General features: G+C 35.7%; 1 protein-coding gene across 3 annotated transcripts; it reads left to right on the forward strand.

The window, feature by feature from the left end:
• Window positions 1-62,812: 62,812 nt before the first annotated feature.
• On the forward strand, window positions 62,813-121,637 carry LOC131079685 (uncharacterized). 3 transcript variants are annotated; one of them, XM_058017708.2, is made up of 24 exons: window positions 62,817-62,977; window positions 63,528-63,691; window positions 90,331-90,483; window positions 91,989-92,148; window positions 92,254-92,572; window positions 92,798-92,935; window positions 93,151-93,343; window positions 93,506-93,636; window positions 94,262-94,474; window positions 94,773-94,951; window positions 95,736-95,817; window positions 107,530-108,114; window positions 108,201-108,595; window positions 108,796-108,900; window positions 109,387-109,677; window positions 110,997-111,113; window positions 111,330-111,512; window positions 111,951-112,067; window positions 112,230-112,451; window positions 112,631-112,798; window positions 112,973-113,140; window positions 113,502-113,669; window positions 113,816-113,956; window positions 120,837-121,637. In XM_058017708.2, exons 2-24 carry the CDS (start codon window positions 63,589-63,591, stop codon window positions 121,387-121,389), a joined length of 4,884 nt encoding a protein of 1,627 aa, XP_057873691.2. In that variant the 5' UTR covers window positions 62,817-62,977; window positions 63,528-63,588; the 3' UTR covers window positions 121,390-121,637. The 3 variants fall into 3 exon arrangements, with proteins under 3 accessions (XP_059067114.1, XP_057873691.2, XP_057873692.2); XM_058017709.2 differs by lacking the exon at window positions 62,817-62,977 and adding an exon at window positions 63,156-63,274; XM_059211131.1 differs by lacking the exons at window positions 113,502-113,669; window positions 113,816-113,956; window positions 120,837-121,637 and having other exon boundaries at window positions 62,813-62,977; window positions 112,980-113,135.
• The last annotated feature ends 12,417 nt before the right edge of the window (window positions 121,638-134,054 follow it).

Here is a 134,054-nt window from a genome sequence, read left to right on the forward strand (position 1 = left end):
AATTGTCCAGTCTAATTAAATAAATATTTTATTTATTTAATTATCTAAGCCTAATTCTTCTATTAATTAAATAAATCTTTATTTATTTAATTAATTCATTTATCCTCTTCTAGCCTTATTTCTCATTTAAATAAATACATTTATTTATTTAAATTATCCTTTTTCTAAATTAAATAAATATCTTATTTATTTAATTAATCTCACTCCTATTAATTAAATAAATCTTTATTTATTTAATTAATTCATTAACATTTTCTACCCATGACACATGTCATTCATCTCTTAATTCATACACTACCTACCCCTTTCATTATTTCATTGTTTTATTATTTTCTCTACCTACCCTCTAATCATAGCCGACCTCCTTTTACACCTCTCAATCTTATCCCTTCATTTCATATAGTGTCTTCTATATAAGGAGATGCTTCCTTCATTATCAAACCCCCCATTGACTACTTCACTACACTACGCTTTTGAACATAGGCGATCCTACTTGCAACCACATTCCGTTCTTTGTTGAGCTCTTGTGCACATAAAATCTGAGAGCAAATATATCAAGCAAGATCAATGGAGATAGGAAGAATGGAGATTCAAACCCTACTGGACATGTGATGGTATAATCTTTGTGATTTCATTTGATTTGCATTGTCTAAGGTAATCTTCATATGTTATGGTGGATCTTTTTTGTTGTTAGGCTAGGGTTTTGTGGTTGAATTCATTTAGCCTTTCAATATCGTTATTATTGTTATCCATTTTCACCATATACAGGAGCATCAACCAACACGTTACACAAATCGGTCCACAACCTAGCAAAATAAGATCGGACCTATAATAGGTCGCCATAAGCCAAATGAAACACTACCGATCAACAGGAACACGAACAAGATAACCATCAGTATCCTAATAACCTTCTATAATCCACACCAACACCACTTATCGGTTTCATCAAAAGATCTTCATCAAAGTGTTGCTGGTAAAACCCTTACCGGTGACCAAAAAGCTTACTAGAATAAATGATAACATCCAGATATTTGAATCCTGAACCAACTGAATGTGACACACATGAGTAACCAATCCAAGCCAATACCACAAGTCGAAGAAAATCGAAGAATACCGAAGATGGTCTCCAGATCAATATCATAATCCAACCACTCTATCAGAAACCGATAGACATCAAAATAGCTAGTGTTCACATCACTAACAAAACATCAATGTAACACATAATCAATTCCTCCAAATTGCAAATAATCCCCCCCTTTAGCATTTATGGCAACACTATATGTTAAAAACATCTAAGTGCCAAGAAAATGTCAAACAAGTCTCCCCTAATGGAAGACATCCAACAAACTCTCCAAGAAGATATGACAATGAAGTTCTAAATCAAAAACCAAACTCCCCTTGAGAATGATATCATAGTAAAACTCTGTTTTTCACATATATCTCTCCCCCTTTGACATAAATGCCAGAAATCTAAAATAAACATCAAACAAAAACATAAAACCTCTGAATCACATAGCTGACTACTCCCCCTGAGTAGTAGCATCAACCCATCAATCCGGAATGAATGATAGCACTGATAAATGCATATCGAACTGATGTCAATCAACATCACTCAAGTCTCTACCGGAAAGGTAGAAACTCCTAATCTATCTCTGAAGTACTCAAATGATTCCCTAGGCAAATGTTTAGTGAAGATATTTGCAATTTGCTCTTTAGTGTTCATGTAAACCAGTCTGACTTCATTTGCTTCCATCTTCTCATTAAGAAAATTATACTTGATAGAAATGTGTTTAGTCTTAGAATGAAATACCGGATTCTTTGATGTATCAATAGTAGTAGAGTTATCATAGTGAATAACCACCGGTTCATTTCAATCAACCCTTATATCCTTCAACATTTGCTTCATCCATAAAACTTGTGTACAACTAGTAGCAGCAACAACATACTCAGATTCAACAATAGATAAAGAAGTACATGATTTCTTCTTGATGATCCATGAAACAAGTTTATTTCCAAGAAACAAAGTTGCATCATATGTACTCTTTTGGTCATCAACATATCCAGCCCAATCAACATTTGTATATGCACATAGTGTATAGTCGTCATCTTTAGGATACCACAAACCATACTCAATTGTTCCTTGCAAATACCTGAAAATCCTTTTCACTGTACACTCATCATTCTCTCTAGGATCACTCTGATATCTTAATATAATACAAATAACGTTCATTATATCTGGTCTAGTTTGAGTCAGATATAACAAACCTCCAATCATAGATTTGTACCTTGTAGGATTTATCAGAGCTAATACATCTTTATTTGATAATTTCTCACTTGTAAGTATAGGGGTACCAACCGGTTTAGAATTTTCCATACCAAATTTCTTCAACAACTCTTTGGCTTACTAAGTTTGGTAGATGAAAATACCTTTATCATTTTGAGTAACCTACAAACCTAAGAAAAAATTCATCTCCCCAATCATAGACATCTCAAATTCATTCTTCATATTTTCAGAGAATTCCATGCATAATTTATCCTCACCTCCAAAAATGATATCATCAACAAATACTTCAACATTCAATATGTCATCATCATTGATCTTATAATATAAGTTATTCTCAGCATTACCTTTAGTGAAACCAAGCTTCAAAAGATATTTGTCCAATCTGGCATACCAAGCTCTAGGGGTTTGTTTAAATCCATATAATGCTTTCCTTCAACTAAAAACCAAGTTTTTATTATCTAAAAGTGAAAAACCATCAGGTTTCTCAATATAAAATTCCTCTTCAAGATATCCATTCAAAAATGCACATTTAACATCAATCTGATAAAACTTGTATTTATTATGGCCAACATAAGCAAGAAATAATCTCACAGCTTCAATCCTAGCTACTGAAGCAAAAGTCTCATCATAATCAATTCCTTCCTTCTGAGAATATCCTTTACATACCAATCTAGCCTTATTCCTCACAACTTGTCCATCCTCATTCAATTTGTTCCTAAAAACACATTTAGTTCCAATAACATTATTATTTTTAGGTCAAGTAACTAATGTCTACGTGTTGTTCTTTTTCAATCTGATATAATTCCTCTTCCATAGCTTTCATCCAACATTCATCTTTACAAGCTTTAATGACCGATGTCAGTTCAACTTGAGAAATTAAACATACCTCATCAGTTGCCAACCTTCTTCTTGTCATTACTCCTTTGTTCTTGTCTCCAATGATCTGATCTTCTGAATGATTTAACCTTACATATCGAGGAGTCTTCCGACTTTCTATTTCCCTACTCTGATCTTCAGTCACTGTTAAATTTTATGATACTTCCAGAGTAACTTGTTCAACATTATGTTCTGGTACAGGTGCTACCAGTTTAGTTATGATCACCTCCACTTTCAGTTCTTTCTCACAAGTTATGATTTGACCTTTGTATAGCTCATCCACCTTGACATTAGCGATCTCCATAATTCTCTGCAATCTCTTTTTATAACAACTATATGCTTTGTTTTTATTAGAATAACCAAGAAATATCCCTTCATCACATCTAGGATCAAACTTTCCAATGGAATCATCTCTCTTGATATAGCATTTACTACCAAAGATTCTGAAATACTTAGCTGAAGGTGTATGACCAAACCATAACTCATAAGGTGTCTCATCGGTGTCTCCTTTGATATGAACTATGTTGAATGTGTATAAAGTCATACTCACAACTTCTCTCCAATAGATATGAGGCAAATTAGCTTCCATCATCATAGTTCTAGCCACATCCAAGATAGTTCTATTCTTTCTTTCCATAACACCATTTTGCTGAGTTGTCTAGGGGGTAGACAACTATCTCTGTATCCCATGCTTCTCACAATAACTGTTAAATTCATTGTATGTGAATTCACCACCTTGATTTGACCTTAAGTATTTAATCTTCAACCCTATCTTTGTCTCAACTTTATCTTTAAAGATCTTAAACTTTTCAAAATCTTCAGATTTTTCCTTCAAAAAAGTAACTCACATCATTCTAGAATAGTCATCAATGATTAGCATAAAATATCTATCACCCTGAAAACTCTTTACTCTAGCAGGACCACATAAATCAGTATGAATAAGATCAAGAACATCATTAGATTTATCTTTAATACTCTTGAAAGAAGTTCTGACCTGCTTTCCCAATTGATATTCCTTACATACCGGATTATAGGGCTTCACAATCTTAGGTATATCTCTAACAGCCTTAGTTGAGCTGATCTTTATAATGCAATCAAAATTCACATGACACAACCTCTTATGCCATAGCCAACTCTCATCATTTTTTGCAATCAAACATGTTTTCTCACCGGAGTTCAAATAAAAGATGTTACCTTTAGTCTATCTACCGATTGCAATCTCCAAACCATATCTATTAATGATTTTGCATTTTCCATCCTTAAACTGTAGTTGAGATCCCTTATCCACCAATTGTACTACACTGAAAAGATTATGCCTTAAACCTTCAACATAATAAACATTACCAGTATTATTCTTATCATCCAATGATATAGCTCCTCTTCCTCTGATCATGCATGCTTCGTTATCTCCAAATCTAACCAATCCACCATCAAAATCTTGCAAAGATAAAAACTTCCTTTTATCTCCAGTCATATGATGTGAACAACCACTGTCTATCACCCATTCATCCTTGTCTTCAATTTTAGGAGCAAGGGCCTTTTCCTCATCTTGAATAATAGGTACCAAAGCATCTTCCTTAATAGCCAAAAATAACCATTCCTTACCACTACCATATCCACTAGTCGAATCTCATGTCAGTTCATCATCAGAATCAATTACAACTTCCTCATATGCATAGTAACATGATTTGTCTTTGTTTCTCCTGTACTTATGCTTGTTCTAATATTCATCATTAGGCATAAAAGATCTTTTAGCTTTCTCTTCAAATCTTGAATTCCTCTTAGGACATCTAGATGCAAAATGACCTATCTTATTACATGCAAAACATTTAAAAGGTGATTTTCATTCATACTTACTTTCAGTAGGACCTTTAGGTACTCTTCTAGCAAATAGGGCTTCCAAATTCTCAAACTCTTCATCTTATTTCTTCATTTCATCCAATTCCTTTGCATATAAAGCTTTCCAATCACTCTTGTCAGTTGATGACATAGGTGCATGAAAAGTAGATTCAGTCTTTGCACCTTCTTGAGGACCAAATTCTTCAAGCTCAAAAGGAGATAATTTTCCAACCAAAGTATCCTGATTAACATAAGTGTCAGCCATTATTATCGACTCGTTAATTACACTAGCCTTCATCTTCTAAGCTGGTGGCAAAGCTCTCAAAATTTTAGAAACAATCTCATCTTTACTCAGAGATCCATCACAACACTGAATTCCCATAATAACTTCATTAACTCTTTCCATGAAAGCAGTAATCCTTTCATCTTCTTCCATCTTCAGGTTCTCATACCTTACCCAGTAACGATCAAGTTTAGCAATTTTAATAGTAGGGTCACCTTAACTCAAATCTTCCAACTTATCCCATATAGCCTTCACATTAGATTGGTCAATTAATCCCAAAAAATTTTGATCAGATAGTGCGCTCAAGAGTGCTTCTCTAGCTCTACAATCATTTTCAATGTCCTTATCCAGGCTTGTCGAATTGTGAGGAGTATATCCTTTCTCTATGATCTCCCAAATTTCTTTCCTGATACATCTCAAATGAGTCTCCATCTAAATCTTCCATACTTTGTAATTTGTCAAATCAAGCTTAGGGGTTTCTCTCTGGAAAATAGAAGCAATTGAATAATTAGTTCCCATAGGATCTTCCCCAAGCGGTTAAGCTTCTGCAAAAGAGGACCAAGCTCTGATACCAATTGTTAGGATAACCAGTGGACAACTAAGAGGGGGGTGAATCAGTTGTCAACATATTATAAAACGAAGCTCACATAACCTTCTACCAGAATGCATAAACCAAATAGCAGAATAGCAGATGTAATAGTTAAGCATAAACATAAATTATAGAATAATTAACTAACCATCCATAACACATGACACCAATATTTTTACGTGGAAAGCCCGGTAAAGGGAAAAACCATGGTGGAAAGCTTACCTACAGTCAAATAATACTTATGCAACAAGTATGTGATTACAATAAGAGGGGCCTCCACATGCAGGAAGGCACATTGCCTAGAGAACACTACTCATCACAAAAGGAGCTTCACTAACTACAAAAAAATCTAGACTATAATCCAGAAAGATGAGTGAACTGAAAGAATAGAATCTCCTATGCCTGAGTACAGATTCGGTTAAGCTCAATACCAGAGGTCTTAAACCTCTTTCACAAACCTAATTCGATCATCTATGATTGACCAAAACCTTTGCATATCATTACAACATTATTCGCACACAGATAATCCTATATCCCATAAAGCCATGATCTACAAAGAGATCTTACATCATATTTATACCAACCCGAGACCTAAACAATTAGGTTGGCCACCTAAAAGATAATACAATAGATTTGTTACATAATCCTGCAAACCAATGATAAACCAAGTTGGCCTAAGACTGAAAAAACATAATCCAAATAATAAATCCAACTGGTGATGTATTAGGAGCATCAACCAACACGTTACACAAATCGATCCATAACCTAGCAGAATAAGACCAGACCTATAGTAGGCTGCCATAAGCCAAATGAAACACCATCGGTCAACTGGAACATGGAAAAGATAACCATCAGCATCCTAATAACCTTCTAGAAGCCGCACCCACACCACTTATCGGTTTAATCAAAAGATCTTCATCAAAGTGTTGTTGGTAAAACCCTTACCGATGACCAAAAGGCTTACTAGAACAAATGATAGCATCCAGATCATCAAATCCTAAACCAACTAAATGTGACATGCATCAAGGACACATGAGTAACGAATCCAAGCCAATACCACAAGCCGAACCAAATCGGAGAATACCAGAGATGGTCTCCAGATCAATATCATAATCCAACCACTCTACCAGAAGTCGATAGACAACAAAATAGCTAGTGTTGACATCAATGACAAAACATCAATGCAACACATAATCAATTCCCTCAAATTTCCAATAGATATATCACTTCAAGTCTTTATCTCTTAATATCTCTACAAATTTATACAATTTATCATGGTGCTCGTCTATTCTAACTTCATTCTAATGAGATTTCAAGATCAATAGATGCTCATTTGCATCTTTGATGTCTCTATTGAACACAAAGATTTTAATCCCATTTGTGATCACTCTTATAGTATTTGAAGATGTATTTGATGTATCTCTTTATTATTTGGATCTTTCACTCCCACCTAATTAATATTCTTTTCTTGGAACTTGTTATGTCTTATCTGACTAGGTTTACTTTGTTGTTTCACTAATCTTTCTCCATTGGGTTTAAAGTGCCTCAATATTAGGAGTTCCAAGGGCATTTAATTTAATTATTTAATGGTCCCTAGGTTTCTAATATTATTCATTTAATTGTATATAATAAGTTTTGAAATTTAAAGCTTAATTATGAGGCCCAATGGCTGGTTGGGTGCAACAAGTTTCAAGGAGAGAGTGTCGAAGGGAGGGAACGTTGAAGAAGAATAATGCTTAGGAACTTCTCAAAATTCCTTCCAAGTGACATGTGGTAGTTTTTTTCTTCTATATTTGAACGTGGATTTGAAAATATTCTCAGCGAGACCGAATCTTCCGACCGTATAAGCTTGGAATAAAATGGACAATTCCAAATGGGAAGAAGGCTTGGTAATCTCATTTCGGATGCCTTTTATATATGAAATAAACAATAATTATGTTTACAATATTTATGCAAGAGTTATGCAAAAGGAAGTTTCTAATTACATTCACATATACATTAAATGTGGATGCTTTTGTGAAGTTATTTTTGCACTGTAAGCTTTATAAATACAAGGATTTTTGGAGGAGTTGTAAGAGGGAGATTTCATTTTGTCAAGGTTATGCTACCATATTTTATCCAAGATGGAGAAGAATGTAAATCTCCATGTAAAGGACTAGAGCCTAAAGATTTTATTATAACTATAATTATGTTGTTGAATAATACAATGACTCTGTGCTTTTTGAGTGTGGGATTATTTACTCAGAAGGGTTTTCCCCACGTAAATTAGTGTGTTCTATTTTGATGTCTTTTTCTTTCTATTTAATGGTTCTATAATATTGAATCTAAATGTAAGCTGCTCAAAATGTTTAATCTAGCAAGATTTGAAAATTATGATCTCTTTCTTTTAAGGATGAATGTGGGAAATTAATTGTGCCTAATTCCACTTTATGGCATAATAGTGTGCACTTGCATTGGATAATAGATACGCATGCTAATATTCAATTATTTCCTAGGATGCATGATTTCCCTTCACTTGGTATCAAATCTTCTCTAGAATTTGCAGGTTGCTTACATGTGTTTTTTGTGAGTTGCATGTACTTGCATGGACTCGCATGTCTCTTGCTTGCATGTCAATGCATGTGATGATCCTTGGTGTTTTGAGTTCTAGGTTGTCCTCTGTGAAGACTTCCTGGCCTGACAAGCTTAAGGGAATTTGGAGGAATAACTGAAGATTGATCCTTTGGTGAGTGGAATCATTGCAATTATTTCAATTTCAATAGACAACACACATTTTGAAGGATGGTGAAAAGGGAGAAAATGGACTTGGTCATGTTAAAATTATGTTGAAATGAAGCTCTTGATTAATAGCATAATAATGCTTGATGCATGGGGTGTGTTTTTATGTTTTGTGATTACATGCAACAAAGTTTTCATATTAGGTGTCATGAGAGGCTCCTCAATGATATGGAGAAGTTTGGGTTGTTTCAACTTGTAGCTCCTAAAATTGCACCCCTTTATAATTTTGACTGCATTTGGGGCCCTCACCTTAGTGTTCTCATCCTCGTGCTTGATTGGGACCCACTTATGCTTTCACCATGATTTAATGGTCATATTTTCATATTTCACCTTGTTGGAACCCTTAACCCTAGCCCAAATATGGGGTGGGACCAGGGCACGACACCATGGTCCTCACTTGGACCATGGTACCATGCCATGGTCCTCCCTAATTAGACCCTAATTTAAACCCTTTGTCCTATACACATTTTGAGTGGGAAACCTTTCTTCATGTCAGCTTATGTTGAAAAATTAATATGTTTGATGACGGGCAAGTATATAAGGAGGCTTTCCCCTCTCATTTTAGAAGATCAAGATACATTCATGATAGGTGAAATTGGGAGCACAAGCAATCAAACAATCAAGCAATCAAGCAATCAAGCATTCCCAGAGGTCTTCAAGGCTGCATATTCTCCATTCATCAATTATAGAGAAAAAACACATCATTCATTTGCAAACATGTGTGTGTGATTAGGGTTTTGTCATGTTCATTACATTTCATACAACATATGTGATTACATTCAAGAAGCAAAGCATCATTATCACTCATTGCAGATCTAAGGTATATCCTTCCATCACTTTATTTCAATATTTGCAATATTTCATTCAAGGTTAATTCCTAAACTGGGGTTTGACTTAAGCAAGCCCCTATTCCCAACCTATTTCCCCTTCTTTTTTTGTGCAGGAAATAGGTACGGAGCTGCGATCTTTAGAATCGACATTATTTGTAGAGACGAATCAACCCTTTTTGGCATGTGAAAAAATAGGAGAACTACGGTGCCCACCACCATGGTCTCAACATTTTTTGAACTTTTTTGAGGACCAGGTCCGAATCTACATATATTTCTCAGATCCAAGTGCGTGCAAAAATCTCGTGCCCGTAGCTCATTGTTTTCTCAGTTTTACCTTAATTTTTTTGTATTTTATCTTAAATCAACATTTCAACTCACAAAAGAGGAAATCCACGAATAAAAAAAATCAATCCAATCAGTATTCAATCTGAGTATTTGTTGATTTATGATTGAATCTATTGGATTCTTCCTCTTTTGAATGTAATGGTCACCCCAAGCAAAAATTAGTGGTTTTCTCCCTCTATTGGTGAAAGCCCTAATTTTTCACCATTACATTTTGGTGAAACCAACGTATTACACCCTTATTCATGATTATAGTTCTCAGACCTAAGTGTTTGTACAATTTAAATTTCAAATTTTCATTTACAAGTTTGATTTTCTTGTAATTTTTAAAAATTTAGAGGCTAGATTCAAAAAAATCCTAAATTTTAAATTCAAAATTTACCTTGTGAATTGCTTAATTTAGATTAATTATTTCAAATATGAGTGTGTTTTAATTTCAAAATTCAAATTTTCACTTGCAAGTTTTATTTCCAATTCAAATTTTAAAATTAAGTGGTTGGTTTCAAAAACCCTAATTATTATTATTTTTTAAAATTGAGCTTGTGGGTTGTTTAAATTTTGAATTCATCATCTTAGAGTTGCCTCAAATTCAAAATTGCAATCTTAGGTCAAATTTTAATTTTAAATTTTAAAATTAAGTGGTTAATTAAAAAGACCCTATTTTTCAAGTTTAAATTAACCTTATGCATTTTCCAATTTTGGATTAATCATTTCAATTTCACCCTTGGATCTAATTTAAAATTTAAATTTTAAAAATTAAGAGGTTATTTTCACCAAACCCTAATTTTAAATTTAAATTTCCTTGTGGGTTGCATAAATTTTTCACAATTGAATAATCAGTTTTCTAAAAATTTGTATTATTCAGTTATTTTGAAAGTTTTAAATTTCAAATTTTAACATTCAAAATTCAAAATTCAAATTCTCATTTTTAAACTTCATTTCACATTGTTCAAAAAACTTAAATTAAAAAAAAATCATCAAATTTGTGGGTTTTATCAATTTACATAAATTAAGAGGTTTTATTTATAAAACCCTAATTTATTTTGATTAATTTGACTGGATCTAAATTTAAATATTCATTATGGAAATTAATGGATTTGATTTATTTTCTATTTCACACATGATTACATTTCTTTTTACATATATTTATTATAATCATGTGTCTGACAATGGCTTATTTCACTTCATGTTACTTCTTTTCATTCTTAGTACTTGGACATATTGCGTTTTTAGAATTTTCAAGTTGCTTTCTTTTCATCAATTAGATCTCAAAGCTTTTATATATCATACATGTTGTTTTATGGTGGTGTTTTGGGGAAAATGCATTTCACCTATAGATCACTTCAAATCTTTTGTAGATCTCGATCCTAGAGATGTTAATGGAAAATCTAACACTTGTACCTCTCCTATGATATCTAATGTGAATGAAGAAAGAGCTAATACTCCTATCAATGATCTCTCTAATGGAGAGAAATAATTAAAGAGAAACATGACCCCATCTTCTTCTCATACACATACCCTGGCGCAAGGGGAGCAAAATCAAAATATTGGTGTTTCCATTTCTCTAGATCCTCCTTATTCTCCTAGAGCCTATCTTAAACATCGAAATATTTGTAGAAGAGATTATTTCATTAATTTTATCCATGAGCTCTCTCCCCACATAACATTAATCAAATATGAGACCTTAGATGATAAGTATCTTCCTTCCCAAGCTACCAAAGAGGATATCCATGATGCAAGACATGAAAATCCCCCGCCACAAGATATTATTTCTTCATCTACTAATCCTTTCATTCCTTCTAAACATCATTACACTACAAACTTTAAAGAAATGTATTATTATGTTCCTCTATCTTATCAATTAAAATATTCTTATAGGAGTGGATTTAACATAATATCAAAACAAGGTTTTAGAGGATGAAGCCTTCGAAAATTTGAACGAGGAATTCGGGTCCCTATAAACCCTCCTACACAAATCACCACATAAGACCTAGGAAATGATAATAAATCTCCTATGGATAACCTCCATAGGATTAAATACCTCAAAGATAATCTTGCAAGACAAGAAGCCACTTGTTCACGTAAAAGTGCTTCTTCTTCAAAAACTCTTTTTTGTTCATTTCACCAAACTCATGATTGTCATGCTAATGATTGTCCTGATTTTCAAAATTCAATGAAAGAACGTATTGAAAGTGGTAAAGTTAAATCATTGATGAGAATCCTTCCTTTTCTAATAATAACTCATGTCCTCAATTTCAAAAGAACAAACCTACACATATTGATGATCAAGAAAAATTGGCTACTAGAATCTTTTGGAAATTGAAGTATGACAAGAATGTTGTTTTTCCTTTTATGAAGTTTAGCACTAAGCATAAAGAGGGTAGTGGATAATGTCTTTTTCATCATGATGGTTATCATTCTCTTACAAAGTGTAAATAATTTAAGGAATTTGTTCAAGAACAATACAATTGTGCTCGTATATGTCTTTCAACAGATCTTGCTCTCTTTCTTGGTGAAAGGTTAGTGCCTTAACACTCTTCTCACCTCATTTTTCTCCTCACCCTATGACACAAGTAGTTAACTTAATTGCGCGATCTTTTTCATTAGAGGTTTTTCTTTTTCAAATTCAAATGTCTTGGGGTAGCAGCATGGTTCTCTTCTATCCTCCCTCTCATCTTTATAGTTTCACCATTTTCTTTTAGGATTGCATTCTTCATAACTTGATGTCCTTTCTTACATAGAATTATCCTTCATGAAATAAAATATGTCCCTTGTTAGGACCTATCCTTTTCTTGAAATGACACATCTTTTATGGATAATCTCTCCTCGGGAAATGTGTGATTCTTCCCCCTTGTCATTCCTTATCCACTTGCTTGGGGGGCAAGGATGGCTTTTCCCTTCCTCTCTTCTCTATCACTATTTCCTTTAGGAGTTACATTTTTCATGTATTGATGACTAATCCCTCCTTGGGGAATATGTTATCTTTTCTTTTTCTCTCTCTTTTTGAAGATTACCACTTCTTTAGAGTTGCATTTTACATATACTAATGTCTTTTCTTGCATTGGATATTTATTCATGTGAGTACATTGTGAACTTGCTTATGTTTTATCTCTCCTTATATGTTTTGTAATTATTCTCACTTTCCTTACACTTTAGGGGAAATTATTTATCTCTCTCTCTTCTTTCTAAGGAATTACTTTTCCTTTGCTAAGTGGTGTTGGCTTCGTGATTTGATGTCAATCCTTGTGTGAAGTTGTTGTTTGCTCAAGGATTCTCTCTTATGAAAGAGGTGCAAGTCCTTGGCTACAACCTCTTCTTCACTTGGAAATGTACACCTATCATAAACTCACCCCCTCACATTGGGTCAAAAGTATGTCATCCTTCATCAAGAACCCCTTTCACCTAGAAATAGGGGGAGGTATGCATTCTTGTTCCCCTTCCTTTCTTTTGGTAGAAGATGCTATATTTGTTCAAGAAGCTCCTTTTGGAGGTAGATGTATTTTGAACAAAGATCTATTCTTCTCCAAGGATCTCCTCTGCACTTGTTGCAAGATATCTCTTTTTCAACTATCTTATCCTTGCTTGAAGAATATTCCTTCTCTAGCTTGGATTTACAACATTGCTGCCAAAAGGATATCTCTTTGGTGTTGAAGGTAGGTATCCTTTATTTTAGCTTCCTTAAGACATTAACATAATGCTATGTGATATCTTAAGGGGGGAGGCACTCATATGTCTCCCTTTGTACCATATTGTACTATATTTTTGCATGTCTTAGACGGGGTGTTCATTCTCAAAACTAGAGAAAAACTCTTACATGAGATGCTTTACGCCTGAAACCATACACAACATTTTGATGTATATCTTAGATGAAGGTACACATCACTAAAACCAGAGAAAAACTCTTACACAAGATGTCCTCGAAACCAAGCATGTATGTGTTTCAATCGAGTTTACACATTCTGAAAACCAGAGCAAAACTCTTAAACGAGATGTTCCCAAAGTTTACACATTCACCCCTTGGCATTGCACACAGTTGCCTCTTGGAATTTGCATTTACATTACATGTCTTAGACAAGTTGAAGAACACTCAAAACCAGAGGAAACAAACTCTTATACAGGGTGTTATACACTTGGAACCAGACATCACTTGCACACACACACGAGGATGAGTGGAACTAGAAGAATAGGGCTAGACTATTCCTACTCTCCTCCCCAACATGGATCACCTAGATGAAAATATATAGAAGCAAGGTATCTATTTTTTTCTCATTATTATTCTCATGGATCACCTAGATAAACACATCTAGTGTGTGTATTCATGCTCTCTCTCTCTCTCTCTCTCTCTCTCTCTCTCTCTCTCTCTCTCTCTCTCTCTCTCTCTCTCTCTCTCTCTCTCTCTCTCTCTCTCTCATGAACTCGTAGCTTTGTTATTGATAGTTCATGGATGATGCTTTCTTTTCTCTTATGTGATCATTAATTTTTGTGAGATGGCATTTTTCAAGATTGATATTAGTGATTGAGACATTTTGATATTGAGGTCTCTTCGGCTAGTGGACTTGAGGTCTTATTTTTGGTTCTTAGCTTTTGTTGTGTGTCTTTTTATGTCTTTTGCCTTTGTTTTGTCCTTTTTTCTTTGTTTGCCTCTTTTTTTGTCTTGTTTTGTGTGCCCTTGAATATGTTTGAGTAAGTTAAGATCCTAATATTGAGGGCTTTGTTCCTCAAAATTAGTGACATCTTATACTCCTTGCGATCTTGTTCCACATTCTTCCTCATTCCTCTTTCTTCTACTTTACCTTAAGTATTTGCGTAAGCTCATACTCCCACTAAAGTGGGGGCTAAATGTAGCATCCTGATATTGCACCCCTTTACAATTTTGACAGCATTTGAGGCCCTCACCCTAGTGCTCTCATCCTCATTCTTGATCGGGACCCATTTATGCTTTCACGATGCAATAATTGCCATATTTTCACATTTCACCTTGTTGGGACCCTTAAACCTAGCCCATATATGGGGTGCGACCAAGGCCTGGTGCCTTGGTCCTCACTGGGACCATGGCGCCATGCCACGGTCCTCTCTAATTTGGCCCTAATTTAAACCCTTTGTCCTATCCAAATTTTGAGCAGGAAACCTTGCTTCATGTCGGCTTATGTCATAAAATTAATATGTTTGATGATGAGCAAGTATACAAGGAGGCTTTACCCTCTCATTTGAGAAGATAAAGATACATTCATGATAGGTGAAATTGGGAGCACAAGCAATCAAGCATTAATGCATTCATCATCAAGCATTCCTAGAGGTCTTCAAGGCTGCATATTCTCCATTCATCAATTGTGGAGAAACATTACATCATTTATTTGCAAACATGTGTGTGTGATTAGGGTTTTTTCATGTTCCTGTCATTTCATATAGCATATGTGAATACATTCAAGAAGCAAAGCATCATTATCATTCATTGCAAATCTGAGGTATATCCTTCCATCACTTTATTTCAGTATTTACAACATTTCATTAAAGGTTAATTCCTAAACTGAGGTTTGACTTAGGCAAGCCCCTATTCCCAGCCTATTTCCCCTTCTTTTTGTGTGTAGGAAACAAGTACAGAGCTACAATCTTCAGAATTGGCATTATTTGTAGAGACAAATCAACCCTTTTCAACGTGCAAAAAAGGAGCACCAGGGCACTCACCACCATGGTCCAGACATTTTTTGACCTTTTTCAATGATTAGGTCTAAATGTAAATATATTGCTCAGATCCTGGTGCGTGCAAAAATCTTACATCTATAGCTCACTGTTTTCTCAGTTTTACCTTCATTTTTTGGTATTTTATCTTATATCACCATTTCAATTCACAAAAGAGGAAATCCTCAAATCAAAACAAATCAATCTAATCAGTATTCAATGGAGTTTTTGTTGATTTGTGATTGAATCTATTGGATTCTTCCTTTTTTGAATGTAATGGTCATCCCAAGCAAAAATTAGTGGTTTTCTCCCTCTAATAGTGAAAGCCCTAATTTTTCACCATTACACAACTATGTAGTGATGTGCTAATGTTGAGCGCTTTCTTTTTCCTAGTATTGGAAGGCATTGCTTTTGTCAACCCAAATGAATGGAGGCAAGTATATCATTTGATGATCTAAAAGCTTTTGTAATAGCCCACCTCCCTCAGATGCATGTACCAATGGTGGTTGTGGAGTTGGCCTACAAATGGGCCCAAAGTTCTTGAATTACTTTTTCCTTGTGGATTTTTGTACTTGCATGGATTGGATTCATGTTCCTTGGATTTGGGGGATTTATAGATTTTCATTTAAATATATGTTGATACTCATCTATAACAATCCATTGTTTTGGGTTAAGTTGTTTCGTAATTTTTTAGACTTCTAAGTCTTCTAGATGAGAAGTAGGTATGGATGTGCATGGGTGTTCCCAAACATGGTAGTTTTGCAAGTTTTACACAATAAAAAAAGTATGGTTTTGTGGATCTAGTGAAGGATTGTTTTCTAGATCGTGGAGTACAATTGGAGTCTTTGGTTGATTGATTTTGGATGAGATAGTTGCATAACTCTGCATGCATTCTTTTTGCATGGTGAGAGGAGGTATTATGCTTCCTTTGCATGGAGATGTTGGTACGTAATTAGTCGCTCAACATTTTTGCAATGATACTTTTTTGGATTCTCAGACTATGGTGCTCAATGTGTACATGATTGACAAATTAGATCTATGCTCGATTTGGTCCTTAAGTCATGTTGTCTACGTGATTATTCTCTTTAAGATCTCATTTTTGCAATTTATTGATGCAATAATGAGTTTGCATGATTCAATGATTAGATCTATGAGTTGTGCAATGTTGTGGGTCGTCATTTCCTAGATGATTATTGTAGGAGAACTTAGATGTGGACTAACTATATCCATGAGGTTTGATTCAATATTTATGTGAACTTGTTAGACAACCTTGTTTGTAGTCACTTGTGCATTGGTGTGGTTGCTTTGAGTTGAAATGATATATGATGAGTGAGTACTCAAGTAGTTTGTTATGAGGTCTTATAGTATGTATTTATTCAGTTTGGAGATCTTGGTTTCACTTGGTGTGATTAACAATACACTTGTATGTGTGTGGAAATGGATAATTTTTTAGATTCGGGAGATGGTGTATCATGTTCTTGGAAGGCTCAATATCATAGTTCAATGGGAGCTTTAGTAATGACTATGTATTCATCACTTGGTGATGGATGATCTTCTTTGGTGATGTAGATGTTTTGGAGGGACTTTTAGATCCTATTGTTGCAAAAAGGTTCTTTCACCTTCGCATGTACACTATTTGAAGATATGTAACATCTTGGGGCCATGGAGGACTTTTGGAGTCTTTGGTTGAGGCGTTGGTGGTGCTTGACATGAGATGTTGGTTTAGAGTATGTTAGTGTTATGTCATGGGATACTTGTCTTTGTCTGTTAGATTTTTGGCATGGTACACTACTTTTGAGAACATGGTATATTCACTTGGAGCATGTGATCTCTTGGGAGGGGATGTTTGGATCATGATATCATGATGGATTCATGATTTAACTAATTGGAGCTTTGATAGTGGTTTGGTGAGTTCTCTTTGTATTGGGTGCATTGGTCATATGTCTTAGATCTTCACAAGAGTGTAGAGTTGCATTTGGAGTTTAGCCTAAATTGATCATATGTTGGCACTCATGGATACATATGTGAGGTTTTAATTCTCTTGTGATGAGAAACATGTTGTTGAGAAGAGAAACACGTTAAGATGAGAAACATGTTGGTGAAATGGTATCCATGCTGCTTGAAGAACATGTTTTTATTCTCATAAAGTAGATTTGCCTAGGGTGTAAGTCCTACTTTTAAGCCATTGGTGGGCATTTTTAGGGCAGTAAATCATGTCAGAGAATTGAAGAATGAGAGTCTCCAAGATCAAATTCACAATGGAGCAAACCCTAGTATCAAGTGATTTTTGAGATACTGAGAATGAACAATTAAGTTTTTAAAGAGTACATAACTCAATCAAATGTAACTTTTACTACTCAAGATATAGTTTCTTAAAAAGCAACTAAGGAAGTTCATGAGCATGTAAAACAAAGCAATCTTCATCTGGTCATTTTAAAGTTATTGTTAAGTTTGCATTGAAAATATATCCTGATTTTGATGGTGTCAAAGGTTTAGTTCATTTAGTCTAAGAAATGATGTAAAGTTTGTAAGATCCAACATAAATTTTGAAATGGTTGTGAAGAGAATCTTCAACTATTCTCTAATTCTGAAATTCAAAAATATAGACAGATAGCTCATAGTAATCCACAAGCCTACTAGTATGTTTATTTGACTTATGTCTGAATAGGAGTTGAAGGTCATTATATGAAGAGGTTTACCCGTCACCATCTTGATGACCCTTGAAGATGGTCACCATATGAAAAAATATAATTAAATTTTAGGAGTTACCTATGATACAATGAGTAATGGACCTATCATCTTTGATGTTGTCCCAAATTTATCAGTCTAATTACAAGATGATAACGTGAATGAAGTTTTGACTTACTAGTTCAAAACTATGAAACTAGAAATGAAAGAAGGCTCTAATGACCATAATTTACATTGTGTTGTTCATTTTAGACTTTTCAATACCACAATACCTCTTATGGAAGATCCTCAAAATGTACCCCAGCATGATAACTTCAGTTTACCATGGACTTCTACAAGTGGGACCTCTAAACTTAGGGCACCCAAATTTCTCAAATGAAAGTATATCTAAATTCCAAAATAATAGGCTCTTGAATTGTATGATGAAGATCCTATACCAAAGTACCCACAACTACAAGCAATCAATATATTTGAACTTGTTGATAAAGCAATTATAAACTTTGAGGAACCATGTTCAAGGTTTTAAAGAGACCCACTCTAGAAATTCGTCTCTCTTCACTCAAGATTACCATCCAAGAGATAGAATAATCTTCTTGCAATCATGGAAATTATGTTTTGGATCTATTAGGTACACATAAATTCTCAGTCTTTCATAGACATGTGTCTGATCCTTCCCAAGTCATGTTACTATTCAAACATCTCATTTAGACAGACCAGATTGTACAAATATTGAGTTTGAGGAGGTTGGTGATCTAGGAACAATATAGTACAAAATTTGTTTATACATTTTTAATCAATCTAGTAATGTTTGCATGCTATCTTCTATGTCAGCATCCTCTGTTGCACGTGCACTCCATCCCAAATAAGAACAAGTTGTTTCTACTCTAGCTGGTCTAAGTGTCATCCCTAGTGTTATTCCCAAATTTAGAGATTTTATGCAATATAACATGGAGGAAAAATATCAAATCAATTTCAAGCCACATCACATTACTAAAGTAGGTGACCATGAGGCACCATTTGGATCCAAGCTTCTTGTTGGACCAATATTTGTGCCCGCAAACACCTTTTGCTTACATAGGATATCCAACATCATCAAAAACTAAAACAAATTGATACTCTAAAGTATCAAGCTTATCTTAATTAGAACCATCATGACATTATTGCTCGTATTACCACTATCAAAAAGTAATTACAGTCCCAATACAATGATAGCCTTCAATACCAAATTCATGACCTTGTCAGTGACTATCATCAGTTTAAAGCACAAGTTGAAGCATGGTGGACCACGCATGAGCAAGCCATAAAAGGTCTCAAGTCAGATTTACATTTTGTTTTCCACAACATAACACAAATAATTCATCTGGCTTCCCAATAGTCTACAACTTTAGCAGGCACAATGCAAGTTGTTCAAGAAACTCAATGACTTGTTGTTCAAGAAACAACTAGCATCAAAAGTTAGTCTCAAAATCCTAGAAAATTTCCTCTTTTCTTGACAGTGCAATTTCTTTCCAGAATGTGTTGGCTAAGGAAAAACCTTTAACCATTTATAAGGATGATCCTCCTATAAAGAAGGAAATTGACCCTAACACATGATCCTATAAGATCAATTATAGAAGTGATCTACTCAATGTTGGTCTGGATGTTGTCTGCAATAAGTTGATTACTATGTTTGTTGGAAATACAAGAGCTTTGGAGAGGAAATCTATAATAGATTTCTCATTACAAAATGTTGTGATTTTCCTTAGCTATCTGAATATTTCAAAGAATAGTATCTGAATTTTTATTATAGTGGGCATGAACAAGACTTTGATTCTATGTATTTTACTTTCCTCAAAAGCTTTCCTCTTGTCAGAGACTTCTATTTGACAAAAGTTATTGAATGTCTAATTGGGGATGGAAGATAACTTAAAGAAATTAACTTTTCATGATTATGCAATTACACCATAGAAGTCGATGAGGAATTTTGTATACAACAAAATGAGAAGAAAGTAATTAGAAAACTAAAAGTAGTCCCCTCTCCAATAGTTTGCAAGTTTATCCATCCAGGATATGGATGTAATGATTATTTCAAACAAAATAAAATAAAATGTAGGAGTGATGGAAAATCAAGGAAACATAAATATTTTGAATGCACTTTATAGACATAAAAAAAAAATTCAGGAAGAAGGGAAACTAGGAAGTTTGGTAAAGGGTTCGTTATAAAAAAAACATTTATAAAGAATAAAGATTGAACTCCCACATGTTACATTTCTAAAGAAAATCATTATGCAAATAAGTGTCCAGAGCGACATAAGGATGAAGGAGAGGAAAAGATTAGAAAAGTACAAGAATTAGGTATCACTAAGGAGGAAGATCATGTTTATGTAAATGACTATCCTAGTGATGAGGATGATATTCCTTTTTTTGATGAAGAAGGTTAAAAATAGTTTGAGTGAGCCAAGTTTGAAACCCTTGAATCAAGTTTAGATAACATTTCCTCTGATGAGAGTAAAATCTCTTACTTTTGTAGAATGATGTGAAGTAATTCCCATTTCAAGTCTGTTGATTAAAAAACTCACTGATGTTTTACATCAAATTGGTGAAATCGAAATAGAAAAAAAGAGAATGCTAGGAAATTATGGGTTTGGGGAAAAACAAAATAGATTGCTTACAAACCTTTATGCTAAAAAATAACAACTACAACAAGAAATAGGAAAGAAACCCATAAAGCTGCCCCAAGTAATTACTCAATGACTTTCTAGAAAAATAATAAATCCAAATCTTCCCATAGGCTCTCTAGCCAGACGCACTTGATGCCACCAAAGAATGGATTTTATAGATGAAGTCATCGGACAAGCCCAATAAGAATTGGAAGATTTAAAGATGGAAGAGTAGGAGTATCTCACTACTATCACAAGAGTAGGAGTATCTCACTGACACAAGATATTCTCTAATCCTCTTAAGGACCAATAATAAAAGAAATAGAGGAGTATCTCAGTGCTATCACTAGATATCCCCCTAGTCTTGAAGCTACAATAGAAGACAAAGAAAAGGTTATGAAAAAAGAGGAAAAGTTTTACAGTTAACAATTGTTTAGGCATTAGTCTTGAAATTCACTTCCCATCCATCAAACCTTATGTGTTACATTTTTTATTGGTTACAGGTGTTGACCTTAAATATTGCTAGACATAATTTCTTTCTAGAAGATAAATGGAAACCAATGCAAACAAATTTAACTTCTGGAAAAGGCACACATCTATCCAATTATGCTTGTTTTTCTCCTATTCAATTTTAAAATGGAGAATGACAAACTCTTAAATTTGTGCATTATGAAATAAATGGTTATGATGTTATTATTGGTAATTTAACCATGCAGTCCTGGGAACTAATAAGTATTCAATCAGGTTGTTTTGTTATCAAGGGAGTACCGAGGCTCACTTCAAAAAAATATCAGGTAAGAAAAGTTCATGAAAAACCAAACAATCGTATCTAGTTCTCCAATCATTTTGACAATTTTCAACATGAATTTAGTAAACTTCAGGAATAATTTGAACAAGTTTTTAGTAAATACCTCACCAAGCTTCACCGCCCACTAGTCTTGTCTTTGCCTCTAAAGAAATATGAAAATGGAAATGAAATATTTCCAAAAGAAAAAGCTAATTATTTTCCAATGAGTGAGACAAAAGTTGAAAATTATCAAAAGGAAATCAACCAATTACTAGAAAAGGGCCTTACTACTCCTTCTTAGTCTTCTTTTTTCTGCCATGCAATGTATGTTCCAAAGAAGGATGAGGAAGAAAATGAACTTCCAGAAAAGTGTATAGTTGTAAACTACAAACCTGTGAATGTATGTCTCCAAGATAATCAACATCTATTGCCATCAAAAGATCACATTTGGCAACAAATTTTGGGGGCCAATATTTATTCAAATTTTGACCTAACTAAGGGATTTTGGCATATACAAGTCAAGGAGGATGATTGGTATAAAACAACTTTTCTATACCTCAAAGATTGTATTAGTGGAATGTGTTACACTTTGGTATCAAAGTAGCTCCCTCTATCTTCCAACATACCATGGATACCATTTTCCACCAATATTTCAAGTTCATAATCCCATCATTGATGACATACATATTTTTTTATAATGTCCAGAGTCTCATTTGGAGCACTTGTGAACCTTTCTCTAAACTTGTATACAAAATGGACTTGTCATCACTCCTGACAAAATCTAATTTTGTCAAGAAAGTATTTAAAAATCAAGCTATTGCCTCCTGGTCATATCGAAGCACAACAACATATTCTCCACAAAACTGCCAATCTCCCAGTTACTGATACTAAATAATTGCAACAGTTTCTTGGCCTGGTCAATTATATAATAAGATTCTATTAGAATATTGCTATTGATAGGGCACTATTGAATAAGGTTTTAAAGAAACACCCTCCCAAAAAGAATGATGGTGCAATACAACATATCATAATAAAATGTGCTAATTTACCACGACTTTGGCTACTAGGTTCCTATCCTAAAATAAATGAGATTGATGCAAGTTATCATAGTTGGGGAGGAATTCTTAAAGAAATTCTTCCATCTAGACAAGAAGAAATTGTTCCTATGTCTTGGTGGACTCAAAGGCAATGAACTTAACTGCCATATCACCTGTAAAGAAATCCTTCTTGTTGTAAATGCTTTAAAGCATTTCCAAATGTTTGTTGAGGATCAACAATTTTTCCTACACTCGTATCAAAATTTAAAGGGGTTCTTCAAAAAAGAATCCAAAAACAAGATATGCAAAGGCGGATTGCTAAGATAGGCACAATTATTGGATACTTTTGACTTGATAGCTAAACATATCCTAGGAAAATAAAATATTTTTATTGATTTTCTCTCTTGTGAAACTAATCATGACATGTCAAAATTATCAGGATATGAGAAGAATGATGGATTGAATCTTGTAGTCCAAAATTTAGATGAATCCTTTCGATAGAAGAGATTGATGAAACTAAGATCTTGCCAATGATTTCTTCCATGATATATGATGTATGTTTGAAACCTCGCGTATATTAACAACTCCAAATTTGTGGCATTCAAATAGTGTCATTTGCACTTGTCTTACAAAAGAAGTAGATGAAGCAATTTTAAACAAGTTGGGAAAAGCACATCCTTTTCCTCAATGACTTGTACATTTCATGAATTTTCATATCCAACGACCCAAACATTGGCTCCATGATGAAGGAATTCAATGCCTCAAAGATATATTCTAAGTACCAGAAAATAAGCCAAACTTAACCTTCCCATTTAGTGGATGTATGGGGAATTGTGTAAACTTGTGTTCAAATCTCACCATGATAATCTTGTTAGTAGATATGTTTGTCAAACTCGTGGTCCTCAAGGAGAAGGATCTCATTTTCAACACATGACACTCTACCAACGCCTTCAAATTTTGTTTAATGAGCAACATACAATCTAGTTCCTAACAACTACCTATCGTCAATAAAATAGTTGTCCTGCAACACAAACCCATGGAATATATGGTCCTTGTAAAATAAAGACTCAACGCATTATGTGGAAATAACCTAATCTCTTTGTGCCAACACAACTTAACAATTGGAGTGATAATTTATCTAGAGAGTCAAGTGACTAGTAATTTAATTTATTAATTATTGGAGTTACTTGGCACTCCATTACACAAAACAGGAGTGGACTCAACCACTGAACAAAAGGGTAATGTTACCACCCAAACATAACCACAAGTTAAACTTCTGATGATAAAAATTTAGTTTTCATATGATATTTTGGTAGTAAATCTCACATGCTCGTACCATGGTTATCTATATGATTCTCTTTGCTAGTTCATACCTTATTGGGATCCACATCATCGTATAAGGATACAACTTGCTTTTAGGTCTGTCAATAGAATCTTGTCCTCGCGTAGTGTTCAGATCTTTAGAAATCAAACTCCATTATTTCCTTAATACTAAAAGGTGGTGAGATTGGTCTAAAGAAGGTGTCTGCTCTCTCATATCAAGCATAATGTGAGTAGCAATTGGGTCGAGGTCTGGGTTTGAGTCATAGGAAAAATATGTGTATGCTCTCTACACATGTGCCTTGTGTGATCATCCATGCAAATCAACAACATATTTTAGGTTAGTATCTTGTCCATAAAGCTTCTAATATTGTAATAAATGTGTCACAATACTAAATTGATAGGTCTATTATGTTTAATGTCATAACAGTGCTATTATGTGAAATACCATTATATGTGAGTTGGTATTAGAGCCATCGAAGTTACACAAGATTCTTTGTGAAATGTATTTCCTGTAATCTCAAAGATTTCATCAACAAAATCTCTCAGTAGCTCCTTGCTAGAACAACCTATATTTATTCTCATAAAGCAGATTCACCTAGGGTGTAAGTCCCACTTTTAAGCCATTGACAGGCATTTTAAGGATAGTAAATATTGTCAGAGAATTGAAGAATGAGAATCTGTAGGATTGATTTCACAATGGAGAAAGCCCAAACTCAAGTGATTTTCAAGATGCCAGGAATGAACAAGTAAGTTTTCAAGACTACGTAACTCAATTTGATGTAACTTTTACTACTCAAGATATAGTTTCTAAAAAAACAACTAAGGAAGTTCATGAGAATGTAGAACAACATATTCTTCCTTCTGGTTGTTTTAAAATTCTCAATAAGTCTATATTAGAAATATATCCTGATGTTTGTTGTGCCAAAGGTTTAGTTCATTCTTAGTCTAAGAAACAATGTAAATTCTATGAGATCCAACATAATGTTTGAATTGGTTGTGAAGGGAATCTTTAACTGTTCTCTAATTTTGAAATTCAAAAATACAGACAGATGACTCATAATAGTCCACAAGCCTACCGGTATATTCAGTTGACTTATCTCTAGATAGGAGTTGAAGGTCATTATAAAAGAGGTTTATCATCATCATCTTGATGACCCTTGAAGATGGTTGCCATATTAAAACTTCTAAAAAAAATTAGGAGTTGTCTATGATACAATCAGTAATGGACCTATAATATTTTATGTTGTCCCAAATTTCTCAGTCTCATTACAAGATGATAATATGAATGAATTTTTGACCTATGGGTTCAAAATTATGAATCTAGAAATTAAAGAAATCTTTGTTGATTATACTTCACATTTTGTTGTTCATTTTAGACTTTCAATACCATAATGCCTCTTATGGAAGATCCTCGAAATGTACCCCAACATGATAAGTTCAGTATAGTATGGATTTCTACAAGTGGAACCTCTGAATGGTGCTCTGAACTTAGGGAGCTCAGAGTTGTCAAATGGAAGGATATACAAATTCCTAAACAATGGGCTCTTGAATTGTACGATGAAGATCATATACCAAAGCACCTGCAGCTACAAGCCATTAGTATATCCGAACTTGCTGATAAAGCCATACTAAAATTTGAGGAACCGCGTTCAAGTTTTCAAAAGACTCGCTCTACAGGACACAATCCTCTAGAAAGTCATCTTACTCTTCACCTAGGATTATAATCCAAGAGGTAAACAAATCTTCTTGCAATCATGGAAATCATGTTTTAGATCCAGCAAATACACATAAATGCTCAATCTACCATACCATATATGTGTTTCACTCCTACCCTAGGTCATATTACTGTTCAAACTCCTCATTTAGACAGTCCAAATTGTACACATATTGAGTTTGAGGAGGTTGATGGTCTAGGAACAATGGGGTGCAAAAAATGTTCATACATCTTTAATCGACCTGGTAATATTCACATGCTATCTTTTATGTCGACATCATTTGCTAAACTTGCACTCCACCCTGAAGACGAACAAGTTGTCTCATTCCCCACTCTTGGTCTACTCGGTGGTTTATCACTTGAGAGGTATTGCCCATTGTTTCTCTCAGGTTCCTTGTGCTTTTCTTTCACATTCATGGATCTCGAGATATAGTCAGATGATTCTATAGGATTAATTGTGAGAGATGGTTAGCATGGTTACCTCTTTGGGATTTTATTTTTATTTATAATGATCATAGGGGATGAAAGTGGGTTGATTTCTAAAATTGGGAAATGGGGTAATTTGATCTTCCCTGAGAGGCTCGCATCCATGTAGATACATGATACATAGGTTATGTTTTATCTCTTGAGGTTGAACAAGTTTGGATGTTGTTATGACTTCTCTCTTGTGGCTGTGAAGGAGATCTTACTTGGCACAATTGGCATTTAGAGGTGTATTGTAGAAGGACATACCACATGTTTATGGTTTGCAATTTCTCTTTTTGGTCTTGGTGATCTTCTTGGAGGTCCAAATTCACTTGAGATTAGATGCGAGGGTCTATGTGGAGCTATAGTGATCACTAGTTTGTGGGCATGTGTTGTCACTCCGGTGATAACATCAAGGTTTATATATTTCTTTCTTTTATCGAATGTGGAGAACTTGGGAGAGCTATCAAGACTTGTTGAGAGAGATGTTTCTTGCAACAATTTTTGTTTCTAGGAGGTGCATATATTCATGAATGGTCCTTGGTAATACATGGTTAAACTTTCTATGTGTTATAATTGGTAGACTCGGTATTCTATTTATCTTTTCAGATTTGACATTACCCACGTAGTTGGATTTCCTTGATGTGTTTGGTCTTCATTGACTTCTTTGCACATGGAGCTTGAGGTTGCAATTTATGGGTTGGTTATGTTAGTGGCATGAGTTTGTTGATGTATATATTTGAGGTACAAATTATTGGATGGATTAGAACTTTTTGTGGATGCTAATTTCAGTTGTGTGGGTTTAGTAGTTGGATGGGACCGATCAATTTAATTGTTGTTATGGCTGGTGTTTTATCTTGTTTTTTCAATGATTACTTTGTACTTGTGTTCTGGTTATGGGTTTTGAAGTTGATTGTTTTTTAGCTTCTATATAACTTGTGAGCACAGTGGATAGGTGGTACTATCCTGTTGTTGGCAATATGCAGGAATTGATTATCTGTTGTCATTGATGTCAACACTGCTCTGGTTGGTTGTTGACCTGCTCCGATTGGACATGGTTTTGGCAGAGGTTATCAGAGATTCTTCTCTAGTATGTTCAGATTGTTGGATTTGGTTTTGGAAGGATATTATGATGATTATATGTATGTCATATTCAGTTGGTTCATGATTTGGTGCTCTAGAAGCATGATTATGTTCTAGAGTGTCGTTTGATATTCTTGGTCCTGGTTGGTGATATTTGATGAAATGGTTAAGTGGTTTTGATGCGGCTTCTAGAAATGATTCTTAACATGCTAAAGGTGTTCTTGATCATGTCTTAATTGTTTGGTGGCTTCTCATTGGCTACTGTGAATATTTGGTGATCCTATTTGGGTCCGGTAGGATATTCTGTGTTATTGACACTGAGGGTTTTTCTCAGTTGGTGTAACGTGTTGCGGTTGATCTTGGTGGGATTTCTGGTGGATGTAATTGTTTCAAAATTTGAATTAGGTCCATACTATATAATGTAAATCGTAATATTAGTCTGGTGGTTGATCTTTGTATTGTGTAATATAATATTTGTAATTATGAGTTAAGGGTTGAAGGTTTAGCCTACCTTGTTATCAAGGTTGATGATTTGTATATATAGGAGATATGCTTATGTAGTTTGGGTGTCCGTATTTTGTCTACATTATCAAAGAGAGGTAAATGTGTGAACAAGGATATTTCATTTCCTTGGATTGTAGTTTGATGATTATGTAAGTCAGTGAGACTTCCCTTTTGTGTTGAGGAGTGTCCTCTTGGCGGTTGGATTGATTGCAAGTGCAATCCCCACTGTAATATTTTCACATACTATTGCAGAAGTATTATCTGATTGTGGGTAGAGTTTCCCACCGTGTTTTCCATGCCAAAATATTGGTGTTGTGTGTTGTGTACTCTCATGCTTTATCTTTCACTATGTTGTTCTTGTTTTGCTCTGGTAGAAGGTTTATAATCTGCAATAATTGTTTAATTTGTGGAAAACTGATTCCCCTCCCCCCCTCTCAATTTTCCTCTGATTCATTCTAACAATTGGTATCATAGAATTATAAAAATTGGTATCAAAGCATGGTCCTCTCTGCAGAAGCCTAACCGCTCGAGGAGATCTGATGACATCAAGTTCTTCATCTAATTTCTACTGGAAGGAGAGTCTCAAATTTGATGGTACAAATTACAAATTATGGAAGGAGCGAATGAAGATTCGTCTAAGATGTCTTGGAGCTGAGATAAGGGAGATAACAAAAAAAGGTTAAACACCTCATGATCCTAGTTCTAGAACTTCAACACTTGCTGGTGAACAAAAGAATGTTGATAATGATGTCAAAGCAAAAGAAGCATTGTTAAGTGCCCTATCAGGTGAAAATTTGTTGAATGTCATAGAGATGAAAAATGCAAAGCAAATCTGATTGAAGCTTGAAACTCTATATGAAGGCAACCAAGCAGTAAATATTGCAAAACTTGAAGTTTATCAAGTGAGATGTGAAAATTTGAAGATGGAAGAAGATGAAAAGATAAGTTTTTTCATGGATAGAGTGAATGAGATTGTCATGGGAATAAAATGTTGCGGTGGAACAGTTAATGAGGATGAGATTGTTTCAAAAATTCTAAGAGTATTACCTCTGGCTTACAAAATGAAAGCTACTGCAATAAATGAACTCCGGACAATGTCAAATATCCCTGTTACCAGAGATACATTACTTGGGAAATCAACTGCCTTTGAACTTGAAGAGCTTGGAGATCAACATGCTACTAAAATAGAAACTGCATTTAAAGCATCTACCTCTGGTGAGCAGAAGATAGATTGGAAAGAGTTATATACTAAGGAGATGGAAGACATTCAAAGTGAGAACAAATAACTTGAAGAATTGGAAACCCTAATTGCCAGGAGAATCCCTAAAGGACCAGTTGGAAGCAAGTATGAAGAAAAAGTTTCATTTAAATATTTTTCATGCAATAAGATTGGTCACTTTACTTCTAGATGTCTTGAAAGAGCTGTAAAGAATCATGAAATATTTTTTAGGAATTATAAACCTAATCTGGAATATCAGATCAAATCTAAATATAGAAAGAATAAGGACAAATCATGTTACTATGTTGGTGATGATGATTTGGGTATTACTGATGATTCTGATGATGATGAACCTGTAAATGGATCCGGTAATGGAACCTTGGGTAGTGGAAAATATTGGGTCTTTATTGCTATCAAGGATGAATCTCCATAACTTATCAATGATACAACTCACATTGAGGAGAAATCCCTAGCTGCTAAAATTGAAGAGAAAGATGAATGGGTTATAGATAATGGTTGCTCACACCACATGACCGGTGATAAGAGGAAATTCCCAACTCTGCAAGAATTTGATGATGGACTAGTTAGATTTGGAGACAACAAGGCATGCAAGATCAAAGGAAAAGGGACAATATCCTTAGATGGTAAGAACAATACTGACAATGTTTATTATGTTGAAGCTTTGAAGCATAATCCTTTGAGTGTAGGACATATGGTGGATAGAGGATTTCATTTTTTCATTTCAAAGATGGAAAATGCAAGATTATCAATATATCTGGATTGAAAATTGCATCTAGAACTCAAACCAAAGGAAATATCTTTCATTTGAACTCGGGTGAGAAGACTTGCTTGATTGCTCAGATTGATGAAAGTTGGCTATGACATAAAATGATGTGTCATGTGAATTTTGATTCCATAGTAAAGATTAGTTCAACCAAGGCTGTTAGAGATTTGCCCAAGACCATCAAGCCTCATAATCCGATATGTAGAGAATGTCAAATGGGTAAGCAAGTCAGAACTTCTTTCAAAAGCATACAAGACAGATCTAATGAAATTCTTGATCTTATTCATACTGATCTATGTGGTCCAACAAGGACTAAAAGCTTTCAAGGAGATAGATACTTTATGTTGCTCATTGATGATTACTCTAGAATGACGTGGGTTGCATTTTTGAAAGAAAAATAAAAAGCCTTTGACAAATTCAAAATATTCAAAGCTATGGTTGAGACATAAATAGGATCGAAGATAAAATGCTTAAGGTTAGATCAAGGTGGTGAATTTACATATGGTGAATTTGACAATTTTTGTGAGAAATATGGAATCGGAAGACAATTATATGCACCTAGAACTCCACAATAGAATGGAGTAGTGAAAATAAACTATCTTAGATGTTGCAAGGACAATGATGATGGAAGACAAATTGCCTCATATTTATTGGAGAGAAGCTATCAGTACTGCAGTCTAAACTTTCAATAGAATACACATAAAAGGTGATACCGATAAGACTCCTTATGAATTATGGTTCGGTCATACTACTACTGTCAAGTATTTAAGAATTTTTGGAAGTAAATGCTATATCAGAAGAGATGATGGAATAGGGAAATTTGATCCTAGATGTGATGAAAGAATATTCTCAGGTTATTCTACTAAGAGCAAAGCATATAGATGCTTTAACAAAAGATTGGGTGAACCCACAATAGTGGGTTACACTTTTTTGCCAACTTTGACACTACAATATTCATTTTCAGAAGAAGAAAATTTAGATTCAAACACTTATTACTTCTAATCATAAGGAATTTGTAGATGATGTGAACTAGTGATTTGTGTCATTTTCTATGTAGATTCTAAAACTATTTTTTTGATAATTTTTGGAATCAATTTTCTTTTATTTTTCTATCTCCCTTGAAAACTAGTTTTTTTCAAAAAACAACATTTTAAAAGAGTGATACCCACTCTGTATAGCATAACTTTTTTCTATAATAGATATGAATGTGATTCTTTAGAATTTGGTTTTTTAACATCCATATCTAGTGTTTGAAATTGGTTTTGTAACATTATCTTCCATATTTCATATTTTATTAAGATTTGAAGTTGAGTTAACTGTAATTTTGACATATGTCCATTTGATATTACATAACTTGTTGTATATGTAACGAAAATCAATTTTATTTTTTGTTGTTGGAAAGAGGACTTCAATACCTAATGCGTAAATATTTTTCAGAATTTTTTGGGTGACGTTTACTATTTTTTCATAAGCATTGAACAAAGAAGTTCATGCTCGGTGAAAACCCTACATTCATAAGAAATAAAATAAAAATATATTAAAAATTGTACTACTTGGAAAGCTTGTAATAAGGGATAAATACTTAAAAAAACTTCTAAATGAATTCATTTGACCCCAAAAAATCTAATGTAAAATTGGTTTTTTATCAGCATTTGATAGATGCAAATGAGACTCCATTGCAAGTATGATATAGAAGTAGAGAGGTTTTATCCAAGAAATTTTGATTTAAGAGCCTTTGAGCTAACTCTCTTCAATTAATTACTTCAAATGGGACCTCTTAAAGCTTAAATCATTATATTTTCTAAAAAATGTACGATTTCAACAAAAATTAGGATGTACGAAAAGGTGGGAGCCAACATTGTGAGTTCATCTGATTGCAAAGGATAGTGGAAAGCACAAATGTCGGAGTGGATGAGCAAAGCAACAATCATATCAGATCATATGACTATGGACCAGAAGATGAGATTATCAGTTCATAACCGGTAATGCAAGTGTAGCGTCGTAAAATTGCGACACTTGCAATTTCGACTGCATTTGGATCTTCACGATGGCGGCGCAATGTTGAACCTGAATGGAGACCTCGAAACCTGTTTACGACATAAAAAACTGCATCTTTCTGCACCTTGGCCTGATCCTCCTTGCACCCTGTTGTCCCGGGAGGTGGGACCATAGCGTCCAGCGCCCTGGTCCTTCAGGACCATGGCGCCCAGTGCCCTAGTCCCTGGCCCTATTTTGGGCCCGATCTCTTGTTGGGCATTGGGTCTTCAAGTTTGCAATTTGGAAAATAATGTTCCTAGGTCGGCCTAAGGTCGGAAAAATCAGTCTCCTAACCCTAATTGACAAGTATATAAACTACATTTCCCCTCCCAGAAAAGAGGAGGAAAAAACATATGTGTGCAAGAGGCGGAAGCGATAGGCAAACATTCAAACATTCAAGCATTCCTTCAAGCAATTGAGCATTCTAGGTCTCCATTCAAGGCTAGGTGTTGCATTCAAGACAAGGATTCAACCATTGAAAAGGAGATCACCTTCAACACACAACATACAACACACAACATCATTACACCTTCGCATGTAAGAATACAAACATTCTTACAACAAGGTATCAGTACTTCATTACATTACAAACATTTACATTTACAACATTCTCATTTCTTGGTTAATTCCAAAACTGGGGTTTGACCTGAAGGCAAACCCCTAATCCCTAACCCCCCAATCGTCCTCTCTTTTTTGTGTATAGGTTGCAGGTACGCGGCTGTAATTGAAGATCTGGAATCCTTGTGCAGAGATGAACAGATCCCCCTTCGTTTCACGGATTTTTCGGAGGACTGTGTGCACTCCGGGCACCATCGTCCCGTCAACTTTCGCTCAAACTTGCAGGACAGCATCGTCTCAACATTTGCTAATTCCAGGTCCGTAGCTTCATCCCGTGTCTCTATCTCTATCTACAAGTGAATCTTTTCTACTTTTACATACACTCCTAGTTCAATCCTTCTATCTACATTCTTTACAAAAGAGGGTATCATTGTTGTCTCAACCCTTGAAACTCATTTAGAATTCAATCTTGCATTGTGTGGGATTGGATCTTGTGAGTTTCAACCCCTCTTTTGAATGTAAAGTCTCTCCTAAGTGAAAACCATCAATCCTAGTGACCTCCTTTCTCTCTCCTTGGAGTGGGGGAACACCTAGGGTTCGATTTTTTGCTTTATAGCAAGAATCAGATCAAAGCATTGATCTAGTTGCTCCAGTAACATCAGAAAATTCCACAGTAACTGTTGAAGAGTATAAAGAGCCAGAAAGTGAAGATAATCCAAAGACTCCCAGGTATGTAAAGTTGAATCATTCTAAAGATCAGATCATTGGAGATAAGAGAAAAGGTGTGATGACAAGAAGAAGGTTAGATGTTGAAGAGGTATGTTTAATCTCTCAAATTGAACTAGAATCAATTATTGAAGCATGTAAATATGAGAATGGGATGAAAGCAATGGAAGAGGAATTGAATCAATAGAAAAGAATAACACATGGGAACTGGTTCCTAGGCCTAAAAATAAAAAGTTATTGGAACTAAATGGGTATTCAAAAATAAATTAAATGAAGGACATGTTGTAAAAAAACAAAGCTAGATTGGTTTGCAAATGATATTCACAACAAGAAGGAATTGATTATGATGAAACTTATGCTCCGGTTGCAAGGATTGAAGCAGTAAGACTATTTATTGCCTATGTTGCACACAAGAACTACAAGTTATATCAAATGGATGACAAATATGCATTCCTAAATGGAGATCTTGAAGAAGAAGTCTACATTGAGCAACATGATGGTTTTTCACTATAGAGGACAAGGACAAGGTTTGCAGATTGAGGAAAGCCTTATATGGATTGAAACAAGCCCCTAGAGCCTAATATGCTAGATTGGATAAATATTTTTTGAAGCTCGGATTTAGCAAAGGTAATGCTGATAGAAACTTATATTATAAGGTTGAGCATGATGACATGTTGATCATTGAAGTCTTTGTTGATGATATCATTTTTTGAAGAGAAGAAAATCTATGCATGACATTTGATGATGACATGAAGAATGAATTTGAAATGTCTATGATTGGTGAAATGAAAATTTTCTTAGGTCTACAGAATACTCAGACTGATAAACGTATTTTCATTTGTCAAACTAATCATGTGAAAGAATTGCTAAAGAAATTTGAACTTGAAAATTCAAAACCAGTTGGAACACCTATGATGACCGATTGCAAACTATCAAAGAAAGATGAATCTCCTATAGTGAACTCAACTACATACAAATCAATGATTGGTGGAATATTGTACTTAACTCAGACTAGACTAGATATAATGAATGTTGTCTGCATTGCTTCTATATTTCAGTTTGATCCAAGAGAAAATTATGAAATTGTTGTTAAAAGGATATTCAGATATTTGAAAGGAACATCAGATTATGGGTTATGGTATCCAAAGGATGATGATTTCAGATTATATGTCTATATAGATTCAGATTGGGTAGGAGGTTTTGATGACCAGGAGAGCACTACAAGTGGTGCATTCTTTCTTGGGAAGAAATTAGTCTCATGGCTTAGCAAAAAACAATCATGCACTTCATTATCTACTGTTGAAGTTGAATATGTAGTTGCTGCAACAAATTGTACTAAGATGTTATGGATGAATCAAATGTTGAAGGATGTCAGGGTAATTTATGATGAACCTATTCTTATTCATTGTAATAATACAACTGCCATTGATATGTCAAAGAATCTAGTATTTCATTCCAAATCAAAACACATATCTATAAGATATAATTTCTTGAAAGAAAAGGTTGAAGCAAAGGAAGTCAGATTGGTATGTGTGCCCACTCAGGAACAAATTGTAGATATTATAACAAAACCATTGCATAAAGATACTTTTGAAAATCTCATAAATCAATTGGGGGTCACCACCCCTCCGAAAGAGACTTGGAGATGCATCAATCCGGTGAGCTTATCAGAAATATCTTCTGATCCAGGTTGATGAGATGGTGGTGCTACTTAGGGGGAGTAGTTAGCTGATTGGTTCAATACCTTGGCATCAACCCTTTGTCATTGATGTCAAAGGGGGAGATATGTCCATGTGAAAAACATAAAAACATATTCTAGTATGGGGGAGAGTGTTTCTTGGAGATTGTTGGTATTTCTTGGCACTTGGATGTTTTTCACATTCAGTGTTGCCATCAATGCCAAAGGGAGAGATTGTTGGCAATATGCAAGAATTGATTATGTGTTGTCATTGATGTCAACACTGCTTCAGTTGGACATGGTTTTAGCAGAGGTTATCAGAGATTCCTGCTCCGATATGTTCAGATTGTTGGATTCAATTTTGGAAGGATATTCATGATGATTATATGTATGTCATATTCAATTGGTTCATGATTTGGTGGTCTAGAAGCTTGATTATGTTCTAGACTACTGCTTGATATTCTTAGTCCTGGTTGGTGATATTTGATGAAATGGTTAAGTAGTTTTGATGCAACTTCTAGAAATGGTTCTTAAAGTGCTGAAGGTGTTTTTGTTGTGTCCCAATTGTTTGGTGGCTTCACAATGGCTAGTGTGACGATTTGGTGATCCTATTGGGGTCCAGTATGATATTATGTGTTATTGACACTGAGGGTTTTTCCCAATTGGTGTAACGTGTTGCGGTTGATCTTGGCGGGATTTCCGGTGGATGTAAATGTTTGGGAATTTGAATCAGGTCCATGCTATGTAATGTAAATCATAATATCAATCTGGTGGTCGATCTTTGTATCGTGTAATGTAATCTTCGTAATTATGAGTTGAGGGTTTAGCTGACCTTGTTATCACGGTTGATGGTTTGTATATATAGGAGATATGCTTATGTAATTTTGGTATCCGTATTTTGTCTGCATTATTAGAGAGAGGTAAACGTGCGAACAAGGATATATCATTCACCGAAGTGTTGTGGAGAGTTTGGTGTTGCAGGGTAGCCAATTGTGCTTAACCGAAACTGTAACCAAGCATTAGGAGATGCTATTTCCAAAATTCATTTCCTCTGGATTGTAGTCTGATGATTATGTAAGTCAGTGAGACTTCCCTTTTGTGTTGAGGACTGTCCTCTAGGCGGTTGGCTTGATTACAAGTGCAATCCCCACTGTAATATTTTCACATACTGTTGCATAAGTATTATCTAATTGTGGGTAGGGTTTCCCATTGTGGTTTTTCCCTTCACTGAGTTTTCCATGTCAAAATATTGGTGTCATGTTTTGTGTACTCTCATGCTTTATCTTTCACTAGTTGTTCTCATTTTGCTCTGGTAGAAGGTTTATAATCTGCAATGATTGTTTAACTTGTGGAAAATTGATTCACCCCAGCCCCCCTGTCAGTTTTCCTCTGATTCATTCTAACAATTGGTATCATAGCATTCTAACACCCATAGCCTTTGATATCATTGGGATCTTGTTTTTCTGTTCTTTGGACTGGTTCTTATTCACCTTGGCTTGTTACTTTCCTTCTATAGGTGGCATGTTAGAGGACGATAGAGATTTTTGCCTGAGATGGTGGACATCTTGGATGTTTTTTCAAGTGTCTTGATGGAGCATTAGAGAATGGTTTGGATCTATGTGGTTCATGGATGGTAGCAATGATGCAATTTCATCGGGTGACTCTTAGCTATATAAATGTTGTGGTGACATGACTCCTATAAAGTCTTTGTCAAGTGGGAGATTGTTGGGATTAAGGTGACTCAACCTTAGGAGTTCCAAGGGTATTTGATTTAATTATTTAATGATCCCTAAGTTGTTAATTTAATTCATTTAATACTATATAATAAGTTTCCAAAGTGCAAAGCTCAATTGTGGTGCTTGATGGCAAGTTGGGTGTAACAAGTGTTGAGGAGAGGGGGAAATCGTGACACTTGTTAGAAGGAGGGAACTTTGAATAAGAGTAATACCTACAAGATCCTCAAAATTCCTTCCAAACAAGATGTGGCAGTTGCTTTGTCTTATCTTTGATCATGAATTAGGAAAGATTCTTAGCGGGAACAAATCTTCCACCCAGATAAGCTTGGAGTAAAATGTAAAGTTCTGAATTGGCAAAAGACTTATTTATCTCATCTTGGACACCTTGTATTTGCATAATAAATAATATTTGTGTTTGATACTATTTATGCAAGAGTTATGCAAAAGGAAGTTTCTAATTACATTCTCATATACATTGAACGTGGACGCTTTTGGGAAGCTGTTGTTTTCACATTGTAAGCTTTATAATTACAAGGATTGCTACAGAAGTTCTAAGAGGAAGATTTCAATTTGTAGGGGTTATGTTGTTGTATTTTCTCTAGGATGGAGAAAGATGTAAATCTCCATGTAAATGCTTAGAGCTTGAAGATTGTATTATAATTGTAATTATGTTGCTGAATAATATGACTCTTTGTTTTTGGGATGTGGGATTTTTTACTCAAAATGTTTTTCCCCACATAAATTTGTGTGTTCTATTCTTCTGTCTTTTTCTTTCTATTTTTTGGTTTTATAATATTGAATTTGAATGTATGTTGTTGAAACTATTTAATCTAGCAAGATTTAAAATTGCAATCTCTTTCCTCTAAGGATCAATGTGGGAAATTAGCTATACTTGATTCTGCTTTATGGCATAGTAGTGTGCGCTTGTATTGGATAGTGGACACGTATACTGATCTCAAATTCTTTTTTAGGACGACCGATTTCCCTTCATTCTCTTCTACCCTTGTCGCAAGGATTCAAATATATATATATTAGATGTAAACCTTTCTTGTCTTTTTTGGCACAAGGGGTGACTCTTGGTCCAAGGGATTCACCTCTTTGACGTGTCTTCTCATTTCCAGGGATGCAACTTTTGGTACTTTATTATTTATTAATGACATAGCATTAATTATTGTAGGATTCTCTCATTCTCTTTCAATTGTTGCAATTGTATTTGTGACCAAATCATTACACATATCCCTCATATCATTCACCTTGATGTTTTTTTCTTGTGATTTTAAACTTTTCTTCATTTTTTATTTATTGAATGCATGTTTCCACTCAATACTTTGTCTAATTAGTTTCACTGAAATCCATAGGTGCACATGTATCATTAAGTGAACTTGAGAGACACAAACTTTGTACCCAAATGAGCATGATTATCTTCATATAATAAATCACTGTTGTTCTTAAAAAAGCATCAAAATTATCTTATTTATTTACCTTTTTTTATGACATGGGTTTCCTCTTTGTATTCCTATATAGGAGGTATGAACAAATGGTCAATACATGTAACATTAAGCATCTCATTTCTTACCCACATCTCTTGTTTCTTGAGTTGTGGTTGAGGTGGGATGATATACATTCAATATACCACGAGTTTTTGCTTTTATTTTCAAGTAGTTCTTTGCACATGAAACTTGGGTATTTGTTGCACATTCATTGTTTTTGTTTATTTCTTTTATCCTTTCTTTACATTCTCTTTATCTTCATTCTTACCCACATCTTTTGTTTCTTGAGTTGTGGTTGAAGTGGGATGATATACATTCAATATACCACAAGTTCTTGCTTTCATTTTCAAGTAGTTCTTTGCATGTGAAACTTGGATATTTGTTGCACCTCCATTGTTTTTGTTTCTCTCTTTTATCCTTTCTTTATGTTCTCTTTTTTGTGGTTTATACATGATTTTCAACTTAAATCTCTTTAGGTTTTCATGGAGTTTCTTCCCTAGCTCATATCTTTTTCAGTTATTTTAACTTGTTTATCAAAGTACTTGACTTTATATGTGCCTCATAGATCTTTTTCACCATGGTATGAAAGTTATTTTGGAGAAGGAATAGACGTGCCAAGTTAAATGGCTCAACTCTATGAGGTGTTGATCCACATCTCTATCAACCTTGACAATTCTACCTTCATGAAAAACTCTATTCATTAACTAGCATGAGAAGCTATGAGTCTAATTTTATTCAACCATGGTCTACCAAGCAAAATGGATAATTAAAAATAATAATATAATGTAGCATAGAATAAGTACTTCTTCAAGTCCAATTTTAATCAGTAATATAATGCAATCTATAGTAAAAATACATCACCCATTAGTCATTCCGAATGATATGCAAAAATATCCATAAGATTTTGGTTCCATACATTTTGCTACTAAGAAGACTTCAATGCATACATTGCATTGGTTTGAAGAATCTACAAGTATGTCTCAATGGATTTATCATCTATCTTGATGACAACATACATCCAAGCATAATTGTTATGCTATAGGAGCTCCTAATTGGATAAGGTAATCAATAGAGTAGTTGGGGAAGGATGGAGACGTAGAATTAGTTTCAATAACTCCCATAAATGCGTGATCATTGTGGTTTGTCTATATTTTCAACGTGTTCATTGTGAACTTCATGTGTATCATGCAACTTGACATTTTGAATGAGTTTGATCAAAAGGATTTGCGTAAACTTACAATCAATGGACTCCAATGTAATTACTATCTTAAAATTTGATCATATTTTTACTAATCAGATTATATACATTGTTTCTAAAGCTTATAATGAAACATTGCCACTCAACATATTTTGAAGACCATCATACATGGGTTCTTAAAGCTTAGTAATTTGCTTGGAAGCATTTGGTTTGAATAGAGGCGAAATAGAGGCATTAGATCAAAATGAATATTTTACTTCATTTTATTTGAATATTTTACTTCATTTTATTTGAATATTTTACTTCATTTTATTACCATTCAAAATGTCATTTGACTTTTGATGCTTTGAAAGGTATGAATATTGATTTGATGATCTATATTTGAATACATTTATTACTAACAATTTGGACTCAAATTTACATTCTTAGAGCCCATAGTCTTGGACCCCTCGTGAAGGGTATCAGACTCCCCCAGTAATGATGAACTTCTCAATCCACAATTTGCAGATGATATTGCATTATTTATTGAACTTGTAGTCACACAAATCTGTCCAGCTTAATTAAATAAATATTCACTATTTATTTGATTAAAAATCCACTAGCCATCAGTTAATTAAATTAATATTTAATTAATTCATCTCCAAACATTCTCCTATTAATTAAATAAATTATTCAATTTATTTTAATTAATTCATTAAATCAAATTCCAATCAATTAAATGAATAAAATCTATTTATTTAATTAAATCCCCCTATTCTTTTTTTAAATAAATTAAATAAAACATTTATTTAAATCATTATCCCCCCCACTTGCATTTTCCTACAAATGCAACTTGCACACATTTATTGAAATAAATGAATTTTTATTTTAATAAAATCCTATTTTTCACTCACCCACCAAATCCACTTGCAAATATAATCCCCTTCTAGATTCTTCTAACCCCTTCCTAATTAGCCTAATCCATCCCCTAATTATTGTCACATTCCTAAGCAAAATGGAGACACTTCTCAAAGACTCCAAAGTCTTTGAAAAGCATTTAATGCTTTGTGTGTTCAACAAATTAACCCCCAAAGTCTTCCAAGACCACTAATGACTCTTACATGACCATTTATGGCTCTTACATAACCATTTGTGGTTATTTCAAACTTGTCTCCCCAAACATTTATTGTTTTGATCATATTTATCCATTTCACATTTGCACAAGAGTTTATCCATTGGATAAAAGCTTTATTCTTTGAATAAAGAGTTTATTCATTCAACCAACCTTGACTTTAACTCCCAAGGTCATGTCAAACATTTAATGCTTATTCCCTCTCCTCTCAACCTATCTCACATTGACACTTGTCATCCTGGGATTGGGTTGAAAGCCCTCACATGGATTTGAAATCATTCAATCCTGACCCTTGTTGAGATTGCTCAATCTCAACCATCCATTGCTCCATTTTTCCTATAAATAGAACCCATTTCTTCATAATCCAGATCCTGAAAACTTGTATGCATTTAACCTATAGGCATTTTAAGAGAGCATTTAGCATAGCAAACTCATGTATTGTCATTTTGGTTAAAATAAATCACTTTAGTATCAATAGCTTAATATTAGCTTCTTTATTCACATTTAGAGCAATATTACAATCTCAATCCTCCATAAGCATCCATAGTGCAAAAAGCTGCTAAGAGCTACACTATTTTGGAACTTGGAGAGGAGAGGAACAAGGGAGAAGGAGCTAAGAGCATGTTAGGAGGTATTTGGAGATGCCTCATCATATTTGCTTCTTTAGTTAAAAATACTTTCATGTTTTTAGTGTCTCTCTTGATATGCCTGTTTAGATTAGTTTTTGATTGACTAACACTAACGATTTTTTTGGTTTCTTGTGTTGTTTATCATTGACTAACTTTGTCCATTTAGCAGGGCATCATTTGGTGAACCCGACGTGAATCGAAACACCAAAAATATCATCTTTTTAGCAAACTAACATGTCTGAATGTTGAAAATGTCACACAGGTTGCGCTTTGGCGCTATTGAATATGTTCTAGCGCTACCGACACTTATGCTTTTAGCACTATTGTTCTTACAATAGTGCTATTGTTCTTATAATAGCGCTATTGTCTCAATTTCAGCGCTTTTGAAGTTGTTTTGGCACTATTAACCATTTTTCAGCACTTTTGCCTCTCTGTCTTTCCCCTTCTTTCAGCGCTTTTGTGTTAAATAGCGCCTTTGTTCAAACACAGACTAGCGGTATTGTAACAGAATGTCGTAAAAATCACCTTGTAACCGAAAAAAGTGAAAATTTTAGGCTTGTGGAAGCCCCCCTTAGACATAGATTTTACTAACAATTTGTTGTTTGTGCAGGTTTAAAACTCACCATTAAAAATTACAAACTTGTCTTTTGGTGCTTTTAAAACTTGAACAAACAAAATTTCATTGCTTTCCAGTTAGGATCACTCGTCTTTTGGTGCTTTTAAAACTTGAACAAACTAAATTTCATTGCTTTCTAGTTAGGATCACTTGTCTTTTGGTGCTTAAAATCAACAAACAAATTTGATTTCCTTGCATCAAACTAAAGAATTTACAAATCCACACTTCAAATTTTGGTGCACATAAAATACATAATCCACTTGTTTTGATTTTTGCAAACAATTCTACTTCAAGCAAACGTGTTTTCATTAAGTTGACCAGGATTTCTAAATTCTAGATTACAAAACACATTGCCTTTGAAAGTTAAAAAGAACACCATGGCTGTTGGAGCAACATCTCCAAATAGTTAGATCACATTGCAAGGGTGGATTAAAAAGAACAAGTGTCTTTCGTGCTTGGCACACTTGTGCAAAAAGTCAGTCGGGTGGTCCTACCTCTAACACACACTATCCTCTCCCTTGGCTTTCGTGGTCCTAGGTGCAAGAAAAAAGTGTTAGTAACACTCACATTTTATCTTTTTAAGAGAGGCCTGCCAAGGGATCAATACTCTTGGGAATGACCTCGCGCGGTAAATCCTTCGAGCCGCTATAGAAATTAGGTGAGAGCGAAAGCTGTAGCCTTGGGTATAGTTTTTCCTACAGTGTAACTGGTCGAAAGGACAAATGGGCCCCACCACCAGTTACAAGGCTCTTAAGTGAGTCACTGCAGAAAGAACTTATATCCAAAAACATCGAACATGACTAAACACTTTTAAGTAGTAGCCCACCCGTTCTATTGATTGAGGATATTTGCGATATAATTTAGTGCAAGAGCATAGATGGTTTTGCTCCCAAGATACTCATCATACATATTTCCTTGAGTAGAAACATAGCTTTTTGAAAAGTCACTTGTGGCTTGATAAAAGTGGTGACTCCCCCATCATAGGGATCATCTATTTGTTATGCTCGCGCAAGACTTAGTATATCACATCCTTACCTGCCACGGTAGGATTCATAAGGTATGTAGTACCAAAGTCGAAGAAATATCAAGATGTGGGCTAAATTTATCACAATTGGCCATTTGACCTTAGGGATAAAAAGTGTGTGAAGTGTGTTTGTTTTAGAGACCTAGTACAAATTGAGCCGACTTTAGGCTTTGGAAATACACCTTAAAATACATCTAAAGGAAGGATCATAAGAAGTCCAAGGATTGGGTTGATCTAGACCCATACTCATTGGTGCCTTTTAGGCAACATTCTTGTGTTTGTGTGCTTGCTTTGTTTTCTTGTCAAAGAAAAATCAGAAAATCACTTCCAAAAACAAAGTATTCATCCAACTAAACATTTCTCAAAGCAAATAAACACATCAAAAACAAAGTACAAACAACAAAAGTATCAAAAATTTATGACCATTTTTCACATCTTGCGAAAGAAGAAGTGTCATCAGAATATCAACTTGAAAAGAAGACCATTAAGCTCAAAGGCTTTGATCAAAAGAAGGAAGTTCTTCTATATAAATAGACAAATCTTTGTCTCACATAGAGTCTTTCTGCATCTCATGCGTCTCTACCTTCAAGGCAAAACAAATGAATTTGATTCAGAGACATTGAACCGCAGAGCTTTTATACAATATAGAGCTCTGAGTTATCACAAAAACCAAGGAGGTAAGATTAATCCCAACTTTTTCCCAAACATCTGTATCACATACAACACAGCTCAAGAAATACCACTAACACCCGAAAGAGAAGAGGTAGAGTTTGTCCCATTTGTGACACAAAGTTTTTATTGAAGTTAAAAACATTTCATCCATTATCTTACTCATACATCATCACTTCATCATCATCAATCTGTTCCAACTCTCAAAACATTAAGAGGTTCTTGTCCCAAGTTCTCTTTTAGATATTGCTTGAATCAATCGCATCACATTACTTTTTAGATTGTTTCTACATCTAGGATAAGCTCATCCTAAGAGACACATCTACGCAGGTTAAAACTAGTTCATGAGTGAATCCTCTCATTACTAGGTAGTTCAATCTGTAACACATCTCAGATTTCTCTACACCTTATCACATCCAAACTTATCAAACAAGCAAGCAATTCAAAGAAGGAATTTCGGTTACATCCACCTTAAAAGTGCTAAAGATCCACATGCAACACAATTCACCAACCATCAATCTCTCATTTCATCAAAAAACTCATCATCATTCTCACACAACTTCAACAAAAGCTTGTAAACAAAATGGCCCAAACCCAATCATAGTCAAGGCAATGAGAAATAGAAATGGAAGAAGAAGAGGAGGAAAATCTCAATGAATTCCAAGAAGCACTTGGAGGAAATGCAAATGACGAAAAGCCAAGTACTCCTGCTCCTGCAGCAATAGAAAGGGCTCAACATAACCCTCTCTTTAACAGATTGTTTGATGAAATACTTAGGAGCAATGCGGATGCTCGCTTCTTAAGACTCGCTCAAGAAGGAGCAAAACTCCCCTCTGACTTTGATCTTGCCCAATTAAGACAAGCATCAGAAAGACAAAGTCGCCATGAAGAGGAAAGAGGTAGAGATCCCATCAGATATAACATTCCTCAAGGTAACCCACCACCTCCTCCTCCAAATGAAATGGAGATGTTGCGGCAACAAGTCGAGAATCTCGCCCAACAACTTCGTAGTGGTGTCAAGACTAACCAATTCTCACTCAATGACATTTGTCCCTATCCTTTTGATCGAAATCTTTATATGCCACCCTTTCCACACGGGTTCGAAACACAAAAATTTGAAAAATATAGAGGAAAGGGGGATCCCCGTGATCATGTCAGAGAATTTCATTCCGCTTGTCTTGAAGTAGCATATGAAGACACCTACCTAATGCGCCTTTTTCCCCAAAGCTTGGGAGGAACAACCACACCATGGTTTTCCCAACTATCAGGTGGCATTAGAACACTTGAGGAACTCATCCAGAAATTCCTCGCTCATTACTCTCGTAACATTGAACGTGACATCACCGCGGCTGATCTGTGCAACACCAAACAAAAACCAGGTGAACTATTCTTAGTATTCCTGCAACGATGGTGCCAAATGTCTAGCAAACGTTCTCTTCAGTTACCTGAATGAGAACTAGTGGAAATATTCATTTCCAACTTAAACGAAGAAATGGAATTTCACCTGGATGTCAAAGACACAGACTCTTTTAATGATATGATCACCAAGGGTTTGAAATGTGAATGGGCACTCATCAAGAAAGGACTCATCAAAATCTTTAATGAACCAAAAGATGGTCCTCGTCCATGCTTCAATAGTGATAAACCAAGCTTCTGGAATAAAAACAAGAATATCGTCAATGATGGGGTTGTGGATGCTCGAACTATCCAAAATGCACAACTTGTGGTTCGGTTTGCAGGACAAAATCCTCCACCTCAAAACAACACAAATGTTCCTTCAAATCAAGGTCACATCACATCTCACGATGAACCTAGACCTCGTCAGCAAAAATAGAAACGCACATACACTCCCTTAGGAGAACCCATTGAAACTGTCTTGCGACAACTCATTTCTCAAAATTTGGTCACTCTACCTAAACTATCAAACTATGAGCCTCAGGTCAAACCGGCATGGTGGAGAGATACTGAACACTGTGATTTCCACCAAGGAAGAGGACACAAGACAAGTAATTGTCACCGATTGAAAGATCTTATTCAAGATCTTATTGACTGAGGAGAAATTGAAATTGAAGGACATGACCCAAAAACAACAAATAATGATCATCTGATGTTCAAAAATCCACTTCCATCACAAGATCAAAGGGGTCCTTCCACTTCCAGGTGAGGCACTGATACCACTAATTATACACAGGCTGCGTATAATTACACTGTAAATCATCTGTATGATGCCAGTGAACAAGTTGCAACTATAACCTTCAAAAATCCCAACTCAAATTGTAATGTTGTTACATGTCGTGGCAAGGTCACCATAAAGGCAGCTCCGCAAGGCACCACCTCCATCCCAAAGTAGTACAATCTTGTGGAACAATTAGACAAAACCCCTGCGCTTATATCCATTTTAGAGCTTTTGCATTTATCGTCATCTCATAAAACTATCTTGGACCAAGCACTCCAAGAGGTGTCAGTCCCTGCAAATCTGAATACAGACCAATTTCAAGCCATGGTTGGAAGTCTAAAGTCATCACCTTGTCTCACTTTTTCTGAAAGTGACAACTCTTCCTTCCAGCAACCTCATAACGCCTCACTCCACATCGAAGGATTTATTAATCAGCATAGGATCAAGCGAGTCTTGATAGATAATGGAGTAGGCTTGAACATTTGTACACTACAGTTGGTCATAGCATTGGGATATGCGGTAGAATCAGTGGATCCTCGTAAGAAGATCACAATCAAAGCCTATGACGATGCAAAGCGTTCATCCAAAGGAGCTGTGGTACTACCAATCCGAGTGGGCCCTATGGTAAAGCACATCATCTGTCAGGTTCTGGACCTTCCTTTGCCATACAATCTATTGTTAGGGAGACCATGGATACATGCCATGCAAGTTGTTCCATCTACCTACCATCAATGTATCAAGTTCCCACATAACGGTGTAGAGATCACAATCCTGGGCAATGCAAATCCCTTTGCATTTTGCCATAATATCAACCATCAACCAGAGATTACTGTTCCTAATAATAGAGAAGCCATTTCATCTACATCGTATATAAATCCCGCCTCTCTTACCAGTTCAAACACCACTCTACCAAAGCAAGAAAAGCTTAAGATGAAGATAGCAGAGGAAGGTCCTGGGGAATACAACTCGAGTCAACTCTTTTGTGTAGGACAAATGCCCACTTCTCCTAGAATGCATGGTAAACCACAACAGTTACTCCAACAACCACTAATCACACCAGCGTGTGCTTTGACGCCTTTCATCCTTGGCAAGAGTCAAGAAGAAGAAACTCAAGATGAGGACCTAGCGGAATGGATCTACAAAGATCCCATCACCACTGATATACCACAAGTTAAACTTCCTACGAATCAGTATGGCAAAGGTCTCCTCATTATGCAAAGAATGGGGTATGATGGTCAGAGTGCTTTGGGATATTGCAAACAAGGACGACATGAACCTCTGCTGCCAGAATTAAAACCCAAAGGTAATATAGGCCTAGGCTTTGAAAAAGAGATCTTTCCTAAACTCAAATTCAAAGGAAAACCCAACAAACCATTATGTCAGCCTACTGCAAAAATGACACTTTTCATCATTAAAGCAGCCTCAAGCACCATCCCAACTGCCCAATCGAGGCTCACAACCCCAATACCACCATCTACAATACCAATCATCCAACCAAGCGAGCCAGTAATCCCATCAATAGTACTATTAGCAGCAACAACTGTATCAGAACCCGCAACAACATCTATAGCACCAACAGTTCTAGCAGAAGCCACTGAGTCAACACTGCCGATACTTCCTGTACCAAATTCTTTTATCCCCATCAAACTTCCTGCAGCACCAATCACTACAAAGATACATCAACCAATCACACCTGCAGTATTTAACTCCAAGGACATCCCAATGTGGTATAGTAATCGGATGTTGGAAAGTGACTCAGAGACCGACTCGCATGAGTGGGAATTTGATTCTGTACAGCTTAATACTTCAAATGAGGAAGACACATCACCACCTCCGCCACACAAAGACATCCCTATTTATGGAGAAGCATAGATAAAGACCACTTGGGTTCTTGAATTGGAAACATCTTCCACAAACCCTACGTCTCATCCTACGCCTGATTCTGACAAGGAGAGTACGATTAACGACCTTCACCATAACATCTTAACCCTCACTGATACATTTAACACACTTAACCTAATCAATGAAGTAATGCCCATTATCCACCCTGAACTCATTGAATGGAACCAACCAAATCCCCCATGTCTTGACTTCTTCCAAAACGATGAGGCTATCATTGACTTTTTGGAATTAAGGGATAATCTACCTAGCGGGGATCACAAAGCTGGATTCGCCATAGAACTAAATAGCGCAACATACTTCGGGGCGGATGCCAAACCTTTCAGCTGCAAAAATATAACAATAAAACATGGATCTTCCAGTGAAAACCACACTGTGGCATTGTTTGATCCGACAAAAGTAAAAAGAAAGAGCGTATCCAATGGTGAAAACCCCTCTGAGGCACCTGAGGATGAAGGGTTTGACATTCTCCCTACTAATGCACAATAGGAACGATCAACGATTCTCATCGAGGAAACTAAAGAATACAATGTGGAGACTCCTGAAAATCCTCATATCATACATCTAGCATCTCTCCTCACTCCAGAGGAACAACCTAAATTTATAGAGTTCTTCCAGAAGCGTCAGATCAACTTTGCATGGTCATATGCAGACATGCTTGGGCTTGATCCTGATTTAGTCATGCATCACCTCACCGTAGCAGAAGGAGCCAAACCTATCAAGCAGAAGCTTCGTAAGATGCATCCTCAAATTGCAGTACTAGTCAAAACAGAACTCAAGAAACTCCTAGATGTTGGATTCATTAGACTAATTGATTATGCAGAATGGATCTCCAACATTGTGCCTGTCGGCAAACCAAAAGGGGGCATCCACATTTGTACTGACTTCATAGATCTAAACAAGGCATGTCCTAAGGATGACTTTCCCCTTCCAAATATCGACATCATAGTGGATCTGACAGCAGGACATTCCATGCTTTCACTCATGGATGGCTTTTCAGGATACAATCAAATAAAGATCGCACCAGAGGACCAACATAAAACAGCCTTCACCTGTCCATGGGGCACATATTGCTGGAATGTAATGCCTTTCGGTCTCAAGAATGCAGGAGCAACCTATCAAAGAGCAATGACCACCATCTTCCATGACATGATGCATACTATGATGGAAGATTATGTAGATGACTTACTAGCAAAATCACTCACCAGAGAAGGGCATCTCAACATATTAGATAAAATATTTGATAGACTGGAACAATATCGTGTTCGACTCAACCCAAAGAAATGTGTCTTTGGAGTAACCTCCGAGAAACTTCTAGGATACATTGTCTCAAGCAAAGGTATTGAGGTCGATCCAGCAAAGGTTAAGGCAATCATGGACATGCCACCACCAAAGAATATCAGTCAGCTAAGGACATTACAAGGGCGACTTCAATCCATCCGAAGATTCATTGCACAATTGGCTGATAAGTGTCACCCATTCACACACCTGCTACACAAGAACATTCGCTTTCAGTGGGATGCCAGATGCTAGCAAGCATTTCAGACGCTTAAAGACTATCTCATGAATCCACCATTGTTGATGCCACCAGATCCAAGTAGACCGTTGTTACTCTATATATTAGCAATAAGTACAACATTGGGTGTACTACTGGCACAACATAATACAGAAGGAAAAGAGTGTGCTGTTTACAACATCTCTTGCACACTGGTGGGCTATGAACTCAATTACACACCTATTGAGCGAGCTTGCCTAGCAGTAATCTTAGCAGCCACTAAACTGAGGCACTATCTGTTAACACACAAAGTACAACTCATTGCAAAGATTGATCCACTCAAGTATTTACTCAGCAAAGCAGCATTGACAGGTCACTTAGCCAAATGGGTAATGATTCTAAGTGAATTTGACATCGAGTACGTGGACCGTAAAGCTATCAAAGGTCAAGTTATTGCGGATCAGTTGGCCAATGCACCCCTCACAGGTGATCATCCTCTCATTTCCAAAATTTCAGATGAAGAGATATTCATGATCACAACAACACAACCATGGAAACTATACTTTGATGGTTCATACACTAAGCATGGCTCGAGGGCAGGCATTCTGTTTATCACACCTCTAGGTGATAGCATCCCGAAGTCTTACAGGCTCACATTTCCATGCATAAACAACATAGCAGAATATGAGGCCTCGATCACAGGACTCAGGCTAGCAGTACAATGGAAATTACAAGAACTGCAAGTATATGGTGACTCACAACTGGTCATTCGACAAGCAACTGATGAATATCAGACCAAGGATGATAAACTCATGCCATATAAGCAAATGGTGGACACTCTAAAGACATCATTTACTACTATCACTTTTGAGCAGATACCAAGCGATCAGAATCGAGCTGCTGACGCCATGGCTACCATCGCATCTCTCCTAGATCTTCCACAAAATTCAACACGCTATGAGTTCTTGGTAGAACAGCTTTGGATCCCCGCTTATGATATCCCCGAATCTGAAATGATATGTCACCTTGTCGGTTCTGAATCCCCATGGTACGGTGAGTTCTACACCTATCTCCGCGATCACACCCTTCCTCCCAACCAATCAAATAACCAACATAAAACCTTCATTCGTCAAACTACTCGATATACCATTATTGCCGAAACCCTATACCGACGCGGTATTGATGGTACTCTCCTTCGATGTCTAGAACAAGGTGAGATAACAAAGGCTTTGGAAGAAGTCCATGAAGGAATTTGCAGGACTCACTCAAGTGGTCCATCAGTAGCCAAGAAACTCATTCGAGCTGGATATTATTGGCCATCTATGGAAAAGGATTCTTACTACTTTGTCAGAAAGTGCAAGAAATGTCAAGTTCATGGCGACCTAATACATGCACCTGCCCAGGAACTGCAACCAATCACAACACCATGGCCTTTTTGTCAATGGGGCCTTGACCTTGTGGGTAAGATTCACCCATCTTCATCTAACGGCCATAAATTCATTATTACCGCCACCGAATATTTCACAAAGTGGATCAAAGCTGTTCCACTCACCCAAGTCACAGGCAAGCAAATCGCCTCATTCATCCTCAACTACATCATCTGCCGGTATGGTGTGCCCATGTCCATCATCACAGATAACAGTCTTCCTTTCAAAAATCAGGATGTCCGTGAACTTTGTGAGAAATTTCATATCCAACATCGCTTTTCCACCCCCTATTACCCACAAGGCAATGGTCAGGCCGAAGCATCCAATAAAAACATATTGAGGATCCTAAAGAAGACAGTCAATGATGTCGATTATGATTGGCATGTTCAATTGAATCCAGCACTATGGGCATATCGAACTAGCATTCGAACCCCTACAGGCACAACTCCTTATTCATTGGTTTATGGTGCAGAAGCTATCTTACCTATTGAGGTCGAGATACCATCCTTACGCGTTTCCTTGCACAATCTCATCGATGATGAAGCCTACAGAGTATCCCATCTTCAGGACTTAGAGTTACTTGATGAGAAGCGACAAGCTGCATACAATCACCTCAAAGCCTATCAACAGTGCATGAGTAGAAGCTACAATCATCGAGTTAGATCTCATACATTTGAGGTAGGTGATCTTGTTCTTCGAGAGAATCCTCGCAACCAACCAAACAAAGAACATCAGGGAAAGTTTGAATCAAACTGGCTGGGCCCATATGTTGTCACTGCTGTATTCGGGTCTGGGGCATATCAGTTGGCTACATCAGAAGGAGAACCGCTCGCAGATCCAATCAACAGCATACACCTCAAACGGTTTTATACCTAAGCTGTACAGAGCATCAAGCTCCCCTGCATACCAGAAAATACAAAAACATTCAAAAAAGTAAAGAAAAATCATGCATCCAAACGGTGAACAACCACTCCGATGGCACCTTGGGTAAGTGCGATGGTGAAAACCTGGCAAACATGCGCCACTCGTAAAAACAATGGCTCCAGTATCTTTCAGGCTCGTTGCGATCACATTCATACATACACATATCCATCCATCCAAACCATGGCTTGCTATTTGATCTGCAACAAAGAGAAAGTACTTCATGTGTCTTGCATCCCACTCTATCATAGTCATGTCTACACTTGGGGGCAATGCCCTTACAATCTAGATGATGGAAGTGGATTCTACATTACTGGTGATTCATTGGCAAAAACATTCAAAAATGTCTCACAAAATCCAAAAACAATCAAAACATCTCACAAAATCCAAAAACAATCAAAATGTCTCACAAAATACCAAAAACATTCAAAAACAATACAAAGTCCAAAAACATCGAAAAACCATCGAAAATCAAACAAAAACATGGCGCCACTTTGTACATATTCATCCCAACAAATACAAAACAAATATTGACACAATACTCACACGATGACCATTTATCAATCGACCACACAATCAACATCAACAATCAAACTGTCTTCAACAAGGATGCATCCTTCCTTACCAAAACAAAGACACAATGTCGTTTTCTTTGACAAGAAAATTGTGTTAAGCTATCAAATACTTGGTTGATTTGTGAGTACAATCATTCGTTTATCTGTATCGGGATCTTTCAGCATTATTTTGTATCGTTTGCGCATTATTTTCGATGAAGTTCTGGGGCATGTACTAATGGTGTCTACGTGGGAAGTTCACCAAGCTACGTGATCTTATGCAAAATGCAGTCATAGATCATTACGGCTTGCTAACTACAGCATATACCCCGACCATATGGGCATGAACCATTACCAAGGATCCTTATTCTTTATTCTTTATGTATATACTGTTTGTTTGTAGGTACATTGCTCTTCCTTTGGTTCCTCCTACCTCATTCAAATTGGATAAAGGTTTTTATCTCTTAGTACGGTATGCACTTGTCTCAGGATATGATCAGCCTAAGATCAAGGAGGACGATCCAAGTCATACATGAACGGAGATAATCCTTGTCTGTTCCGCAAGAAATACTCTGGTCGACTTGACCCTTATATCAAGTTGTTTGTATTAACTTGCTATATCAAATCCATGTGAGAAATACTCAGGTCATCTTGAATCATTATGTCAAGATGCTTGTATTCTCTTCCAACATTTTAAAGCTCGATGATGAAAATAGAGCACTATGGATCATCATTTCATCTCATCTGTTTATATCTTGCATTCCGTTGCATATCACCCGCCCATTCATTCACTCATATATAGGCTTTTATATGCAAAAGTGACCACAAAAAGCTGGTCTTGGATACAATCATGACTGAGTACTCTGATACATCATCAATGCATCATGCCAAGTCTTAAAAACCTTGCATTCCTCATGATCATATCATCATCGCATTTAGGTGCATCTTGCATTAAGTCTATTCATGTCATCTTTAACTTAAATATTGCATATAGTTCTTTTCTTTCTTTTTTCTTTTTTTTTTGGCATTAGTTTTCATTAACCATTTGCATCATTGCATCCATCATAAATAATTAGATTCATTCATGGGATCAAATTGTCTTTGATTGTTTTAAATCATTTACTGTGCATTCATTTAGTGTCAAAATTATCCATCATCATTTCATCATTCTTTATCATTTATTATTGCATCCATTCATTAGTAAAAAAGTGCATTCATTCGTCCATTTATTATTCATTTCACATTGCATTCATTATCTGTTTTTACTGGCATTAAGGTACAATTATTAAAGCCATAAGTTATAGTATCATCACATTATCATTTTTACTTAAAAACATATTTAAACATTTAGCATCATAAACCCATTTGTTCCCAAAACATTGGTTCATACCATTATATATATCCATTATACATATACATTCATTTAGGCATTATCATATAAACATGTGTGTTTTACATTTTGTTTATCCATATTACATTCATCTAAACACATCTAGATGCATATCCATACATAAAATCAATCATTCAACCATTGCATTAACATCATCGCATAAATCATCTCATCATTATATCGCAATAGGAAACACCAAAATCTTGTTCATAAATCATCATAAGCATACATCATCATCATGGCATTACATACATCAAGCATTACATCAACAATCAAAATAAATCATACATATATAAACCTGCATTCATATGTCAGTATCCCACGTCATAAATCATCATAAAAACATGCATATAAGAAACATCTCATCAAATGCATACATGTACACATATCCATCTAAGCAATAACTCATCATTCTGCATAAACATCCATAAAAGTCAAATACATATCATCACAATATGGGATCTCCTCATATATATATCATCTCATATATCAGAGTATAATGAAGTCTACAAAATCGACTACCAAGAGCCATCCAAGATACAGTCCATAAATAAACAATGATACAATACATATATGCAAAATGCTCTCTCAAATGCCACTCTGGCTAGATGTTGTACCACCACCACCACTCGCTCCTGCATCCCTTGATCCCTCCTGCCATAGAGGACCCATCACACCCCCACTGCTCTGTGCCCTTTGTGATCGCTCTGATCTGGCCTGCCGCATCTGGGAATAGCTAAGAGCTCGCTGACTAACTGGTACAACTTGCTCATATAAACCCCGCCAGTAGTCTATCTCTGCCTGTGCTCATTGCATCTCCCTCATCACCTCCCCTATAGGACCCTGTGCCCCTACTCCGACTCGGACTCTCTCTTGCAACTCGGCTAATCTCTCAATTGCACTATCCCTCTACCGCAGCACCACTACCAGCTCTGACTCTTGTGCAAATAGCTGCACATCCCTAGCTGCCACCTCAGCCTCCAAATCCTCTATCCGGGTCTGCAAGCATACTATCATATGATCCTACAGATCTCCAGTGGCTCCCTCCCCGGTGTCCATCACCGCCTCACCTGTACTACCCTCTCCAGTAGTACCCTCCCCTTTGTCCATCGGGATCTCCCTCTCCATCCCCCTCCCACTCAGCTGAACTCCTCCCTGCATCAAAGGTCCCTGTGATATTTGTAGAGGCAGTCCACCTCTCCCTCTCCGCTGACTCCGCATCCCCAACCCACCACCTCCACCTCCTCCACCACCTCCTCCTCCTCCCCCTCCTCCATCTCCTCCACCTGCCCTGGGTCCTCGACCTCCTGCTCTCCTCCGTCTCCGTCCCCTCTCATCCTCAAAATCTGGGATAGGCTTTGCTGGATCCGATATCCGTAGGATCGGGTGCGCTGCCCAGTACTGCGTGTACTCATCTGTAACACTTGCATCCACAATCCTCGGTCGTATATCCCATGGTCTCGCCTGCAGTGTCTGGAACTTTGCCAGTGCTTGATCATACGACAACACTAGACCCCATGCATACCTCTCCCGAATAACCCGAGCATACTCTCTTAATCCGCTGGGCAGTCCCTGCTGCCGTCCAAACTGCCTCATCACTCTCCCGGGCACCTATCTCTCTACATGGTATGAGGTCCTCCCAATGAGGAATCGAGTCATAAAAACATACGACTGTGCCTTTGCATCATCATCCCATGGCTCACACTCCAAGTATGGCCGCCATATAACTACATCTAGATCGTCTAGTGCCCGCTGCCACCACTCTAACTTCCCCAGGTGGGGCTGACTCATCATGCCGCTATACATGAACATGTACGACTGATCTACCACCTGGAATCTTAGACTCACTGATCAAGTCACTGGCAGGTGCTCCCAAGCCCAAATATGTAGCAGCGTTATGCCCACTGCTAAGGAACCCCTCTCCCGATACACCACCTCATGGAGCTCCTGGTACAGGTGCGCCAGCACGCACGACCCCCACGCAAATTGAGTCCCCTTGGTCACCATCATCTCGATCACCTGTCCCCACCCCACGATAAACCCATGTGATCGCCTGTCTGGACAGAGCAGTCCTCCCACGATACCTGATAAGACTGCTGGAAGAGGCTCATATAAAGCGGCTATCTCCTTCCACACAATGGAGCCATCATCAATGAAAACATTATCATCAAAAATCCTCTGCACTGCAAGAGTCCCCCATGATTTGTCATATGTGACTAGCTCCCCTCGAATCGAAATCCGTAGGATGCGCCACACATCCTCCAGGATCACTGTCATCTCCCCCTGAGCCAGATGGAAGGTGCACCTCTTGCTGTGCCACCGCTCTACTAACGCTGTGATCAAACTGTGATTCATACGAATCACGGGCATGTGCATCACCTCATATAGTCCAGTCGTGGCAATGCAATCAATCTCCGCCTCGGTCAATCGATCCCGCAACCCCTGTGTCGCAAGATGGCGCTCGCGTAACTGCAACACGCCTAGCTCCTCCTGAACATGGACATTCATCAATCACCATCAGTTGTTTTATTTTCAAACTTTCTTAAAGTTTAAACCTAGACTATCATCAGATACTTTGATCAAGTATCTTCGGGTCTCAACAGGTAAACAATCATGGCCACCTAGACTTCAATGGACATTTATCCTAACAAATGACCTAAGTCTTGTCAGGTTGCTATGGTTCAAAACAACTCCCACTTCACTTCACCCTCCATCCATCATTGACATCGAGAGATTTTCTTCATCCAAATTGGGGCATCTCTCTATCCTAAAGCAAAAGCGTTATTTTACCATCAAAAGCGCTAGTTTCCCAATAATAGCGCTACAACCCTAACAAAAGCGCTCAATCAGCTATCCCATAGCGCTCAAACTACAAATGCACTAAAACAACTATGTCGTAGTGCTAATTCAAATCAATAGCGCTCAAACCAGCCTCAATAGCACTTATTCATCAATAGCGCCTAAACTTGCCTACAGTAGCGCTAAATAAAATAAAAAATGCTCAAACAAAGGGACAATAGCGCTATTGCGGCACAATAGTGCTAGTTCATGGAGCAAAAGCACCAAAATTGAAGTTCCAACGCTCTTGCTCCGACCCGACTTGGATTCAGCTAAAAACGTATCAAAAAAACCTACAAATTAAAAAATCAAATTTGCGTATCGCTGGTCCGTAATCGTCTGGACGCTGAAACCGTTGGACTCGCTCAAATTTGTGCTCTGCAATCAGTATCGGCATCCTAACTGCTGCTCACTCCTCCAAAAGGTCCCTATCAGAGCTTTGGTTTCACACTGGTCGCGGTCACAAATGATCCCGTTTTCACCCCTTTCACCCCATTTATACCCTTCGCCGTCACCGTCACTTCCCCCGCTCACCGCCATGGTCCCCGTGACCTTCCCGAACCCCCCATTTCTCCATTTTTCCCCCGTTTTCTTCTATTTTTCACTCGTATGGCTAACTTCTTCTCTTCTACCACTTTGCCAATTTTCATTCTTTTTCGAGAGATCGCTCGATTTTTTGAAAATTTTTCGGCCCATCTCTCAAGGGGGCATACCACCCATTAAATTTACATTTTATGGGGCATTTCTTCACACCAATTTTTCTTTCTTTGAAACGATGCGATAAACCGCACCGTCTCAAAGAGGGGCAAACGTAGTCATGCAAATCTGTCCAGCTTAATTAAATAAATAATCGCTATTTATTTGATTAAAAATCTACTAGCCATCAGTTAATTAAATTAATATTTAATTAATTCATCTCTAAACATTCTCTTATTAATTAAATAAATTATTCAATTTATTTTAATTAATTCATTAAATCAAATTCCAATCAATTAAATGAATAAAATCTATTTATTTAATTAAATCCCCCTATTCCTTTTTTAAATAAATTAAATAAAACATTTATTTAAATCATTATCCCCCCCACTTGCATTTTCCTACAAATGCAACTTGCACACATTTATTGAAATAAATGAATTTTTATTTTAATAAAATCCTATTTTTCTCTCACCCACCAAATCCACTTGCAAATATAATCCCCTTCTAGATTCTTCTAACCCCTTCCTAATTAGCCTAATCCATCCCCTACTAATTGTCACATTCCTAAGCAAAATGAAGTCACTTCTCAAAGACTCCAAAGTCTTTGAAAAACATTTAATGCTTTGTGTGTTCAACAAATTAACCCCCAAAGTCTTCCAAGACCACTAATGACTCTTACATGACCATTTATGGCTTTTACATAACCATTTATGGTTATTTCAAACTTGTCTCCCCAAACATTTATTGTTTTGACCATTTTTATCCATTTCACATTTGCACAAAAGTTTATCCATTGGATAAAAGCTTTATTCTTTGAATAAAGAGTTTATTCATTCAACCAACCTTGACTTTAACTCCCAAGGTCATGTCAAACATTTAATGCTTATTCCCTCTCCTCTCAACCTATCTCACATTGACACTTGTCATCTTGGGATTGGGTTGAAAGCTCTCACATGGATTTGAAATCATTCAATCCTGACCCTTGTTGAGATTGCTCAATCTCAACCATCCATTACTCCATTTTTCCTATAAATAGAGCCCATTTCTTCATAATCTAGATCTTGAAAACTTGTATGCATTTAACCTATAGGCATTTTAAGAGAGCATTTAGCATAGCAAACTCATGTATTGTCATTTTGGTTAAAATAAATCACTTTAGTATCAATAGCTTAATATTAGCTTCTTTATTCACATTTAGAGCAATATTACAATCTCAATCCTCCATAAGCATCCATAGTGCAAAAAGCTGCTGAGAGCTACACTATTTTGGAACTTGGAGAGGAGAGAAACAAGGGAGAAGGAGCTAAGAGCATGTTAGGAGGTATTTGGAGATGCCTCATCATATTTGCTTCTTTAGTTAAAAATACTTTCATGTTTTTAGTGTCTCTCTTGATATGTCTGTTTAGATTAGTTTTTGATTGACTAACACTAACGATTTTTTTGGTTTCTTGTGTTGTTTATCATTGACTAACCTTGTCTATTTAGCAGGGCATCAGAACTTAATGAAGAGAACTTTGATTTGGTTGTTGATAGGCTGGGAATATTCTGCATTGCCTCTGGAGCTAAAATTGCTCCCCATAAGTCTTTGGTTATTGGGTGGTCTGATACCCCTCCTGTCTGGCTAGAAATTGAGGGATGGGGATGGGATGGGATGGGATGGGATGGGATGGGATGGGTCCCATTGTATCAATAGATACCTTGGGATCCCCTTTGCTCTCAACCCCTCCACCAAGGATATGTGGGAGTGGTTATTTGCTGAAATTGAAAAAGCATCAGAAATGGCAAACACATTTGCTCTCCTTGGTTGGGAGGGTTCAGGTAGTTCAAAAGGTTCTCTCCTCACATGCTACCTACTTTACATCTACATGCCTTTTTTCTAATTATCAAGTTCAATAGATTGGAAAAAGATTCTCAGAGACTTTTTATGGCTGGACAAACAAGGCAATCAGAAGAGACACAATGTCTCTTGGGATCGATGTTGTATTCCAAAGCATTCGGGGGGGACTGGGCTTGAGAGATCTGAAGGCTCATGGTATGGCTCTTGCTTCAAAATGGATATGCAAGGCTCTGGAGGGTAGTGAGCCATGGAAAATCTCGATAAAAAACAATATCTGTTTATCTAAGCCTTAAAAAAAGGTAAACAATGGAGAAATATTGGTTTTTATGGTCCAGTGTTAAGAAGTTATTGATTCATAAGGAGGCAGTGGGACACTATCCTTCATACACTGTAATGGACAGATCACTATCCTTCATATGCTATAATGGACAGATCTATATGGTGGGGGATTGTGCTGAATGATAAGCTGCTGGCTCTTACACAGTGCTACTCTGCAAAAGCTTGGGCTACCTTGGGCATTAATCTCATTGATGATATCATGGATAATAGGCAACCCTGTTCTTGGGAGGAGTTGGGGGGTAAGTTTGACATTCCATCATCTCACAAGAAAATGTTCTCTCTCATCAACAAGGTTATTGGCCCCTTCTTCTTGGGAAAGGTGCTTACTTCTAATAAGTTTTTGGAACAGTTGAAATGGAAAGATGACACACCATTTTTAGACATTAAGGTGAAACAAATTTATCATATGTTAAAGGACGAGGCTCATATTATTGCTTAGATTAATGCATCCTGGGGTTGCCATTGGCTCGAGTCTAGGTGATCTTTTGTGTTGGATAGGATGTGGAAGAGTCGATGTGAACCCAAGAAAGTTTGTCTTAGATGGCAATTGCTCATTAAGAAAGTTGTTGTTGGGTTTTGTGGAAGATTTTGATGACAGACTTAATGATTTTTGGTCTACTTTATTTTGTGAAGTATTATGGTTTTTTGTGGTCCAAAAGGAATGGAGATGTTTTTCAGCATAAAAGGCGATTACTTACTAAGTTTAATGATAATCTCACAACTCTTTTTATCATGAAATAGGTATCAACTGTTATTGAAATTCCTAAAGACAGGTTTATGTTCTTGGCCTAACAAGGAGTGATTCTGCTCTACAAAACAGACATTAGATCGGCACACTTCTTCCATGCCTATAAAGGGATGCTGAATCAAGAGGAGATAAATGCCTTGGAGCAAGTGCTACAACAAAACCAGATCACTAAGGAAAAGAACAAAGAGCCTAAACAACTAGATGCACCATGATGGGACCATGTTGCTGCACCCAACATTGATCCTCCATTGGGTGCTTATGAAACAGATCAGGCAGAAACAAGCAATAACATTGTGGGATCCTGGGACTGAAAAATGATGCTATAATTTTTTTATATGTACTAGTTCGATTACAGTATATGTTTTGAACACGTGATTAAGCTCTCTAGACTTTGTTTATAGTTTATACTACTGATACAGTTCATTAAGATCATAATTTTTGATTGATCTCGATGGTTGAAATTTGAAAAAGTTATGACGTATTCGTGAACTGTTGTTAATAGAAAAATAAAATAAAATTGGACTCAATAGTTTTTACATGTGCAAACAAATACATTATAGATGCAAAGTTATATAGGTACACATTGTCTTGAATGGGTTTAATTGATCCCTTAGAAAAGATGTGCAATTCAAATTCATGTAAGACAACGATCATCTTAGGGAATGCAAAGACTAAAAATCATATAACATAATCACTAATGTGTTCATTTTATTCTTGTCCACATTCAAATAGTTCAAAAACTATAACTTCAATGCATTTTATTAATTGTGAATTATTTTAAGAGTAACTTATTTAAATCATCAAATGTGTGAATAGATCTTTATAGAAGTGAACTTACTAAATGAAACTATATTTTAAGGTTTGTGGAAATAGCTTGTCCTTATATATGGAGTCTACACATGCAATGATACAAAATCTGAAATATGTGTATGGGCCATCTTTTTCCATGCTCTCACACATTGAAAACTGTGGTGTTACAAAATCCATAGGTAGACGGTACAAAACATTGTCATATTATAGCTTTGCATGTCTAGTATCATTGAATTCCTCAATATATTGTTCATTTTGTTTGACATCCGCTCTCTTTTATAATTATTTATTTCATGAATTATTGTATTTAAGGTGGAATATGGAAGGGTAACGAGTTAAGATCAGGGACCACTGCTTGTATATAGGAACAAATATGAGAGGTTAGAGATATGGAAGTGGGGATAGGTTGGGAAAGAGGTATAGAAGAGAAAAGATACTTACGGGAATTTATGGACACGAATTTGGAGACTTGAAACCAAGCGATATACATAACACGAGAGGTAGTGTTAGATATAGGAGTGTCACAACTAAAAGGTTTCATGAAAGGCTGGATAGTAGTAAATGAGACATGCATGGAAGCATAATGTATCATAAAAGGGATGTGAGTATCTCAAGAGAACTATAGTTAGGAGGTAAGTCATAGAGAGGATGTAAGGTAGAGAAGGGTTAATTACTATATAGGGGTACACAAGTATGGGTGACACTATAGAAATGAATAGTGGTAGTGGAAAGAGTGATGATGAAAAATAGACAATAGTAGAAGTAGGAGAGGTAGTAGATGCAATAATAATAGTAGATGAAACAACTTCAACACTTGTCACTTGCAAATTCTATAATCCAAGAGATCTCTCGATGAACACGTTTTGAGTCATATATGTGTTGGATTTTTTGCACTAGCCAAACTAGGAAGCTCATTTATAAAATATTGGTTGTCCAATTAAGACCATAATCCTCATTATTATTCTCAACAAAAGAATCATAATAGGCTTAACATTTATTAGATATGGTGGCTATTTTAGGGTTTAAATGAGTGCTCCTTAATAGAGTATTCAGATTTGAGTAGCTTGTGGCACAAGCAAAAGACAATAAAAGAAACTTCAAAAGTTAACTTTAAGATTCAATAATTAGAGATATGAGTTGTATATCAAACCTTAATTGCATGGCCAAAGGTAGGTAGAGTGGCCAAAAGAGAAAAATAACATCTTAAAGAAAACACATAACAATAATATAGTGCAATGTAAGTCACCAAATCCCATGCAAGACCTAAAAAATGATAATGTAAAAAGAACATGCAAATCTAAATTCTTGAATTAGAAAAGGTATAAACCTTGTGTAAAATCCTAAGGGTGTAAGATTAGAGAGGCTCACTAAAAATGTAAAGTGAAATAGACTTTCCCTAAACTTAATCTAGATTGTTGTAATGATATGCACACATGCATACACAAATTAACGTAAATTAATAACTAAGAGTGAATGCATAGCTCGAAGACTAAAGATGAGTGATTTTCAAGAAGATTTTGAAATCTAAAATGTTTTAGACTTGTAAATAAGACCTCTATGCTTGTGCGTCACTTTAGATTTTGTACAAGACATGCTTCTATAAAGGTCAATTTCACAATTTTAGATTACTTTTGCATTTACAAATTTGTCCTCTAGCACACAAATTTGCCTCTTTGGTTTTGCACTTCTACTTTATGATTTGCCAAATTTGCCTCCACTTTCTCTACTATTTGGACTACTATTATTTACAAATACCTTTATAGGACTATTAAATTACTAGGAGAGAAGTACTCCTAGGTCAACCCTTTAAAAAGTACACACTTTACAATCTTGACAACAATAGAAAAAAGAAGAAGCTTTTGGTGTGTATTGGCTCTTAGGATGAAAGCTTAGATTTTGGTTCTTTTTGGTACACACTAAATGTTTTGATAATTCCTCCTGAAGATGAGAGGGGATATTTGAATAGTGAAGGATATGAAATAAATGTAAACAAATGCCTTTGAATACCAAGATGTAGTAACACGCCACAAAAGCACACACTTAGTTTGCTCATAACAACTAGTTGAATGAGTGGGAGCTAGACAAATTTGAATTTAAATTTTGGGTTAGATATGCAAATGAAAAATCGATCTTGCATTCATGAAAATTACCTAAGAGAATGCAATCATAAAGTCTACGTAGAGAATGAATATTTTAATCACGACAAGAATAGTAAACACAACTTATATTAAAAATTATACAAAACAATAAAGTGTAAGCAAATACATATAAACATATATACATAAACCTAAAAAATAATCCAATTTTACATAAGATTGTAAAACTTCTAATATATAATAATTATATCATGATTTTCTCTCAAAATTAACACTAACTAATTAGAAATTGGCATAGGTATAAACATTTCTCCATTGCACTGTTCTATCAACACCACTTCAACCCTTGCTATTTTATCCTAAAATAATAAATACCAAAGCGAAAAAAGTTTGCGCGGGAAAGTCATCAAAGCTTCACTACAACTGTTTTCCCAGAGAGCAACCATTACCGCCATTTTTAGAGACTGGGCTGCAGATCTACCGTCAAATTCTGCCGGAGTTCTACATTCTGCGTCAAATGGAACAATTTTAAGGTATTTCTTGGCATATTTCGATAAAAAATGTCACAAGTAATTGCAGAATTTTCAGTGCTTATTTTGATAAAATACCGTTCAGTTCAAACTATTGGGGATTTTCCATTGCCCAGTTTTATAAAATATTTTCATTAGAGTCTGAAACGTTATTTACCGCACAATTCAATGCATTTCAAAGTTTGAGTCACCTTTTACTGCTCTTAAGTTATTTTGCTTTGTGTGTTTAGCCTAATGGTTGTCTTTCTGCTTAGATGCTATACCCAGATGTGGATGTGATATTTTACCCAATGATTTACGGTTTGAACTCATTCCATTTGTTTTTTTTTCGACTTTTTTATTCCTCACAGATTAGGGGTAATTCAAAAAATCATTAAAGGCTATTTACAACCGAATCCAACAAATTGGAAAGTTTTGAGTCCTGATTTACTGTCAATGAGCAATTTTGATCTGTTGTTTTAGCCTTAAATACTTTTAATCCTCACAGACCCTCTTTTTATACCATGTAGGTTATTACTTTTTCTAACTTTAAAATTTGTTTTTACTGATACAGCGAGCTAGAGGAATTCGAACAGGTGGTCTCGCAAAGTTGAGCGGTTAAGGACCCGAACAAGATGGAGCTGGAGGGATTTTCAGTGGTGTGCGCAGGGCTTGGGTGTGCATCTGAAGATGCCAATGGAAGGCGAAATGGCTACGTTAAAAGCGATAATTGTCTTGGTAAGGATTTTGTTTTTGATTTGTGGTTTTCGAACCTGCAAAAAAAGGAAAAGTGAAAAATGTTATGTTCAAGGTCATGGTGAACTAGGACAATAGATTGGCATATGAGACGTTCCTTGGTTAAGTTTCAGGGATTTCTTTCTATTTACTTAATGTATGATTCAAATTGTTTTCTTGGTTGCATCGTGGGCAGACAAGTTTGTAAAGAGTTTTTGTGACATAAAAGAGTAAAGGCAAGGGTTGTTTTGAGGTTGGAATGTTTTTAGGCCTTGGGCAAGCCAGACACCAGTTTGGTGTACGATAGTTTTAGTAAGAAGATTCTTCGGTTTGTTTTCTTAAATACTAAAAAGATAAAGGTTATTTTTAGGTCTTGGTCAAGTCAGATGCTAGATGGGTGCATGAGAATTTTTGTAAGGAGATAATTCTCGTTTTTGTTCCTTCAAATGTAAGGAAGTTAAAGTTAAAAGTTATATTTTTGGGTCGTGGCCAAGCTGAATGCCAATTTGGCTTATGACTTATTAGACTCCTTGTGGAAATCCAAATCAAGTTTTCTTTCAATTTATGCTACCCATTGTTAAGATTTTGTTTAAACCTTACGACCAAGCTTTGGTTAATATATGTACTCTATTTATGCCTATGACCAATTTTGAGCGCAGAAAAAATCTTTGTCAATTCACCTACTTTCAGAGTGGAGGATGTTTGATTCAGCAATATTATGGCATATTAAATTAGTGTAAAAGCCTCCCTTGTTGTAGCCAACAAGATTATTTCTTTTCATTTCCATTATGTATTGTTCAAATCTTATTCTATGGGTTTGACCTTGTGACTAAGCTTCGGAGGGAATTGAACCTTTAATTACTCTAGTCTTACAGTATGATCAAGCATAGTGAAACTGGTATTTAAAATGTATATTTGAAGCTCACAAGGGAATTACCTTCTATTTACGGTATATATTGTTCAAACTTAGTCCCCTTGGATTTGACCTTATGATCAAGCAGGGAAATTTTTTCAATTTTCGTTTTTAAAATTTTGTAATCCTGGTTTTGACCTTGTGATCAAGCTTTGGCATAAACCGAACCTTTGCCAATCCACCTACTCTTGCAACCCATATCCCATCAAATTGGCTTATAAAACCTCTGTGGAAACCTATAGATAGATTTCTTTCCATTTACCTGAATATTTTATGGCCTTCATTGGGACTGGCCTCATGAGCAAGCTTTAGAGAAAAGAACCTTTGCCAATCCACCTATTCCCTAAGTACAGGATGTTTGATTCAGCAAGAAATCAGTACACATAAATAAGAGGGTAGTTTCCTCCAAGATTCAGGCTCTGGCTGTTGGAGTCAATGCCCAACTTCTGCAACAAGTTTTATATTTTAAAACATTTTTCTCTTCATTTCTTCTCTGGCATTAACTGGCCCCTTTGCTCAAGCCTTTAGCATAGGTGCTTCAAGAGGGGTTAGTGTTAGATATTTTAAACTTCTCCAGTCCATAAATAGTTATAATAGAGCTTGTGGATCAAAACTGCAGTAGCAACTTTTAGTTTAAAAGATTCAATGTTTTATATCACTCAATTTAGTCCATAATCATGACGAATGATCAGTTTTATTGTAAACATAGATAGCTCTTAATATACGAGGGGTAACTACTTCCTAAAATTCAGCTCTACTTAAACGTTATTTAGTTTGGCAATTTTTTTTACAGTTTTTCAAGTGGTGAAATGAGTGTGACTTGAACATGAGATCTCTTGCTCCCTAAAAGGACAGCTCCGCTAAGCCCCCTATCACCATATGCAAATGCAAATGGTAAATATTCTTTCTATATTTGAAAGGGATTAATTGTATTTGACCATTGAATCGGATGATAATAGTTCCAGCCCTGAAATTCACTCAGAACTTGCACATAGCCTTGTTGGTTGAGTTAAATCACACCCAAAGGCATGCCTTTTAAATTTCTACATAATTATGGTTTTATGGGGAATTGTAGCCATGGCTTTACTATAAAAGTACCACTGATTTAGCACTTTATCACATCCATTTGGCGAAGGAAAAAAAGGCTAATATGGAATTATGTTAGCATTTTAACATCTAATATTTTTTGTTTGAAAATTCTTCAGTTTCTCAATTGTATTTTTATTTGTAAATGAAGATTTGTTATATGATGGATAGATAGTTTCCAGACTCCCACGTCATACAAGGTTGACTGCTGCCTGTCTCATGGTACACACAGGCGATGACTGAAATTAGATCATAGAAATATTAAATTCCAGGGAGAGTTTAACACAATCAATAAGTACAAGAACATTATATCACTAAAAATAAGCTAGTACACAGATCATCTCTACCATTAATCGAACAACAGGTACTGTGATTGATTTTGCAGACTTCCCCATTCTATTCATAACTACATGCATTTCATACAACAGAGTATCAATGGTCTGGTAACTGCAGATACAGAGTTGTTTTGCTGCGCAATATAATGAGATCGAATGTATTATTCTATTTACCAACAATAAAATATTTGCCCTCAATTTAAACTGCTCCTATGGTATTTCCACCAACGATACTATAAATAATTGCTTTCTCCTCAAATGCAAACACCTGGCTATAATATGATTATTGTTATGATTTAGTACGATTTGAGTAAAGGCATGTAAACTTAATACCCCGGTTGGGCTTGACAAGAGTCCATGCCAAATTTTTTACTCAACACATTAATCTTCTATTTCCTTCATTACCAATTCTTATTCCAGAATGCAAGGTGTCGCATTGCCAAATATTGCTGCCAATCAAGTGGTAAAATATAACTATTTGAATGAATAAACCTTTTATGCCCAACTTGCCGTATTTTTTTTTTTTTTAAAGCAACAGGCCAAAGCCTGAAATATTATATATATTATATAAGGATATTAATTACATAAATAAGATATCAAAATCCAAAAGGAGGGGATATCTGTCAATCCTCAACCACTAAGAAACCAAACACTAGTATCAAAAGCCCCCAGAGAACAATACAATTACAACTGAGAAGCCTAAAACAGGGGGAATATTACAGTCCACACCAAGATATAAGGAGAGACCAGTACAAAAAAATCTACATAACTATACCCCATTCAAAGATTCTTCAGAAGAAGCTAAATCTGAAGGATGAGGAAAAGAAGTTGGATACACACGAGGATCAATTTCTGCATGACTGCGAAGTTCACAAATGGCATCGAACTTCAACAATGTCGATGAGAACAGAGGCTCACTAATGATTGTTCTGTATGTGAAAATCAACGAGTGAAAGGGACTCGCTGAAGTAGCCATCATGCCATTAATGAATGAAATGAGGATTGATCTTGGAATCGATTCAACCAGAATTTCATTCCTGTTAAGAAATCCTCCAATCAAAGGAGAACCAGCAAACATATTGTAGGATTCCAGCTCTGTCAAAACTTCCTCCCAAGTGTACAAAGAAGGATGAACAAAAGCACCAATGACAAGTTTCGTGACACCCACTGACAAAGAGGTCCACGATGACAGTTGCAAAACGAGAGGCCACCTTCGAAGGTAATAGAAACTGATTTCCTTGCAACCAAACTTCACCCAGAATGTTTATGACCCGCCCGTTCTGCATTGCTTCATGGAATAGCGAAGGCCGATGAAAGAGAAAAAGCAGGGATATTACTTGTGGGTGGAGCATCAATATATTTCCCACGCAATACAATTCTGAAAGCCATTGTTAGAACTAAAAAACTGAAATGGTGAATACACATCCGCATACATATTTAATAAGAAACACGAGGGAAGAGTACTGAAACTGATCTCTCCCACTTTTAACATCACCTCCGAATGCCAACAGTATTGGTCCTGTCCCATCCCCCAAATGATTTAAGTGCCAATGATGATGGCAACGATGATGATGACATCATTATTTCAAACAAATTGCTGACATCCATAAAAAGAGATACGACCAAAGATCTGGGTGAAGGTTTGAACTTTTGGAATGACACGAGCTACACAGTCCCACACAATTTTTTTGGCAAATTGGTTATAAAAACATCAAGAAGCAGCATCAATGGTATCATCATTGATTCTCCTCCGTAGTTCCTCATTTAAACTCAATTCATCTTCCCTAAGTATTCTTTCTCCTTCTGCTATAGAGCACCCTAAATTCTAGGTTATCGGGTTCGCCCTTGGGCCCCCCTGGTACGGGTCCAGGTTCGACCAGGTCCGTGGTACAGGTCTGGTTCGAATTGGGTTCAACCAGGGTTCAAAAAAACCCAGAGTGGGTTCGACCAGTCGAACCCGGGCGGACCCAGTCGAACCCGGGCGGCCCGTAAAGTCAAAAAACAATGCAAATTTTTTTTTTTTTTCAATTCCGCCTTGTAAAAAGTGAAAGTTATAACCTAAAATTGACTTCTAAAACATTTTATTGACTCATTTCACCTCATTTGTGTTGCAAACAAAAGTTTTATGAGAGCAGGTTGAAGAAAGGGTGAACAAAATTTGGCTTCCAAGATCAAAGAAGAGGAGTTGAAGACTGATTTTTGAAGCTTCAACAAGTGTTGGAGCATCATTTCCATACATTTTCAAGCTTCCATTGGCTACAAGAGGTAGGTTTTTAAACATTTTTTTCCAACTATTTTTGTTTCACAAATTGTCAAACATGAAACTTGAATTTTTTTTCATTATTTAGTTTTTGTTTTTGAATATGTTTATATTAGTTCTTGCCATAGGAACTAGAATGGCATCTACATCTTCCTCCATTGGCAATGAACAAATAATTGCAAAACAAAGAAATGATCCAAATTCTCCCTTATGGAAATATGTGGACATTATAAAACAACTTCCGGGAGGTGGGGGATTCCGTTGGAAATGCCATGGATGTGATATTGAACGTAATAGTTCATATTATCGGGTGGTAGGCCATTTGTGTGGAATAAAAGGAAGAGGCATCAAAAAATGCCTTGGAAAAAATGGTAAACCTATACCAGATGAGACAGTGATGAAATATATTAGGTAGCATGAGGCGGCAGAAGAGAGGGAAGCCCGTCGATTGAACCAAACCGCATCAAAGAAAACAAAGGGAATGCAAGGCCCTTCTAATCCCACTTTTGTAGTAGAAGACCACCCCTTCTTTGCCACAAATGAACCTCAAAGTAAACCACCCTTGACACGTAAAAGAACAAAGGGGCCTTTAGAAAACGCATTCCAAATTGAGAGTAGAGACAATGCTGATGAAGATATAGTAAGGTGCATTTATGCAAATGGGTTGTCATTCAATGTTGTTCGCTCCCCATATTGGAAGCAAATGATAAAAAGTGTTAATGAGGCTCCAAGAGGGTATAAGGGCCCCGATTATGAGAAGGTACGTGGAACATTATTGGAGAAAGAGGTGAAGAGGGTTGAAGATGCATTGAAACCCTTAAGGGATTCATGGGTTGAGATAGGTGTAACGATTGTTTAAGATGGGTGGAAAGATGCTAAAAACCGTCCCTTGATCAATGTCATAGTGGTGTCCCCTAAAGGGGCAATGTTTTTGAGAGCTGTGGATTGTGAGGGCCAAATAAAAGATGGCCAATTTATTGCAGAAATTCTCATCTCTGCCATTGAGTCTGTGGGACCCCGCAATGTTGTCCAAGTCATAATGGACAATGCAAAAAATTCTAGAGCTGCTGGTTTGTTGGTTGAGCAACGCTATGATCACATCTTTTGGACACCTTGTGCGGTACATTCACTCAATCTTATGCTACAAAGGATTGGGCAAAAAATAAAATGGATCAGAGATGTGTATGCAGAGGCTGAGGACATCCAGATGTTCATCACAAACCACCACATGTCTCAAGGGATTTTTAGAACCTATTCGAATTTGGAGCTATTGAAGGTAAGTGAAATAGTAATTTAATTTTACATTTTCTGATTTTTTTTAATTTTCAATGTTCATAATATCATTGTGTAAGCTATATTGTGTATTCTTCTTTAAAGTTTGGCTTTATTTTTTAATTATTTGGCATTAATTTGTGTTATAGGTTGCTGAGACTCGTTTTGCATCAAACACAATCCTCTTAAGACGACTTGTGAAAGTTAGAGTGGCACTATGCAATATGGTGATCAACACCAATTGGGCTGTATGGAAGCAAAGTAGCATTGAGAGGGTAGAAAAAATTAGGGATAGAATATTGAATGAGAAATGGTGGGATCTTGTTACATATCTCCTAAGTATCACTAAGCCCATCATGAGCATGATTCGCTATACATACATGGATAGGCCTTGCATAGGTGAGATTTATGATGGCATTGACTCAATGCTTGAAAAAATAAAGGTCACTATAAATGAAAAAGAGAATGATCCTCAGGAGAAATTCTTCAAAGAATTGGAAGTAATTATTGTAGAAAGGTGGAATAAGATGACCGCTCCTTTGCACCTTCTTGCCTATGCCTTGACACCTAAGTACTATAGCAATCAGTTTCTTGATAAACCAGGAAGGATTCCACCATGGAGAGATCTAGAAGTATCTGATGGGTACAAGGTAGCATTTCTTAGACTATATCCCGATGATGATTTGGGAGATGTTGTTACAAATGAGTTCATAGAATTCGCAAGTGGGAATGGTCTAAGTGTTGATGCACTTCGTCATAGATCCAAGAAGGATGCTCATAGCTGGTGTACTTCCATGGCACATGCTTCCAACACCTACAACCCCTCGCTATAAAAGTTTTATCACAAGTAAGTTTAATTAATTAAAATTTTAAATTTACAAGTTTTAGTTTATTTATAGTTTACTTTGTCTTCATAGGTTGCTAGTAATTTTATTTTTATTAATGTATAACTTTAATTGTTTACTTTGTCTTCATAGGTTGCTAGTTCATCTGCTTCAGAAAGAAATTGGAGCACATACTCTTTCATCCACTCAGTAAAGCGCAATAGGCTGCTATCAAAAAGAGTGGAGAATTTAAGATGTGCATTCCAACCTACGTTTTCTTTCACACAAACAACATGACTACACACAAGGGGAAACAAAGATGTGGGATATAGAGCCAGAGCATACTGATTTGGATGCACTTGCTTCTCAGCTTCTTGCATTGACACTTGACTCGAAAATTGAGCCAACTTATAGTGCAAGTGCAAGTGCAAGTGGCATTGGCTCATCTAATGTCAATGTCAATGAGGAGGAGGAGGAGGAGGAGGAGGAGGAGTTGGAATTAGATGATCCATTTGATGATTAAACTTTAAGTTTATATTGTTGAAAGTTGAAACAATGATACTTGAATATTTTGTCATTTTGATATTAAACTTGATGTATATGATGCTATTATGGTATGATCATGATGCTATGATTACAAGTTTATGTTCGTTTTGTTGTTTATATGATGCTATGTGACATGCAAATTTTAATTCATGCTTATAGGCTTCATAAATATCAAAATATATATATAAAAAATTTACATGTTTTTGTACTAACGAAGCCAAACAAAGCCAAACGAACCCAAACCCCTTTTCAAAATTTTGCCATACCAGCGTATCGGGTTCTTCAAACCCGAACTGGTGCCCGAACCCGAATCGGCAACCTAGCGTACAACCATACTAGAAGGATTTTTAGATGACTATAGCCATCACAATACATAACGAAAGAAGAATCCACAAAGGTGTAGTGTAGCAAATTGTATCCTTTTACAATTTCACATTCTATTTGGGTCCTGTTGATGTGTATTTTGTACACGACCAAACACAAAATAAAATACCTAAAAGGTACCTTATCCTCTCTTGAACAAAGTTCCCGACTGCTGAAGATCTCGCCAAAGGATCAGTCGAGGCAACTCCAAGGTTCTGCTTTGTAGGATCTCTACTCGTGGATAAGCTCTTCGCGGTATGATGTGATTTTGCTGGAATCACAAGGGGACTTACACTCAATGACCTAAACGTCTGATTTGTTGGAATCACAAATCCTATTAACTAACTGGAAGACAAACAAATGACAAAAGATGCGGGGTTCAGGACGTCTACTCTACTACCTAGAATGCGAAAAAATGGATGAATGACTAGGTGGAGTCCTACTGGGCTGGGTCTCACCATCAGGTTGAACAATTCAACACCAACTCAGTGCGATCTTCTAAGGGATGCTTCCAATATGTTCAAATCGTACACCATCTGACAATGATCACCATTCAAGATAATGCATGAACAATAGACATGTAACGACTTAAGATTAAGCTCATTTTATGCCAGTTGACCACGTAGGGCGCACTTACCATCAGTAAGAGGCTAGTGGTATGGACTAGACAGATTCCACACAGGTGCATTCAACAATTTTCTTCACTCAATTTAATCATCTATCATCAAAAATGAAGATTCAACAAGAGACCATGCACATTGCAAAGAAACAACATATTCCACCATATCTTCAATGAAAAGAAGTCTTTACAATTAAGGCAACAATGTCTTGCCTTCTCTTCTTAATCTACTCTAATTGCTATTCTACTATTCTGGCCTCTATTACTAACTATTAACTATTAGCTATTATTGACTAACTATCAACTTTACAAATGAGGAGCTAGGGCTTATATAGCGCCCTCAATACAATTCGATGGCTCAGATCAACTTGAGATCAATGGCCGAGATTTTACAATGAAAACCCTAATTAGGGTTTGTTATAACAAACTCAATTCTGGCCAATGAAATAATTGCATTATTTGGACACATGTCTTCTCTGGAATATTCTACCAATGGAGAACTGGGGTAGGTACATCGAAGTTTGTGCCATCTCCCATGAGTCAGGTACATTGAATCTGGACATGCTGAAGTGGACCAACCTGACTAGAGGAGTGATGACTGGGATGCCACCTTGTCTTTCCTTCAAATGTTGGATTGGAAAAGATCGTTCTTGATGAGGCTGGGCTGGAGAAGGTCATCCTTGTTGATGCTGGGCTGGAGAAGGTCGTCCTTGTTGATGCTGGGCTGGAGAAGGTCGTCCTTGTCCTGGCCTGGTCTTCTTTCATCTGCCAAAACAAACCAAAAGATGATTAAGGACACATGATAAATTCATTTCAACATAGCATTTTCAACTTAAATCATCAACAAAAAGATATTAACATGAAACTTGCCCAAGATTTTCTCTAGGAACAGACCCTATAAGAATTTCGCCCTGGACCCTTTGGAAGGGTCAGGAGTGAAATTCCAACTTTAGCTCAAAATTCACATTTTTGAAGGTCAAACATCTTTCCAAGGCATTCCAAATAGCTTTTCTCACCCTAGTCCAGGCCTGACTTAGCACAAAATTTGGAGAAAAGGATGGTTTTAGTGTTTTTCGCTCTGGACCCTTTGGAAGGGTCAGGAGCGAATTTCATGTTTTGAGCTCATTTCTTCATATTTGATGACTCTTGGCAATTCAAGGACATGCCTAAGGACACCTCCAATCTTGATCCACACTAAATTTGGCATAAATTTGAGGGAAAATATAGGTTTTGCACAATTTCGCCCTAGACCCTTTGGAAGGGTCAGGAACGAATTTCACCCTTTGCTTGTTTATCCTCACTCAATTCCATTCTTTTCACTGTGCTTACTTGGGCTCTCATCCTTGGATCCCTCTCCCATGCTTGCAACATTTTGTTTGACCTCAAAATGACTAGAAAAGAGAATTTCGCTAGAAATCATGGCCAGGGACAGGACCTATAATGAATTTCGCCCTGGACCCTTTGGAAGGGTTAGGAGCAAAATTCTTCCTCTAGCCCAAAATCATCATTTTTGGAGACAAAAATCCATTCAAGGGCAATCTCAAGGGCTTCTATCATCTTTGTCTAGGCCTGGCTTGGCACAAATGTGAGAGAAATAGGTGGATTTTAGAATTTCGCTCTGGACCCTCTGAAAGGGTCAGGAGCGAATTTCTTAATTTAGGCTTATTCTTCCATCATTTCAAGTTGAATTCACCTCAAAAGGCTAGAAAACACTTCTCCTCTCACATCTAACCCAAGTTTGAGTTGATTTTGCAAAGGAAAATAGGTGGTTGAAAATTTTTCACCTTGGACCCTTTGGAAGGGTCAGGAGCGATTTTCATCATTTGGCTCAATTCCTTCAATCTTGATAATCATTGGCAATTTGGAGTCATTCCTAAGGCCTTCTTTAATCATGATCCACATTGGATTTGGCATGAAACTAAGGGAAAAGATAGGTTTTGCACAATTTCGCCCTGGACCCTTTGGAAGGGTCAGGAGCGAATTTCCCTTTCTAGACCAAAATCATCATTCTTTCAATCCCAATCTTCTTTGCAAGGTAAAATCTCATCTCTCTTCGCCCTAGGAACAAGGTTTTAAGCTCAAGCAAGGTTAAAAATATAGGCTTGTAAGGAATTTTGCTCTGGACCCTTTGGAAGGGTCAGGAGCGAAATTTCCTTCCTTGGCTAAAACACTCATTCCTCAACTCTTTCAAACATTCCCAAAGGCCACAACATGTTCATTCTCCTTTTCAACATGCCTTGGACATCAAAATTTGGTCGAACAAGGGAGGAAATGAGTCTTAGGTAGATTTTCGCTCTGGACCCTTTGGAAGGGTCAGGAGCGAAAATCTTGAGTTAGGCTTTGATTGCTCATTCTTCAAACTTCAATCTTCTCTGGAGGCAAACATAGATCATTTTCCACCTAAGGAACAAGGTTTCAAGCCCAAACAAGGTAGCAAATGAGGTTTGTAAGGAATTTTGCTCTGGACCCTTTGGAAGGGTCAGGAGCGAAATTCTCTTTTGGGCTAAAATCTTGATCTTCCAAATCATCCCACTCCCTCTCAAGGCAAGAACATACTAATTTCTCCTTCATCATGCCAACTCCTAGCCAAAACAAGGAAGAAAACAAGAGATATAAGGATTTTCGCTATGGACCCTTTGGAAGGGTCAGGAGCGAAAATCATGTTTTGAGCTTGATTCTTGACTTTTCCAACTCCAATCCTCTTTGAGAGGCAAGCATAGATCCTTTCTCTTGCATCTCCACCAAGATCCTGACTTTGGCTAGAGGGAAAATGAGTGCTTTCAAGAATTTTGCTCTGGACCCTTTGGAAGGGTCAGGAGCGAAATTCACTTTTTAGGCTAGAATCCTTCATTTTTTTTTACCTCCAAACACTCTCAAAGGCAAAATCATGTCCGTTTCCCCTTTCAACATGCTTTGGACATCACAATTTGGTCAAATAGGGAAGAAAATGAGGTCTAGGAGGATTTTCGCTCTGGACCCTTTGGAAGGGTCAGGAGCGAAAATCATGATTTGGGCTTGATTCTTCCTTTTCAAAACACTTCTCAAGGCAAGAACACATCAAGACTCACACACAATGCCTAATAAACCAACGCCCATCCAAAACAAGGAAGGAAAATGAGGGTTATAAGGATTTTCGCTCTGGACCCTTTGGAAGGTTCAGGAGCGAAATTCTTCTCCCAGGCTAGAATCCATCATCCCAAGGTCTAAAATCTCTTCTCCAAGGAAAAGTTGCATCAAGCCTTCTCAATTATGCCTCAAAAGTCTACAAACTTGGTCAAGCTAAGGAGAAAAATAGAGGAAATATGAATTCCGCTTTGGACCCTTTGGAAGGATCAGGAGCGAAATTCACCTTAGGCCATGATCCTGACTTCATTTTTTCGCATTTCTTCATTCAAACAAGTACTTTTGCCTTCATTCAAGCCTAGGAATGCGTTAGTTCTAGGTTTTGGTCAAAGTAGAATGTCTTATGGAGAATTTCGCTCTGGACCCTTTGGAAGGGTCAAGAGTGAAATTCGCTTTGGACCCTTTGGAAGGGTCAGGAGCGAAATTTGACTTTTTGAACTCTCCATCAAGATCATTTTATGGAATATAACATTTAAGTATAAGAATTTCTTATACTTTAAGTTATATTCCATATATACTTTCAGGATGTTTGAGAGTGGTTTCGGACCTCCAGGAGTTATATTGCAAAATCTAGTTTTTGGAGGATTCTTTAGTTTTCTAGACTTAGGCAAATTTCAGGATCAGGACATTCCAGACTTAGCCAAATTTCAGGATCAGGACATTCCAGACTTAGCCAAATTTCAAGGCATTTGAAGATCAGGATGACATTTCAGACTTCATCACTCACCAACTCGACCTAGCTCGGACCTTCAAGAATGATACCCACTCACAAAGCAAGACACAATTAGCAACGAGAGCAAAACTAGGCCCTAAGGAAGACTCTCAAAGAAACCCTAATTCTGGGACCTTGTGGACTCACCCTGGCTCAAGCAAAGCTTGCAATCCAACGATCCCCTCGACAGCACTCATCTTGCAAAGGCTAATAGACAAAACCCTAAAAGACCTAGAAAACAAACCCTAGAAAGCAAAAAGCAGGGGTCCCCATTTGCAATGGGGCGATGTGTGAATACATCACAATAGGTCCCTACTTTAGTGTACCTTTTCCTAGATCATACTAAAATGAGGAGCTGATTTAACATCTCAAACCTCGACACTCGTGACTTCCTTTTGAAGGACCTGTTTTGGTGGGACTAGTCACTAGGGCGCCTAGCACACTTGTCCTACCAAAATTCTTCGAAATTGTTGCCATTGCTAGTGTGGCCTTCACAATTTAAATTCTAGTCTCGATTTTTGTAGTTGACCGTTTTATGCTGGTCTAAACTCAAAAATACCTTTCGAACTCTATATAAAGCAGTCTTTTATCATTCATAAGGTTCGAGGTTTGATGAGTTTCCAAATTATGACCAAGCAAGCATTCCAGATCTGAGCACATTGAGTAGCAAGCAACAACTTGTATTCAAGTATGTTTTCATGATTGATTATGTTATGTTTGTCATCTTATTGCATTAACACCTGTAAGACTTGTTTAAAGAGAATTACATCATCACTTTTATGTGAAACTCCATGAGAGGGTTTTGTACCCAAGGTATAGTCATTTCATTTCAGCATTCCATTGCTGTCCTTTTGAGGATAAGCACTTTTTTTTATATCATCATAGTTGTTGTGAAGGACCAACACGAGGTTTGACTTAGGCAAGTCCTCATACAACGCAACCATTTTTCCCCATTTTCATGTGCACAGATTCAATTCTGACAACAAAGGAGGCTATAGGAGTGTAGAGCAGATTGTGACAAACAACTCCATATTTCGAATAGGCAAAAACACAAGGACTAGGGTGCCCAACACTCATGTTTGATGCTTTTCGGCTAGATTTTGGGAGATAGGTGTATAGGAGCTTTTGATTGCATTTTTGAGCCTTTCTATTAGTTTGGACACCCTTTAAGACTAGGGTGCCTAGCACACTAGTCTAGCACTTTTGGCTACAGATTGTTGCTATAAGTACCTCTCTATGTCTCATTTACAGATTTGGCTTGTTGTGTTGGTTTTTAGCCATGCATATCACTGTTATTTTTGAAAGTCATTATTTTACTATTATATAACCTAGTTCATTCACACACACTTCACAATCTCAAAATCCATTGCAACAAAGGAATTGCAAACCACAAGTGTTCAACTCTCCTATTGGGATTGTAGCTGAATTGATTTGTAATTCCAATGATATGCTATGGAGATTTGAGATCTTAGTTTGCATCCATAGACCTAGGATCTCATTTCCAAAGTATCAAAAGGATTCATACAAAACCATCTTAATAGAATCCCAAAAATAGTTGCAGCTCTAGGAAAACCTCCCCATCACCAATCTTGGCATCTATGAGTTAATTCCTTTGGTACTCATAGAGAATTTGAAGAAGTAGTTGAGACTTATCTTGATTCATTTCCCTCCAACCTTTCACATTCCAACCTCTCACTTCTCAGGTCCATTTAGCTAAGCAATCAACAAACTTGTAACATTCTCGAGGAACATTGACAAAGAATACAACTTCATACTTTGTAGCCAAACAAAGAATTTGCTGAGCCATTAGTACTAACCTTCAAGAGGAATCCTGAAATTTTTTCAGTATTCCAAAGGAAATCCAAGGTCGTTGTAGAGCAATCCTTGAATTCCTCTTCATAGCATTGTTTGAGTTCCTCCATGTGGTGAAGTCCCCATTCCATGCTCCATACATTTCACTGCATGCATTAAACCTGAAAAGACAAAGAAAACATTTTGAATTAAGAAGGATGTGGTAATAAAATAAAACTCAATCCTGCACACTCTTAGCACTTCACTAATCATGCTTTCAAAATCCTTTCAAATCTGGAAATGACTTTTCAAGTCTAGAAATGTCAAATCTGCTGATGGAAATTGCCTTTAATCTGAGTGTAGATCAGTTCCTTTACTGGAAAATTTGTTCCTCTTTAGGTCGGGCTCTGGAAATTCGCCTTGAAACATGATGGATGCTGATTAAAATCATCTCAGGCTGATGCAATCCACACCTGGTCTGCTGGTATAGATTGCATCAATATCTGGTGTAAATAGTTCATTCTCTGGTCTGATTCAATTCACATCAGATCTGCCTTTAATTCCCTTCAGATCTGCCTTAGAATTTGCTGCGAATGTGATTTGCATATGGTGATTTGAATGGGGCTTTAATCTCTGTTTTATATGTGTTCATATTGCAATTTCATCCTTTAACAAAAGGAGGAGGTCAGCTAAGCTTGGATTTACACGTTTCATCTCACATGTTTTGCACTTTATTTCCAAGTTTTATTTGCCTCTCTTTTAGGTCAGCCTCATTTGGCATTTTTACATGTTTTACACATTTGGAAAGGGATTCCTCAAGTCGGCCATATCTCTATTTGACTTCTCCACATGGTTTAGAGAGAGCTTTTTCTATTTTTATCCGAGGTCGGCCTGGAATTAACCCTTTGCACTTCACATGTTATGAATGGGTGTAAATATAAGTTAAGTGCTCATTCAAAACACATCCCACATTGCACTTAATATTCATTCTGTTTTGCTGTGCGAATTAGACCTGCATTTTTAGGGGGAATTTCTTACTTTGGTCTGCCCTTCAGGGCACATTTTCACCTTAGGCAGGGACTGTCCTGGGCAGGATTTTATGGTGTGGAAGGACTATGAAGGGCAGTTTTGAGAGGTGTGCAAGGACTCAATGTAAGGGGGACTTGAGGTGTAGTGAAGGACTAAGGCTGGGCAGATTTTTAAGTGGTAGAAGGACAATCCAAGGTGTATATGAGGCGTGATTTAGGACAACCTAAGTCGGTTTTTAGATGAGGCTAGGGACAAGGGAAAGGGAGGCATTCCATGGTGTAGAAGGACTACGATGAGCGCTATACCATGGTGCATAAGGATTAGCCTTTGAGCACATATTTAAGATGAGGAAGAACTAAGCAAAGCAAGGGCGCTAATTCATGATGAAGAGGTAATAGTGAAGGGCAGTTTTCAATGAGATGCAAGAACAAGTCTTGGGTGGGATTGGAGTGTGCTTAAGGACAAGCGAATTAGCATGAGCAAAATTTATTGATGAAGAGGGACAAAGAGACGGGCACAAATCCAACATTGTCAAGGACAAAGATAGGCGTAAATGCAAGGTGTCCAAGGACAAAGGGACTAGGAAGGTGGAAATCCATGATGAACAAGGACTAGGAGGGCACACTTAGGCTTTGATCAAGGACAAGGAGGGTGCAAATCCCAGCCAGAGAAGGACAAAATGCCAAGCGCTTGGGTGAATTGATCAAGGACAAAGATAAGTGCTAAGGAAGAGATGTCAAATAACTTCGATAAAACACTTAAGGATACATCTGATTTGAGAGTGAAAAATCCATGCTTGAGCTTTGAATTTAATATTTCAAGAAGGATTGCACTTGACTTTTGCATCCAAGGAATTTCACAAAACCTCTGCTATTATCCTTGTCAAGGTCGGAGAATTTTCCTTGTCTTGACATCACATTTTCTTCATTTTCCTTATTTTTCAAACCTCAAATCATCTTGACAACTTTCTTGACAACTTTTGCAACATTTCTTGCACTTTTGACAACTATGAGAACATTTTGCAACATTGACAACATTGACAATTTTGACAAATTTACAACTTTTCTTGCTCTATGACAACATCCTACACAATCTCACCCTCAACTTTTAGTCTTGACATTCGTTCATAGATTTTGGACTCGAAACCTAAATTCTTGACTTGACAACATTCTAAGGACAAGATGTTACACTCTTAAGACATTCCAAGAGTTGATCAACACACCCCTTCTCGGACTGACAAGGCATATGCCCCTCACAAGCAAAACTATTTAGCAAGTGAAAAAGTGGGGGTCCCCATTTGCAATGGGTTGTGTATGTTTGCAACATAACACACTTGTCATGAAACAAGAGAGAAGCAAAGAACTATGGAGGCCAAAAGACGATTGATTCAGAAAGATGCATCATATTGATTATTTGATAATTTAATATTTGAATGAGAAATAAGGTTACAATGAGTGCTTATAAAGAAAGCACAAAGATGCTTTAAGCCAAAATTGGGAGAACTAAAGTGAATGCATGAGGAACTAAAAATGGTTGAGCTACAACTAAAACTAGAAGCACACAAAGTTAACTAGATGCAAGCACTCCTAAGTGCTCTTAAGCAAAAAAGCATAACTAGTAGTTAAAATGCTCTAACACCCCCCCTTAAGTGAAACTTAGGGTGAAGTAAAATACCTCTAAATGCATGAATGCAACATGGGTCCCTTCAACTAAATGCCTGATAAGGTACCCATGTACAAATAAAAAAATCTCTCAAAACCGGAAAAAAAGGAGAAAAATTCAGTGGAGAAAACTACTCTCCAAAAGAGAGAAAGGAATGAAGGACTAAGAAGCTTCCAAGAAAATAATGTCCCAAAATAATAGGAACATGAAGAACATCCTCTGATGCATGAAGCTATAGACATTGTCGAACAAAGAGATTGCTATAGTGCTGAAATGAAGAACCTCCTTTGAAACCAAGATGGCGATCAGAATCAAGAAGACAAAAATTTGCATGAGTGCCCCCAACGACACTACTTGAACAATCAAATGACAAATAAAGGCAAAGCATTTGGCAATTGAAGATATAGATGGCATGTGAATTTGCACGAGTGACCCCAACGACACTACTCAACCATGCAAGAGTAAACTGCTAGTCAAAAATGCAAATTCTAATAGTTTGAAGAACACTAATCAATGAAGGATGGAAGGTTGCCTCCACAAAATTGGAATGCAAGAGTGTCTAACTCCAAAGCGAAACCAAGGAAGCGTTAGTGCCAACAATAGAAACCTCCCCATAATGTTGACAAGGTAGAGAGATGATAGGTCCATTGAAACTGTGTGTCACCAAGTAATGCATGAAGGCGAATTTGAATGTGCACAAGAAAGTACTTGCAATTGGAAAAGGGTATGCTACCAATGTACACATGCACGAGACAATAATCTCTGGAATTCAATGTCATCATGAAGGGACACTCATCGAACAAAGGTGTGATGGCAAAACAAAAGGCACTACACAACCCCTCATGACACTTTAAAATACAGTGTATGTACAAAATAAGGCACAACATAATGTGCAATATCCCTAAAAAATCACACAATGGTGAAAAGAGACCACCAGGAGAAGTCGCCTATTGGTGAAGGAGCCACTAATGCTCAAGTTGTTGCTAGTGAAGTTGATGCCAAAGAGAGTGATGGAAACAAAATCGCTGGCAAACAAACTTTGTTGCTTTGCTTTAAACGTAGCAAATACACTAGGAAGGGCCAATTCAGGGCAAAACAAAGCCTTCACACCAAGACAAATCTTGATGTGACACACAAAGTGCGCGTTTCAAAGCACAATGTAAATTGCCCCAGAAGAAAAGAGATTAACATAGGCTTTAAAGGCAGGCCATGACAAAAGGAGGAGCTGCCCAAGCTAAAAAAAGAACATGCAGCTCCCTCCGTAGCTTCCAAGTCAAGAACAATTGACTTGCCAAGTCACACCCAGATCTCCAACATGCAAAAGCAATAGACTGACGTGTATGCAAACTTTGAACATTAGATTTTAATGTCCCCTAATTTGGAATGCCCTAAATTTGCTTTAATTCTCAATTTCCAAATAAACAAGTGGGGTTAGAGAATACCTTTTCACTTTGATTGAGACCATGCAAACAAGTTAGGAATTATTCATAATCATAATTCATAAAATAGATCCCTTTTATTAGTAAACAACAAATAGATATTAGAAATATAGATCTAATCACAAGATTGCTTAAACTTGTTTGAGAAGGCTCAACCATAGAAGAGCTAAGATAGGATGACTTGATAGGGTGACCTAGAGATCCTCTACTCTAGGCCCAAGGGTGGACCTTATCCCTCCCTTAGCCTCATGTGGCCCGTGCCATCCATATGAGGTGGAGTACCTAGTGAGGTGTCCTATAACCATTCCCTTCAATCTTGCCACTTCTATCCTACTTCCATGATTGAACATTCTTAATGCACTCATTTACCATGATAGAGAGCATGGGGAACATTCACAATAGGGTACCTTGGAAGTCCATCCTTTCTAAGCCCAAAGGCAGCACTCTTTGTACCCCTTTGGCCCCATGGGAATCCCTGGTCATATACCATGAGGTGGCGTACCTAGAAGATGACCCCAACACCGTTCCCCTACTTGTAATCCTCTCTTCCTCTACCTTGGCTGAAGACACTCATAACATATGAAGATATACATTTTACGTGAAACAAGTTAACTGCAGAGTATCACTAATCAGATTAATATTATTATGACATATATGAGCAATCATGTCAATAGTATATGGTTAATCATGAATATGCAGAAATAGATATATAAATATTGTTACATTACTTATTATGTTTGCACAGAAAATTCATACCAAACTGTAGATGGACTGCCTGAGTATTAATATCTTAAGGAATGTTAGATCTGAATCCTTCAATACTCTTCATGGATGTTGGGAGGGTTATTTATATATCTCCCTTGGTGATGAGAAATCGTGCCTCTTCCTTGGGTTCCAATCTTTCTGTAGGAGACATGACCCTTCCTTGATTAATAATTTAATTGCTGTCTTTCATAACAAATCGTTCATCTTAACCTTGATAACCTACCGTTTTGACTTATGCTAACCAATCAATTCCTTAGTAATATTAATTTGGCATTAACAAATTATTCTTAAGTATGTGACCGCTGTTCACAAAGGTAGAGGAATGATCCGCATAGCATTTGTAGTTCAATAAATAGAAGTCTTCATTCATATGATCTGCTCACCCACGATCTGATGCTCTTGCTTGGGTTAAGGTTAGGAACAAGAAATTGTGAAGTCTTATTGTAGTAAGACAATTTCTTCAATTGGGACTGCTGATATGAGTTGCCAATTTGGGGTGTCGATTAAGGGGCATGACACAAACAAAGTCACTGCACTAAGAAAATGTGTAAATTAGCCTATGAAAAAGCATGCATAAATCACCACCCTCCAATCATCAACCAATAATAATAAAAGAACCCTCTCCAAACAAGCACTCCTAGTTGTAGGAAAGAAAAGAGATGGCTGTCGAACTATGCATGCAGGAACACTAAAAAAAAGCAATCAAGATCTTGCCACCAACGAAGGATGTGGGGGTTGCCAATGATCAAGCTGTCGCTTTGCAAACAGATTCCACTATGCATGGCACCAAAAAAGCTCAAAGATGCTGATAAAGCAAAATATCACCGTGCATGTGGAGATCGTGACTAGAAGCTTCAATGATGCCAAAAAATTGTTTCATCCACAAGGAAATAAATTGATGCCCAATCAAGACAAAAAATACACATTACTAGCCAAACCATACATTGTAATGTAAATCTCCCTATTGCTGTGAAACAAGATTGGATCATTGATGAAGTCGCCCCTCCATGAACATTGCTTAAAAAAACAAACAACAAGCAATTTTTTGCTCACAATCAGTTCTCTCAAAAAATGGATACGAAATTGCAAATCGGCTTTGATACCTTTTTTTTGTTGATTGCTCAACCCCTCAAATCCCAAGAATCACTTGCAATCAAACACTTGTCACGAAACAAGAGAGAAGCAAAGAACTATGGAGGCCAAAAGACAATTGATCTAGAAAGATGAATCAGATTGGTTATTTGATAACCGAATATCTGAATGAACAACAAGGTTATAATGAGTGCTTATGCCCTAGGCCAAAATTAGGAGAACTAAAGTGAATGCATGAGGAGTTAAAAAAATCTTAACTACAGCTAAAACTAGAAGCACACAAAGTGAACTAGATGCAAGCACTCCTAAGTGAACTTAAGCAAAAAAGCATAACAAGTAGTTAAAATGCTAGAACAAGAATGAGTACCCAAGTAAGAAAAAAAGAAAATTGAATGGAGCTGGTATTATCATAGGTAATGCCACCTATGCCTATAGGACCTAAGCTACTCATTGAGGACCTATCCATAGTGATTTTAGGGAAATCACACAAAGGAGGGTACCACTTGTCTGAATGATTCACCTTTTTGACTTTTTGAACTCTAGATCTAGACATGGCCTAAGAGGTAAAAGAAAAGGATACCTCTAGGAGTTTAACTATTCATAGATCAAAAAAAGTAAGAGGGCCCTTAACACAACTTAGTCACAATGATTTCCTTGAGCATACCCTTGATTTTATGCAAGACTTGAATAACTCCACTTCTTAGCTCTTGGAAATTTTGATGATTTCTTTCCAACCAAATTTGCAAAAGAATGAAAGAGGGACCAATATCCCAAGCAACCAAAAGGAAACGAGTTGAAGTGGGAGGTTGCCGCAAACTATTTCAAAAATTAGACGAAGGAGAATGAATTGTAGGTTTATTCTAGAGTTGACACCAAAGATTCCACGACTCCTTAGAGAAAGGGCATTGAAAGAAAAGGTAATTCATACATTCTTCATTAGCTCCACAAAGAAAATAGATGGAGGGCTCATTAAAACCGTTTTCAGATATTTGCCTAGGTAAGACATTTATGTGACTGACCAACCACATAAAAAAGTTACACTTAGGCTAGCCAAAATTTTTCCACTTGAGGAACTAAACATACTTTTCTATCTGTTGTTCTACAGAATAATAACCAAGTGCAATTGAATATTCACCCTTAGGTTTGTGATTCCAAGCTAGATTATTAGGGTCCTCCAAAAAATGACAAGGCCTAGCAACCAAAATTGAAGTAAGGGCATCCTTGTCCTCAATAGAACATCCTCTAGGGTAGTTTTTTAGGTTCCTTCCAACCATGGAGAAAGAATCTGCAAATTAGGTCCTAGTTCATAAGACTTCATTTTTGAGAATCCAAGTTTCATGTGTAGAGAATTTTCCTAGAAAGAGCATCAAGATTCAAACTATTAGGGAAAACTCTTTGGCGCAGCTAAATAAAAAAATTGTAAATAGGTAAAGATTGTAGGACACATTTAAGAAGAATCACTCTTCTAACAAATGATAGCCATCAAAAGGTCAAATGGCTAACCTTAATGTGAAATTAATCCATAATCTTCTTACAATGTTCTCTACTAAGATTACCAGTAGAGGGGTATTCCCAAATAATCCATAGGTAGACTTCCAATTTGAAACTGAAGAATAGCTGCAATTCTTTGTAGAATAGCCTATAGAATTTTGAAGAAAAAAATCGAGTCTTTATGAAGATATTTAGAGTCTTTATGAAGTTAACTCATTTCTGCATCTTCTATTAATCCAGGTGAAGGTTCCATTACTTAGCACCACATCCACCAAATTAAGAAATTAAATATCCTCTCTCGGTAGAGTAGAGCATGGTTCAAGACGATCAATGCATCCTTTTTTCTCAATCAAATTAGCTATTGCTTAAAAATCCCCTACTAAAATCCAAGGAAAAGAAGGAGCTAAAGAGCAAATAAATCTATTATGCGCCCAAAGCAAAACCATACTTGGGAAATTTGAAGGTGTGTATATGTTGGCGAGAAGGATGGTCACACCAAAATCAAAATAAGAAGCCTCCATTGACATGGAGTTTTTGCCTACCAAGCGCCAAGAAGGAATAATCCTACAAGGGTTCCAAAAACAAGCCATGCCTTTAGCAGTATTTAAATCTCCAATGCACAAACACACATCATCTTTCCAGATCCTAGAGGAAATGCCAACCATATCTTCCACAGAAAACTTCATTTCCTGAATGAAAACAACTTCTGATATATGTTCTCGGATGAGGTCACCAGTAGCTTTTTGACAAGGAATGCTATTCAAACCCCTTTCATTCCAAGAGATCACAATCATTTTGGGGTTGGAGAAGTGAGTGGCAATTGTCTTAATGACACTTGAGTCTACTAGTGATACCCTATAAACTTAACCTTTTCCAAATCCTTTTTCCTTCTTGTTTTACCCCTTTTCAAAATCCCCTTTCTTGATGTCTTTTTGTTGAAGTCCTAATAGGACTAGAGCTTTCTTTTTCCCTTTATCTTTTGTTTGGATACCATGCATGATATTTGAGACTTCATTAACTCCATTTGACTGCATTTGCATCAAATTCAAATGGTTAGAATCTACCTCTATTGCATGCATTTCCAAATCTTCCCGTTCCTTAACATCTTTTTCAATGTGGCTAGAAATATGAGTCTTTGCTTCCATTTTTGGTATTTTTGTATTTCTAGAGCAGGAATTTTATTAGAAGGATTTGGAATATTACTTGAGCTTGGCTGAAGCATATCCTGACTGGTCCTAATGTTGTCTTGGTCCATGGTAAACATGTCCTCACAGCTTTAAAGAACATCAAATCTATTGGCATAAACTCCTTTAGAAGCATCCTTATGCTGATGATTCAAAAACTTCTGTTTTGAATGAGACTTCATTGGAATGAACACATTTGTATTTGGCTCATTATCTTGGATTGGGGCCTTTTGCTTCACCTTCATGTTGGTTGCCAGTGTCTTGGGAGAGCGTTGAGGGGTTTGAGGACCCAACTTTGAACCGTTTCTCTACAAGTTTCCATACTCATGACATGCCCGACAACTGAAGTGTAATATTTTACAATCAACTTGCTAAATCCAATTCATATTGCCCACCTTGATATCAACCAATTTAGGAAGTGGATTATTTAGATTGAGTTCTATACACATGCAAAAATTGCAATCTTCCCATCTAAGGTGTGGCAAGAAGTACTCAAAAGTTTCTCAATAACAACAATTATGGATTGCAAGGTATCTTCCTGTCAAGATTCCATTGGAATCCTAGGAAGGTGGATCCAAATAAGATTCTTGGACGGGAGTTCCTCCACAAGGTCAAATCCTACATGCTAGGGTCTGATAAATAATTTCACTTGATTATGAAAGTGGGGACCTTGAAAAACTGAATTATGATCCGCCATTCGAGCAAAAACTACAAAAGGATATCCATTCACAATCATAATGGTTTCCGTATCTCTTTTTAGGTTCCAATTCCTTTTGGCCTAGGCCTCTAAGAAAGTGAAGGAAACACAAAAAGCCATGAATTTGCAAGTTAGTGCATGCTTAGTTAAATATAAGACATCGTCCGCTATAGATTTTGGATTAACCACCACAATAGGCTGAGCTTGTTTTTTTTTTTTTTTCCTCTTCTCTCTCGGTATCCATTGGGTTTCAAACAAGGCCTTGCATGCTGCATCGAATTGGAATCCTTCATTGCATGCAACATAAATTGAACAGTATTAACATGCTTGGAAGAAGAGGTTGCATCCTTTTTAAGAATATTTTTGGAAGGCAAATTTGAGGGTCTCTTGGACCCCCAAAAGCCTCCATGTTTTCTGCCAATGCCAATAACCAAAAGAAAAAAAGGTGAGGAAAAATAAGAGATCAAATGGCAAAAACAAGAAGAAAACCTACTAACAGCAAATAAAACACTTCAAACCTGGTAAAAACAAGCTCCCATAGAGGCCATGGAGCTCCCAAAAACTACTTAAGCCACCTAAACAGAAGTCCAGGCTGTGGATCCGCCACATGTACCTGGGGAAGCCCTCAGGCCACCTCACACTTCAGCAGTGCCCTTCTACTCACACCATTGCCATTCATAATTTCATCATTAGTTTTCTCCTACTAAATATATTTATTAAAATTATTCAAATTCATACCACCAATAAGTATTTAAAAATACTTTTTTATTTTATTTTTTGCATATAAAAATACATTTTTATCTTTAATATTTACGAACATACTTTTTATTTTAATGTGTTTAAAACACTTTTTTATTTTGACAATATTATCTAAAGTTGCCCCTTGAATTAAAAATTTCTGGGCCCATCTCAAATTTTTTTATTAATTATTTCAATTTAAAAAAAGGGGACACCAAACTATATGTTAGACATAAGTGTACGGACTTCATGTTTGTGTCGATAGAATTTTAAGTCAAACTCAATGAGGTTTGTGCATCTGTACCAGGTAGTAAAAAATGATGAGTGAATTCTTAGATTTCTTTAAAGGAGAATAAAATTAAATTGGTAGCTATAGCAAAATGTAAATTTCCAGCAATGCCTGGGCAAGGGATTCCTATTTCAAGTCAACATCATCATTTGAACTTTTTGAATTTCCTGCAAACTGTTTTATGCTATACAAGAACTTTTTCTGACGACTTATTGTATTTGAATGTGTTCTTCTAACGTTTTAGAATCTCTAGATAAAATTGTTTTGACTCTTGAGTAGATTCTAGGGAGGACATTCTCATAAAATGTTTTCTGCCACAAGAAAGAAATGCAGAAACCATTTTTTTTCTTGATTCAGTGTATGGTACATAAGAACAAATGCATTTCTCATATGCAGGTCAACATTTTTTGACTTGTACTAATATATGAATTTGAAATTTAAGTGATCTTTGCACTTTGATTGGATAATTTGAAGGATTTGCAGTGATTTCTTTGCACATATAAGTGTACATATTGCATCTGTGTGTCTGGAAATTTAATGGAATGAATTCTACACGCTTGTTTAAAGTAGTTAAAGAATGATGGAGACAATTCTGAGTCCCTCTTAAGGAGAACAAAATTGAAATGGGAGCTACTGGAAAATGTATTTTTCTGACAATGTTTGGAAAAGTTATTGAATTATCAATATCATTGTTTGAATTAGTTGAAGTATTTGCAAACTGTTATTATCTACCAGACCTCTTAGTGATGGCATATTGTATTTGGAAGTGGTCTTTCAAATTTTGAGGAATCTGCAGATGGAATTGTTTTGAGTGAATTCTATGGAGGATATTTTCATGTACCCCTTTTATTTAATTCATGTTGGAGGAGTTATTTTCCAATTCAAAATATTTCCCTTGGGCTAAGGTATGGAAATTGGAAAATATATATATATATATATATTTAAAATTGGTTATTTGGGCCCAAATCTTTTATTAACTCTTATTTATGATAGAAGGGGTCAAATTATTGGTTCAATATCATTATTTAAAATTTTGGATTATTTGCACAAATGGGGGTGTGGAATATGGACTGTGTTGTTGGAATAGCTAAAATCCACTTTTAGAAGATTTTCAGACAATTATGACAAGATTCTATGATAGGTTGTCATAGTGGGAGTTATCTTCTACTTTTAATAGGAATATTGTATGGATTATTTTGGTGAGCATTTTGGAGGGAAATTATTTTTTAAAATACTATTCTTTTATTTAATTTTCCAAGAGTGGGTCATTTGGACTTGGCCCTCTATATATTTGCAGGCAATTTCACATTCCAGGCATCTCTTTTCAGCTTATTGGAACTTTGCCAAATTTTTTTTGGGCACTTGTGTTGAACAAAAATCTTCTGTGGATGAAAACCCATTGAAGGTTGGTGATCAGTGGACAAAAACCCATTGGTTGCAGGTATCATAGGACAGAACTTCTTTGGTTCATGAGGGCATTCTCATCCATGGAGTGCAATGGAGCTTCACGGAATCACAGTTTCAGCTAGTTATTGGTGTGTTTGTTTGCAAGTGTTGGATTGCAGTTTGGATTCAATTTTACTGTTTGGTTTTACTATTGATTGCTGTGTGTTTGCACATGGTTTTAAATCTTAAATGATCTCCCATTGGTTGTAGCATTTTCTGAAATAATTGGGAGTAGATTTGTAGTGTTTTTGGGTACACTTTGTAGAGGAAATTGCCCCATTTTGCTTGCTATGTACTTGTGTGAAGATAATTTCCAGATTTGTGTGAGGGTTTGATGGTGTCGTAATGACTGTGATGACAGTATTTTATGATGCAAATATCAAGAAAAATCAAACAATAGATGCTGTGTTTCCTATTTGATCAATTTTGTGCCTTTTGGTGAAACCGGATGATATAATGTGTTCTCGATATACAAATCAATGTTATGAACAAAATATGGTACATTTGTGATATATTACAGCAATGGGCCATACCATTATTATTATTTTATGTTGGTTTTTCAGATTGTTTATTTAGAAGAGTATTCCATTGCATTTGTGAAGAAATTGCCAATTTCAGGACCTAACAGTAGAAGGGAAAATCAAATATTTTGGAAGTTGAATATATTTAAATTCTCAGATCTTCTTCTTGTTGCAAAATTTTTATTTGGGATATTACATATAAGCTTTACAGAATACTTTGTGCTACAGGAAATGAAGGCAGAACTCAATATTTTTGAACAATGGTCAGAAAAAAAAGCATGTGCAAAAAATATTTTGTTGAGCTTCAAAATTAATGTAATGATAGAAACTAATATATATATATATATATATATATATATTCAATGTTGCACTAATTGCTTGGATTGCTTTCAAATTTCAATAGCTTCTGCTTACTTGTGATTCACTCTTTATTTATTCTGTTCAGAGAATTTGAGGGACTTGCAGCGATTTCTTCGCAGAGATCATCCACAAACAAGAGATGTGTTCAAACAACTAGGCAAGTGGAATACAATGTCGCAGGACTTGATACCTATCATTGAGCATTATCGAGATGAACCGGAGACTATAGTTAATGCTGGTATGGATTATGTGAGCCTTTATATCATAAAGCTTTATTGAGTAACAAACTTAGTAAATTACCATTTTTTTCAGAATCCTCCCTGTGCGCAAATCTTCAATTGCAGTTCTGATCCCAGGTCTTATTCTCGGTACAAACCTCTCAGATTCTTTAGAACCACTGGGTCTTTCCCTTGAAATGCCAGCAATATTTCTGAGAGATTTGTGGGAGGGGTTCAGTGTATTTAAGCCGTTATTGTTTCCAGGCAAAACATTAGTAGATTTTACTGAAAAATAAGAAAATAAAAAGAGAAGTAAAATAAATAACTTAAGCTAAATTAGCCATACACAAGGTCCCAATTTTCTTTGTCTTTCCAATTATTTATACCTGTTTCTTGGTAACGTAGAAACAAATAAAACTAAAGGTAGGATCCATATCCAGCTATTGAGATCAGAGGATTTAATCACAAAAAAAATTGTTTCTATGGTCTGACAAATGGAAAAGAATATTTTGAAATTTGTGAGAAATATCATGTAAATGTTGTATTTTCTCTCCAAATTCACCCCATCTTGTTATTCTTCTGAAACAGTGATCGTACACGCATTTTTATTCTTGTTAACAGTTATGGTGCATTTTCATCCAGGTAGAAATTTTGTCTGTACACTTCAATCCTTCACATAACTTCTGGGTCTGTTCATGCATGTGTGTAGTCCACCCAAATTTACTTGAGCCCTGTGTCCTTTAAAACTGGAGGTGGCATCAATTTTAGTTGTTGTATGCCTTCAACAATTTTACAAGTGTACCCAACGTCAAAAAACCTTACAACAGATGGTTTCAGAATGGCTATGAAGCAGATATTTGTTAATTTGTGACATGCTGTTCATGCAACATTCTGCAGCATTTAAGTGCTTGTTTGCAGATAACTTCTGATTTTTTTCTATATTGCTAATCATTTACAAGGATTAACATGGGACCAATATAAGTTCTTGCAAGCACAACAATGAGACTAATACCAGCTCCTTTTGAGCAACCACTCTATAAACCATCTATGGAAGATCAAGAGTCACAACTCATAAACCCACTTATTTAGAAACCACACCCATGCTAGAACTATGGAAGACCGAGAATCACAGCTTAGAATTCCATATTAGATGTCCCTTTGGGATTTGAACTTGGTTATCCACAGTGATAACTCAATTCTTTAACCAATTAAGCTCAACCCATTGGAAATAACTTCTGAATTTTTTTTTGCAAACTGTACCTAGCTCTGTAACAGAAATTCGTCTGCAATTCATTCTATGGTTACAATTCGTAAGATATTGAATTGTCGTAGTTAATGCAGATCACAAGTTTCTGTTAAATATCATTCTTATAAGCTGATTTACCGTGATGGGACATTCTATGCTGTTGGATGCATGGCTATAATAGGGTTGTTTTGACTTCCATTTCTTCAAAATTGATATGTTTCAATGGACATTTTTAATAGTCTTATACATGCTAATACACAACTGTTCTTGTTTTTGCAGTAAAGGTAATAGTTTTCCTTACCATGCCCATTGATCCTTCTTCTGATGACATCTCACTACAAATGGAATATCTTTGGAGCTTTAAGGAATTGTTTTCCCGGAATGATTCGATTGCTGTCATTGTTTCTCTTTTGGAAGAACCACTGGAACATTTGGAATGGTATTGTCTAACTGGAGTTCTATTCTTAGTAAAAAAGTTATTGTAAGCATTACTATCACATGGAATTCTATGAAGGTGTTTCTTATGCATGTTTCTGGTGAATAGTGGGGCATTCACGGAGGATGATTGGAAGATCATCCAGTTGGTGTTCACACTGTTCCGTAATTTACTGGCTGTTCAAGATCCTTCACCTCAACAGATGATGGGCAGATCTGCTTCCCAGTTTCCATTTTTAAGGGATGCTTTCTTGGAGCATTTGTTTCATGAAAATGTGATGGATCTGCTTCTAGCATTGACTCAACATGTTTCTGGCATGCATGGTTTTCTTAAACAAGATAATTTGCTGCTACTGGAGATTTACCATTATATTTTTTGGGGTCAGCGGCCTGATCTAGTAGCTTCAGCACAACAAATGAATTCAAAGGTATTGCGTGGTCGATTTTTTAATTTATTGAGAACCATAGGATACTTTTCAATTGAAGTAGTATTGATAGAGAAATTTTGATTTTTTCTTTAAACATTTTGAATTTGATTGTGGCTGGGCAATATTTTGTAGTTGCACATGTTCCTAACTTCAGTCTTCAGCATATATGATAATACAAATGGTTCTTGAACATATTTAGGCTAATTGCAGCAATCTGTGATGCAGAAGGACAACAAAATACTCCAGTCATCAGGAGTTCTACAGTCAATGATGGAGGAGGAAGAAGAACAGAGAAGACTTTCACGCCTAAGAGATTTGCCTCGCCATTCACTATTCTGTGGAACATTTGTTAGGCTTGCTCCGGTAGGATGCTTATAGCCATGTGGAATTATTATTTTGCAATGCAATACCTAAACAAGGGAATTTTGTATTTTTACTCAAATTAACTCATTTTTCATTTTTGAAAGCCTGTTTATTCTGAATTCTAACCTTCCCATGTTACTTTGACATAGATTAATTAGTTATGAAATGTTTAATGAGTAATGATTAATCCTTTTTTCTCCTACCATGCAAATCAGGATGGTTCAAAAAGGATTGTGAAGAGGAACCCATTTGTCACTCCTGCTGAGAACATACTTAAGACACGGCAGAACAAACGAGGACCTGTTAAACGCATTGCATGTGATACTAATATTCCATTGTCATCTAAAGAGAGTGTTCTGGGACTCCTCCAGAACTTTGCAGACCAATTTCTCGACGTGGGTTATAATGGTAGGTGGATTGCACAATCCTTTTATGGTACTCATGATTCAGGACACATCTTATTCTGTATTCAGAACACACCTAGATGTTACAATGACAAAAATAACTTGCAAAAGAAAATTTCCATTTTGGTACTTGTACTTCCCATGTGCTGACTCAAAGTATTCTCAGTGTTAATGCAGTCTGTAAGGGAGGACATTAGAAGAGAGCATCCTGCAATTCAGAACAGTGATATCATTGTATTCTTTGAAGTGGCTTGTTTTTTCACAGCATACCAGCGGTGTCGTGTTGCCAACCATAAGGTCAGATTTTGTAGGTTTGCTGAATATTTCAATATAAAATTAACAGGAAGAAGTTGTTTCCTGTCATATTTTAGCTCTCATGGAATATTAAAGTTACTCAATTAAGACAAAGCAATGATGGGAAGCTACTTAAATATACTACAATTTCTTGCCACTTATTATCTACTACAATTTAGTCATAAATTTCTTATAAATTCTGGTTTGTGAAAACAAGGAATTTGTCAGGATTCAGGAAGTTTGTAACTTTTTTGTATTGTCTTAGAGAATGTCCCAGTCTATTATAAATATACTTATGATATTGAAGTGCGATGTTGTACATTTTCTTTTCTTTCAAGTATTTGTGGCTGTGGATTCTTATTTTGCAACTTATATGCTATTTCCGCATCTGGTCTTTGTATTTGGCACTGATATGTTGGCTTTGATCTGACCTTTTTATCTTCTAAGGTTTTCCTAACCATATAGCTTAATTGGCAACTTAAGGATCTTTGTAGAAATTTCAATCAATAAACAGGGATAAGTTATTTTTTTTTGGCAGATTTTCAGTTGGAATCTGAAGCTTTCAACATAGTTTTGGTTTTTACAGCAAGAATATCTTCTGAACATTGATGCTCATGTTGAGCTGCAGGGAAAAAGTGGTGGTGCTGATGTTAAAAAATACGATGAGAAAGGCAATAATGATACATTGTTCCGAGGTCTTATTTGTGGTCCTATTGCATCAACTATGAATGAAGCTATGTTCTACCTTGTTGTATCTAAGTGGCATCGTTCTTTTGAAGCTTTAAAGGAAACAAATGATCTGAAGACTTTAACAGCAGCAGGAGCTCTGGTGAAGGAAATGGTAATACCAAATACTATGCTTTACTTCTACTAGAAGTTTCATTTTGTCCTAAAAGGCTCTATTAGATTATGTGACAGTTTCAGATTTTTCCTTGGTAATTCTTTATTGCTTTATATCTTTGAGATATTTACTGCCTCTTGTCTAATTGCAAATGTGGAAAATAATTTGCAGCATGTTCTTTTTCACTGCATGTAGCTTTTTTTCATGAACACTTACATCATTGACTTACTAGAAATAACTATGCTTTAATAAATGTAAACTCAAGACTTTTCATTTGAATGATATGTTGTGTCTGCAGATTCACATATTAGATTTGGTGCTTAAGATTTCCCGCAACAGTTTGAGGGAGACAGAACAAGAGGATCGGACTGCACGCATACTTCTTTATAAGGTTTTCTATGATCAGACAGAGGAAGGAATTACACATTTTCTTCTTACCCTCATTAAATCTTTTGATATTCATAAGCAACCTCGGAGGTAAAGTTGTTTTTGCACTCTGCTTGCAATACAACTGATAGGTACATTGCATAGGGGCTGCCTTATTATGACACAAAGTCTTCTGCAATTTTGGGTGTAAAATATAAGATTTACTAACTAGTAGAAGCAACTGTGAAGCTTCTGTGGGGAAAACCTTATTGTTAGCAATTGTTGGCATTTGAACTTTACAGCCCAAAGATGTAAGCTGCTTATTTGGTTGTAGTTTGTGTTTGGCACTTTACCAACATTTTGTGACTTTAGCTTCATGGTTTTCTCTAAAGTTTATCTGTTTTGTAAGCATCAGCGAAAATCTAAACTGCGCTGAAAAACCTCCTGGAACCTGATAACTTAATCTTTAGATGATTAGATTGGTAAACCAGCCAAAGGAACTTAACTCTATGGGATCCTACTACACAGCCAGATCTGCATGTCTATAGCTAATTGCCTTGTTCTAGATGAGCTCACTTCCTTGTAGATAAATGCTATCTGTAGGAATTTATCATGCCCACAGCTACCGAGCTTATCACATTGACATAGTCATGTCCTTAAAAGATGCTAGTATAATATGCTTTTGTGGTGTTCTGTTAGCAAACTAGATATTGAAAGTTACTTCATTTTTATCAATAGCATTTTAGATAAGCACAATACTATATGTTTTTCTCCCTAACATTTAAATCTATTGATAGAATTGAAGTATTTTATTTGCATTACAAATGTTTTTTTGTACAAGAGTCAATGTATTAAACCTAAAAGTAATGATTTTATTTGACTTCATATTCTACAGTTATTTAGCAGATCTGGTGGAAATGACACATATTATATTGCGTCTCATGGAGGCCCTCAAAGAAGCAGATGGAACTTTGAGGGTATGAAATTTTTTCTCGTATTGTATTTCTCAGCTAGCAGTTACACATTAATTTGAAATATTCTTAATTTCTTAGTCTTCTAGTGCTTTGCAATATAAACTTCATCCAAGAAAAAAATGGCACTCAGTAAATGGGGTGCTATAAATTTTAGCCTTTGCTATTTATCTTTCGGGTGCTTTAGATTCTTATAAGGTTCAGCAGCAAGAATGATTGTATAATGAATCAACAATTGCTGAATAAAATTTAAAAGCATCTTTATATCTTGAGCTGTCAAACTATACAAGCATGGGCCTGCATCCACATGTGTAAGAATTGTGAAAATAAATTTTTTGAGGATTTACTTTTTTTATTTTAATATATGTAAAATAGTTGAGAATTCCCAAGAATTAATGTGAGCATTTAGGTTTCTGTTATACATACAATTTACAAACTATTTTACATCATATTTTTAAAATCAAAAGAACCTTGCTTCAGAATCAATTGGCATGCAGTTCTTATATAACATGTTTTATCTGACAGCCTTGTACCATTTACAAGGGCCCTGTGCACCTTGCCATTTTGTCAAGTTTATTGTTTTGCTGCTCTTAAGGAAATCACACCTTCTCCACAATATAGTATATTTTGAAGAGCTAACCCTTGTCTATAATGGTGATACGTCCTAATCGTTGATCCATTAGATGGCTCTTCAATGTGCTCTAGCAAACCACCGTACTGCTTCCATTAGACAACAAATTTGTGTGAATAGTATACTTGCTCATGCATACAACTCAACTCCCTCATTCCTTGGTCACCCAAACTTTGGCTAATAGGGTTAATGCTTGTTTTCATTTTCTTTTGAAACAATGAATCGTAAAATAGAACATACCGATTCTATTGGCTATTCAGTGACAATGAGGATTGGCTCTATACTTACAAATCATGGTGCATTTGAGATTAATTTTTCAACACCTTGCTACCACTTGGATTTCCCCATGTTGGACACCTCATCAAAACATCCACTGACTCCTCCATTCACAATATATTGAAGGATGCTCCTCGTAGCATGCCTCAATATATTTAATACACAATGTTCCAAAAGCTCAAGCTAGATTCTATTCAACCTTATGATGGGATGACTTTTTTCTTAGGAGTTGGCCTAGATTCTTGTTCAAAGCAATAAAGATAGTGCAACAAAGTAAATTTATTGACCTCTCCCATGAAAACAGCTCCTATCAAGGTCTATTATAGGAAACTCTCCATCATGTCGTAGTTTGGAACCCCCTCTCATGGTTCAATTGGAATTGACGACGGGTCATCTCTCATCTTTCCTTGTTCACAACCCCAAATCCCTTTGAATAAATCCTCTCTCGGTACTTATTAGTTTCACTCCGATTTTCTACACTTTCTTCCCAAGCCTCTTCTTTGTCACATTGCCCCAATATTTTAACCCACAAGAGTATTTACACTAGGAGAATTTTCTGCTAGACTTCTGGCTTCATCTCACATGGCTCTAGGCATAATGACGTAGTAAACCCTCTAATTCCCTTTTAAGGCAACTTCTCTTTTATTGCTTATCTTCTTCAAAACCATCCAGACTTTGTTAACTAACAATATGAATTTCACAATCGTTAGATGCAATGGGGGCATGGTCTCCCCACTTACCTTGAGAGCTCTTTGCTCATTCCAACTCCCTAATATCCCTTTGGGATTGTCATGACTTTGAGATTAAGATAAATACCACCACCATAATCAGTGATTCATAAACCTTGAATTTGCTATGATGGGCCTGACTAAAGAAGTGAAGGGAAATGGGTGGAATGCCCTTATGCTAACCAACTGTACCTTTCATATGGCATCTAGTCACAAGTTTCTTGTGGCCGTGATCAGCACCAATGTCGTTGCATTAAAATTATTGAAGGTTTCCTTAGAGGGACCTTGCCAAGAAGATTGAAGCTGTACTTATGACAAACCTTGCCAAGAAAAGGTATGATGATGCTCTCTATGAATATAGGTATTACACATTAACAAAAGGCAGAAGCGACTCCTCATCCTCAATAGGCTGAAAACATTTACCTCCAGATCTTGTAGTGGATCAGGGCATCCTTCCATTCACTCAGAGAACTAATCCTATCATGTTGCTTTTGTATCATATTTTTGACTTATTTTGGCTATCCTTTTTGTTTGTGTCTTTTTCTGTGGGCTTTCTGTATTCTTTTTCTTTCTAGTGAAATACTTTTCGTCTTGCTGGTTATTGGGTATTTTTTTGTATCCATGTAATAGCTTATTAGCATGTACTTTGTTCTACCCACTCCACCTACCCATGGTAGTTATAATGTGAGAGGTTTTATACTTATTACTCTTTATCAATATATTTTCTCTTGTTTGAAAAAGCAAGTCTTAACCCTCCTTATTAGTTGAACTCTACTCTCTTTAGGCACACAAAGCATTGCCAGCTTGTAGAATAAACCTTCTTGCAAATGTAAATTTTGCCCATAAATGCCAGGTCTCTTTCTCTAAAATCTGCATTATACTTGTATTCTTCACCATATACCTCATGAGAAATGATTCAAGTTGAGATATAATGCCCAAAGCTGAAATTAAAGGTGGTCTAACTCTAGACAAACTAAGGCATTTTGTTAGTGGCACCTTCCTTATGCTTGATAACCAGATGAAGTTGTGGCGAGAGAACTGTAATTTAAGTACAATCCTAGAAAGCACAACCACACAAAATACAAAAATATGGGGGCACTTGCACTACCAAATGATGGATTGACTGATTCATTATGTAGAGAGGGATAAATCTTTATTTATAACAAAATAGGTAGCTTCTTCTACAAGCTACCTACATACCACATGAACTAAGTTCAGTAAACTGTCTAGTAGCTTTTTGCATAATTCATTGACCTTTATTAATTATCTACCTAATAATGTTACTTAGCACTACCTGCTACATGTGACAAATATGATCTTTATAAAAATAAAGCTCATTTACATTCCATAACAAAATATGATGTGTTAGAAGCACAACATGTTCTCTCCCTTGGGAAGCCTTGTCTCCAAAGCTTGAGGACTGAATAGAAGTGCTCTCATATATCTTATTCTTCTATTTCTTTATTCTTCACTTGAAGATGGTCATATCCAACCACTCGAATGAATAAAGTATTTCACAATGCCCTATTTCAATGAATTTGAAGAAATCATTTTTATGTAGATGCTCATGGGTATCATATGGATCAATGTATGTTTCAACCAAAACATCATCAACTCTCTTCGACATTAATCACATTTTGTGGCAACATGTGGAGCGGGTCTAGCTGAGGGAGTGCCAAAAGCATTACAATTACATATTGAAACATCTTAGAAAAAAGATGTTCTAAAATGGATAGCTTCTTTTGTTTCTTCTTTGTGAATACCTTGTATGTTCTCTTACTTAACGTATTCCACCTATGCACTGTCTTCATCAAAAGTTTATCATAGAAGAATACATAAAGAAAGTGGAGGATTATATCACCTCTTGTACATCACCTTCATTAGAAAAATAACCACATAAAGGAGGAGAATCACCAAGCATAGGTGTAAGATAATTTTTCTAGTAAAAGACGAGCTCAAATAGCTATCCTCACTTACCCAAAAGAAATCTTCTTATCACTGGATGTAAATATCCTTGAACTTGTTTATCATGTTCTAATGCATTATCTAAATGAACCTTAAATTCATTAAGGCCTTTGATATTCTTTTCAACATTTTATTCATACCTTTAGGGTTTTTAATAGTGAAAATGGGTCTCTTGCAAACTATTTTGTCTCTCTCAATACTATAGAAAAACTTACAAAAATCCACTAATTTAAATTTTTTTCAAGTCTGCTTCAAACAAAAAACACCTCAATTAGATACTTGAGCAGAATGTTATGATCCATTGAAATCAAGTTTCAGAAAGTTATGACCCATTGAAGTCAAGTTTCTAAAATTCACAGTTTTCTGGAGGACTCAAAAACAACTCGCCAAAGCTAAATCATCCTTTAGAGAGCTCCAACATTGATGTATGAAGGTTTGTTAGAAATGGCTTTGGGTTTTCTTTTCAGCCTAAATACTTCTATTCAATGTGACACCCCAGCAGAACATCATTGCATCTGCAACATATGGCTCTTTTTTTGCCCTATAAACCAAAACTTGGTTCCCATATTCCATGTAGCATACCTATAAACACTTAAGTAGCAATAAACAAAATAGATGATAACACCTGCAAATCAAAGGAGATAATGGAGGAAATGTTTCTCCAAAAGATGTGATAAACCACAAATATTATAATGATATGTAGACATGACTGATTGATTTATATTATATATGTAGAGATGAGTAAACCCTTATTTATAACAAAATGAGTAGCTTCTTATACAAGCTATCTACATAGTACATCAATTAGGTCAATGAACTTTTTGGTAGCTCTCACACTGTCCATTTATCTCTATGAGTTATCTACCTAATAACACTACTTAACATCACATATATACTTTATATGACAAGATACATATATTGAAAAATAAATTGAATGAATGATTCAATAATCAGATAATCACATTGAACAATATACACATGTATATATAGAAGTTACAAGACGATGTTCTATAAATAGAACCAGTCGTTAAAGTGAAATCAAATAAAGCTAAAAAGCTTAAAAAGCTAAATATAGCTTAAAGGCCTAAATAATAAAAAGCTAAATAAGTCGACAACTAATATGACTGTTAAAAATAGAAGATGACCATTATAGAAGATATTAATATTATTTTAACACCCTCGCTAATGGTCATCGTACTCAATACCTTACAAAAGACACTGCAGGTGTTTTGATCACAAATGCAAAGAACACTCTGTTGCTACTGAGACCCTCCCAGGATCTGCAGAATGTAAATGACCAAGAGTACTAAAAGCCATCCAATCTAATGTAGCCTTCACACGCGAATTAGAGATTTAGCACACACGAATTACTGAAGATTGAAACCATGATTTTGAGAAAAAAATCAGCAAACCCTTTTGCAGAAGAGTACCAACTCCAAAACTGACTGCAAGATACCACAGTTGTAGATGTTCGCCCTGGTAGGTGCAACCCAAACCAATTGCAACAAAGTTTGATTTTTGAGGAGAAAAATCGATCAAAACCAGAGAACTTCACGAATCACAAATCCCACGCGAATTTCGCATATTACAGATGATTTTTGAGGAAAAAATTGTAAAAACCAGCAAACAATTTTTGAAGAAAAAATCGTGAAAACCTAGAAATCCCATGCAAGCTTTGCGGATGACAGATAATAATTTTTAAGGAAAAAATTCTAAACCCTAAAATAGGAACCCTCGAAAAGAGAATTTACGATTTTGAGGAGAAAACCGAAAAACCAAGAAATCTGAGGTTACAAATCATCGTTTTTGTGGAAAAAAAACGATAAAACCCAGATAACTAAAATATTGCGTGAATGTCGCGGATTACTGATGAGATAAATTTTAAGGGAAAATTATAAACCCTACGAACAATTTTTGAGGAAAATATCGTGAAAACCCTCCCATGATTTTTTGTGGAAAAAATTAGAAAACCGATAGACAATTTTTCAGGAAAAAATCGTGAAAACCTTGGGACCTGTTAGATGAGGTCTGGCCTAAATCAATCTGATAAAGGTAACGATATTTAGATATTGTGAACATGCATTGTTTCCAAGTGTTGTGGTTGAGGCCACTGAACTTCTGATTGTGTTCCAACATGATGTTGGTCAAAGATGCCATCATGGAAATCGAGGTTGAATGAGATCAATTGAGTGAAAGCAAGAGAGAAAAGAATCTAATTTAAAAAAAATCAGAATAGAAGCAGCTGCTGAAAAAACTTGAAACCTTGGAGGAGAATTATGGCACGAATTCCAAGGTGCAAATTTCGAGGTTTGGAAGAAACCCAAAAATTAAAATTTTCTGCAAACTTAAAACAGCATAAATAGTGCCTAGAAGACAGCAAAATTTCCGATGTCCACAGAATTGGCAGAAATTGCGAACTGTTTTTAAATTCCAAGGCAAATTTGCTTGCACAAAGTTTGAGGCATGGAAAACGAGGCACCCAGAAAAATCTGAGACCAACCCAAAAAAGCTCTTGAAAAACCCACCAAAAATCTAATAATAGAATGTAGATCCAATGGCTCAAAAATCGAGGCACAGAAAATGATGCACCCAAAATAATTTGACAACGACCCAGTTGAGGTCTCGAAAAATCCACCAAGGATTTGCAACCAGAATAAAATTTTGGCTTGAACTGAAGGGTCAAAACCCTAGTCGAAAATTGCAGAAACCCTAGGAAAATTTTCAATCTACAAAAGAAAACCTCCAGGTTGCAGGCTCGAAAATCTCTAGAACCCTAAAAAAAATGAACTGCGGCCCAGCACAAAGAAATTCGCCCACGAACCAGAATCCCTTGAAACCCTCAAAAAGCCTTCAGAAAAACAAAATCGTTTTTTAATAAAAAAACAACAAAAAAAAAATCTGGAAAATATTTCAGAAAGAAGGCCATAAATTTTTATTAAAAAATTCGCCAAATTTTAAAAAATCCCATTGACCCACTCTGATACCATGAAAAATAAATTGAATGAATGATTCAATAATCGGATAATCACATTGAACGATATACACGTATATATAGAAGTTACAAGACAATGTTCTATAAATAGAACTAGTCGTTAAAGTGAAATCAAATAAGCTAAAAAGCTTAAAAAGCTAAATATAGCTTAAAAGGCTAAATAATAAAAAGCTAAATAAGTCGACTAAAAAGCTAAATAGCTAAATATGTCGACAACTAAGATGACTTCTAAAAATAGAAGATGACCATTATAGATGATATTAATATTATTTTAACAGATATGTTGTATTTTGAAACAACAAAATCTATTTGTTTATAGTGTAATTCTTACCAAACTTTTGATTGTGCTTGCAAAAATTAGAAGAGTCTGTGATCAATGCCGATGATGGTTTCTTTTTTCATTTGATAGTGATTCTATTTCTAAATTCCTTGGACAAGAGGATACATTCCCTTATTGTATCTGCAATATAAATGGAAAAGGTCTGAATTTTAACGAACTTATCTCCTCCTTGTAACAAAACAACTGTCATAGCCTACTCACTTGTGTCAATTACCACCTTAAATAACAAGCAGCAAATCAGATGATGCTAAAACCAGTACATTGGTGCTTTTATGCTTCAAATCAACAACATTTCAAGTAAAGATTTACCATTGAATGGAAAGATGTTACTATTGCAGAGAATGAGTTGGACTTTCTCGAGTATGGAACTGTTTTATAAAGTTATTTCTATTGGATACATTGGAAGGATTGGGCCACTTTCAAATGGCTTTGACGTTTTATTTAGATTAATTCTTTACTCCATCTCTAACTACATGCTTTAAAATTTAAATAGACAAGTGATTGCTGCAGGAATTCATTTTTTTTTTTTAGTTGAGCTGAAATTTCTTATTCTGAAAGGCTCACAGAACTTGTTTCCATTCCTTGAATGCTCATAAATTTTGCCGAAAGCCAAAATATGATCAAAATAAACATTGGCACTTGTATCTATAAATAGTGTTAATACCTCATAGAATCAACCTCATGAAAGTAGAAGAGCATTATACAGACCAAAAGAAAAAGAGCAACTTGTACAAACCTTTCCCTACTGAATGTTGTTTTCCACAAGTTCTCCTTGATTTTTACTTGATCATACTTGGATTTCGTTTCCAACTTTGTAAAGTATTTGGCATGCTGAACTTGGTTGAAAAAGTTGTGGATATGTGGAAGATGGTATCTATTCTTGATGGTTTATTATTCAAGGCCTACGTTATACACATCTTCCATGAATCCTTTTTTTTATGCACAATAACAATCAGAGAATGCTTATGCAAGGAGGTTTTCATTCACTGAATTGGTGCCTCACTTGGTGGTGAACTAAAATATCACCTTTGTGTTCATCTCTTACTTTTTGTTCTTATATAACTATCAACATCTAAAATACACAACATATCAGAAATTTTTTTCTTTGAAATTACTGCGTTAGCATCATGCTTACCTTTCCATTTGCCTTTCTCCTTAGTGAAGGGTATTATGGAACCTTCATGCCCATCTCAAGATAATGGGCTTGGGAATAGAAACTTGTAAATATCCTTATGCTTATCAAAAAAAGGCTTCCTTAGATGACTTTGAAGCTCTCCAATGTACTTCAACATGATGTTACAGTTTGCACATCTTTGCTTGTTTGGACGTCCTTTTTGCACAATTTGCTTGGATGATCATGATGCTTGTCAAAAAAAGGCTTCCTTAGATGACTTTTAAGCCCTCCAATTTTCTTCAACATGGTGTCACAGTTTACACATCTTTGCTTGTTTGGACATTCTCTTTGTGTAATTTGCTTGGACAATCATGCACACTTTTGTTTTATTTTTGGCTTAAATTTACCAATTATTAAACCTTTCCTCTTAATAACAAATATGATAAGCTTGCTTCTTAATTATTTGTTCAAATTCAATCCGTTTACAAAATGTTGGTAAGCTTGTCATAGTCAATGAATAAACTTCACTTTCACTTATGTTAATGTATGCCTAGTCAATTTTAACCTTGCAAAAGGGATTTGCGATTCTTTATTAATTTGATGCAAAATGAAATATAATTGAAGTTGTTCAACCTTGCTAACCAATGATCAAGTTTGTCAGCAGTCGCATCACTTTCATAAGGCTGTTTTTCTATCCTGATCTCTGTTTTCGATCAATGTTGAACAGGGATTGGTTTATTGGCACAGGGCTGCTCTTTTTGATGGGCTTTAGGCTAATATTTTCATAGTTTTGGAAACTTAAATGGGAACTCCTAGTTTTTGAAGGAGAATCTCTATGATTTTCTTCAACATATGATACTTTCTTTAAGTATGAGAGGTGATTGCAATGTCTTCTCAACTCGATGATCCTTGCTTAATCATCTTGTGGTACTTCTTTACGATAATTTGTATTAGAAATTACTCAAGTTCTGAAATTAATTGCATTATGTTGTAATATTAATGGAAGCAAAAGTTAACTAAAAATATAATTTAAAAAAGAAGCTTGTACTACAAGGAATTACCCTAAAGAAATCCAGTGTGAAAAATCTCCAGAAGAGTTATCCCAGCTAAGGAGACCTCAAGCCCAAAGGAGACAAATTTCTCAGTCGGAACATATTTGGCGATGAGTTATCCAGGCATTATGATGGAAGGAAGGATTCATCATTCTTCAGTCAGTTGGCGCATCTATATCAAATTTGGTTCATTGAATATATTGAAGATTTTGAAAATAATGTGAGTTAGAGGAGGTTCATCTACCGGACTTAATTCATTATCAGTTTGAAAGGAAGTACCAAGCATGATGTTTGCCACCATTATCCTGTAGATATATAGAAGGAAATATTCATTGTAACCATGAAGAAAGCTATGTTCATTTCCCTAGAAGCAGAGTAACAAATTATGAGGTATTAGAGACTCTACACATCTTATAGGGTGAGGATTAACTTCTGTGTCAAAAAGTGTATTAATCAATATCAGCTAGCTTGATTGTCTCCAGATTTGGAGGAGAGAAAGACAATAGACTTTGCGATAACTATGACAGGAACTGAAATGAGGGTCGTAAGGTTAACTTCATGGACTATGGGGTTGTCTTAGTTTGATTGAGTTATTAAGAATTTTTTTTCTGGATAGTGGATACGCATGGTAAGGATCTTATGGACAATTTGTAATTGGGTTAAATGAGTAATTTTGCAGACTCTGTATCGAAGTTGCTTGGACACGGATATGGATACAAATACGGATATGGATACGGTCATCTTTTAAGACCCCCAATATGGATACGGCTGGATACGACATTCATAAAAAAGTAAAAACATGTACACATTTAACTCAATTTTTTAAGTTATTAGAGGAGATTTTCATTACTTCAAAAGCAATATAGACACACAATTGCTATATAAATAATTATAAGGCGATTTAAAAATTTACAATATGCAAAAATAGTAGAGTTGCATTGGAAGATAATTCTCATTTAATGTAAGTTTTGTTTATACCATTTTTTTTTTTTAATTGCATGAATGAAGTAGTTTTAACTTAAATTTGAGAAGATTTATATCAAATTTTGGAAAAATCAAATCACATAGTATTTGGCACGGTTGGAAATCAAGGTTTTGTGGGCATGCATGGGCACAGTATCCAACGCATATCCGGGCTGCATCAGATACATATCCGTTTCGGATACAGGGATACGCGGGCCCAGGAAGGGACACAGGAGTTTCCGGCTACTGTACTCTGTATAAGTTTAAGAGATACATGTATAGAACCTTTTTTTCATTTGAAATCTATCTTATGGTAGTTCATGTCTTGCCTCTGTTAGATAGTATACAATCGCCAGTCAAGTTTAAGTTTAAGAGATACATGTATAGAACCTTTTTTCATTTGAAATCTATATTATGGTAGTTCATGTCATGCCTTTGTTAGATAGTATACAATTGCCAGTCAAGTTTAAGTTTAAGAGATACATGTATAGAACCTTTTTTTTCATTTGAAATCTATCTTATGGTAGTTCATGTCACGGCTTTGTTAGATAGAATACAATCGCCAAGCAAGTTTAAGTTTAAGAGATACATATATAGAATCTTTTTTTCATTTGAAATCTATTTTATGGTAGTTCATGTCACGCCTTTGTTAGATAGTATACAATCGCTAGCCAAGTTTATGTATTTAATATTGTAATTTCAATTGAATATCCAGTATTTTCTTGCTGCATATATGTTTGTTGGGTTTGGTTTAAACAACAATTGTTATGCATATTTTATATGATATTGGCTGATTCTCAATCTAATTTGAGTAGCTGTTTCTGAAAAAATGATATAAACTGGCTATTTTTTAGCAAGCATGATATCAAGTTCTTTGCAAGCTGCCATAACTTATTAAGTTATTACGATCAATTTGTCAAATCATTCAGGTTTCAATTAATTTGCATACATTCTCTTTAGTTTCATAGATTGTTTCGATTTTCAGCAAGTTTGTCAAGAAGTTCATTCTATAAAATCCCATTGCTACATTGCCTTTGCTTTGGTTGGTACAATTAAGTCTTGATTATGTTGCATGTGGTAGCAGTAAAAAGGCAGGACATGTTCAATATGGACGCAATGTTAAAATTTAGAATCAAGCAACTTAAACCACTCTAAAATGATGAGTAATCTTCAACTTTAATCCCTGGATCAGTTTTCTAATGGCATCAAGCCATAAATTATGTTCCATAAGTAAAATCACTTGCATTGTTTATTATTTCGTATATGTATACATTTTTTACAGTTGAAAAGTCAAACAGCACATTTCAATTTCTGCCATCATCTTCTAGGGTAGATAGATGGTTTTAATTTTCTGCTTGTTGAAGTAATAATGGATGGTGTTGACATCTTTTCTGTTGTAGACATATTATTTTCAAAGTACATGATGTTTTGTGCATAGCTTCATATATTAACTGTGTGAGTTGATCTCCTCAACGTTTTGGACCAAACTCCACAATCCATCATCAGGAAGAAGAGAGCAAGATGAGAGAATAGAATGGATAGTGTTGACATCTTTTCTGTTGTCCTGGCTCAGTGCACTTGTGACTATGGTTCAATCAGAATGTGCAAACGTTTCTTACCCTTATTTGAAGTAACTAATTTAAGTTTTCCATTCCAGGTTCTCAAGAAATCTCGAAGAGGCAGGAAGAAGAAAAAGCTGGCTGGTAATCAGCAGGAACAAGTTCCAGTACAATCCAGAGACAATGAGATCTCATCTAACGCCAGTGAAATTGGAAGTGAGAAGAGATCCGACTCTAATGAACAGGTGATGAATAATACAGCAAAATTTCATGAAGAGGGATCAAGCACAGAAATGCATATGGATGATGTGGACGAACACAACAGAATATCCAAATCTGATGACAATGGAAGAGTGCAGCACAAAATCTCCTTGGAGAATGCCGATGAATGTGAAGAAGAAATAGAATTCTTGGAAAAGAACACCCAAAATGGAACAATTAACTCACTGGATGATGGAGAAAGCAACTCAGAAGATGATGATCGGGGCAACAGAGTTGACAGAGTTGAAGCAGATTTTGATATCCAGAAGTTTATAATCTCCTTTGCTGACAACCATGTTGTTCGAAATTACTGTTGGTTACTCATGTTCTACAAGAAAAATTCCGCTGCTACAAATCATTATATAATTCGCATGTTGCAGCGTATTTGTGATGACTGTATGTTGGAACCAATGCTTTATCAGGTCTATTTTAACCTTAAGATGTGCTTTGAATAAGGTTCAGGAATGTTTTAGTATTCTGGTATTTTACCTTATCATGTTTTGTGCAGCTATCACTATTTTCTCTGTTTTATGAGATTCTCTCAGATCAGAGGACATTACAGTCAGAGGAATATAAAAATATTGTCCAGTTCCTCACAAAGATATTGCATGGTTTTTTCAAAAAGTTGAAGGATCAGCCTTTTCTTTTTGTTGAGATACTCTTCTGGAAGACTCGCAGAGAGTGCGACATGATTAGCACAGATCAGTTATTGTCTCAGGTGAACAAATGGAAGAACAAATGGGACCATTCCATGCAAAAAAACATTGCTAATGCTTTGGGTGATGATGAAGCTGACGGGATTAATAAACGGCAAAGCACAGAGGTGCCATATAAGAAAAATATTGCTGATGCCCTTGGTGATGATGAGGCCGATATGCCTTTCAGTGAACTTGATAATCACGAGTATGTAACTGTCTTATTTAACTGGCAGTATAGGATTGACAATTTTTTTTTTTTTTTGTGTTGCGTGCATTCTTTGACTAGAATGTCATTCTTGGTAATTGCTTCTAATTTTGGTTATTTCTGGTTAATAACATTAACAGATTGAGCATAATTTTCAGTTTTTAAGAGTTTCTAAAATACTATCTTTTGAGACTCTTTAGGAAGGAGACTTATACAAAAGAACAGATAAGGAAATCTCCGAAAAAGAGGAAGAGCTTTATTTTCAGTGAAGAGGAAGAAGCTCGAATCAAAGAGCTTTTTGAGCAGTAAGCAATTTTTATTTCCTTGTGTACTTCTATGAAATGGTTGACTTGTTTCATGTCTGTTAAGATGATATATTGTTAGCTCCTGAACATGTTGGGATAAAGCTTTGTATTTATAAGAATATTAGGTTATAGTGCGTAGGAGGAATTATGGATCCTTAATGTGAAATTGCAGACTATTTTTCTTCAGGTGCAATTTTTTCATTATAATTTGTAGAGAACCCAGTCTGAGAATATACACCAAAAAAATAGCTAGGATTGTGTTAGAAGCAATGGTTGTGCTACAAATAAGGATTGATTGCTGAGAATGATGATAGTGGTAGATTCTTCATCATTTTAATGCTTGTCTGCTTGTGTAAGTTTCGTTTAGCTCAAATCACTTTCTTTGGAGAACATTAAATGTCACCTGCATTAAGGTTGCTTTCTCTAAATTGAACTCTTACTTTATCACCATGCTTTATAAAATATATCTTATTTGGCTTTGTGCAGGTATAAAGAAAGTAGAAGATGTAGCTTTATGATTGCAGAGGCACTTGATCCGAATGGAAAGTTTTCAACAGTCCAAGTTTCTCGTAAACTTAAGCAGCTCGGTCTCAAACTTGCATCAAGCAAGCACAAATCAGGAATTGACAAGTTGCTTAGTGATGAAAATGATGAGAGTGAAGAAGATGTACAAGACAAGCCTAGTTCAGCTGAAGCTGGGAAAACTTACAGGAGAAGACTCTTTTTGGAATCTGAGGATGAGTCAGAACATGAGATTCAACAAAATGATTCATTGAAGTATCTTCCAATCTCATGTCATGTTTTTCTGATGCCTATTTTTTCACTATAGAGCTAATAAAAAATATTTAGTTTTGAAGTATGAGAGCTCCAGAAAGAACATATTCATATTGTATGGAAGGATGATCAAAGAGTATCTGGTTAAATGTTATGCAAAAGATATTAAACCAAGCTAAAATATATTTGAAATCAGATTTACACATTTTTTTCTGTTCCACCATGAAATATAATTGTGATGATAGCCACAGCCTTCGTTAGCATGAGATATATTGAACCTTTCTATTGAGTTCTAGATAGTGTACATCGCAAACAATAATTACAGTCATACAGTAGATTTGCTTCAAGGTCCAAGAGTTTTCCATCATGTTAAGCTTGATATATATGAGTTACAATGATTTAAATTTCTCATTCATCCACAACTCTTGAACTTCACAAATTTGCATGCATGCTATGTTCAAGCTCATTTTAACCTTTTGAACAATATGATAACCTTTTAAATATTTAATCCCCAGGTATTTACCAATAATATCAAAACCTCATTCTACTTCTCTATGATCTGTATCCTTTTTCCCAAACTTCATACCCCAAAGAAGCCTGACAAAATTCTAGTGCAAATAAACACAACACACATTCTTGTGGCATGATACTGCCCTGTATTCGTCCGTTAGATAGTCATGCCTTCTGCATAATCAAATGCATATAACACTGAAGAAACGTTCAATCCACACAGTAAAACCTCAAAATTTTGTAACTTTGTTCACCGTATGCTTCTCTGACTTTTCTTAATGTTGCTCTGGTAACTTGTATTTTGTTATTTCCAACTTCAACATATTTTTTCATCATTCTCAGCAAGATCATTAATTTTTTTTTTTTTTTAGTTTCTTAATTGCTCTCTGCTAGATTTTCACTTTTCTGTTTTTAAGTTTATCTCGTAAGCTTCAGCAACTCTAGTGTTGAACTGGTAAAGGCTGACAGAGTTCCATCCACTTGTTTGTTAGCAAAAACTCTTATCAATTGCTCACCCATGCCCTAGATTTAGATAAGGAAATACACAACAACACATACTTAAGAAAATCTTGTTGAATCTTTCCTCTTTAAAAGCGCTCCCTATTTATAATATGTTAATATGATCAAGCATACTGACAATATTTAAATATCCACACTACGCAACCTTAATTTAATCTTTACAGCCTGTTGACATATGGTAACAATATGTCCTCCTAAATCTTTCTAACACATCTATGTAGATCTATTTTCGAATATTTTTTTGTTTTTGTTTTTATTTCTTATATAGGAGTTTGCTGCAATTCTTCTTGCAGAGCTTCTGAGAAGCAAAAGTTTCCCATAAAAGACAAGAACAAGAAATCTCCCAAGAAGAGGAAGAGCTTTGTTTTTAGTGAGGAGCAAGAAGCTCTAATAAAGGAGCTTTTTGAGCAGTAAGTTTTTCAGCAGACCTTTTCTTCGTATGCCTTAAAACATGATTTAGTGTTGTTTAATTTGCTCTTCCTCTTCTTTGAAGCTGTTTTGCTGTTACGTTTTTTCATGGAAATTAGTTTTAATTGGATGTCAGTATTTGGCTTAGCTAGCAGTACTCTAAGGCTACCATGATTCTCATAGTGTTCTAATCTTTCATTGTATCATGTCTTCTGCAGGCACAAAGAAAAGAGAGAGTGCAGCCATTTGATTGCAGAATCACTAGGCCTGTCAGTATCACAAATTAATATTAAGCTCAAGCTGCTTGGCCTTAAGGCTATCTCAAGAAAAAGGAAAGTAAGGGTAGAGCTGCGAGATGAAGATAACATGAATGAAGAACCACTGGGAACCGACTTATTGAAGTACCTAGCCTTTCCCAAATTTTCTATGACAAACAATTTGTTTTGTAACTAGTAATTGCAGTATGTGATGAAAAAAGAACCTACAAACATTTTAGAGATAGCTTGAAAGGATAGCTAAAGTATAACTCTAAACATATTGTATTTAGAATTTAATCAAGAAAAGTACAATGTTATCTGCTCTGTTTGGAACAGCATGAATGGTTTCTGTGGATCTCATATAATACCCTATAAGCTGATCCTTCAGCCTGAACTGTATGGAAAAACATGATAGCTTAACATTTGTCATACACATTGTAAACACAATGTATTCCACTCTACTGTTTGTGAGTTTTTGATAACAACTGCCAATCCTCATCATGTTTATCTGGTTCTCTTTAATTTTTGTGGAGATGTTATTTTCCTTTTTTAAGAAACCTTTTAACATAAATTTTCTTGCAGAACATCTGACAAGCAAAAGTCTTCCACAAAAGATAGGAATAAGAACTCTCCCAAGAAGAGGAAGAGTTATGTTTTTAGCGAGGAGCAGGAACGTCTAATGAAGGAACTTTTTGAGCAGTAAGTTTTTCTGCACGTCATCTGTATATTTAGCTTGAAACATGTTATAAATTTATTTAAGAATAAATGATGGGAAGTCATTAATTTCTTAGATTGGTGTAAACCAGTATTCGACAGTCTTCACAAATGTTTGTGCATTCTAATTTTTTGGGTTTTCTGTAGGAACAAAGAAAACAGACAGTGTAGTCATCTAATTGCTGAAAGACTTGGTCTGCCTGTAATTCAAGTCAAGCGTAAGCTTACACTGTTTGGCCTCAAAGTCAGCTCAAAAAAACAGAAATCTTGTATTGGAGAGCAAGCCAATGTTAAGCATGCTGAAAATTTAGCAGGGGTGGAATATGAAGATGACTCAGATCATGAGCCACTTATGTCTATGCTATCAAAGTATTTTACTACTTTTTCCAATGTTTAAATCTGAATTTACAGTTTACATGCTTTCACTTGCATGCAATGTGAAGATACAGCTAAATATGAGCAACATGATCTTTCCTGATCAAATCATCTTTCTGGAAAATAGGCAAAGGGACATAATAAAGTTAATAATAAATGACATTGACCTGCAGATCCCAAAATATTAGACATCAGAAGAGAAAGCTGTCTGAAGCATTGAATGAACCTGTCGAGAAATCTGGAATGGTTGAGCACTATAGTGATAAGGTTGATAAGCTTGTATCAGACTTGGTGGATGAAGGTGACTCAGATGACGAATTACTTAATTCCAGTTTAAAGAGGTAGTATCAATGCATGTTAACTTTTACTTTATCAATGTTTCCATAATAGTTTATTTTTCGTGATATCTTCTCTATTTGCATTAGTTGAAAACTTGAAACAAAGCTAGAAACTTTTCACAATAAAGCTTTGTCCAAAGTAATAACTGGAGTAGAAATACTGATGCTGACTTTCAGGTCTCAGAATACCAGATTATCAAAGGGAAAGATGACCAATGCATGTAAAAAACCTCTGAAGGAACCTGTATTTGATGAGGATTTCCTCCACCAGGATGATAAAACTGCGGCAAGGGAGAGAGTTGAAGATGATACAGAAAATGAGACTCTTATGACAAGTTTATTGAAGTAATTCTTATTCCTCCTTTGAAAACTTTCCATGTCAATTTGTTAGTCACAAGCTGGATTGATTAGCATTTAGAATTGGTGTATCACATGATTTATCCTGGTAAAGTGAAGTGATGAGAATGTTGATAGCCCATAATTAGCATATGAAGATGACATCTCTACCATTAATCACCTATAACTAAATTTTAATAATATTTTGGGCTTTCTCCAGTAGTTCTATGATTCTTAATTATAAGTTGTATGGTTTTCTTTATTTGCAATTAGAAATGCAACACTACCTAAACTTTCCCATATCAAGATGTATTCCAAACAACAGACATCTGATTGTAATAGAGTCATTTGAAAATGAATTTGCCTGCAGGACCCAGAAGATTAAACGACAGGAAATAAAGGTGTCGGAAGTGTATAATGAGCCTGTCAGGGAATCTGGAATTGCAGAGCATTGCAGGGATAAGGATGATAATATTGTATCTGTGCCAGAAGTTGAAGAGAATTCAGATGATGAGTTGCTTATAACAAAATTAGGGAGGTATGATAATGCTTTTGCCAATGTTGTATTTACATTTATGTTTCATATAATCTCATTATTTTCTTTGTAGATCTTGTTTAGACCTTTTTCCATATCAAGATCTGTCCTTCAAACATGGAGGTCTTGACAATGAGACTGACTTTCAGATCTCCAAATATGAGACTATCTAAAGGAAAGGTGGCCGAGGCATATGATAAGCTTGTGAAGGATAATGAAACAAGAACAAAGGAGGCAGTTGAAGATGACACAGCACATGAGACTCCTCTGACAGTTACACATTTATTGAAGTAAGCTTACATCCTTTTTTGCAAGATTTCCATTTCAATATTTCCATTTAAAAAAAGAAATTTCTTGCATTCAGAGGCAAAGCAGTTTTGGCATTTTCTTATCCACACATATCCTAATATTAATTCTAAATGGTGCAAGGTTTCTAATAATTACATTGCGTGGCAATTATGTCAAACATGATTATTTTAATACAGAAACAGAAGATGTAAGAAACATCGAATGGGCTGTTAAACCTTTTTTTAAAATTAGTATGGTCACACTGAATATGGTTAAACCAAGAGGCACTGAATCCTAATATTGGGAGTTATTGCCTTTCTTTGTGTTTTGAGAACTGCTCCAAGAGCAATATTCTTAACATGTATAGAAACTTACTTATATGAACGAGTTACTCCAGTGTGTGACTGCATAACCCTTCAGTGGCTGGTTCTACTCTCCTGTTTTTCATATATTTAATGAGGATCCCATCTATTGAAGATATTCAGGTTTGTTGTTTATATTTTAGTATTTTACCACAAAGGAAAATAAAGGTTAATACAGTTGATTCCAGATAAAATAGCTATAATATTTATGTTTATAGAAGTGGCAGAAATACATAACAGCGACTATACATTAGGATAGGTAAGGTTCCTAATATATTCACATGACTTAGCGAGGCCTATCAATGACAGATAAAGCCTTGGAGTATAATGTAGAACTCAATGGTATTACAGCAAGTGAAATTTTTGCTTTTTGATTTATCCAAAAATGTAGGAGACCAATTGTTATATGAAGATTTTAGGTCGGGACGGTGGACATAGATAAAAATGTAAAAACTTTAGGATTTACTCATTTGTGATAACTAATAAGTAACATACGACTGACTAATTTTACTAATTAAACACATATATAATAATTCCAAGATCGAAGAAATATATTCTTAATAACTAAATACAAATAAACACTAAATGCAAGATAGAAGAATCATCATATCTATTGTCATCTACATTATACAATAGAAAATGGTAGCTGCTTTGAATTCTCTGTCTATCTATACATACTCATCATTTGATGTTGATCCATAATTAAAAATGGATCACAGTTTAAATAACAATTTCTTTATATTACATTCGAATGTTGATATCTGTGAGACTGAAAGTAAAAACAATACAATGAAGCTCAGTAATTTTTCTGGATTTGACTGTAGAATTTTTTATCATCAAATCCAGAAAGATTACCAAGATGACATTATGAACTGTGGAAATTTCATTGTTTTAAATAAATTGAATTGTCTAATGGGAAAACATAAATAGTATAACATATCTATCCGTTGACTACAAATTAGAAAAGATAGTTAAAATCCCAGACACATTGAAATTGTAAATGTATAGCTAATGCTATTGCTATGTCCAAAGATTCCACTCACTATTAATTTGCCTCAAGTCCCAGGATATGATGTGACAATATTGGCATTATTCTTGGGATCCTTTTGTTCCTTAGATATGTTCATGGTCATCCTGTGATGCGGAATCAAGTGGAGCAGAAGTCAGATCAAATTCAGCACAAAGGAGACAATAATCTCTACAAAAAATAAAGTGCAAACTTGATTTTTTTGAGGAGGAAATATACAGAAATATATAGGCATGATATATGCCAAAATTACAAGATTTAATAATAATTGTCTAAATTCAATGTGAAGTACAAGTTAAAAGAATAGATTCTAAAAGCCACAAAAAAACTAACAAATAACAAACTTAAGCGAACCTCCTAAAAATGTGGTCTTACTTTTGACTTTTGATTTGTAAATGTTACTTAGATAAACTAATAGAAAAATAGAATAATCCTATGCTAAGGTCTATAATCTTTTGTTGAAACTTTGTAGCTTCAGTAAGATAAATGATTGAATGAGAGACTTCATTTATCTCTCATTCAATCATCTACCTTATCAATATAACTACAATCTAAATGTAGACCTCATGTTTAAATAAATGAACTTGTTATAATCATCTTATATGCATGATCGATCATACTATAATCATATTACTCATGCTGTGATTGTAATAAGATCAGACCAGACTTATAACTATCATAGCTATCATATGATAGCATCGATTGATGCTATCATATGATAACTATAATAGTTATCATCTTAATCGCACATTATACCGATCGGCTATCTGATGATTATATTTGACATAACCCGATCATTTATCAGATGATTATATTACTTGATGTGCCCCGATTGTTAATCGGTTAATTATACTATTTGACGTGACCTGATTGGTAATCGGTTTAATATGTTAAATGACGTGACCGATAGTTATCGGTATAACATGTTAATATGGTAATCTTAAGTGAAGCGGTGCCTATGCACCGATCAAGACATGTCTTGATCGGGCATGGCAAAAGAGATGACCGGTCAAGGCATGCCTTGATCGGTGGGCATGGCCTATAAGTATATGTCAATGAAGTGCTGTAGATGCATAGAAATAATTAATGTTATCTTCAGCAATCTGTGACATAAGAAGTAACAGAAAATATCAGTAAAAGAATAATAATAATATACAACTGCAGACTTGATCATAAATTTGAATATCATTTACATCTTTAAATTATGCATTGTGAATCTTCATCTCTTCCCAATAATATTTTTGGATTCTAATGTGTTGAAACACAAAGGAGCCTAGATGATGTTGAGATAGCAACTGGCGAGAAAATCATTGGCTTGAAGTAGAAGTGGACCTTGTGTGGGATCAAGGTACGATGTGGTACCTTCATGGACCAGAGGGCCCATAGCCAAGTGGCACCATATGACAAGAAGTGAAGATCAGCATGCTGCATGCTGACAAGGTTGCAAGGCATCGACTCTTGTGGAGTATGAAAATCCCAAATGATCATAGAGTGGAAGAAATTGAATGTTGAAGATTGCTGAAGAGGTGCCCAAACATTGTATCGTTAGTAAGTTGGAAGACTTAAGTGTGGAAATTTAAACTCGAGGTGGGGAGGGAAGTCAAGGAGTCATCTAGAAAAGACTCAAACAATTGACCAAGGTTGGAAGTGTCCCTCGGTGGAGATTGATGTCCATGAAAAATTGTTGTAGATAGGAATTCCAAGATGGTATTTTAACAAGTTTCTAAAGGAATGCCATAAGATGGACAAAAGAGTATGGAGTGAACCACTTATGTCGATCTTGATGTGTTGTGAGAGATTAAGAACTAGGAGAATAGGTGAGGCATATACTATGTTATAAATTAGTATGGGCCTTTGTTATGAAAACTTGGTATTCATCCATTGAATCAAAGGCAAGGTAAACATTGAACTATCGAAGATGAACTTAGAGTAGAGCAAACAATCGGTAGAGCAAATAATCGAAGAAACTCCAAAAATATGTGATTTGTGAAGTTGAGAACCAATGATTTGCAACTTGAGTAGAGGCCATTTGAAGTCTTGGAACATCAATGGCAAATCCAAGGCAAGAATGGGATGCTTGAGCGATAGACCAATTATAAAGGTTGATTTAGAAGACATGTTGCGTCAATTATAAGAAAGTGGTGGGAGGAAGCCCAAAAGGCTAAACAAACCAAAAAAAGAGGACATGCCATTTGAAGTCTTGGAACATCAGTGACAAATCCAAGGCAAGAATGGGATGCTTGAGCAATAGACCAATTAGAAAGGTTGATGCAAAAGACATGTTGCATCAATTAGAAGAAAGTGGTAGGTAGACTAAAGGGCTTAACAAACCACAAAAATGGCTTTCGTCGGTTGTTTTGTAATGCAATGGAGCATGAGGAACAATAAGAAGCAATGATGGGGTGTGATTGTTTGCTCTTAGTGGTGGAAGTGCTGTAGAATCTTGAGATACCTATTTGGATGACTACAAATTAGGATCAACACTTTTATCCAATAGGACATATGTGACTCTCGCTATAGATTCTACTATGGAACTAGATGCACCAAGTTGTGCATTGATTCTTAGAGAAGAGGCTTCTCTACACTGAGTGGTAAATTGCTTGTGTGTTTAGTATATCTGATGTTTTTTTTTTATTATCTTGTTGCAATGTGTAGTTAAATATAGTGTGGTGAGCTTCCCATCATATTAATATAGGATATTGGGCAACAAGTCATAACAATCCATCCTAGGCACATCACAATTGACTTTGTCAACAAACTGAGGACCAAAAGCAAAAGATAGTGCATGTGTGCATGATTGGTGAAGATGAACTTTTATCCTCTCATCCAAGTGCATATATATGAGCACGTGGGTCCATTGATAATAATAGGGGATATTTGAGCGACATGCCATGCCCATAACAATCTATCCTAGGCACATCATAATTGACTTTGTCAATAAACTTAGGAACATAAGCCAAACATAGCGCACACGTGCATGATTGGTGAAGATGAACATTTATCCTTCCATTCAAGTGCATATGGATGAGCATTTGGGTCTGTTGACAAATGCAATTTATTGATTATAGACATTGAAACCATGTTCTTCTGTTAGCATCGCCAATGATACGATTCATTGAAAAGTTGTGTGTAAGGTGAACATTATTTAGTTGACATTTGAACTCAACATAAGCTGTAACATCTGTAGAAGTCATGATGGGAATGGTTGATGTTTTCTCATCAAGGGATTCCACAATTAATGTCTTGTTCATAAATTTTAAACATTCAGACCTGTCATGCACCCCCTTTTGTACAATAATTATGAATTTGTCATATTTATTGCCAATTGAAGGAGAAGTAGATGATTTGGAACTGTTAGGAAAAATGAAGGTCAAGTAGCATTGGAATGGGCAACAAATTTTAGTTTTGCTAACTCTACTTGATTGGATGCAACATCAAGTGTTGCTAAATAAGTGTTCCTGTAATTTGGCCTTGAACGTAAGAATTAGAATAGAGTTAGACTTGGCAATGAGAGTAATATCCTTGGTTGCATTCGTACATGTAACTTTGTATAGGCATATGTGACTTTCTTTTCACAAAGTATATACAAATCGTGTTCATAGTTGGAAGGATAGAATGTCTCAATTAAATTTATGGTTGATCCAATGTGTCAATATGACCTGGTTGTACTTAAACCAAGTCACCATGTCAAGAACCCAACCAGGCCTTGACATCCATCATAAATTTTTGGACCTTGTGTCATTTGGTTGTCGAACATAGGGCCTCTAGAGTAGTAAACCTCAAAAATAGAGATGTCATCGACCTTATTGGTCAATATGGAGACCACACCGATGAGTTAAAATTAACTTTCTTATTTAGATCGGTGGCCATGTCGGTTAGAGCCAGTTGTAGACAGATTTCACCTCCCAACAATAAAAATGAGCAAAAACATTTTTATCTACTAAATAAACTATAATGATGCTAGATCTGAATTTTGCTAGAGAAGTTAGGCACTTTCAAAAAAACTTTAACCAAAATATGTTCTTGTATGAGTGGGAAGTGCTAAAAATATGCTAAAAAAGTGGGGATTCAATAGGGATTTTGAGAGAACTGAATATTTTGAATTAAGGCAAACTTATTGGAAAAGGAGAGTACCATCACGTTGGTGTTGAAAAAACAAGTCAATTTAAAAAGAATGCACCTCGTTGCGACTCTAGATGTGGGATAATATGATTGTTGCGATTGAGCTCTGAAATTGTGATGTGCAATAATAATGGCTAGTTTTGGGGAAACTTCTCCAAGGAATATCCTTTGGAATATTTTGGTCTTAGAATATATTGGCAGGCTCCACTCAAAGTAGTGGATATTTTGGAAATCGATGCCTTTTACAAAGGATATGTTGGCAACAAAGTTTTTTGGCATGTTGAATGCAATGCATTACAAGAATAGATGGTTCACCGTGGAAGGGTCTCAAATGGGACAATGTAAACATGCTCCAAGCTTTGAAATGCTTTCCAAGCTCTTTGGAACGAATTTGGAAGCATTTTGCATATGTCTTGATAGCTGCATAAAATCGTATAGATGGCAGTCATATGGGCTTGTTGGTTTAAATAAATATTTATTTAACTTTTCATATGAGCATATGTATATAGATCTCATGACCTTTAGTGAATTCCTTAACAAATAATCAATTCTTCATAATTTAACCGAAAATAGCAGTTAAAAGGCTTAATATCAAACTTACCGAACAAAATGTCCCAATGATAATGCCCAAACCATTTTTGACTTTGCTTAGGAACACTATTAGAAATATTAAATGTCAAGAATTTTCAAGGCTCATCATCTTGCAAAGCTTTGATAACCCATTTACTTGTAAGAGAAACACCACGAAGAAAACTATCTTGCAAACCCTTGCCCTCAAACTTCTAGGCCTGATACATTGATCGTAGGAGATAGCTTTACGTTTTCTAGTTTCTCTACCATCAGACCAAAGGAAGCTTTCAACGAGTTTATTAAGCTAGTTAATCTTAGAGGAAGCCATTAATCAACAGGAAGAGATACATTGCATGGCAAAATATTTTTTGTTATTTTTTATGACACTTGAAACTGTCCAGCCAAAGAAAGAAGTCAGCCTTGCCATTTCATAATTTTAAGATTAACTTTCCCCATGACCCAATCCAACGTGTCCTTTTGTTCCCTATATCTTTGCGTTGGTTGCTCAGTCTATTCATTTTTTTGTCAAGAGACTTGTCTCTTGTACTGCTGTTAAGGAGTTGAGATTACCTTTGAGAGATTCAATTATTGTTGTGCAATTTGCAGATGGCACTTCTATTTTTGTTGAAATTAATGATACTAATTTCAGTAACTTGGATAATACGCTTTATATTTACTAGAATGCTTCCAGTTCTAAGATTAACAAAGTTTAAAACCCACAAATTATATAGAGTGCTGCAACGTTTCAATTTTTTTAAGAACTGCTAGTTCTGAAAAAATCTAATTGATGTCTTAATGCAGGGGCAGGTTAAAAAGGCGGCTGAGCATTGAAAATGGCAAAGCTGGCAGAATTAAGATTGCAGACCAATCTCTAGTGAACTTAGCTGATAATTCAAATGAAAACATATCAAATGGCAAGAATAATGGTTCTCTTGCCAATGAAGGGGCTGGTACTGAAATGCTTGAAGATTCAAATTCATTTGAAGACGATATATTAGAAACTAACTTAGAAGAAAATTTACATCCTCTTGTAAATGAAGAGGCTGGTACTGAAATTCTGGAAGATACAATTTTGTTAGAAGATAATTTGGAAGAAGATAATTTGAAAGAAAAATTATTAAAAGCTAAGGATGATGATTTATCTCTGGGTGAAGAGGCTGCAGCAACAAAAACACTGAAAGATACAAATTTGTTAAATGACATGGAAGAAGATAGCTTGGAAGAAAAACTATCATTGCACAAGGATAATAGTTTTCTTGTCGATGAAGAGGCTGATATGGAAACGTTGGAAGATGTAGGTTTGTCAAGGCGGGGAAGGAGGAGGCTGAACATGATCATTGAAGATGATGATTAGAAAGAACAAGTGAAGTCAACTAACTCTGTTTCCAGTGATATGTAAGTTATTGGTGCTGTCTTTTTTTTGTATATGAGGTAGCAGTTTGTTGGCTGCTATGATTCTGTAAATACTGGTCATTGAATTAATATCAAGATTATAATCTTAAGCAGAGAATGATTTTCTGCACAGAGCTGGATATTCCTACGATGTTCATTTGGATGTTTCTTTATCGTGGCATCTGTGTTATTAGATATTCCTTTCAGGCAAGTTTTATAAGTTGAGTTCGTATTTCAATCCTTTATCATTTTCTGTTTCTAACAGGTTTTTTTTCTTTCTAATAATTTTATGTTTAGTCTTATAATTGCCCGTTTCTCTCTTTATCATAGTTTATTTTCAGTCTGGGGTCTTGAGCAGAGCAAGATCTCACGGATATGAAATTAATTTAAATTTACATTTTTACTTTCCTTTAGGTCAGTAAAAGAGCTCAAATAGTTTTTTAATTGAATTAAGCAGTATTGCATATGGCAATGCAGAAGTGAATTGAGTTTGATATTTTATTTGGCAATTCTGAAGCAGATTATAGATCTTTAATAAAGGGATTAATTTGTCTAATTCTGAATTTAGATGGATTAATTAAGCTGATTTTGGATTTATAGGAATCAATTAGTGATATTTAAATTATTTTAGTTTAAAAGCATACAATTTATTTAATCTATGATAATAATTAATGAAAAATTAAATGATAGATTAGTATTGATGCAATGCACATTGATTAACGTGGACATGATAATAATGTGACAATGCCCATGGATTAATGTGGAGAGAATTGTTCCTGGTGATAAATTTCACAAGAATAACATCTTTATAATCTAAAAACATTTAAGAATGGTCTATTAAAATGTAGATTAAGTTTGGGTATCTACAATTTTATAGGTCTTAATTTTGTTGTGTAGTTATTGATAAATTTTTATGAACTATTCACCTCTTAAATATAGGAGAAAGGTGGAAGCATAGGATGCATTTAATTTAAGATGATAATGATATAAAATATAGTTTGAAAAATAAAATAATAAAATAATAGAGACATTGCACATGAATTAATGTGAATAAAACAATAAGGAGACATTGTACATGTATTAATTTGAGGAAATCATTACTAGTAAAAAACTTCAAAACATAGCATCTTTATAATTTAAAATACATTTAGAGAATGGTATAACTAAGACATTTTACTTAGGTTTATTCTTTCTTAAGTTCTAATTACATTTTATTTAAGTTTATTTAGGGAATTGCATAGGAGTAGTTGGAGTCTACTTTAGGTGGACTTATCATTTTATCACATTATCATATCCACCTTTTGTAGTTGCACCTTTCGACCTTTAGTGGTGTTATCATGTGATGACTTTTCCATTTTAAGTGGGATGATAGCTTTTCACTCTTCTAATCATGTCATGAGACAACACTTGTCATTGCTCCATTCACTCACCTTGGCTATGTGACCAAGGGGGTCTCCTATGTATTTTAATCCATGCATTATTGATGGGAATACAATTTGTTCTCATCTTTATTGTTCTCTCTTATTATTGTGCTATTCAATGGGCCTCTAGATTTTAGGTGGCTATCTCCATAGCCAATTCTTACATGGTATCAAAGCCTATATGGTGTTGTTAGGGGTCTCACAGATACTGAGGGGGAGGGGGGGTAGGGGGGTTGGGGTGAATCAGTATCTGACCGGTAATAAGAATTTTTTAAGTTAAAACATGCAAAACATAATATAACAGTGTATTGGTATGCAAGAAATAAAGCAATAAACAGAATCAAGAATATCCACATGAAAAGTACACCATAACACGATGTTTAACGAGGAAACTCGGTGTGGGAAAAACCTCGGTGGGATTTGTGACCCACAATATTCACTCACTGGTCAATAAGAGAATATTACTTACAATAGGGGCCTGCACATGCAGGAAGGCCAACTGCCTAGAGCTGGTTGCTCAATGGGAAGTCACACTAACTTACAATAAGGATTATACTAATCCAATGACTTGTACTGCTTTACAATAGCATCATCAATGCCAGATTCAATACCGGTTCCTGCTCTGTTCTTTACATATACCCTTGACTTATAATTCACACGTTAGGTCTGCTTAATAATTTTCTTTATACTCCTTACATCTCTTCTTCAAATGTCTATAATGATCTTCTTTATGTATAAGAGTCATTTTACAATTTGCCAAGTCGGCTTACAATAATAAACAGAATATTACATAACAAAAATCCTGTCAGCCTCTATGCCGGTATACATTTTTTCTTCTGTGTTGGTGCCGGTGTCCTAAGTGATCTTCTGATGTCAGTGCACTATCTTGCCTGTGTTATATTTTGCCGGTATAATGTCTTGCCGGTGCCATAGGATTGCAAGGTTGCCTGTGTAATGCTTTTCCGGTATGATGTCTTGTCGGTGTCATAGGATTGCAAGGTTGCCATCAATGACAAAACCTTCAATCACATACAATGTCTCATTGGAGTGTGCATATGCCAACAATCTCCCCCTTTGGCATTGATGGCAACACTAATGAGAAATTTCAAAAAGTATCCAAAAAGTAAAAGTATCCAAAATGTGTAGTCCAAAAATGTTACCAAAAATGTGAGAGCTCCCCCTAAGCATATGATTCATGTGTTTTGAACTTTCTCATCCCACTACTCCCCCTTTGGCATCAATGACAAAGGTTGCCAAGATGTCAGTAGAGTTTGTAGTTTCATCTATCCATATCCTCAACCTTGTAGCTGGGTAGTTATTATCTGAAAAAGATCTCCCAAAATTAAGTTTAAACTATCCATAAACTTCTTAATATCTTTTATTGTTGTCTCAGTTCTTTTTACTGTATCGGTGAGATGCTGCAAATGCTCTGTCGTTGTTTTGCTGCCCTGTGTTAATGCCTTTGAGATTTCCTTCCGCAGAGATGCTAAATAGTCCAATCTTGGACTTAGTTTAGATCTCAAATGTTTTGCCTTGTTTATTATTCTCTCTTTCTCTTTTTCCAGTTTGAGTAGTTCTTCCTCAAAATTTGCTATCTTTTCTTCAAAAACTGATAATGAATCAGGCGAGTTTACAAAATTGTCTGCAAGCTTATTTATCTCATCTCGTGTCTTGCTTATCTTCTTGTCAATATCTACAGTCAAAAAGTTTGTTTTACATGTATCTTTATACATAATTTTGTATTCTTTCAACAAACTACATAGTTCCAGTAGAAGTGTGTCAAAATCTCTGTTACACTTCTTTATTTCCTCATCAAAGAATTTCTGTTTTTCTTTTTCTACCTTATCCTTTACTGACTCTTCCTTTATTTTCTCAATGTTTTCAAAAATATATTTACACAATGTGTCCAATTGTCCTAAAGAATCTTTATTATCTATATTACAGTTGGGAGCTATTACCTTCAAAATTGGTATAGAATCATCAATTGCTTTGTAGGCCTGTGAACTGCAGTCAGTTATTTTCTTAATAGAATCAAATAATACCTCAGTCACATTTGTTGACTTCAATGTTGATGATGATCCAACAATCTGAGTATCGGTGGAAGTAACCATGCTTGTATTGACCTCTGGCAGGTCAGTTTGTGTCTGCATTTTTTTAGCACTAGTTTTCCTACTTCACTACTTACCGGTGGCACTGATTCCTTGTGTACTTGTTCCAGAGCCTTTAGCTCTGATGGTTTCTTTGAATGTTGTGTTGTCTCAGTTTGTGCCTCAGTCTCTGCCTTTTTCTCTGTATCCTCTACCGATTTCTCTGTTTCCCTTGCTACCGGAGGCTCATTTGCCATATCTGACTTATTAGTTGTATCTTTATCTACTATTATGTTGATTTTCTGAGTATCAACATTTACAGTATACAAGACTTCAGAATTAGGATTTTTATCCTCTACGTCCATACTTTCTGTTGCCGGTTGATTTTCAGTAGTTGTAATTTTCATTGGTGGGGGTAGGTTGTCTTTAACTTTGATGGTTGGTGGTCCACCAACTTTGCCTTTCCCCTTGTCCCTATCCTTCTGATATACCTTTATAGGTTTAGGGTTCTTGTATTCTTCTTGTTTTTCTTTGTCAACCAGGAATATATCCCAACCATCTTCTGTTTCCTCTGTTACTTTAGTAACTCTTCCTGCCATCAGTGAAATGTGCCGGTGTGCAGTAGAGAATACTGACCGGTTTGCTTGAGCAATCAAATCATCAATTTCCTTTGGAGAGTTTACCGGATATACAACAAGTAGTTTCTCTATTTTTATTTTCTTATCTAATTCTATTACTGCTTGCCTTCTAGCTTCTAACCTTTTGAATAAATCATCAGGAATTTCATTTGCTACTTCCATCAAAAATTTCTTGTACATGTCCACATGCAGTATAACACTGTTCTCAACTTGCTCTTTCTCATCAACAAATAGAGTGTCATAAATTTTCCCTATGTTTTTCAGTTTTCCTTCCTCTGTGATTTCATTTAACAGTATATCAAGAGGTGTCAAGTCACTGTTTGTCCTTTTCTTTTTCTTTGGTGTCAGCTTCTTCTTGGGTGTGGCCTTTCTAACTGGTGATCTCACTGCTTGTTGCTTTTGCCTTGTCCTTCTAGGTGAAGAAGTGGTTGCCGGTGAGAGATTTCTTTTTCTAACAACTCTTTTAAAAGTTGCTGGCATGTCACCTTCCGAAGAAGTCCTACTGGTGATAGATGAGTTTCAGGTTGTGGGGCTGCCAACTCATCTTCTATTATGCTGGTTTTCTTTAATACATCTTCCTTAATGGCCTTTGCTTGCCTGGATCCTTTCCTCACAAATGCCTCAACCTTCTCTACTCTTTTCTTTGATTGTATTTGGCTTTCTATGGTCTCAGCACTACCAAATACTTCTTCCTTAGGTTCATTGGGGGCTTCCAGAAGTGCTTTAGCATAAGTTTCAATTATGTGATCATTTGTCTCATAGCCCATCTCGGTTACCCAAATTGTTCTTGGAATGACCGCTTCCATCCAGATTTCATCTTTCTTAATAACAAAGCATATGTCATCTTTGTATTTGTCTACTATTTTCTGAGATAACCTTATTCTTTGCTTCATTTTGGTTTTCAATGCTTGGAAAAAATCATGAATATTGTTCTCCTTGTTCTCACCCATGGTATTGAACAATTCAGTCAATTGTTTTCCTACCGGTATGTCATATCCAAGTTCTTTATAACCTATACCGGGAACCTATTTTGTTATGTGTAGCATTAGGCATACTAACAGATTTCCAAATCTGAAAGTTCCTTTCTTGTCCTTTTTGATTTTTCCAAGGTTGTCAATCAGTTCATCCTTCAACCATTCACAGATGTCAATTTTTGCATTGTCTGTTACCATATCATAAGCACTCTTAATGCATAAACTTGAAACTGAGTTAAGTCTATTAGCATGAGTGGCTTTGTAACCTAATATCATACTTATGAATCTCACTTTGATATCTTTTACATCATTAACCCTTAGAGATCTCTTATCGAATGTTGCACCAGTTAATTTTATAACTAGGTCATTGGGAACCTTCTTGGTTTTGTCTGGTCTCTTACTGGTGGTCAGTAACCCTGTGACAGCTTTCACAACTTCCTTGGTGATCTTATGGAATGCATCTAACCAGAAAAATTATCCATGAACTTTGCTTAACACTATTCTAATCACATCCTTAGGGAATTTAAGAATGCTAAGGATTTTTGTGAATCCTAGGGTTTCAATAATCTTGTGTTCATCTTTAACATTGCCGGTATCATCATATATTACGGTTTTATACATGGTTTTGATTTCCTCATCTCCTAACTCTTCAATGTTGCAGTGGATGTACATTCTGGGGTCTTCAGCATATACAACACCTTTGAGGATTTGAGAAAAAACACCTAAGGTATCATCCTTCTTTGCTATCTTGGGAACTAACTGAAATACAGGCCTAGGTCTTTTAATAACTTCAACAACAGTAGGGTTTGCTATGTATTCAATTGCAGAGGTGGATGCCATGATTAAATACCTTTTTCTACCTTGGATGGATGATTGCTTGAAGTATGCTTGCTTCTTGCTCGAAATGCCTTAGCTCGAAATCTTCGCGCTCTCTAAAAATTTGAAATCATGGTGAAATGAAATGGAGCCAAAACCTTATTTTTATAATGTCTTTTCGCCATCTACCACATTTATTGCATGTCGGTTAAATATTCACTTAACATTGTTTGCCGGTAATAAGTAATTTTCAACTTCTTATCTCTAACCGAGGGAATAATTAGCACGTGTCATTAGATTGCCAAACCCTCAAAGAAATTTTCTTCAATTTGATGAAGAATTTCCTGCCGGTGGAGCACTGCTCTGTCCTACCGGTGAAGCATCACTTTGTCCTACCAGTGAAGCATTTGTTGGTTCTATCGGTGGAGAAGTATTCCCAATATTTATATCAACTTTTCTAATCCATTGTTTTGAGAATTCTTGCTTAACCTCTTCAACTTTTTCTTTACCTTTCAAGCTAGCACTTTTGTTGTCTACCGGTGTTCCTTTACTTCTACAAAATTTAGCAATATGCCCAATCTTGTTACATGCATGACAAGTTACATTATTCTTTTGAATAGCTTTCCAATAACCTATGCCGGTTTGTATTCTGCATTGATTTGATAAATGTCCAAATCTTCCACAAACATAACATCTCACATTCATTCTGCAGTTTTCAGAGTTGTGACCAACTTTGTTGCATTTTGAACATTGATCAGTGGGTGTATTGATATTCTGATAATTCCTAGATCTACATTCATTTTCTCTATGACCATACTTATTACAGTTAAAGCATTTTCCATTGAATTTATAAGCATTAGGTTGTCTTACCGGTTTGCTGTGATCTTGAGTATTTGCAGTACTGAAGCTTTCACCAATTTCAAAGCCAATTCCAGAAGTGTCACCTTTAGGTTTTTGATTCTTCAGCAAGGTACCAAGTTCCTCTGAGCTTTTCTTGAATTTTTCTTTGTGTTGATTTGCAGTTTCCAGTTCTCTTTCCAAGATTTCTTTTTGTCTCATTAGTTCATTTGAGTCATTCTGAGTATGCATCAGATCTGTCTTCAACATGTCATTTTCATAGCTAAGTCTTGTGTTCTCATTTGCTGCATCACTTAGTCTTTTGGTCAATTCTTCTTCATTCTTTTTTCTATCCTCAATCTCTTTGCAAAATCTCATAGTCATATCCTGCATTTCATTTTTTATTGTCATGATCTCTTGTTTCAACTTGCTTATCATATCATTAAGTGATTCATTTTCATCATTCTCATTTTGCAGTTTTTCAAAAAGTTCTCTTCTCTTATTTCTTGCAACAGTAAAATTTTCTTGAAGTGCCTGAATGATATCCTGAGCTGCTCTTAAATCATCTTCTAATTTGATATTTTTCAATTTCTCTGCATCATAGTCTGTAAGAGCTCCTTCAAGTTGCTTCATCAGATTTTCCATCTTTACTGGTGTCAAGATCTTCCTCAAGCTGTTAGGCTTCTGAAAATAGAGGACCAAGCTTTGATACCAATTGTTAGAGGTCCCACAGATACTGAGAGGGGGGGGGGGTGAATCAGTATTTGACCGGTAATAAAAATTTCTTAAGTTAAAACATGTAGAACATAATATAACAGTGTACCGGTATGCAAGAAATAAAGCAATAAACAGAATCAAGAATATTCACATGAAAAGTACACCATAACACAAGATGTTTAACGAGGAAACGGTGTGGGAAAAACCTTGGTGGGATTTGTGACCCACAATATTCACTCACTGGCCAATAAGAGAATATTACTTACAATAGGGGCCTGCACATGCAGGAAGGCCAACTGCCTAGAGCTCACTACTCAATGGGAAGTCACACTGACTTACAATAAAGATTATACTAATCCAATGACTTGTACTGCTTTACAATAGCATCTTCAATGCCAGATTCAGTACCGGTTCCTGCTCTGTTCTTTACATATACCCTTGACCTATAATTCGCACATTAGGTCTGCCTAATAATTTTCTTTATACTCCTTACATCTCTTCTTCAAATGTCTATAATGATCTCTTTTATATACAAGAGTCATTTTACAATTTGCCAAGTCGGCTTACAATAATAAACAAAATATTACATAACAAAAATCTCGTCGACCTCTGTGCCGGTATACATTTTCTCTTCTGTATCGGTGCCGGTGTCCTGAGTGATCTTCTGATGCCGGTGCACTATCTTGCCTGCCGGTATAATGTCTTGCCGGTGCCAGAAGATTGCAAGGTTGCCTATGCAATGCTTTTCCGGTATAATGTCTTGCCGGTGCCATAGGATTGCAAGGTTGCCATCAATGACAAAACCTTCAATCACATACAATGTCTCATTGGAGTGTGCATATGCCAACAGGTGTCTTAGATAGTCTTTTTTTAAGAGATCTTGATGTATTTTTGAAGATTGACATTTTTAGAGATTTGTGTTTCAATGCATTTCTGAAGCTTGCTAGACCAAATTTGAGTCCGTCATTACGTCTAAAAGACCATTTTCATGAATTTTGACTAAATATTCTTATATTCTGAGTAAGCAAAAATATTTTAGTGAGAGGGCGATAAGACCCCCTCCCCAAACAATAGCTTACAATTTTTTTATTTTAATTTTTTTTTTGGTCATTAATTTATTTTCTGTAAATTTTGTCAGCTTTGGGTAAGTTTTTAATACTGAACAAAATTTTCTATAGTCTGCATACATTATTTTGTTGGAAGAACAGAGAATTTGCATTTTATAGTCTCCATATTTGTGTGGTGGCACTTTAATTTTGTGGATAGGCTTCACACCGCACCGACTTCACCATTTTGTGTGCAGCAGAGCAATCGATTGCAGCTAGACTTCTTGTTTGAGAAATATAGGCTTTGTATATTTCATTTGGCAATGTTCCTTTATCTTGCAAGGATCGGGCTAATATTGTCAGTCCGGTCTTATTGCTTTGATCAATGTTTGGCAAAGCGATATTTGCACAAGATCACCGTTGGATTGGGCTCTACATTCATTTGTAGCTCGAGGGATATCTAGGCCCATGTATTCCCTTTGATTTGGCAAGGAGGTTTGTGCTTTGACACTATATTGTCGACCCTCAAATCTGTATGGTTATCATCGGTGGTCACATCCTTCACCTGTATCGCGACTATCATTGTTTGCAGACTCGTGTTCCTTGGATGGTCAAGTGCATCCTCAGATCGGGCATTACATGATATTGATCACGGTCTTCATTGTGCCTCACTTGGCCCGTTGGCCTGAGTGGAGAGGTTCGTGGCTGTATTTGACATTTGATATTTTTCTTTTTTTTGACTGGAGTACAATAGGAGATTAATGTTAAAAAGGAAATTATTAATGTACTTTTTGAAATAAAGTAATATAGCAAAGCAATCCTCAGGTAAAGTTGACAAGTTATCAATCCGTTTTCGGAAAGTAGTCAGTGTATGCGTATACTCAACAGACGAAAAAGGGTTTGACATTGGCACACTTGTAGTCATGGTACATGGCATTGCTTGTAGAATCATAGGATGATGACGTATAGAAAATTGGTAAATGTTGATGAATTTGTACTGCAGAGTTGTAAGGAATTTGATGTTGCAACCCTAATGTCTGTGCATTTGAAATAGGTTGGGACTGCATTGTGCCTAAAACCTGGAATGGCTGTAAAATATTGGAGGCCATTTTTTTTTGACTGTGTAATTGGAACCGCAGCTTTCTTGAGATTTCTTCTTAATGTCGTGCGTAATAAATCTTATTGGTTTTTTTTTTTTCCTTTTTTTTCTTTGGCTTTCTTCAAATCAGATTGCACACATATCTGAGAGATATTAAAGCTGTAAGTTGTATTATAATGTGAATTATTAAAGAAGAAAGCTATTTGAACAAGCTCTATCTATCTATATATATATTTATAATAGTAAACATATAGCTATATATGCAACTTATATGGTCATGTATATCTTACTCTTTTTTGGAAGCAATCAACCATATATCCTTTTTTTTTTACAAAACAATCTAATATGAGCATATCTATACATTTTATATGCATATATATTTACGTTGTTTGCTTCAAGGCCAATTAACATTCAACACAAACAATCAAAAAATTCTACAAATGAATATTCTCTCTCTCTCTCTCTCTCTCTCTCTCACACACACACACACACACACACACACACACACACGCACATGTGCATTTGTGGTTTTTAGCTTATTCAAGTAAAGCATTTTAGTTTTATGGTTGCGGTGATTTAATCTTGTCTATAATTTACATTGTGAATTTGATTTTGTCTATAATTTGTGTGTATATATATATATATATATATATATATATATATATATATATTGCTTCTATCAGGGAAAAAGCTCGTACACATCCACTGCGATTAGCAAGTTTGGTTGGAAATCGTACATCTAAAAGAGATCTTATCAATAAATATGTAGAAGCCTGTCCAATGCCCGTAATAGAAGTGTTACCTCTTATTGAAGATATTCGAGTTTCGAGAGTCAAGGGCAAAACCTTATTTGAAATGGTTGGATCTGAAACATCTATTAACTATGTATGTGAATATTATTTAGACATAGCGGATCAAATATTGTCCCAACCAATATATATATATATATCAAACTTGGTTTGTTACTAATTAAATAGGTGACTACACATTAATAATCTTCAATTGGTAGAACTCCAATTCCCTTCCAATGGTTCTCCACCCTCCTCCGTCGATTAAGTTTAAGAAGATTTATTTATATGTACCCTACCTGAGCAAGATACGCATCTTGACCAAGTGCGCAATCTAGAGGGAATTGACATGCAGATAATCAAAACATTGTACAAATGAACAATCATATATATATATATATATATATATATATATATATATATATATATATATATATCTGTGTGTGTGTGTAGTTTTAGCTTATTGAGACAAGTCATTTTATTTTTATGGTTGCAATGATTTAATCTTCTTTGTAATTTGCATTCAGAATTCGATTCTATCTATGATTTGTGTACACATGTACACATGTTTTGAGGCAAGTCATTTTAGTTTTATGGTTGTGGTGATTTAATCTTGTCTGTAATTATGTATCTACACACACACACACACACACACACACATATATACATATGTATTGTATATATGTATGTATGTATGTATGTATGCATGCATGTATATATACATACATACATACATACATACATACATACACACACACACACACATATACATGTGTATATATACATATATGTATGTATGTATGTATATATGTACGTATATATGTATACATAATCAAACTTAGTTGGCTTGTTACTAATTAATTAGGTAGCCACCCATAAATAATCTTCAATCAGTAGAACCCCAATTCCCTTCCAATGATTTTCCACCCTCCTCCGTCGATTGAAGTTTTAGAAGATTTATTTATATGTACCCTACCTCAACAAGATACGCACCTCGGCTAAGTGCGCAATCTAGAGGATTCGAGGCAAGGTGTTTAAGCTTGATGGACATTGTGATTTGATTTTGTCTATAATTTGTATATATATAATTTGTTTAAATCTAATGAGGTAGTGATTTTTGTGTGTCCCCTGCAAGGGTATTTTAGCTTATGAAGAAAAGGTGTATTAGTTTTATAGAAAGAGTGAAGAAGAACAAGATTGTGTTCAAAGTATTTTTCAAATCTGCAGTTGGGTGTTTCCTATAAATATAATCTGCATTGATTATGTATATCAAAACAAAAAACAATTAATTTTAACAGAAACATTATATATATATATATATATATATATATATATATATATATATATATATATATATATATATATACACACATTTATAGCTGGGATGCAATCATAAAGTGTTGTTGTTATTATGGGAACGATAAATAATAATCTTTCAGTACAAGGAATATTACAATAAAGATCAAAAGAATATACAAAGTATAGTCCAGATTTTGCAAAATATTAAATGGAAACAAAATGAAATAATATACTAAAGAGGGTAGTTAAATATTAAATAAGAAACATCCAATTGAAAAGAGAATTACAAATCAAACAAATTATTAAAAATGGAATATGTTGAAATCTTTTTATGATTCTTAACAAATCGGTGGAATTTTCAAAACATTGAATTCTTTTAAATTTGTAAATTACGTTGTGTCTCTTAAATGAAGTAGCTATTCATAGCAATTCAGATATTTTAAATATTGAAATTTGAAGTATTGGGTAGGAAAAGACTTATATGCACATATACATATGTGTATTTGAAAAAACACATAAATTTATACATATGCTTCAAATTTCAATAATGTATTTCAAAAGCGAAAATACTTAATTTGAGTAAAAACACAATTGAGATATCTATTCATACAGATTTACAGCCAAAATGAAATCATAAAACATCATTATTGTTATAAAGCTAGTCAATGCTCTTACTTTAAAACACGGTACATTACAAGAAAAGGAGCCATTATGTAATTTTTGTAATTTGTATGGATGTTGTCTATATGCATGAAGGTTGTATATATAGACATCGCTTTACAATCACAGATATATGCACTTATACACATACAAACATATTAATGAAGGAGCGGATAGAAATATTAATATACACATTTTGACAAACTAACACAAACGCACATAAATATAGCTAACTATATAAATAT

This window comes from Cryptomeria japonica, chromosome 9 (assembly GCF_030272615.1).
Source record: "Cryptomeria japonica chromosome 9, Sugi_1.0, whole genome shotgun sequence".
Taxonomy (NCBI): Eukaryota; Viridiplantae; Streptophyta; class Pinopsida; order Cupressales; family Cupressaceae; genus Cryptomeria; species Cryptomeria japonica.

Excerpts from the sequence above, each read along its gene's own strand:
- LOC131079685 (XM_058017708.2), top strand. The coding sequence starts at position 63,589 with ATGGAGCTGGAGGGATTTTCAGTGGTGTGCGCAGGGCTTGGGTGTGCA. Across the intron at positions 109,678-110,996 it reads CAACAAAATGATTCATTGAA|AGCTTCTGAGAAGCAAAAGT; the intron begins GTATCTTCCAAT and ends TTCTTCTTGCAG. Across the intron at positions 111,513-111,950 it reads CTGGGAACCGACTTATTGAA|AACATCTGACAAGCAAAAGT; the intron begins GTACCTAGCCTT and ends ATTTTCTTGCAG.